Genomic DNA, 144,179 nt, shown 5'->3' on the forward strand with positions numbered 1-144,179 from the left:
ATCCTACCGCAAGGTGCTATAGAGGGTAATGCGGATGGCCCAGTACATCACGGGGTCCAAGCTCCCTGGCATTTAGGACTTTTATACCATGCGGTGTCAGAGGAAGTCCCTAAAAATTGTCAACGACTCCAGCCACCCAAGTCATAGACCGTTCTCTCTGTTACTGTTTGGCAAACTGTACCGAAGTCTGGAATCAAACAGGACCCTGAACATACATAAGACTGCTAAATAGTTAATCAAATAGCTACCCTGACTATCTGCACTGACGCTTTTTGCAATAGCTTTTTTGACTCGTTATATACGCTGCTAGTACTGTTAATTTTCTGTCACTTTATTCCTAGTTATATTTACACTACCGGTCAAAGGTTTTAGAACACCTACTCATTCAAGGGTTTTTCTTTATTTGTACTATTTTCTACATTGGGCTTTTTAACCAAAAAGGAGAGTGATGGAGTGCTGCATCAGATGTCCTGGCCTCCACAATCCCCCAACCTCAACCAAATTGAGATGGTTTGGGATGAGTCGGACCACAGAGTGAAGGAAAAGCAGCCAACAAGTGCTCAGCATATGTGGGAACTCCTTCAAAACTGTTGGAAAAACATTCCAGGGGAAGCTGGTTGAGAGAATGCCAAGAGTGTGCAAAGCTGTCATCAAGGCAATGGGTGGTTATTTGAAGAATCTCAAATATAAAATATATATTTTGATTTGTTTAACACTTCTTTGGTTACTACATGATTCCATACGTGTTATTTCAGTTGTGATGTCTACACTATTATTATACAATGTAGAAAACAGTAAAAATAAAGAAAAACCCTTGAATGAGTAGGTGTGTCCAAACTTTTGACTGGTACTGTAGGTGTCCCTACATCACCCTGGCTAAAGCTGTCAGCTGCTTACAACTCTATACTGACACCTGGTGGCTAATATCTCAGAAGACTGACATGAAATGTTTATACATTTATTTAACCTTTATTTAACCAGGTAGGCCAGTTGAGAAGTTCTCATTTACAACTGCGACTTGGCCAAGATAAAGCAAAACAGTGCAACAAAAACAACACAGAGTTACAAATGGGCGAAACAGACGTACAGTCAGTAACACAATAGAAAAATCTGTATACAGTGTGTGCAAATGAAGGAAGGAGGTAGGTAAGGCAATAAATAGGCCAATTGTGGCAAAGTAATTACAATTTAGCAATTAAACACTGCAGGGATATATTTGCAGATGAGGATGTGCAAGTAGAACTACTGGTGTTGAAAAGAGCAGAAAAACAAAAACAAATATGGGGATGAGGTAGGTTGGTAGTTGGTTGGATGGGCTATTTACAGGTGGGCTGTATACAGTTGCAGCGATCACTAAGCTGCTCTGACAGCTGACGCTTGAAGTTAGTGAGGGAGTTATGTCTCCAACTTCAGTGGTTTTTGCAATTCGTTCTAGTCATTGGCAGCAGAGAATTAGAAGGAAAGGCAGCCAAAGGAGGTGTTGGCTTTAGGGATGACCAGTGAAATATACCTGCTGGAGCGCGTGCTACGGGTGGGTGTTGCTATGGTGACCAATGAGCTGAGATAAGGTGGAGCTTTACCAAGCAAAGACTTATAGATTACCTGGAGCCAGAGGGTTTGGCGATGAATATGTAGAGAGGACCAGCCAACAAGAGCATACAGGTTGTAGTGGTGGGTACTATATGGGGCTTTGGTGACAAAACGGATGGCCCAAGAATTTAACCCTGTGGCACCCACATAAAGACTGCCAGAGGTCCGGACAACAGGCCCTCTGATTTGACACACTGAACTCTATCTAACAAGTAGTTAGTGAACCACGCCACCCAGTCATTAGACAAATCAAGGCTTTTGAGTCTGCTGATAAGAATACAATGATTGACAGAGTCGACAGCCTTGGCCAGGTCGATGAAGACGGCTGCACAGTACTGTCTTTTATCGATGACGATTATGATGTCATAAACATAAACTGACATAAACATGTAGTAGAAATGAGTATAGTAGTAATAGTCAAAGAAATGTCCAGAAGGGTTGGAGCCTTTATTTAGATCCATGTTTGCCTTGAATAATACTAGTTTAACTCACTCAGATTTCACTTGAAAGAAAGTCCAATTTCACTGGACAAGTTAAGGACAATTCAAGGAAAATCATGTTTTAATTGCCTTCGATCAAGGTTCTCACCTCCACAGTGTATGGTTGCCACAGCAATGGATGTAATCCAGGAGGTTCCTGTTGCTGTGGCCTCAAAGTAGCCGTGGATCTCCATGTAGAACACTCCGAAGGCCTTGATCACTCCAAAGGTCAGCCCAAACACCAGGAAGCAGGCCAGCAGGATGAACCATCCGTAGCCTCCATCAGGGGGGCCCACCGTAAGCTGCTGTCGGTACTGCACAGTCCCACTCTTCAATGGGGAGTCCATCTCCAAGCTTAGGCTGACATGCTCTTCTCAAGCATCTATGGTAAGATACAGTAATAGATAAGATAATATCAATTTGTTCTTATATCTGCCAATCCCGTTTAAACAGGTGTTGTGATTTCACCTTTATTTAACCAGGTAAGCCAGTTGAGAACAAGTTCTCATTTACAACTGCAACCTGGCCAAGATAAAGTAAAGAAGTGTGACACAAATAACACAGTTATATTTATATATATTATATTTAAGTCATTTAGCAGACGCTCTTATCCAGAGCGACTTACAAATGGGATAAACAAATGTACAGTCAAAAAACAATAGAAAAGTCTATATACAGTGTGTGCAAATGTAGTAAGATTAGGGAGGTAAGGCAATAAATAGACCATAATATCGAATAAGATATGTCTCCAACTTCAGTGATTTTTGCAATTCGTTCCAGTCATTGGCAACAGAGAACTGGAAGGAAAGGCGGCCAAAGGAGGAGTTGGCTTTGGGGATTACCAATGAAATATACCTGCTGGAGCGAGTGCTACGGGTGGGTGCTGCTATCCTGACCAGGGAGCTGAGATAAGGCGGGGCTTTACCTAGCAAAGATTTATAGATGACCTGGAGCCAGTGGGTTTCGCAATGAATATGATGTGAGGGCCAGCCAACGAGAGCATACAGGTCGCAGTGGTGGGTAGTATATGGGGCTTTGGTAACAAAACGGATGGCATTGCTGAGTAGACTGTTGGAGGCTATTTTGTAAATGACATCGCCGAAGTCAAGGATCGGTAGGATAATCAGTTTTACGAGGGTATGTTTGGCAGCATGAGTGAAGGAGGCTTTGTTGCGAAATAGGATATATTCTAGATTTAATTTTGGATTGGAGATGCTTAACGTGAGTCTGGAAGGAGAGTTTACAGTGTAACCAGACACCTAGGTATTTGTAGTTGTCAACATATTCTAAATCAGAACCTTCCAGAGTAGTGATGCTAGTCGGGCAGGCAGGTGCAGGCATCGATTGGTTAAAGAGCATGCATTTGATTTTACTTGCATTTAAGAGCAGTTGGAGGCCACGGAAGGATTGTTGTATGGCATTGAACCTCGTCTGGAGGTTTGTTAACACAATATCCAAAAAAGGGCCAGATGTATACAGAATGGTGTCATCTGCGTAGAGGTGGATTAGAGAATCACCAGCAGCAAGAGCGACATCATTGATGTATACAGATAAAAGAGTTGGCCCGAGATTTGAACCCTGTGGCACCCCCATAGAGACTGCCAGAGGTCCGGACAACAGGCCCTCCGATTTGACACACTGAACTCTATCTGAGAAGAAGTTTGTGAACCAGGCGAGAATCATTTGAGAAACCAAGGCTGTTGAGTCTGCCGATAAGAATGCGGTGATTGACAGAGTCGAAAGCCTGGCCAGGCTGATGAAGACGGCTGCACAGTATTGTCTAACCTTTCGATGGAGGTTATGATATCATTTAGGACCTTGAGCGTGGCTGAGGTGCACCAATGACCAGCTCGGAAATCAGATTGCATAGCGGAGAAGGTACGGTGGTCTCAGACAATGATCTCAGTGCTATTACACATGTAACTTGACCTTAGTTTCATCACTTATTGCCTCACAATAGCAAGACTTGAATGAATCATTATCACACCTTACAATGTCCATTTTGTGGAATTATCAGTCTTGTTATTAAAGCTCCCTCACAGTCATGCTGATTCCTACGTAAATTAGCCTTTGAGTGACCAAAACATCACCCATAATATTTTTATGTACTTTTTCTCTCTGTCAAACTATCAGGAAGTCTGAAAAGAGTGGGAGGGGAGCAAATAGTCTGAATGGGCGGGGAGCTCAACTTTTACTGACAGTTCTTTGAATTGCCTACGTCAAGCAATGTGTGCTCGATGCTGCAGTAAGATCGCCTCAAGCAAATTTGCTGATACACAAAGAACTCAAACAAATTGAAATTGCAACATCCAGTCCTGTCATACATCACGGTTTCACTGTTCACGACCTTTAAGTAATCTACACCAGAGTACAACAGATGTGTGAAGTGCAGCCTTCAACACAGCATTATTATTGCCATCTGAAATAGTTGCCAGCTTCGCTGAACTCCAGAGATATTGCCAGAACTTTAAATAGCTGAAATATTACATTGCAATTTATTTTAATTGTTGCAACAGGTGTTATGAGATAACATACACCCCCTGAAAAAGTCACTGACCTGCCGTTACCAGAAGTACAGTATGAGAGCTACTGTATGGATGGTTTAGCTGTCATAGTGGTCTGATGAGTGGTTGGCTCAGTCAGTCCCGATCTGTAGGTAGAAAGATCACACTGACACTCACTAGCACAGACACCACATTAATTCTCCGCTAGGATACAAAGGTTAAAGATGGGGGGGGGGTTGCAATATGTCACTCTACAAGGAGCTGGACTAATATAGTTCATGAACATAGTTGAGCATGCAAAGATCATCTGCAGAGGACTTCATATAGAATATTGGCAACTTTGCATTATAGAAGAAATAAGGGGTTTATCAGGCCAGTGTGACCATTACCTTTTAACCAGCCTCTCACTCTGCTGCCTAACACTAGTAAAAATGAGTCCAATGACGGTCGTTATTTACATGTACATGTATATCAGTATGGGCAAATGATATTGCCATCCTCAGGTTCATACAAACTTGGCAGAGAGACATGTTATGATCACAGGTTCATGTTTGCTAGCTAGGCCACGTGTAGACTGCCACAGTACCAAAGTGCAATGCAATATGTCAGTATACTGTCTAAAGGACATTGATTGGTCTCATTTTGCATTCCTGTTCAGTCATTTTGTTGTATTTTTATGGGTACAGTGTTTTCCTGTGTTTTCATAACTTTTGCATACTACTCTGTTATTCAACCCAATGATTCCAAAGGTGTTGTATCACAGGTTGATGATTACAAAACCAGGGCCTCTGTCACAAGCACTGGTCATGTCTCTACGCACGGTAACTGTAACCTCATGTAACTCAGCCAAACAAGAGGACTCTCATAACCAATCCAGACATATTCAACCCATTCCTAGCATATCTTTGTGTAAGGACACCCGCATGCATAAGTCTGTGCCTTCAGATTTTTCTACTCTGTTATCCTGTTTGCGCCAGAGGGAAAGAGGTGCTCTCTCCTCTGATAATATGGTGTTCTGTATGCTAAATGGGCAATAGAGACTGATTTACTGGGTTACTGGTAGCACTGACTGTACAGTTGTGAGACCAGCTATGTTTAATCACAGATTAGACCCTAGCAGTTTACCTGTACCTCAGAGGGGGACTGTGACATGGTGTGCTGGGAAGGAAGGCCAAATTTGTCCCCAAGAAAACATACAGTTTTGAACTGGATGAGAAAGTTAGTATTTTCAGTATTGATTAATGAAGCTTTTGCTGAATACTTTGTTTTTGTCGAACTTTGCTTTGTTCCACTGTCTCACATCTTTTACTTAACCCACTGAGCCAGACTAGTGCTAAAATAGCATAATTTCTCACTCCAAGGGATTCTGGTAACAAATTTTTTTATGTAGTGTCATAATTAGCTATGAGGGATTTCGATAGTCTCCTCTAAATTCTTGTAAAAGTTATTCTGGAATCTCCTGTTTTGGGGTTTAAAGCTTTGAATGGAGAAATAAATACATCTGCTGCTTCCCCAGTTGGATAGTAATTTAGAAAGGAACAGATCTCCCTGCCTGTATTATGGCAACATATCTTTAAATATTACTGAATATTACACACAATTTCTCGTAAGCGAAAGTCTGTGTGGCTCCATGGTAATAGCTTTTGCAGAAAAGCTTGTTTGGTCATGGTGATGGGACAGTAAATAACTGCTGGTCTCAACTGCTGGTCAGTATGCTAAAAGGTTGATAGTGGTGAGACATTATTGAATTATACATATATGGTGGGGATAACATCTGATGAATAATACAGTTGATTGATAGTGGTCATATACAGGACGAACCCTGAATAATGGATCCATGTCGGTGAAACCCATGACCTCCTGGTGAATATGGAGGAGGAGAGGCAATATACTGTACTAAAGGACCTGTGGTGGTGTCCGATTGTCTGTATGTGTGCTACTGGATAGCGCTGTCTTATTCCCCTACATTGTTCATTATTGTGAACTGATGGTTGTTTTCTGTATCCAGATGTTGCTGGTGTCCTGTTCTCATGGGATCAAATGTAATGCATGTTATAGTACTGAGTGGTACATCAAGATCACCCTTGGTCATATGTATTTTTTGTTTAGGATAATATCAGCAGTCTTCAGCAGTGCAAACATGTATGTTATTACATTATTCCTACATATCTGTTTGGGTTTGCTTAGTCAGCTCTAATCACTAAGAGCCCTAATTCAATCATGAATCTACATATTCATTTCTACACTCTTAGAAGAAAAGGGGCTATCTAGTACCTAAAATACTTATTCAGCTGTCCACATAGGAGAACCCTTTAAAGAACCCTTTTTAGTTTTGGTTCCAGGTACAACTCCTTTGTTCCATGTAGAACAGAGGAGGCTGGTGGGCGGAGCTATAGGAGGACAGGCTCATTGTAATAGCTGTCCAACCTTCATCAATGTCCAACCTCCAGCCAATCAACGAGGAAACTTTGAACATGGGCTAATAAAAGGAGGTCACGATAACAGAACAATGAGGTGTTAATGACTCACAGGTTATTCCACAATCCACAATCCTTGATTAGCTCTCAAATTGGATTCAGTCCAGTGTTTACATTGGAAAATCAGGCTAAATGTGTAACTGAAAAATCGCATCTGATAATTACCCTTCATTATTGGAACATACAGATTTGGACAGCAGGGTATTTCTTCCCACCCCATCAGTTACAGTGGGCAGTCAATGTCTTTGTGATGACCATGTTCTTGTGCTTACAGTCTGATCTGCTCATCCATCTGAGCCCCACCTCTTTCACTTCCTCCCCCAGAATGTCTAAGTCAATGCCTTGATCAATCAGGAAGGTCCCACGGCATCCCGATGCCTGTTTAATAATCAGAGCACACAGAGCAGCCTGATACTTCTGCTCTGCTTCGTCTAACCCATAGTGTGTTCATAGATCAGATTTGTTTTTTAGCAGAGTGTGAATTATTCCACCCAGCCAGCGAAGAGAAGACTTGCAGCGCTCGGGGCTGCTGACAGCGCCAGCCACAGCCCTGTCAGAAATACTGCTGACTCAGGCATCTTCAGGGAAGACTTGGATTGAGGCTCTGGAAATGGATTTGACCTTTAACGCGGTTAACCATTAATCCATGGCAAAACTTTGAACGTGCCCTCCGAGGGGAGGGGTGGACAGGGAGAGCAGCCACGTGTCACAACCGTGACCTGTAACTATTGTAAAGTGAAATGGTAAAACTAATGCCTCTGTCTGTCCTGTCATAAACTATTTTATCCGCTCCGGATGAGAATGAGCTGGATATTCTGGGGCATTCTGGGGCATTCTGGGGCATTCTGGGGCATTCTCGTCTGGCAGCCCTTCAACTCCTGTGGCATTATACCAAAAAGCACAGGTTTCTCCCGGTTTATAGAGGTGGTTCTACTTCTGCAGAGAAGTACAGACAAACTTGGATAACCTGTCAGGGTCATGTCATGTTCGTCTGTACCTGATCTAAGAGCTTTCCCTATTATCATGCTGGACCAGACAGATGCTGTTGGACTGGTAATACTCTAACATACAATGTTTTACAATGCAAGATTATAGAAAGACAAATACACAGTGCATTCGGAAAATATTCAGACCTGTTAGATGCATTCAGGACAAAGAGTTCAATCTTAGTTTCATCAGACCAGATAAATTTGTTTCTCATGGTCTGACTCCTTTAGGTGCCTTTTGGTAAACTCCAAGCGGGCTGTCATGTGCCTTTTACTGAGGAGTGGCTTCCGTCTGGACACTGCCATAAAGGCCTGATTGGTGGAGTGCTGCAAAGATGGTTGTCCTTCTGGAAGGTTCTACCGTCTACACAGAGCTCTGTCAGAGTGACCATCGGGTACTTGGTCACCTCCCTGACCAAGGCCCTTCTCCCCTGATTGCACAGTTTGGCTGGGCGGCAGCTCTAGGAAGAGTCTTGGTGGTTCCAAACTTCTTTCATTTAAGAGGCCACTGTGTTCTGGGGACCTTCAATGCTGTGGAAATGTTTTGGTACCCTTCCCCAGATCTGTGCCTCAACACAATCCTGTCTCTGAGCTCTACAGACAATTCCTTCGACCTCAAGGTTTATTTTTGTTCCTACACTGTCAACTGTGGGACCTTATATACAGGTGTGTGCCTTTCCAAATCATGTCCAATCAATTGAATTTACCACAGGCGGACTCCAATGAAGTTGTACAAACATCTCAAGGATGATCAATGGAAACAGGACGCACCTGAGCTCAAATTCGAGTCTCATAACAAAGGGTCTGAAAACTTACAGTTGAAGTCGGAAGTTTTACATACACCTTAGCCAAATACATTTAAACTCAGTTTTAAATCATTCCTGACATTTAATCTGAGTAAAATTCCCTGTTTTAGGTCAGTTAGGATCACCACTTTATTTTAAGAATGTGAAATGTCAGAATAATAGCAGAGAGAATGATTTTATTTCAGCTTTTTTTTTTCAGCTTTCATCATCATTCCCAGTGGGTCAAAAGTTGACATACACTTAATTAGTATTTGGTAGCATTGCCTTTAAATTGTTTAACTCGGGTCAAACCTGTTTCCTCCAGCATCTTCACAAGGTCCTTTGCTGTTGTTCTGGGATTGATTTGCACTTTTCGCACCGAAGTACGTTCGTTTCTAAGAGACAGAATGCATCTCCTTCCTGAGCGGTATGACGGTTGCGTGGTCCCATGGTGTTTATACTTGCGTACTATTTTTACTTGCGTTTGTACAGATGAACGTGGTACTTTCAGGCATTTGGAAATCACTCCCAAGGATGAACCAGACTTGTGGAGGTCTACCATTTTTTTTCTGAGGTCTTGGCTGATTTCTTTTGATTTTGATTCTGCCTCATATTCTGGGTTCATTTTTGGCTCTGTCTTTTTGTCAGGACCCGGTTACGAACCCGGGTCTCCGGAGTGAGAAACAGTCACTTAACCAACTGAGCCACGAATAGTCGGCAGAACCCCGAAGATGAGGCAGACACAGCAGTACTTGAGACGGTGTATTTAATGAAGTAAAAAGTGAAGTTCTTCAGGAAAACATGTAACTCCACAACCTCAAAAGGAATCCTACAAGAACAAAGGTAATCCTCCAAGACAAAAAAGGTAAATCCACAAGGTGGAAGGTAAAGCACAAAAAGCCTCAAAAGATACTAAAAAAACAAACAAACAAGAACAAAAAAACAGAATTCCACAAGAGGGTCCACCGTGATCAACAAGAGTTCACAGAATACTAGGGCTGGGTGCTAACATACAAACACAGAGCAAAGAACAGAGGAAAACAAAGGGTTTAAATACAATCAGGGGAAACGAGGCACAGGTGCAAATAATAATGGGGATCAAGGGAAAACAAAAGGTCAAAAGGCACAATGGGGGCATCTAGTGACCAAAAACCGGAACAACCCTGGCCAAATCCTGACAGTAACGTAACAAACTGTGGAAAAAGGCAAGGGGTCTGAATACTTTCCGAATGCACTGTACATGTATATCAGATCTATTGTCCATGCATTTATACTCTGAAAAACAAGAGGTATCTCAGTGAGTCCTATTCATCTCATGAGAAATATGGAAACATTTAATTTTCAAAGAATTGATAATGTGCTTTTGACACAAAAAGAAAAGGTTATCCAGCTGCTGTTGATGAGGAGTCTAAATGTGGATCTCCCTTCTTTGTTGGTCGAGCACACAGACACTGGAGAATTGTCTTGCTTCCCACCTACTGTGTTTTCATCTGTCCTTACATAACACAAAGCCATGGTGCGTTAACGAAGTCTGAGATTTTAGCCTAAACTATGCATCGCTGTAAGATTCTATGATGATCTTTTCACCCCCATCTAAAGTTAATTAGCACCCTCTCATTGGCTCACAGATACAGTGGGCACACAGGGGATTTTGATGGGTTGTGTGCGTGTGTCTGTGTCTATTGCAGGTGCTCAGCTCTTGGTGACCATGGTGACAGTTGCCATTTCTTGAATCTGTTGCAGGATTTCCATTAAAACACGTCTAAGAGCATCAGGGTAGGTAGTCACAATTCACTTCCATCAGTTGAGATAACATTCATGCACATTCAAATACAAACTATGTCAACTTTGGGGAAAAGGTACATGGTTATTTAGTTATCAATCGAACCAAGAAACAAAGCATTCATTTTGTGCCAGAAAATCTATATTTGAAATCTCATGGTAAGAAATTTGGGACTAGATTAGAGTCAAATTGACACTGTGTAAATGTTTCGGACAATAAGTCTCACCTGTAGATGCTCACCGTTGCCCTCCAGGTGTATCCTCAAGAGTTGTCCTCCCACTAAGTGTCCTGATGGTAGAAGAGTGTTAACAGCAGAGGAGTTGGGAAGGAGGGGTTGGGAAGGAGCCTAATGAGGGTGGCTCAGGTAGGGTAAAGTCCCTGTGGGGATCTCTGCTCTGAGTTCATTATAAGGCTGGGATTCAAACCGATCACGCTTTGTCGACGATGCACATTTTAAAGGCAATGTTTCTGCGATTGCGGAGAGCATATTCACAGTAAACACTGCTGGCTCAATAGAAAAAAATGTTTTTTTCAAGCACACGTTAAATTGGATCTACTGGTGATTGGATTACATTTTGGCCTACACAAAAAGGTTGGTCGGAACCGGTCCAGAACAGTTTAAAGTCCCCTAAATAGGGAACTTGAAGTGTAAACCTAATTTTCCAGCGCTATGAATTTAATCCTGGCACTGTCCATAACCACCAAATTTATCAGGAGTTGTGGTTGTGGCGTCTGGGCCCATAGCAAGGTAGGTACAAAATAGGTTTTCTAAACTAACAACTTCCTTGTGCATAATGATTATAACTCACTGTTGACTGGGCTTTGGATGAGCCATATTACTCCTTCGGGCTTGATTCTATCCGTATTGAGGAAGTCCAGTGCTATAGCATGATTGAAATTTAAAGGCAATGTTGACGTATTCGCACAGACTGCACTCACGGTAAACGCTGAATAGGGTAGTTCGGGTCAACTAGCCCCCCTTAAAAAATAATGTTTAACACTGTTATTGCAGAATGAGTGAGCAACTTATTATGTGACTTGTTAAGCACAATTTTACTCCTGAACCTATATAGGCTTGCCATAACAAAGGGGTTGAATACTTATTGACTCAAGATATTTCAGCTATTTATTTCTTATTAATTTGTATAAAAAAAAAAACATAATTCCACTTTGCCATGATGGGGTATTGTGTAGCCCAGTGACAAAAGATCTACATTTAATCCATTTTCAATTCAGGTTGTAACTCAACAAAATGTGGAAAAAGCGTAACTTTGCTTTTTTTGTGTCAGCGATTGGACATTTTGTTTAATGACTACCTCATCTCTGTAACCAACACATACAATTAAGGTCCCTTAGTCGAGCAGTGCATTTCAAACAATAATTCAACCACAAGGACCAGGGAGGTTTTCCATTGCCTCGCAATGAAGGGCACCTATTGGTAAATAAAAAAATAAAAAACAGACATTGAATATTGTTAATTACACTTTGGATGTCATTACAAAGATACAGGTGTCCTTCCTAACTCAGTGGCCGAAGAGGAAGGAAAACACTCAGGGATTTCACCATGAGGCCAATTAGTGACTTTAACAGTTACAGAGTATAATTGTTGTCATAGGAGAAAACTGAAGAGGATCAACAACATTGTAGTTATTCCACAATACTAACATAATTGACGGAGTGAAAAGAAGGAAGCCTGTACAGAATCAAAATATTCCCTATCCTGTTTGCAACAAGGCACTAAAGTAATACAGAAAGTAATGTGGCAAAGCAATGAACTTTTTGTCCTGAATACAAAGGGTTAGGTTTGGGGCAAATCCAATACAACACATTGCTGAGTACCACATTTCATATTTTCAAGCATAGCGGTGCCTGCATCATGTTATGGGTATGCGTGTAATTGTTAAAGGACTTGTGAGTTTTTCAGGATAAAAAAGAAACAGAATGGAGCTAAGCACAGACTAAATCCTTGAGGAAAACCTGGTTCAGTCTACTTTCCACCAGACTTTGGGAGAGAATAACCAAAAAACACAAGGCCAAATGTACACTGGAGTTGCTTCCCAAGAAGACAGTGCATTTTCCTGAGTGGCCAAGTTCAAGTTTTGACTGATCTACTGAAAATATTTGTCTAGCAATGATCAATAACCAATTTGACAGAGCTTGAAGAATTTTGAAAATAATAATCCAGGTGTGGAAAGCTCTTAGGGACGTACCCAGAAAGACTCACATCTGTAATCCCTAGCAAAAGTGCTTCTACAAAGTATTTACTTATGAGTGTGAATACTTATTTAATTTTTAAATTTAATTTGCAATAAATTTGCAAACAATCCAAATAAAAATGTTTTTACTGTGTCATTGTGGAGTAGTGTGTGTCGATGTGGGAGAAAATAGCTATTTAATCAATTTTGAATTCAGGCTGTAACACAGCAAAATGTGGAATAAGTGAAGGGGTATGAATACTTTCTGAAGGCACTGTAGATCTAACTTCAAGTCAAATCAAAGATTTTTGGTTGCGTACACAATTTAGCAGATGTTATAGTGGGTCTGGCAAAATGCTTGTGTAACTAGTTCCTAACAGTGCAGTAAAATGTCAAACAAGTACGCAAATAAAAAATGATTAAAAACTGGAAACAAGTCATCAAGAATGTAGAACAAATCCAAATAACAGCACAAATAATAATGTATCAGTAATCTAAATGCAATCTATGCATATATACACCATCAAGCATTTGTGGGTTCGATTACAGGCTCAAAATGGCTAGAAACAAAGGCCTTTCTTCTAAAACTCGTCAGCCTATTCTTGTTCTGAGAAATGAAGGCTATTCCATGCGAGAAATTGCCAAGAAACTGAAGATCTTGTACCACTTCCTTTACAGAACAGTGTAAACTGGCTCTAACCAGAATAGAAAGAGGAGTGGGAGGCCCCGGTGCACAACTGAGCAAGAGGACAAGTACATTGTAATGTCTAGTTTGAGAAGCAGACACCTCACAGGTCCTCTGTCTGTGTTCTTTTGCCCATCTTAATCTTTTCTTCTTATTAGCCAGTCTGAGATATGGCTTTTTCTTTGCAACTCTGCCTCGAAGGTCATCATCCCGGAGTCGCCTCTTCAACGTTGATGTTGAGACTGGTGGGTTTTTCTTTATTTTGACTGTTTTCTACATTGTAGAATAATAGTGAAGACATCAAAGCAATGAAATAACACATGGAATCATGTAGTAACATGTAACTCCATTGTGTCCTCCTCCCAGAGCGCTAAGAACCTTGGCGTGATCCTGGACAACACCCTGTCGTTCTCAACTAACATCAAGGCGGTGTCCCGTTCCTGTAGGTTCATGCTCTACAACATCCGCAGAGTACGACCCTGCCTCACACAGGAAGCGGCGCAGGTCCTAATCCAGGCACTTGTCATCTCCCGTCTGGATTACTGCAACTCGCTGTTGGCTGGGCTCCCTGCCTGTGCCATTAAACCCCTACAACTCATCCAGAATGCCGCAGCCCGTCTGGTGTTCAACCTTCCCAAGTTCTCTCACGTCACCCCGCTCCTCCGCTCTCTCCACTGGCTTCCAGTTGAAGCTCGCATCCGCTACAAGACCATGGTGCTTGCCTACGGAGCTGTGAGGGGAACGGCACCTCAGTACCTCCAGGCTCTGATCAGGCCCTACACCCAAACAAGGGCACTGCGTTCATCCACCTCTGGCCTGCTCGCCTCCCTACCACTGAGGAAGTACAGTTCCCGCTCAGCCCAGTCAAAACTGTTCGCTGCTCTGGCTCCCCAATGGTGGAACACACTCCCTCACGACGCCAGGACAGCGGAGTCAATCACCACCTTCCGGAGACACCTGAAACCCCACCTCTTTAAGGAATACCTAGGATAGGATAAAGTAATCCTTCTCACCCCCCTTAAAAGATTTAGATGCACTATTGTAAAGTGGCTGTTCCACTGGATGTCATAAGGTGAATGCACCAATTTGTAAGTCGCTCTGGATAAGAGCGTCTGCTAAATGACTTAAATGTAATGTAAATGTAATGTAGTAATCAAAAAAGTGTTAAACAAAACAAAATATATTTTATATTTGAGATTCTTCAAAGTAGTCACCCTTTGCCTTGATGACAGTTTTGCACACTCTTGGCATTCTCTTAACCAGCTTCAGGAGGTAGTCACCTGGAATGCATGCTGGTGACACTGTTTGTGATTTATTTAGAATTCAAGGCACACTTAACCAGCATGGGTACCACAGCATTCTGCAGCGATACGCTATCCCATTTGATTTGCGCTTAGTGGGACTATCATTTGTATTTCAACAGTCCAATGACCCAATACACCTCTCTAGGCTGTGTAAGGACTATTTGACCTAGAAGGAGAGCGATGGAGTGCTGCATCAGATCACTTGGCCTCCACAATCACCCGACCTCAACCCAATTGAGATGGTTTGAGATGTGTTGGACTGCAGAGTGTAGGAAAAGCAACCAACAAGTGCTCAGAATATGTAAGAACTCCTTTAAGACCGTTGGAATAGCATTCCAGGTGAAGCTTGGGAGAGAATGCCAAGAGTGTGCAAAGCTGTCATCAATGCAAAAGGTGGCTACTTTGAAGAATCTAAAATCAAAAATATATTTTTATTTGTGTAACACTTCTTTGGTTACTACATGATTCCATATGTGTTAGTTCATAGTTTTGATCTCTTCACTATTATTCTACAATGTATAAAATAGTACAAATAAAGAAAAACCCTTGAATGAGTAGGTGTGCACAAACCTTTGACTGGTACTGTATATATACATGTAAGTAACTTTTCTAAATTAGGAAATATCAGTTCAACTTACCTCAGAATCATTTAGTTGGAGTGACGTTTTTTTAATAGATGAGACAGATTACATTTTTAGCTGAGCAAGAGCAGTGGCAGTCAGGGAAAGAATTGAAAAAGAAATTGGTGACATAAAGTGGTTTCTGTGAGAATTTTTAGCCCGGTGGGCTAGTAAGCTCACGTTACCCTATGCCGGCTCAATAGGAAATTACTTTTACATTTAAATTGTGCATATGGCATTTTGAAGACATAACCAGCCATGTAGGAAGGTAGCACACCAACTGAAACATTCGTTTTGATCTAAAATGAGTTTGTCTGACCTTTTCTGACCACCCAAAAGGCATCTTTTCCACTATTTGCTTTTTACTTTAGACAAGCCATCCGAGTGTTATGAGAGCAGCAAATATGAATCATTATGTCCGTTCAAACGGAACCTCAATTCAATTTCATCTTATTGATGGAAACGGGATCTAATGTAAATCTAATTGACAAATGGAGGTAATATTCCAGAGTATCATTTCCACTCAGCCCTGAGGTGGTTCACATTTTAGAGAATGTATTTCATAAAACACTGCCAAATGTTATAATGTTAAATGTTCGTTGTACAGTGCATTCGGAAAGCATTCAGACCCCTTGACTGGTTCCACATTTTTTTACATTACAGCCTTATTCTAAAATGGATTCAATAATCCCCCCCCATCAATCTACACACAATACCCCATAATGACAAAGCAAAACAGGTTTTTAGAAATGCTTGCACATTTATTAAAAATAAAAAAATCAGAAATATCACGTCCCCATAAGTATTCAGACCTTTAGTACGTTGTTGAAGCACCTTTGGCAGCGATTACAGTCTTCTTGAGAATGACACCAAAAGCTTGGCACACCTGTATTTGAGGAGTTTCTCCCATTCTTCTCTGCAGATCCTCTCAAGCTCTGTCAGGCTGGATGCACAGCTATTTTCAGGTCTCTCCAGAGATGTTTGATGGGTTTCAAGTCCGGGCTATGACTGGGCCACTCAAGGACATTCAGAGACTTGTCCTGAAGCCACTCCTGCGCTGTCTTGGCTGTGTGCTTAGGGTCGTTGACCTGTTGGAAGGTGAACCTTTGCCCAGTCTGAGGTCCTGAGTGCTCTGGAGCAGGTTTTCATCAAGGATCTCTCTGTACTTTGCTCCGTTCATCTTCCCCTCAATCCTGACTAGTCTCCCAGTCCCTGCCACTGATAAACATCCCCACAGCATGATGCTGCCACCACCACCATGCTTCACCGTAAGAATGGTGCCGGGTTTCCTCCAGATGTGAGGCTTGGCATTCAGGTCAAATAGTTCAATCTTGGTTTCATCAGACCAGAGAATATTGTTTCTATTGGTCTGAGAGTCCTTTAGGTGGCTTTTGGCAAACTCCAAGCGGACTGTCATGTGCCTTTTATTGAGGAGTGGCTTCCATCTGGCCACTCTATCATAAAGGTCTGATTGGTGGAGTGCTGCAGAGGTTGTTGTCCTTCTGGAAGGTTCTCCCATCTCCACAGAGGAACTCTGGAGCTCTGTCAGTGTGACAATTGGGTTCTAGGTCACCTCCCTGACCAAGGCCCTTCCCCCCCAATAGCTCGGTTTGGGCAGGCGGGTGGCCAGCTCTAGGAAGAGTCTTGTGTGTTACAAACTTCTTCCATTTAAGAATGATGGAGGCCACTGTGTTCATGGGGATCTTCAGCATACATTTTTTGTTACCCTTCCCCAGATATATGCTTCGACCCAATCCTGTCTCGAAGCTCTACGGATAATTCCTTTGACCTCATGGCTTGGTTTTTGCTCTGACATGCTCGGCCACCTGTGAAATCTTATATAGACAGGTGTGTGCCTTTGCAAATCATGTCTTATCAATTGAATTTACCACAGGTGGACTCCAATTAAGTTGTAGAAACATAAATGGAAACAGGATGCACCTGAGCTCAATTTCGAGTTCCATAGCAAAGGGTCTGAATACGTGTGTAAATAAGGTATTTCTGTTTTTTTATGATTAATACTTTAGCAAACATTTCTATAAATCTGTTTTCGCTTTCTCATTATATGGTATTGTGTGTAGATTGATGAGCCAAAACATTTATTCTAATCGATTTTAGAACAAGGCTTTAACGTAACAAAATGTGGAACAAGTCAAGGCGTCTGAATACTTTCCGAATGCATTGTATATTACTGTACTCTCCCTTCTCCTTTACTGGGTGGCGCTGTGTTTTTTCTGTATGTATTATTCATGACAAAGTCAGCCATGGGTTATTCTCATTATTTTCATAACATATCAGAAAAGGGGCAAGCCTCCCTGATGGATTACATTGATTGTCATCCTGTATCCATCCCACTCCTGGACTACACTGTCTGAGTGGGTCTTACTGGACTGCCATAGGCTACTTGCACTCACCCGGAACATCGTTGAAAATTCATAGTGGCTCTTCTCACCCCAACGCTGTGTGTGTGTGTGTGTGTGTGTGTGTGTGTGTGTGTGTGTGTGTGTGTGTGTGTGTGTGTGTGTGTGTGTGTGTGTGTGTGTGTGTGTGTGTGTGTGTGTGTGTGTGTGTGTGTGTGTGTGTGTGTGTGTGTGTGCACTGTGAGAGTCTAATGTAAACTGATAGGGTTTCTCTGCATTTCCATCATGGGAAATTAGAGCCCCATTAGGGGTAAATACTCCGTCTCAAACAATTTGCAGCTGATTAAGATGCAATTGGGCCCAGTTTTTCTCTCTTCTTACTGCACCTCTCTCCCTCGCTCTATTTCTGTATCTCTCCCTTCCTCTCCTTCACCTTTATCTCTGAAGGTAGAGAACATGTTCAATCAACTTGTTGATATTCATCTCTCTACTCCTGTAATTGTGTCGCAGTTCAAACTGTGGTTGTGTAGTTTCATGTACAAATTTATGAATCCCTGTAGTGAGCCACAATCCCAATAGACAGATTCTCCAAGATTCCGTGCCATTTTCATTTGATTCTTTCAACATAGGCAAACAGGCCAGAGTAAACACTGTGAGATAATATCTCTCATAGGACAGAACAGATGATAATGGAAATTAGGAGAGAAAACAGACAGATAGTTGTGTGAAAAAAACCAGGAGAGAAAAAGAGGTGACCTTCAAAAGAGCACAGGTCCAAAGGTTGAGTTCTATAGCTAGCTGGTCTCATGCTGTTTCATTAACAGTTCTAGAGTAAGGGAATTTAATACATGTACATGTGAATGTTTTTGACCATAAACACATTTTCAAAGGTTTAAGGGTTTTTTGAAACCACATTTCAGCAAACCAAAGTCTGGTGGTAAAACACAATGTGGTCCAGTCTTCTGTCATTCACTACAGTTATCCAGCTGCTGTAAGAGATTATGCGGGTGTTGAACAGAGAGGCACATGGAGGGTCAGTCGACGTAATACTGTGTGACTAAGGCATACACACCCAGATAGACGTCCTTTAGGCCTACAAAATCACCTTGGGCAGGTTGACGGAAAAGCTATATCAATAATGGGTGTGATTCCCGGGACCACCTGTACATAAAATGTATGCACGCATGACTGTGAGTCGCTAGGAATAAAAGCATCAGCTAAATGGCATATATATACAGTATATACATATAGTATATTATTAAGAGTTGGTGTCCTTTAGAAATGGTCTGATCATTCCCATCTGCCCAGTGTTGTGTTTACGCTTAGGTGGTTGGGTCTATCAGCATGTTGACCAGGCTGTGCATGTTGAGAAACATGTCAGAGTCAGTCTTCGTGGTGCAGGGACAGAGGGAGGCAAGCCTCTCCAGCCTCAGTCAGACCAACTGGGATGCAAACTCTGACAGAAGGTTTCTTCTCAGTTTCCTGACCTGTGGCTAACGAGATTAGTTCTACTCAACATATCAGCGTCCCCACTTATAGCCGTGGAAACACTTGTATCTTATGCAATTGTATATTGACACTAAAACAATCACCTCTAACCTTACACAGTATAGTATGTTTTTTACTAATACAAAGCTGCTCATTTTTGTCTATTCAAAATGACCCCATTTCAAAGGAAACAAGCACTCATTAAGATCAGGTGTGGCCAATTAGTGGGCTCGGGGCCAACACACCTGAACACACTTAACAAGATAGAGGATAGAGTTTTCTTGTGGTTTTTATGTTAAGTTTTCTTAAAGTTCTCTGATCAATTTGAGACATGACTTGAAATAGAACCATGATGAAACCTGTAGAAAAGGTTATGCTGAAGTACTGCAATTAAAACAGAAGACCATTGTCAGAACTATTTGATAACATTCCCAAGTTCAAACCAGTTGGAGAACATTCCTAGAACATTACCAACATTGAAATTAAATGTAACCATATTTGAACTTATAGGAAAACTTTCTGTTAAAGTAATGAAATACACTGTACCAAGAAAGTACCTTTTTTTTGTGAAGTTCTATAAATGTGCTGAGAATGCTCCAAAGTAAATCAACTATCCTGCACCATTCCAAGAAAGTTTTGGGAAGGTTGTATGCAAAATAACCATAGGACAACCCCGCTCTCACCAAGTTCTAAAACACATTCTGTTCTCAGAACGTTATGTGCAGCTGGGATTGCATTGCAGTGCCTGACTATATATCCTTGTTTGAACTGTCCTATATCCAATCAAAGGAGTTAATGACATAGTATTGATTGATAAGTCTCACCCAGGGGTTCTGAGTTAAAACTAATTACCTGTCTTTTGCAATGACATTGTTCACATAAATCTGTAATCTCTCTTTACAACCTGCTCATGTCTCCAATGTCTCTTCCTGGCTGAGGTTTCACACGTCTGATAATTGCCTGTCAATTCAATTCAATTCAAGGGTCTTTATTGGCATGGGAAACATATGTTAACATTGCCAAAGCAAGTGAAGTAGATAAAATACAAAAGTGAAATAAACTGCAATAAATTGCCTGTCTCTCTGTTTGTCTATTTGCCTCTGTCTTTGGGAAATGTAATCACTCACAGGATCTGGCAAGGATCTTTCCATCACTTGTACAGACCTCTCAGTCTATCATCAGGACACATCATAACAAGCTACTGTCATTATAGTGCACTCAATTACATTTAAATGAGATTTCAATTACAGTTTAGATACAAGTATTGCATTTACTCATTGTTACAGGCTAGGGTTAATGGTTAGGGTTCAGCCGGGGTGTGGGCATGAAGCTAGGGTTAGGTTTAGGATTAGAATTAGAATTAGGGTTGAGACTCGGGTTAGAGTGGAACCAGGATGAGATATGAAGCTAGGGTTATGGTTACGTTTCAATCTCAGCGTAAATGTATAAATAGTCCCACTGAGTAGAGTTATTAAGTTGACCTAACTCAAAGTAATAACTACAGTCTAAATACAGTTTTTGTTTATTGCATGAGCCACTAATATCTCCAATAGCTTTCTACTGGTTGATTTGGGTGCATTTGATTACTTCTGTCAGTAACCACAAGTCCATTGGCAAATTGTCTTCATGATAACACCCCCAGCTGGTCTAAACATGACATGGCATGTGGACCAGTCACTTGGCACTTATACACTGAGTATACAAAACATTAAGAACACCTGCTCTTTACATCACATAGACTGACCAGGTGAATCCAGATGAAAAGTGTGATCCCTTATAGATAGTCACTTGTTAAATCCACTTAAATCTGTGTAGATGAAGGGGAGGAGACAGGTTAAAGAATTTAGACTATTGAGATATGGATTGTGTATGTCTGCCATTCAGAGGGTGAATGGGAAAGACGATTTAAGTGCCTTTGAACGGGGTATGGTAGTAAGTGCCAGGCGCACCGGGGTGTGTCAAGAACTGCAACGCTGCTGTGTATTTCACACTCAACAGTGTCCCGTGTGTATCAAGAATGGTCCACCACCCAAAGGACATCTAGCCAACTTGACACAACTGTGGGAAGCATTGGAGTCAACATGGGCCAGCATCCCTGTGGAACGCTTTTGACACCTTGTAGAGTCCATGCCCCGACAAATTGAGGCAGTTCTGAGGGGCAAAAGGTGCAACTCATTATTAAGAAGGTGTTCTTGTTTTGTACGCTCAGTGTATATCACTCACTCAGTTCATCCTCCTCTACTGTAAGATTAAGTATAAAGTATAAAATATACACATTAAAGTGTCAGCTTCTTGGCTTTCCGATTGTGTCGTCATACATACAAGCTGCTGCTCAGAATTACAATTACATTTGAGGTACAAGTATTGCATTAACAAGTATTGCATTTATTCTACTGTACAGTAGAGATGTTGAAAGAGCTTGGAATTTGGTTGACCTCCTCACACTCTGTAGAATGTTATGCCACTGGGGATTGCAGAAATCAGTTTCTCCTAATTGAATGCAATTTAACTAGGAATATGCCCAAGTTTGATTATTGAATAAATCTGGTGTTATATACAGTACAGTTTGGATCAATGCCAGCCACCTTATGAGACGGCACACCTCAACTTAATGAAGTGTCATTAAAAGAAACAGAACTACATGCATCGATTAATACCGAAGTAGCTTGACTTTTCACTTCACATTTAAAATCCAACTTCATACCTCTGTTAGTGGATTCTCCTCTCCATTCAACCTTCATTTCCTAACTTTCCAATCAATCTTTATATGTTGACTCCAATTAAATAAAATGGTTAAAGGTGATTAATTAAAATGACCTTTTTAAGAGATAGGTATAATGGAGGCAGACACAATCGAATGGTTCCAAGTCTGGAGTAGAGAGGGACAATATGCTAAATGACTGGGGCTTTGGACGTAAATTATTACGTTTGATAGACCAAATAATCTGAAGAAGTGCTCTCTCAATAGCCTTATCGAGCAATACCTCATGAGATATACCACTAAAATAATCTTTAGAGCTAGGTTTTGTGCATGCAGAGAGGCATCCATCTACCAGTGCAGTTAAAAGACATCTAATAAGCCCAAGTGAACCATTATGATTACATTATCACAAATTAGGATAATATGCCAACTATACAAGTTTGTTACATTATAACATGTCTTACATCATTCTAAATGATAGACCCTATACAAGGAATTCTATGATTACAAGAGTCCCGTGTGATTGAAGTGGATTGGATCCTAAAACAATTCAAAACAACAGAGGGTGCATTTCAGTAGTGTACTGTAACTAAGTACCTGTCCTTATGATCTGCCTGTTAATCCCCTGTATCATCTAGATTACAGCCACAGCTGTCTAGGGGGCCCTAGCTGACTCCTGCCCTCTGCTCTCCGCACCCAGGGTTTAAGGAGATTTGGTGGCCCTTTAACCCATGGACTCAGTTCTTGGAGAAGAGGGTCACCTAACCTAGACATACTTTCTGCCACAAAGAGATCAGGTTAAAGAGTGGTAGCGAGGTCAAAACAAAGCTATGGCCATGCTGCTTCATTCATGCTAGATGACCTAGGGCTTGGAGGATGTGATCTTTATTATGTATGTAAAGACAGGTATTAAGAAAAGCCACATAGGATGTCTGCCAACAGAGTAATGCTACATTAATGATTTGTATAGGTAAAGGCCCCGACACACTTTTCGGAAACTACGCAAACACAGTGAAGGAGCATCGTTGTCTACAGTTGAAGTCGAAAGTTTACATACACTTCGGTTGGAGTCATTAAAACTCGTTTTTCAACCACTCCACCAAATTCTTGTTAACAAACTATAGTTTTGGCAAGTCGGTAACATCTACTTTGTGCATGACACAAGTCATTTTTCCAACAATTGTTTACAGACAGATTATTTCACTTATAATTCACTGTATCACAATTACAGTGGGTCAGATGTTGATATACACTAAGTTGACTGTGTCTTTAAACAGCTTGGAAAATTCCAGAAAATTATGTCATGGCTTTATAAGTGTCTGATAGGCTAATTGACATCATTTGAGTCAATTGGAGGTGTACCTGTGGATGTATTTCAAGGCCTACCTTCAAACTCAGTGCCTCTTTGCTTGAAATCATGGGAAAATCAAAAGAAATCAGCCAAGACCTCAGAAAACAATTGTAGACCTCCACAAGTCTGGTTCATCCTTGGGAGCAATTTCCAAACGCATTAAGGTACCACGTTCATATGTACAAACAATAGAACGCAAGTAGAAACACCATGGGACCACGCAGCCATCATACAGCTCAGGAAGGAGACGCGTTCTGTCTCCTAGAGATGAATGTACTTTGGTACAAAAAGTGTAAATCAATCCCAGAACAACAGAAAAGGACCTTGTGAAGATGCTGGAGGAAACAGGTACAAAAGTATCTATATCCACAGTAAAACGAGTCCTTTATCGACATAAACTGAAAGGCTGTTCAGCAAGGAAGAAGCCACTGCTCCAAAACCGCCATAAAAATGCCAGACTATGGTTTGCAACTGCACATGGGAACGAAGATCATACTTTTTGGAGAAACGTCGTCTGGTCTGATGAAACAAAAATTGAACGGTAAGGCCATAATGACCATCGTTATGTTTGGAGGAAAAAAGGGGGAGGTTTGCAAGTCAAAGAACACCATCCCAACCATGAAGCATGGGGGTGGCAGCATCATGTTATGGGGGTGCTTTGCTGCAGGAGGAACTGCTGCACTTCATAAAATAGATGGCATCATGAGGCAGGAAATTTATGTGGATATACTGAAGCAACAACTCAAGACATCAGTCAGGAAGTTAAAGCTTGGTCACAAATGGGCCTTCCAAATGGTCAATGACCACAAGCATACTTCCAAAGTTGTGTCAAAATGGCTTAAGGACAACAAAGTCAAGGGATTGGAGTGGCCATCACAAAACTCTGACCTCAATTCTATAGAAAATTTGTGGGCAGAACTGAAAAAGCGTGTACGAGCAAGGAGGCCTACAAACCTGACTCAGTTACACCAGGTCTGTCAGGATGAAGGGGCCAAAATTTACTCAACTTATTGTGGGAAGCTTGTGGAAGGATACCCAAAACGTTTGACCCAGGATAAACAATTTAACGACAATGCTACCAAATACTAATTGAGTGTATGTAAACTTCTGACCCACTGGGAATGTGATGAAAGAAATAAAAGCTGAAATAAATCCTTCTCTATACTATTATTCTGACATTTCACATTCTTAAAATAAAGTATTATTCCTAACTGACCTAAAACAGGGAATTTTTACTAGGATTATATGTCAGGAATTGTGATAAACTGAGTTTAAATGTGTTTGGCTAAGGTGTATGTAAACTTTCGACTTCAACTGTGTATTAAAGTAGTAAAAAGTTAATTATTTCGGAAGTTTACAGTGAATTATAAGTGAAATAATCTGTCTGTAAACAATTGTTGGAAAAATTACTTGTGTCATGCACAAAGTAGATGTCCTAACCGACTTGCCAAAAATATAGTTTGTTAACAAGAAATTGGTGGAGTGGTTGAAAAATGAGTTTTAATGACTCCAACCTAAACTTCCGACTTCAACTGTATGTACTTTTGTGCGGCAAAGATTTTGGAATGGACAGTATATGACTGGACCATTATATTGACCCCCCCTCCGTTTGTTTTGTACACTGCTGCTACTCACTGTTTATTATCTATGCATAGTCACTTCACCCCTACTTACATGTACAACTTACCTGGACTAACCTGTAGCCCTTCACACTGACTCAGTACCGGTGCCCCCTGTATATAGCCTCGTTATTGTTATGTTATTGTGTTACTTTTTATCATTTTTTAAAACTTTAGTTTATTTGGTAAATATTTTCTTAACTCTTCTCGAACTACACTGTTGGTTAAGGGCTTGTAAGTAAGCATTTCATGGTAAGGTCTAGACTTGTATTCGGCGCATGTGACAAATAAAGTTTGTTTTGATGATGCTCCATCACTCTGTTTACGTCGGCTCTTTATGTAGGGTGTGTAGGGCCCTTAAAGAAAGAAACAACAACTATCTTTTGGTATTTATTTCATTAGTCCATTGTTGATATAGCCCCAAAATGTTTTGCATGTCAGCAATCAAGTTTTCACGATATATAACTTTCAAAACACAGAAATACAGCTGGTATTGATGCATTTTGCATCATATGATGCTGCGTCTTGGCAGCTTTATCTCACTTACACGGACTAATGTTTCACCCCGGCACATACCCTCTCTGATTGATCTTTTCAGGGAATACGATAGGATATATCTTCCCAGAAAGACAAAAAAACTACGACAACTGCGTAGTTGAGATGACTTGTGTTTTTATTTGGAGCCAAACAAAGTTAATTCTATGCCGATGGCTCTCTGTCTCCTGTAGATTATAAAAGGACTATGATCACTGCTCATCCAATATCCTCTTCCTGCCGGTCACGACGGAAGATGTGGTGGAGTGGCAAATAACTCCATGTCCATGACTCCAGACACTCAAGCAGCCAAATCCAGTGTTAGTCTGTGTGTGTCTTTGCATTTGTTGCAAAGGGAGAAAGAGAGAGGGTTTATTCAGCATGGGAGAGTCAGAAGCATCCATCTGAGATTTTTTTTAAAGTACAGCTTTCAAAGCCTCTCAGAAATAAAATCAGCAGAGTTGAGCTCAGTACAGATGGGTCTAGTGTAGACAGATGGCTATGGCTTCCATTGGCCCAGGTCTGCACATTCTGATCTCAGATAGAGATTGAGACTAAAATTAAAACAATTATGTTGTGGGTGAGCTACGCAATATTTTCAGAGATAAAGACAGCCATGGAAAAAAATACTTTGGATTGGATCTTTTACTGCATCTTCTATTAAGTCTGTGATTAGTAAGCCTGCTGAGGCCTCCCTGTTCCTAGTGTGCTGTGAGGTCTGTGGGCCAGGGCAGGTGAGGCCTGTCTGTCTGTCTGTCTAGAAGGCTCCAGCTGGCAGCCTGGGGCTGTGGCTATGCTGGTTATTCCCTGAGACCACACCGCCGTTCTCAAGAAGGGACAGGGACTCCAGAGAGCGAGTGCTCTCCGTGTCTGGGCACATGTGGCGCAGCCCTGGGGGAGGGAAGTCCTCGCTCCCCTCCTGACCTTCCCTGCTGGTCGCCGCCAGGGCCGCTGCAGCCGCACACTCCTCTTTGAACAGGCGGTTGTGCTCCTGCTTGAGCTCCTGGTAGCTCTTAGAGAACATGTGGAAGATGGAGGTGGCTGGGAAGGCCATGATGAGAATGCCACTCAGAATGCTGCTCAGCGCAACCACCTGGCCAGGGATGCTGCGTGGCACCATGTCGCCGTAGCCCACTGTCGTCATGGAGATAATGGCCCACCAATAAGAGGCGGGTATGCTGCTGAAGTCCTGGGCTCCGGTCAGCTCGCTCTCGGCCAGGTGAACCAGCGGGGAGAAGAGGGTGACGGCCACACACAGGAAGAGCAGCAGAAGGCCAAACTCTCTGGTGCTCTTCCTCACTGTCAGGCCCAGGGTCTGCAGGCCCAGAGAGTGACGAGCCAGCCTCATCACATACAGGATCCTCAGGGCCCTCAGGATCCGGAGCACCAGGCCCAGTTTGTCCAGGTAGCTGGTCCCCCCGGCCTTCTCATGGTCCAGGGCCGGATCATCCTCATCCACCACCAGGGACACATAGTAGGGTAGGATGGCCATGGCATCGATGACGTTGAGGGGCCCTCGGATGAACTCCAGCTTGCTGCGAGCCTGAATGAAGCGCAGGATCCACTCCAGGGAGAACCAGGCCACGCACACCGTCTCCACGATGAACATATGGCGACACTTCTGAGAACACTCACCCTGTGGCACAGATAGACAGAGAGAGAGAGATTAAGAGATTGGGGAGAGAGGGGGGAGATTTGGACAAACAGAGAGAGGAGTAGGTAGAGAGTGTTGAAGAGGAAGAGAGAGAGAAAGGCACACACAAGGGGAGGGACAGAAATCAGCAGGTTAGATAATCATCTAGGGAGGAATTACATGTGCCTAAATGGAACTTCATTCCTTTTTCATGCACTTTCCTCTCTTCGAGCATTCTGACCTTGAACTTTAGTATGGGGAAATGCATGTGTCAGTCAGCTATTCATTTGGGGTGGAGATCACAGAAATGGGGGTGTGGCAGAGGTGTGTCTACAGATAAGCATATTCTGATCTTGACTTGATTCCCTAATAATTCCACCACCTTTACGTGCAAGGAAACCCTGAAAAAGGTCGAGCAAACCCTGTCGGTTTCAAGTGGAAAAACATCTGCTTTCTTTTCCAGAGAGAAATAACAGCATTCTCCATTCACTGCAATGTATAAATTGATAAGAGCTATTGATAAGCCCTGGTTAAATGAGTAATCCGCTTGAAGAAAGAGATTGCAAATACAATAGTAGTTGTTTTAGATAATTTTTCCTTATGAACACTGGAGACTATTGTGAAACCAGTAATACAGCAGAAAACTGAAAAGCATATCAACATGACACATATTTCTGCCCCTTTCCCAAGTGAAGTACAAAATGTGGTTTTAATGTGGGCATTGTTGCGCCAAATGTAACCTTTGTGCACTCTTGAATGTTCTAATTATATACCCTGACATTCTGTTTCCTACTATTTGTATCATGCTAAATATTATTAGCCTCTATCAGTAGCAACTGTGAGTAATAAACACACATTTAACTGCCAATTTAGTGTTAGTTCCCATTCAGTTGGTAACCTACATTTAGTATCATTCCATTCAATGTTTCATTTAGCTTAATTTGCTTCCCTGTAAATTCTGTCACAGCCATGTGTTGTTGCTGAGGATCACTAGTAATAGTGGATAATATTTTAATGCAATAAAACCTACGAAGCAGAAACAAGAACTGCACTTCCCTATCTTCAGGCTATGCTCAAACCCTACACCCTAACCCGAGTACTGAGTACACCTCTGGTCTCTTGGCCCTCCCACCCCTATGGGAGGGCAGTTCCTGCTCAGCCCAGTACAAGCTCTTGTCTGTTCTGGCACCCCAACGGTGGAACCAGCTTCCCCCTGAAGCTTGGACTGCAGAGTCCCTGGCCATCTTCCGAAAACATCTGAAACCCTAACTCTTTGAAGAGCTACCCTCCCCCACCTCCAAAAAAAGAAGCCTTTCGTGAACTAACACTCGTACTTCACTTTTTTCCCCTTTACTAGCTCTGACCTTGTTGATTGCTACTTTATTGAGGAAAAATTTACTTACTATGACTGTGATATGTGGTTGTCCCACCTAGCTAGCTTAAGATGAGTGCACTGTAAGTCGCTCTAGATAAGAGCTTTTTCTAAATGGAAAAATTATATTAAATCATTATGGAGCGCAAACCAAACTGTTATTACAGTTTGAACCTGACGCATGGTGCAATACTTGGTGGTTGTCATTACACAGTTCCATGATCAGTGCGGGCAATAGGGTATATGCAGTGCATTCAGAAAGTATTCAGACCCCTTTACCTTTTCCACAGCATTTTCCACGTTACAGCCTTATTCTAAAATTTAAAAGAAAATCCCTCATCAATCTATACACAATGACGAAGCAAAAACAGGTTTTTAGAAAAATTTGAAATATAATTTACATAAGTATTCTGATCCTTTACTCAGTACTTTGTTGAAGCACCTTTGGCAGCAATTACAGCCTCGAGTCTTCTTGGGTATGACGCTACAAGATTGGCACACCTGTATTTGGGGAGGATTTCACATTATTTTCTGCAGATCCTCTCAAGCTCTGTCAGGTTGGATGGGGAGTGTTGCTGTACATCTATTTGAAGGTCTCTACAGAGATGTTTGATCGGGTTCAAGTCCGGGCTCTGGCTGGGCCACTCAAGGACATACAGAGACTTGTCCCGAAGCCACTCCTGCATTTCGTTGGCCCTGTGCTTAGGGTCATGGAAACAGGATGCACTGAGCTCAATTTTGAGTCTCATAGCAAAGGGTCTGAATACTTATGTAAATAAGGTATTTTTTAAAACATATTTGTTTACTGTTTTCGCTTTTATTATGGGGATTTTTGTGTAGATTGATGAGGAAAACTAGTAATTTAATCCATTTTAGGCTGTAACGTAACAAAATGTGGTAAAAGGGAAGGGGTCTGAATACTTTCCAAATGCACTGTATTTATACTATTGTACACTATGCTCCCTATTATAATTCAATGTACAGTCCATCATAACCATGGGTTGAAGAATGATTAAAAAAAAGTCCTAGAAGTCATAACTGGGCCCCTAGTAATGAATAAATCCTCAGCTAACACCTACTCTGCATGCTACTAGCTAAGTGGGACACAATCAATTCATTACGCAGGATCAAAGATTAATTCAACACACTGGGCATGACCCCAAAAAAGCCAGAATCCCCTTTAACCGCCTTAAGAGGGGCAGGTAATTAAACACTCATAGACCAAATGGAAAGAAACTGCCACCAGCTATATCCACTGATCACACACACACACACACACACACACACACACACACACACACACACACACACACACACACACACACACACACACACACACACACACACACACACACACACACACACACACACACACGCCTCATTCCTCACTTTCACCTGTCCCTGCCTCTCCCATCAGCCCTCTCATCCCTCACTCCCTCCCTGGCTGGCTTCTATCCCTCTTCCTCTCTTCCTACCCATCTCTCTCCCACCATCCCTCTCACACACACACATTCTCTGTTTTATCCCTCACACAAACACTTGTTTTCTCACCCTCATTTTTCACCTCCCTCCCCTACTTTCTCTCCTTCTCACACATCCCTCCCCCTAATCTCTTTCCCTCTCTCTCTCGCTCTCTCAGAGCGGGAGTCATTGTTATCTTTCTGTGTGTACTTCGTGCCTTCTTCAGTCAGTACAGTGGTGGTAGAGTTGGCTGTAGGGTTATTAGCCTCAATGTAGAGAGGTTACTCACTGTCCCTCCAGCTCCTACAGGCGATCATGCACTTGGCCACTGGAGGGGAGATTTGTACTTCTCTCAGTAGGACTTTTACCTTTCCTAAGCCAAAGGGATCTGGGAATCTTTCCCAACTAATGGATATTTAATCTCTACTCCTCCTGTCTCTCACTCACATTCAGTCCACCTCTTGGCCATTTCTCAACCCCTGGGACTTCTCAACCTCTACCCTATCTATTCATCCCTCACTCATTCTCCCCCCTCCTCTCTTTCCAGAGGGCTGACCTGGGCTAAGAGGTAAATATATATTCCTTGTGTTCTGGGATTTTGAGCACATTAAGGCAGAGTGATGCTCTCCCACTCATCTGCATGATGCTTGATTTCTCAGAGCTAAGGCATTTCCTCTAATCTTATCTCACTGACTTGTTCTGTAACAAATGTCAATGACGTCTCATTTTAACAGCAGCAGTCAATTCAATGTGGCTACTGCTAACTTGCCTCTGACTGGAAAACAAATCATCAAGATCAGTATTGACAAATTCCAAAGGCAGAATTTAACAAGTAGTGACGGAATTGAATAATTAAAAAGGGCCAATGGGAATAACATAGTGTACAACCAACTGCCTGACATGTATGACAGCTTATTTGGCTACAGTCAGAAAGGGTTAGCAACATTCTCAGAGATGCTTCTAACAGAATAACAGTGTTGTATCACTCAATGGCACCACAATTTCTAGTGTGAAATGTGTCTACTCATTTCCAAGGCTTTGGTTCAAACCTAAAATTAAAAAAAATTAAAGGGATAGTTCACCCAAATTACAAAATGACACATTGGTTTCCTTACCTTGTAGGCAGTCTATGGACAACATATGACAACAATTCATGCTTTGGTTTATTTTCCCTGACATTGTATCCACATGCTAACATTTTAGCATTTGTGCCGCAAATCCCATTCAAATCATGGGACCGATATTAGCATGTTTCGTGCATCATGTCCACATCATCAAAAATGATCTCAAATTGAAATCACTTATAAATTATTTGAACATGATGCGCGAAAGATTCTAATATCAGCCCCATGACTTGAATGGGATTTGTGCCACAAATGCTAAAATGTTTGCATGTGGAAACATTGCCAGGGAAACTAAACCAAAGCATGGATTGCTGTCACGTTGTGTAATTCAAGATGAGCTGCTGTTCAGGAAAACCTGTTTTTTAACATCTGAGGTTAAGAGACAGTGAGACAATTCTGATCATGTTCAATGTATTTATTAAGCCTTTAAGCCTTTAAGCAATGGAGAGATGATGAATTCAATCTTCATCCACATGGCTATAGAATCTATAGTATAACGAGTGAGGAGAATAAATAGGATTAGCTACTGAGATTGGAAGACCTAATTGTACGTCAGTCAGGATAAAGGCTCCATTAGTTAATTATTATTCAATTGTTTTAATAAATAAAAAATGTCTTCTGCTTGGTGAACTCTTCCTTAAAACCTTTGAGGTCAGGGCTTTGTGATGGCCACTCCAATACATTGATTTTGTTGTCATTAAGCCATTTTGCTACAACTTTGGAAGTATGATTGGGGTCATTGTCCATTTGGAAGATACATTTGCAACTGTTAGGGTTCGTTCCTTTAATCATTGTCAATCATCATTGGCTCATTGGTGAAATTAGCATTATGACAATATATTTAACTAAATAATTCAAAAACCTTTATTAATGCAATTGCAGACAGAAGTTGACAATCAGGAACATAGCACACATGTTTCCGAGTAAGTTCTGCATCAAAGGAAAAGTCCACGTTGCTTTTATCATGCTTGTAGTCAACCCCCTGTGATGTCACTGCATACATAATTACCTGCTACTCCTCAGACCAAGCCCATGCATACACAGCTATACTTTCAAGAGATACAATAGTTCCAGGAAGTTTACATACACTTAGGTTGGAGTCATTAAAACTCGTTTTTCAACCACTCCACCAATTTCAGGTTAACAAAGTATAGTTTTGGCAAGTCGGTTAGGACATCTACTTTGTGCATGACACAAGTCATTTTTGCAACAATTGTTTACAGATAGATTATTTCACTTCTAATTCACTGTATCACAATTCCAGTGGGTCAGAAGTTTACATACACTAAGTTGACTGTGCCTTTAAACAGCCTGGAAAAGTCCAGAAAATGATGTCATGGCTTTATAAGTGTCTGATAGGCTAATTGACATAATTTGAGTCAATTGGAGGTGTACCTGTGGATGTATTTCAAGGCATACATTTAAACTCAGTGCCTCTTTGTGTGACATCATGGGAAAATCAAAAGAAATCAGCCAGGGCCTAAAAAAAAATTGTAGACCTCCAACTGTCTGGTTCATCCTTGGGAGCAATTTCCAAACATCTAAAGGTACCACGTTCATCTGTACAAACAATACTACGCAAGTATAAACACCATGGGACCACGCAACCGTCATACCGCTCAGGAAGGAGAAGCATTCTGTCTTTTAGAGATGAACGTACTCCGGTGCGAAAAGTGCAAATCAATCCCAGAGCAACAGCAAAGGACCTTGTGAAGATGCTGGAAGAAACAGGTTTGACCCAGGGTAAACAATTTACAGGCAAATACTAATTGAGTGTATGTAAACTTCTGACCCACTGGAAATGTGATGAAATAAATAAAAGCTGAAATAAAATCATTCTCTCTACTATTATTCTGACATGTCACATTCTTAAAATAAAGTGGTGATCCTAACTGACCTAAAACAGGGAATTTTTACTCAGATTAAATGTCAGGAATTGTGAAAAACAGAGTTTAAATGTATTTGGCTAAGGTGTATGTGAACTTCTGACTTCAACTGTATATAGTCTCTTGTGACAGCCTTAGCTGATTCAGTTCTGGGTGTAAAGATGTGTTTAAATCATTGGGTAAAACTAGCCTAATTCCTCTGTTCACTTCACACAAGCGGCTATTGCAAAACACCTGTAAAAACATTCAAGTCTCATTGTCACAGTCAAGGCTTCCACAAAGTAATTACCCATTGAAATAGAAGCTTGAGTAGTGTAAGAGAAAGAAAATATTCTGAGGTATTGATTTTGTGATTGCTCATGTAGATTTACTGTATGATTCTGTCCATATTTCTCTCTCTCTCTATCATTTGTCTTCACAGGTTCTCTGGCCCTAACAAGGAAATTGTTCCGGATGAACGCCATTACCATAATTTGCAGTGAAATTGTGTTTTGTCTGCTATTATAACTGTCTGTGTCTATGGCTGTGTACATACAGTATGTGAATGTGAATACAGTACTGTATTTGGGCAGATTGTCAAAGAGCTGTGTATGTGCGTGCGTGCGTGCGTGTTTCTGTGCAGAGACACCCTGAGTAACAAGAGCAAGCTCCTCTTATTGAAGTAAGACTGCAGTATAAATAAGTGAAGACAGTAGACAGGGCCGGGAGCACAGTGGATAGATCACAAACCAGGGGCTGCTGCTTTATCTTAGAAGAAGGTCTTGTAAGAATGTCTATACTTTGGCTTCTGCCTCTACTCTTTTTGTCAGCTGGTAACTGTCATGTAATATAACTGCTGTTCTCACGGTAATTGACCGTTAATTAACATAAATACGTTTAGCATCTCCGGGCTAGTGCATAGCCTACAAGTCACTGATACAGACCTGGAATTCCTCCTTATGTTGGGCCCTGTTCTGGCTATGCCATGTGGCAGTGGGCTACATTAGTTAATTTAGCAGACAAGATTTTCTTATAATTCCCATGGAATTATTTTATAGTAACAAGAATACAATTGAACATAGCTGAATAAAAAAGAAAGGACATTTTTCCACAAACGATTTCTGAGGGAGTGCGCATGTAACTATTCTGTGTTGAGCAGTTAACAAAGTGATCATTTGAAACAGGTCCTCTTATATGGTTAATTTAGAAATATTTATGGAACTTAAGTTGTGATACAAACCTTAAACTACCGTAATTTCCGGACTATAAGCTGCTACTTTATTTCCACACTTTGAACTTCGCGGTTTATACAATGACGCGGCTAATTTATGGATTTTTCCCGCTTTCACAAGATTCATGCCGCTAAAAAACTGAGCACCATCATTAAATTTACATTTACATTTAAGTCATTTAGCAGACGCTCTTATCCAGAGCGACTTACAAATTGGTGCATTCACCTTATGACATCCAGTGGAACAGTCACTTTACAATAGTGCATCTAAATCTTAAAAGGGGGGGGGGGGTGAGAAGGATTACTTATCCTATCCTAGGTATTCCTTAAAGAGGTGGGGTTTCAGGTGTCTCCGGAAGGTGGTGATTGACTCCGCTGTCCTGGCGTCGTGAGGGAGTTTATTCCACCATTGGGGGGCCAGAGCAGTGAACAGTTTTGACTGGGCTGAGCGGGAACTGTACTTCCTCAGTGGTAGGGAGGCGAGCAGGCCAGAGGTGGATGAACGCAGTACCCTTGTTTGGGTGTAGGGCCTGATCAGAGCCTGGAGGTACTGAGGTGCCGTTCCCCTCACAGCTCCGTAGGCAAGCACCATGGTCTTGTAGCGGATGCAAGCTTCAACTGGAAGCCAGTGGAGAGAGCGGAGGAGCGGGGTGACGTGAGAGAACTTGGGAAGGTTGAACACCAGACGGGCTGCGGCGTTCTGGATGAGTTGTAGGGGTTTAATGGCACAGGCAGGGAGCCCAGCCAACAGCGAGTTGCAGTAGTCCAGACGGGAGATGACAAGTGCCTGGATTAGGACCTGCGCCGCTTCCTGTGTGAGGCAGGGTCGTAGACAGGGCCGGGAGCACAGTGGATAGATCACAAACCAGGGGCTGCTGCTTTATCTTAGAAGAAGGTCTTGTAAGAATGTCTATACTTTGGCTTCTGCCTCTACTCTTTTTGTCAGCTGGTAACTGTGGTGCTCGCCTACGGAGCTGTGAGGGGAACGGCACCTCAGTACCTCCAGGCTCTGATCAGGCCCTACACCCAAACAAGGGCACTGCGTTCATCCACCTCTGGCCTGCTCGCCTCCCTACCACTGAGGAAGTACAGTTCCCGCTCAGCCCAGTCAAAACTGTTCGCTGCTCTGGCCCCCCAATGGTGGAACAAACTCCCTCACGACGCCAGGACAGCGGAGTCAATCACCACCTTCCGGAGACACCTGAAACCCCACCTCTTCAAGGAATACCTAGGATAGGGTAAGTAAGGGTAAGTAATCCTTCTCACCCCCTTCTCCCCCCAACAAGATTTAGATGCAAGTGGCTGTTCCACTGGTTGTCATAAGGTGTATGCACCAATTTGTAAGTCGCTCTGGATAAGAGCGTCTGCTAAATGACTTAAATGTTAAATGTTAAATGTTAATATAACTGCTGTTCTCACGGTAATTGACCGTTAATTAACATAAATACGTTTAGCATCTCCGGGCTAGTGCATAGCCTACAAGTCACTGATACAGACCTGGAATTCCTCCTTATGTTGGGCCCTGTTCTGGCTATGCCATACGGCAGTGGGCTACATTAGTTAATTTAGCAGACAAGATTTTCTTGTGATGCGCTCAAACTTCCCATCATTCTGATTACGGTAGTAATTTTGTCACCGTCATCATGGCAAAGACACGGAGAAATGCATATGATGCAGCTTTCAAGTTGAAGGCGATCGATCTGGCTGTTGGAAAAGGAAATAGAGCTGCTGCATGGGAGCTTGGCTTATTGAGTCGATTATAAGACTTTGTAAACAGCAGCGTGAGGAACTGACTCAGTGCAAAAAGACAACAAACCTTTCAGAGGGAAGAAAAGCAGATGGCCCAAAGTATTTGCAGCCACTCGACATCAGTGTAAATCGTGCATTTAAGGTGGCGCTCCGTGTTCAGTGGGAGGCTTGGATGACAAGTGGGCAGAAATCCTTCACTAAAACGGGCCGCATGTGAAGAGCAACTTATGGTCCGTGCTTTTACACCTGCATTGTTTGCTGTTTGGGGTTTTAGGCTGGGTTTCTGTACAGCATTTTGAGATATCAGCTGATGTACGAAGGGCTATATAAATAAATTTTATTTGATTTGATGGTCGGGTCTGCCAGTGGGTCCTGACAGCGTGGAGCATTGTCAAAAAATCCACTATCATCAACGGGTTTCGAAAGGCTGGACTGCTGCGTGTTGAAGGGGCAGCATGAGCTCAGCGGGGTATTTGCCTCCGGATGAAAGTGCCGAGAGCGACAATGAAAACGATCCAACATCGGATGAAGCAATTCTGAGGCTATTCAACTCCGACACCGAAGGAGATGACTTCAGTGGTTTCAGTGAACAGGAGGAGGAAGATAGTGACCAATGACTTTACTGGTAGGCTACTGTTTAATTTTTGTTACAAGCCGTGTTTCGTTAAAGCCTATTTATTTTTGTTACAAGCCGTGTTTCGTTTAAAGGCTGTGTAAAGTTAATTTGTTTCAATGTACCGGTAGGCACCTGCGGCTTATAGACATGTGCGGCTTATTTATGTACAAAATACATCGCTACAACTCCCATACGGGCTCAGGAGAGACGAAGGTTGAAAGTCATGCGTCCTCCGATACACAACCCAACCAAGCTGCACTGCTTCTTAACACAGCGCGCATCCAACCCAGAAGCCAGCCGTACCAATGTGTCAGAGGAAACACTGTGCACCTGGCAACCTTGGTTAGCGCGCACTGCGCCCGGCCCACCACAGGAGTCGCTGGTGCGCGATGAGACAAGGCCACCTCTATCGGCCAAGCCCTCCCTAACCCGGACGACGCTAGGCCAATTGTACGTCACCCCACGGACCTCCCGGTCGCGGCCAGTTACAACAGAGCCTGGGCGTGAACCCAGAGTCTCTGATGGCACAGCTGGTGCTGCAGTACAGCGCCCTTAACCACTGCGCAACCTGGGAGGCGAGGTTACATTTTTAATATGCCAGATAGGCTACACAAGTTTTAAAGCAGACTAATGTGCTTACTTTTATGAATTGAGTAATAAATATAGCAGCAGAGAAAGCTAGGATCATAATTTAAATAGTGTCCAGTCAAAATAGGCTCTGTACCGGTTATGGGCTCTCCAACCCTGTTCCAGGGGCCCGAGGCCTATTTGCTTGGAGTTATTTGGCCACTTTTGCTGTGATACTAACCTTATCAAAACATATAGGCCTATGGGCTAGGCTACTTGATGCATGTGACTATGATTTGAAAAAGTGGCAAAAAAATGCATTTGCTGTTTCTTGCCTTAGACTGCATAAGCTGGGCATCATTCACAAGTGATAATAATAATAATAATAATATATGCCATTTAGCAGACGCTTTTATGATATTCTCACCCATCAGACTATTCTCAATTTAATATTGTATTTGCATATAGCCTACTAAATAATATAATGCACCTGTTGGAACAGGGGGGAAAAAGATGTCATCTGTATGCATTTGAATTAGAGGTCGACCGATTAATCGGAATGGCCGAACACGGCTTATTCTGTCGTAAATGTTATATATTAATTACGTTTTAAAATACCTAAAGTTGAATTAGGAAAGTTGTTTGAAATGTTTGGACCAAGATCACAGGTAACTTATTAGATAATGTGTAGTCATGTTGGGCGAGTTGGAACCGGTGTTTTTCTGAATCAAACACGCCAAATAAATGGACATTTTGGGGATATAACGACTAATTAATCGAACAAAGGGACCATTTGTGACATTGGTTGTGGAATTATCAGAATTAGTTGAGTAACATAAGTTGAGTTAGTTGAGTAACATAAGATGTGTTATTTTCATGATATGCTTATGAGTTATTCTGTGTGAGCGGGGTAGGGTTGACTCTGTGTGGGAAAACCTTTCGATGTCCTGTGTGGACGTCTGAAAAGTTCTATGTGAAAATCTGAACAAATCCTGTGTGGATGATCCTGAAGTTTCTGTGTGAGTACCTAAGATTTTTTAAGTTTTATATGGATTCTGTGAATTATTTGAAATTATGATAAATGGTATGTGTGTATAAAGTAATGCGGAGAATGATTAGATACAATTTAAACCACCCATTCGTAGACGTACGTAGGTTTTGCGTTGATATCTTAAATGGATAATTTGATAAAGATGAAGTTTTTAAGCACTATTAAAATAATCTACAAAATCTGGGAAATTGAGCTCTAGAAACTGATTAGAGTGTGTCCACTTTTGGTTATCTTACCCTGTAACTATAGAACGCATATTGGATTATCTCCGTCTGGGTGAAACATGTTTGTGGCGTTTATATTTACTGTATTAGGCTATGAGAATTGGGAGACTGGATGTCTGAATCATAAAACATCGTAAGGATAGATTCTGATGGTTATTGATTCTTGGTTTGATTGTTTAAGTAACACCAGTTAATTTGAGCAGGAAAGTTCATGTAGTCTAACGTTATGGTATCCATTATGTGGAACAATGTCAGGTCATTAAAGGTGGTTGCTGGATTGAATAGTACGCCAACCTGTTGACAGAAGACTGAATGGGTATGAATGTTGAAAAGCAAGCTTGGGCCAAACTAGTAAACTAGTATGTTAAGTGGGGGGAGTATCATAGATTTTAATTATAGTGTTGTTACCGCAATAGTCAAAACAATTTCATATGTTTTGGGAAATTAGCTAGGTTGAATTTTGTATTTGAGTTCCTTTATAATTTGCTTTTTAAAAGAGAGGTTGGAATCAAGTATGATGCCTTGGCACTTAAAATCAGATACCACCAGGAGCATTTTAGTAGTAGTTGTTTTTTGAGGAACATGCAGACTGTGTTTTATTTTATGGAGATGTACACATGAGTCTCTGAGCAATTTTGTCATCTGAATCATTATAGTAGTGAGTTCTTGTGTAGTTTGTTATTTGCATGAATTTATCAATGTAACATCTACATAAATTGGAATTTCAGACCCTGTACAGACTAAAGGAAGATCATTAATGGATGTGCTGAACAGTATTGACCTTTGTGGATATCAGTGGGGGGAATAAGTTTATTTGTATTTTTACGATGATGAGACGGCACCGACTCTTGAAGGATTTTAGATTTCTTTTAAAAAATCAGGATGGGTTTTTACTAAATTTATATCGACAGATTGAAATTATTAGGTTGCTGATTAAGAGTTTTTATTAGGAGTTGATTTAACTTAATTAAACATTGTATCATACATATACATGGATTTGATTAAAACTTATCATTAGGTTTGGTTTATAGTTTCACGTTTGAGTTTTTGAATCGATGTAGTGTAAATGAATAATAAGTGTTTTTGTGTTTTCTCCGGGAAAATGGATATTTCACTGTCTCTCTCTGGAATGTTTCCAGGGAAGATACTCTTGGGGAGAGTGAGTGAAGGGAGGCCATAAACTACCACATTGGAGGGGCCGGGAAGTTTTTTGTTGTAGTGCAAAGGTATTATAGGGGCACTTTTATTTTATTTTCTGACTTCATAACACGCGCAAATTATTTTGATAAAGGAATGTTCTGGGAACATGGAAATATGAAAATGTTTGGAACTAGTTGATTATTGTTTGCAAATTGTTTCATATAGTGCAAAACACTGCTTTGGAGGGTTTTGTATGACCTATGACCTTCTGATGACTTTCCGTTGTGGCTTGATCACCCGCATTGGAAAGCCATTTGGATAATGAAATTATGGTCATTTGCAATACTGCTTTCAAAATAATTTGTGTAATTGGTAAATATGTTTCTTATCCATATGTGTAATTTGGACCAGTGTGAAGAGGGAGTAGGGCATTGCTTTTAACTAAGGGTATGCTGCTTTAAGTCTATTTTCCTATGACCATAGGGTTAAATAATTTTTCTTTGTGGAGTTTTTTTTTCAGTTTAGTGATTTTAATTTGATTAGGTTAGCTGAAATTTTGTTTTACATTACTCATACGGAGAGATGTGTGTAAAACATGGGGGAGGATTCAGTTTTTTGAGGGTTTGAATTAAAGTTATACAATTTAAGTGATATGTGAATGAGTGTATTGTATTGTTGAGTGTAATGTATTGTTTTGTTCTATTCCCGAGAGATATAGGTCTAATTTCTTGATCCTTGGCTCTACGATGGAGTTGACAGTGAGATGGGGAGTATAAACCAATTTGAAAGAATAGTTTCAATAGAATGTTTTGATATTCTCTGTGAAATAAGTTTAGATATGTGTGTTAAGAATAATTGGTAAAAGTAATCATTTATCATGTAGTTAATGAACTGAACTAAACTGTTGTTCTGATCTGTTCTTTCGAGGTTATCATGAAAAGTGACATCAGACGGTATCTTAATGCATGGAAGAGATAATTGGACCGAATGGTGTGTGTACCTCAAAACCCGCTCTACCTGGCTGAAGAAGAGAGACAAAGGCATTGAAGGAGGCTTTCCAAACCACTTCTACCGAGAGAAAAGAACCAAGCCAGAAATTGGTGTACAGTATCAGATCTAAGCTATCAACTGCTTTTCTTTCATGGTTCTGTCATACTGTGATGAGTCCACTTGGAGTGATCATGGAGGAAGATCTGTTCTAACATTTTCTTATGATGCTGGTATATTGGTTGACGAATGGACAAGACATAAGTGGTAAAGATGAGACATTGAAATTGGGACATTATCATGGGCCGTCCACTTTGAACTGTAAAGCTATCTGAAGAAAAACGAAGATGCCAGAAGATGCCGTGCCTGTGTAAGGGGGGTTTAATCAAACTGTGCCATTAAAATTGTTTATACGTTTGTGGTATCAGATTGATTGAAGAGGTCTACACCATGTAAATTGTAGTAATTTATATTAAGAATGCATTGAGATACTGATCTGTATTAAAATCATGATTAAAAAAGTTAGTAGTAGAGTTATGGGATGATTATACTGTATGTGAATCTGCTAATATTGATGTGTGTTAAATTGAGGTTTTTACTTTAAGTGATAATGACCCATTTGAATCACTGAGGAATGTTGGATAAATAGTTGGGTTGTTACTTATGATTTGGAATAGGAATGATTTCACTGCCCTATTCTCTATTCCTGAGTATATTTCTGAGCATGAGGACTTAGAGGGATGTCTGTCCTATATGTTGTGAGGAGGCCTGTGTTTAGACATAGTTTCTCATTTAACTGAAAGAGCATAAATATGTTATGTTTTTCTTTTTCCTTAAATTGATTATTCTGTGTTATTTAAACATGTGCAAGTTTGTCTTGTAGAATAAAGGTTGTAATCTTAGTTTCAGAAGGGAGAAAGCTTACATATAAGATAAGGTATTTGACATTAAGGGGATTTGAATTTTTAAATATTGAGTATGTCCCTTGAGAGGGGAATGTTGTGGAATTATCAGAATTAGTTGAGTAACATAGATATGCTATGAGTTATTTCTCATAAGAATGTATTTTGTTGTACTATAGTGGTGGCCATTGGCAGTTATCTGTTCTATGTCAGGACTAAGTTGCATGGGCCACAGAGAGGGGAGAGGTCAAAGTGTCATCATGTGTAAACATATCTTTTACTCCCTACCTTTCCCATTTTGGGAAAAGGAGGGTTGCAGTGTGTGGAATCATTCTATGCTCCCTCTTTGTTGACCTATAGGGTCACTCTCCTCTCCGTGAGTTTGTCCAGGAGTTGGTATTTAGAGTGGGTTGTATCTAAATGACAACTTGATATATGCCTGTTGATATGGAGGATTTGGTTTATGGTTCTGGGGTTTGGGAAAGGAGACAAAGCTGAACGATGAATTATGTCTATGCTGTCTGACTATGTGTGTCTTTGCTATTAAAGGAACTGAGTTGCATTGTAAGGGGGCTCTCAGTGAATTCACTGAGAGACACTGAATTTATCTGAGAGTCACAGGATTGTGATAAGAGCTCATATAATTAAAGATGGACTTTTATAACTAACTCTGACGTGTGTGTGTGGTTTCCTTCCATGATTTGGTAAATAGAGGAAATTTCCACGACACGTTTATGGGACATATTGGAGTGCCAAAAGAAAAATATCTTCAAAGGTAAGGCAATAATTATATAGTTATTTCTGAGTTTTGTGTCGCTCCTGGCGGGTTGAAATATGACTGTCATGTGTTTGTTTGATGGGGTGCTGTCCTCAGATAATACCATGGTTTGCTTTCGCCGTAAAGCCTTTTTGAAATCGGACATGGTGGCTGGATTAACAAGAAGTTAAGCTGTATTTTGGTGTATTGCAATTTTATTAAAGTTAAATATTTAGAATAATTTATTTAGAATTTCGCGCGCTGCAATTTCACAGGATGTTGTCTAGCGGAACCCCTAGCCGTAAAAGGCTAAACCAAATTGAACAGGTTTCATTATTTATTTGAGGCTAAATTGGTTTTATTGATGTATTATATTAAGTTAAAATAAATGTTAATTCAGTATTGTTGTAATTGTCATTATTACAAATAAATAAATACATTTATTTTTTTAAATATCGGCCGATTAATCGATATCGGCTTTTTTAGCCCTCCAATAATCGGTATCGGCGTTGAAAAATCATAATCGGTCGACCTCTAATAGAGGCCATCAAAAACATTTTTCTCAGGCCGTTGCAGCCGTTGCATAGCCTATAGAAATGTTGCGCAACATGAGCTTATAGGAACGTTTATTTCATTGCATGCATCAACCAGCAATGAGGAGCTAGTTCTCGCTGCGCAACAGGTGATCCTACTCAAATTCTGAATGCCAGAAGCTTAGTTGACCTGATTCATCAGTCACATGGAACTTGACTGTGGTCATGACTCACTGTAACATCCCTACCCATAAGGCAGTGAACTTTATTCATACAAAAATCGACCTCTGAAATGAAAACAGCGACACATTTAATCTGAGCCTGGTATTTTCAAAAGTTATGCCTACCTTTCCACCCTAGACAGAGCAGGCCTACCGACACAGAAAAAGGTCAGCTTTAACTGCTGGCTACTCTTCTTCCGTGGCTTAACCCAACGAGAGAAGGTCACAAGTGTTTCTCTAAAAACTGTCTGGTTTAAACATCATCTACACTGTAAAAAGGTTTTGGGGATTAAGTCAACATAATTTATTTAATCTATTCAAGTCAACTAAATGTGCAAAATGTGTTGATTTGACAAATCACATTAATTTAAATTGACTTCAACTCAATAAAAGCTGTAAACATAAGAAATCAAGTTCAGTTCGCAAAGAACTATTTATTTTTTCAGAGGGGTCAAATACTTATTTCCCTCATTAAAATGCAAATCAATTTATAACATTTTTGACATGCATTTTTCTGGATTTTGTTGTTGTTATTCTGTCTCTCACTGTTCAAATAAACCTACCATTAAAAGTATAGACTGATCATTTCTCTGTCAGTGGGCAAACGTACAAAATCAGCAGGGGATCAAATACTTTTTTCCCCTCACTTTATGCTAACTTTATTCAGTTGACGTAACAAAATTGGAAAAAGATTCAACTTAGAATAGTAAGTTATGGCAAATGGTCAACTCTTATGAATTGAAGTAATTGGCTTTAGTTCAGAACTCAAGCTATAAGGTTGTTTCAACTTGTTATTTCCAGTCATCCAGTTGAGTGGCCTTTTTCAAGCGCAGAGCACCGAACATGTCACGTTATCCTGGCTTAGACCATTTTGTTATGTAAACTTTAAATATAGGTATGATAACTGTGTTACTAGTTACAATAGCTTAATTTAAACTTGAATTAACAAAATGTGAAATTAATTCAACTAAAATGGCCCGTTATACTGTCATGATGTGGAATTAAATTTATTATTTGTCAACATAAATGTTGCTTTAGTTATGATAACTCAACATGTATTGTTCATGTAATACAAGTACCTAATGCAGTCACTGCAGTGCATCTCCTCCTCTTGGACTGCAACAGATTTGCCAGTTCTTGCTGTGAGAAGTTACACTGAAATGAAGCAGTGGACTTAACTGTCTTTTATTTGTCAACAATAACGGAGCTTTAGTTATTAGAACTCCACATTTATTGTTAACATAACAAAGGTTTTACGTTGCTTCAAATAATGTTAAATTAACAAACGTCAAATGAATCATCTCTTGTTTGTCAGAATAAATGTAATAAAGCTAGGATAACGTGAAATGTGAAGTACTCTGAGCTTGAAAAAGGCCACGCAACTAGATCACTGGATATATAATAAGTTGAAACAACACCTTTTTTGTGTATTGTACAGAAAGTACAATTGTGACCGAATGAAATGACTTCCCAAGCAAAATCATGCTCTGAATGTCAAAGAAAGGAAACCATAATATCCCCATATACAGAGTACATTGGAGTCACCAATTTCCCCAATATTTTACTGCTTGTTTCTAGCAAAAAGCACTGCTGACCAAAGTGCTGTTATAGATAACTTTATAAACTCAGCAAAAAAAGAATTGTCCTCTCACCGTCAACTGCGTTCATTTTCAGCAAACTTAACATGTGGAAATATTTGTATGAACATAAGAACAACTGTATGAACATCAACAACTGAGATATAAACTGAACAAGTTCCAGAGAAATTGAATAATGTGTCCCTGAACAAAGGAAGGGGGGTCAAAAAGTAACAGTCAGTATCTGGTGTGGCCACCAGCTGCATTCGGTACTGCAGTACATCTCCTCCTCTTGGACTGCACCAGATTTGCCAGTTCTTGTTGTGAGATGTTACCCCACTCTTCCACCGAGGCACCTGCAAGTTCCCGGACATTTTTGTGGGGTATGGCCCTAGCCCTCACCCTCTGATCCAACAGGTCCCAGACATGCTCAATGCGATTGAGATCCGGGCTCATCGCTGGCCATGGCAGAACAGTGACATTCATGTCTTGCAGGAAATCACGCACAGAACAAGCAGTATGGCTGGTGGCATTGTCATGCTAGAGGGTCATGTCAGGATGAGCCTACAGGAAGGGTACCACATGGAGGAGGATGTCTTCCCTGTAACGCACAGCGTTGATTGCCTGCAATGACAACAAGCTCAGTCCGATGATGCTGTGACACACCACCCCAGACCATGACAGACCCTCCAACTCCAAATCGATCCCGACGATAAACGCGAATCCGACCATCACCCCGGGTGAGATAAAACCGCGACTTGTCAGTGAAGAGCACTTTTTGCCAGTCCTGTCTGGTCCAGCAACAGTGGGTTTGTGCCCATAGGCGACTTTGTTGCCAGTGATGTCTGGTGAGGACCTGCCTTACAACAGGCCTACAATCCCTCAGTCCAGCCTCTCTCAGCCTATTGCGGATAGTCTGAGCACTGATGGAGGGATTGTGCCTTCCTGGTGTAACTCAGGCAGTTGTTGTTGCCATCCTGTACCTGTCCCGCAGGTGTGATGTTCGGATGTACCGATCCTGTGCCGGTGTTGTTACACGTGGTCTGCCACTGCGAGGACGATCAGCTGTCCATCCTGTCTCCCTGTAGCGCTGTCTTAGGCGTCTCACAGTACGGACATGGCAATTTATTGCCCTGGCCACATCTGCAGTCCTCCTGCCTCCTTGCAGCATGCCTAAGGCACGTTGACACAGATGAGCAGGGCCCTGTGCATCTTTCTTTTGGTGTTTTTCAGTCAGTAGAAAGGCCTCTTCAGTCTTTCATGACTGTGACCTTAATTGCCTACCGTCTGTAAGCTGTTAGTGTCTTAATGACCGTTCAATATGCTGAAAGTGGACAACCTTGTTTTACTCCTCTTGACAATTTAATACTTTCTGAGAAGTAGCCATTATTTACTATTTTACACCTAGGGTTACTATACATAACTTTAACCCATTGTATAAGAGATTCTCGAAAATTAAAATAGTCCAGGCATTTATATATAACTTCTATTTGTACTTTATCAAAAGTCTAACAGACCTGGTTTCCTGGATTTTTCATAGTGTTCTATTGTTTCAAGTACTTGTCTTTTTGCCACATTTTGCCTGTTAGCTGACTAGCTTTATATGTCATTTTTGAGTCACTGTATGGTTATAGCAGATGCTAAATGTTTTTTCTGTTTTGTTATTACTAAATATATGTGCCTTTTTATCATAGGTAAATCAACCCCGTTTCCATGATTTCTGGTAGATACCTAGTAGAATAATCCTATCAGATTTTGTAACCAGTCCTATAGGATAGATTTCAAAATCTGATTGGATTTTATAGAGGATTTTTTTACTAGGGAAAATATGGTGGTGGATCTTTGATGTTATGCTTCAACTGGTCCTGGGGTCCTTGTTAAGGTCAACAGCATCATGAACCTTACCTAGTATCAGAACATTTTAGCCAAGAACCTGGTTGCTTCTACCAGGAGGCTGACACTTGGCCGCAAGAGGATCTTCCAGCAAGACAATAACCGTAAGCACTAATCAAAATCCACATTTAAGAAGTGGTTAATTGACCACAAAATCAACATGTTGCAATGGCCATCTCAGTCTCCGGAGTTGAACCCCATTAAAAACCTGTGGTTTGAATTGAAGTCCATAAACGCAGACAAAGAATATCAAGGAGGAATGGTCTAAGATCCCTCTCAATGTATTCTCCAATCTCATAAACCATTTCAGAAAAAACCTTAGTGTTCTTATCCTCGTAAGGGAAGGTGCTAGAGTATTGAAAACGGGTGCCAATAATTAAAATGAATTATTAAACAAAATCTCTTTCTCTGAGCAATTGTATTAGTATAGCATACAATAGCTCCGTTTTTGAATGATTTATTTTACACTGTTTTTGCTCGTTTTTATCATGGGTGTCATCTATAGACTTCACTGTATTGTGCTCTCTTTTCAATCTCCAAAGCACAAAGAGGAGGGGGTTTGAGTGCCCTAATGTCTCATGTCCCCACTCATCTGTTCACTTCCTAGGTTAGCATCACACACAGGAAATACTACAGCCAGATGCCAAACTGGTACATGACCAACTCAACAGACAAATATCATCACACACTGAGAGACTGAGCAAACACATACACATCTTAAAATCTTAAATATTTATAATCCCGCCTTGACGCAGTGTACAGTAGATGAGGCAGACCGACACTAATGCCTCTATACTTTCCTGTCTGTCAGTGTAGTGTAGACTTTATGTTAACCTGGAGCGTAGCGTATAGTAGCCCAGCCTCATAGGCATTCATCTCAATCTCCCTGGTTTGGGAGGCTGGAGAGCATCCTGGCTCCCACAGGAGAGAACAGCATTCCCCTTAACAACAGCCTTTTGTGTCTTAATGGAGAAAAATGGCTCGTTCAGGATGAGAAGTGGGATGAGGGGATGGATAAAGATGAGGTGACATGGAAAGCATGTGGTCCCCTTCACACATAAGTCTCTATTTCTGTTTTGACACTCAGTCACGCAGCAGCAGCGGTGGAAGCAGTAGCAACAGCAGTAGCAGGTGCCTTACCTGAAACTTCTGTTCTCTTTTATGTACAATCTCCTCAAATAGAAGCACACTTCTGGAAGTTATCTTTTTTTTAAAAATCTTACCAAACACTCATCAGGCACGTGGATTTTTTTTCTCAACACAATCACACACATGCGCACACTTACGCAAGTGCACATACGCACACACACACACACACACACACACACACACACACACACACACACACACCCTTGAGCAATCGCACACACACACTACATCACCACAGGGGCATTAGGGCGCCCTGCTGGCAGAATGAGGAGGCGCTTGGTTGCGGTCTAGTTCGGTCTAGCTCCTGGCGGAATGGGATTCTAATGTGCTGCTCTGGTTAGCTGGGGACAGCAGCACTACAGGGGGGCTGCCTGCTGTTGAGTATGGCCCGGGGGAGAGAAGGCGACATGGGGAACAACTCTCTCATTGTCTACCCTATCTGTCTCAGTGAACACAAGTGTAATACACCTGAGTGAACCTGGGCCTCCACGACCAGGGTCACCTTCAAACCACAGTACAGACACTATTACTTCTATAGTGTCTGTCTGTGTATGACTGCTTGTCTGCAGAAATATGTGCAGTGCCTGTACTGTTTGTGAATAGACACATCATGTGCTACTATGCTTTATCTAAACACAACTTGACAACCGTAAAACACATTTACATACTGAATGTATGACCAGATAGGCTGTAATATCCATAATAGTCCTTCCATACAGCTCTGCCTCTCTCTAAGGCACCTCATCCCTCTACTCCTCTGTGGCTCTCCACGGCTCTATAGAGGGTTAAATCCCCTGTTCCAGCTCCATCTCAGCTCTTAAACCCAGACATGCAGACGCCGAGCAGGCCTGAGTGCCTCTGTAGGTGTGCGTGTGTGTATGCATGTGTGACTCATAAGAGAATGACTCATGAACACCTCTGTGGAGGTAGAAGAGGTCAGCCCAGTGTGTGTTTACTCTGTCCTATCTCAGCCGTCCCATCCACCAGTTTAGTCTGCTTGACTCCCACATCTCAGCACGGCACAGAAAGTTAAGAGGGAGACTTGTTTATACCCAATTTCATGTCAAATTTAAACATGCATCTTTAATTAGGTGCTGTTTTTACATGTAAAATGAGACTGTTGATTGATGATAATGTTTGCTTCAGTGAGTATTTCTACATTTGGAGAATGGAAAATGATAGCATGGGAGGTGGACAGGGCCCTAACCAGGGTCTTATTGTTAAGCCCTGTTTATACCTGGTTCTAACATGTCTGTTGTACTGATCTCGTCCACATTCTGATTGTGCCCACATTGGTTGACAGGTGTAGACATTCAAAAGATGCATTGTGATATGATTGTAATGAGATCTTCCAGAGGTAGTCGAAGACACATCTTGCATGTATATCCTTGAAGTGAAAACAAATCTGGACAATGAAAGCATATACAGTTGAAGTCGGAAGTTTACATACACCTTAGCCAAATACTACATTTAAACTGCAATCCCCAGATAGCTGGCCATTAGGGTCAGGGTTGGTCAGGGAGGCCATGGTTCCACTGGACATGGTGACGCAGGGGAATCATAGGGAGCGAATTAGTCTTTTCATTAGCGATTTGCCTGCGTTTCCAGTGGTGCTGGGGATTCCCTGGCTGGCTAGTCACAATCCTAAGATTTCGTGGAGTCTCCAGGGGTGGTCAGAGGAGTGTTCTGGAAGGTGTCTGGGAGTTTCCATCGGTGCCAGAGTCCAGACCAGGGTTCCACGGTGCGCATCCCCTTTCATTGCTTTCAGTAAAAAGTGTGCGATTAAATTACCACCTCATCGACCGGAGGGGGGTTGTGCGACAGATCTCCAGGTACACGCTGCACTTCCCAAGAGTCACGTGTACCCATTGTCCCAGGAGGAGACTTTGGCTATGGAGACATATGTCACGGTATCTGGGACAGGGGTACATTCGGCCCTCCATCTCACCCGTCTCCTCAAATTTCTTTTTTGTGAAGAAAAAGGAGGGAGGTCTGCGTCCGTGCATTGATTATAGAGGTCTAAATGCCATCACAGTGGGGTTTAGTTACCCACTACCTCTCATCACTACGGCGGTGGAATCATTTCATGGAGCACAGTTTTTCACAAAACTGGATCTCAGGACTCTGGTGCGCATTCGGGATTGAGACGAGTGGAAAACCGCGTTTAGTACCACATCGGGCCACTATGAGTACCCCGTGATGCCGTATGGGTTAAAGAATGCTCCAGCCATCTTTCAATCATTTGTAGACGAGATTCTCAGGGACCTGCACGGGCAGGGCGTGGTTTTTTATATCGATGATATTCTGATCTATTCCGCCACCCGCGCCGCGCATGTGTCTCTGGTACACAAGGTGCTTGGTAGACTGCTGGAGCATGACGTATCCATCAAGGCTGAGAAGTGTGTGTTCTCCAAACGAGCCGTCTCCTTACTGGGTTATCGCATTTCCACCTCGGGGGTGGTGATGGAGTGTGACCACATTAAGGCTGTGCGTATTTGGCCGACCACGGTGAAGGAGGTGCAGCGGTTTTTGGGGTTTGCCAATTTCTACCGGAGGTTTATCCGGTGTGTTGGCCAGGTAGCAGGCCCCATTACCTCACTGCTGAAAGGGGGGGCGGTGCGTTTGCGGTGGTCGGCAGAGGTGGACAGAGCCTCCAATAGGTTGACGGCGCTGTTCACGGATGCACCCGTGTTGGCGCACCCGGACACCTCTCTAGCATTCATAGTGGAGGTGGATGCGTCCGAGGCTGGGGTGGTTGCCGTGCTATCACAGCGCTCTGGTACGCCACAAGCGTAACTATGATGTGGGGGACCGGGAGTTGTTAGCGGTGGTCAAGGCCCTGAGGGTGCGGAGACACTGGCTTGAGGGGGCTAAGCACCCCTTTCTCATCTGGACCGACCACCAGAATCTGGAGTATATTCGGGCAGCTAGGAGACTGAATCCACGTCAGGCAAGGTGGGCCATGTACTTCACCCGATTCAGGTTTACTCTGTCGTATAGACCAGGCTCCCTGAACGTAAAGGATGACGCACTGTCCCGTCTTTATGACATGGAGGAGCAGTCCACCGAGCCTACTCCCATCCTTCCATGGCACCAGTGGTATGGGAGGTGGACTCGGACATCGAGCGGGCGTTACGGACGGAGCCTGCGCCTCCTCAGTGTTCGGCTGGGCGTAAGTACGTGTCGCTTGGTGTTCGGGACCAACTGATTCGGTGGGCTCACCCTACCCTCCTCGGGTCATCCTGGGGTGGCGAGGACAGTGCGGGGCCTCCGGGGGAAGTATTGGTGGCCCACTTTGGCTAGGGACGTTAGGGTTTATGTCTCTTCCTGTTCAGTGTGCTCCTAGGCACCTTCCTAGAGGGAAGTTACACCCCCTCCCCGTTCCACAACGACCATGGTCTCACTTATCAGTGGATTTCCTGACCGATCTTACCCCGTCTCAGGGGAACACTACGGTTTTGTTGGTTGTGGATCGGTTTTCTAAGTCCTGCCATCTCCTCCCGTTGCCCGGTCTCCCTACAGACTGCGGAGGCGTTATTCACCCACGTCCTCTGGTGTCCTCCGGGTGCCGGAGGACATCGTCTCTGATCGGGGTGCCCAGTTCACATCCCGGGTATTGAGGGCGTTCATGGAGCGTCTGGGGGTCTCAGTCAGCCTGACCTCCGGTTATCACCCCGAGAGTAATGGGCAGGGGGAGAGAGTGAACCAGGAGGTGGGTAGGTTTCTGCGGTCATATTGCCAGGACCGGCCCAGCGAGTGGTCAAGGTACGTCCCATGGGCGGACTTGGCCCAAAACTCACTCCGTCACTCCTCGACAAACCTATCTCCGTACCAGTGTGTGTTGGGCTACACTGTCAGACCGAGGCTCCTGCGGTGGAGGAGTGGGTGCAGCGCTCCCAGGAGACCTGGAGGGCTGTCCAGGAATCCCTATGACAAGCCAGTGAATGGCAGAAGAGGAGTGCTGACCGCCACTGCAGTGAGCCCCCCCCCCTGAAATAGTCTTTCAGTTGCTATATCAGATATGAAAATAACACATAATGCAATCCTTTTTGATTTTATTCCATTATATTCTGTGAATATTTTAGCATTTGCAGAGCTATCAATAAAGTGCAGAAGACGTCCAAACTGTAAATAAAGGCACATGGCTTTCTGTAAGCATGAGCGAAGCCAATGCCCAATATAATGTAGGCTTCAATACAAAATACTCTTTAGGCTACTTTTACAGGATAGTGACACTTTATTAATTCATAAAACAATTTGCTAAAAAAAATGCATTCTCCTTTGTGCTTTATCGATTGTCGCTTTTATCCATGCATTTTTTTTATTTGACCACGCGTCTTGCTATAGATTGTTATCATATTGCATGCATATTGATGTTCAGTTAGCGAATAATCCCTGTTCAATGAGGAAATTAAACCACAGTCGAGCTCCCAGCATGTTGCTTTTTCCACTTTGGCACTGTTTAGCAGGGGCGCAACTTTCACACATTCTGAAGTTGCAATTTCCCCCCCCCCCCACAGTTTTATCATTGCATTGTGATAAAATTGTAGCAACCTGTCAGAGACGTGTGTATAGGTGGCAGGGAAGTCAGGCGCAGGAGAGTCAAATGGAGTGTAAAATGGAGTCTTTTAATAAATGTCCAATTAACATGCTCCATAACACTTAAGACAAAAATGAATATAAACAAATATGGGTACGAAGACCCGTCGCGCACCTACACAAATAACACTACACTGACAATAAACAATCTCTGACAAAGACATGAGGGGATACAGAGGGTTAAATACACAACAGTTTATGGGTGGGATAGAAAACAAAACCAATGGAAAATAAAAAATGGATCGATGATGGCTAGAAGACCGGTGACGTCGACCGCCAAGCACCGCCCGAACAAGGAGAGGTGCCGAAGTCGTGACAGTATCCCCCCCCGACGCGTGACTCCAGCAGCGGGTCGACACTGGCCTCGGGAACGACCCGGAGGGCGAGGTGCCGGGCGATCCGGATGGAGACGGTGGAATTATTTTAACATGGAAGGATCTAACACGTCCTCCACCGGAAACCACCGGCCGACGTCTCGAATTCAAAATGGATCGAACAGAGTACGCCGGGACCCCCTCAATGTCTAGAGGAGGCGGAGGAACATCACGCACTTCAGCCTCCTGGAGCGGGCCAGCCATCACTGGCCTGAGGAGAGACACATGGAACGAGGGGTTAATACGGGAATTAGTGGGCAGTTGTAACCAATAACATACCTTGTTCACTTTCCTCAGGACTTTAAACGGCCCCACAAACAGCGGACCTAGCTTCCGGCAGAGCAGGCGGAGGGGCAGGTTTCGGGTCGAGAGCCAGACCCTGTCCCCTGGTGCGAACACCGGGGCCTCACTGCGGCGACGGTCTGCGCCAATTTTCTGGCACCTTATGGCGCGCTGAAGGTGGACGTGGGCTGCTTCCCAGGTTTCCTCAGCACGCCGAAACCAATTGTCCACCGCAGGAGCCTCGGTCTGACTCTGATGCCAAGGAGCCAGAACCGGCTGATACCCTAATACACATTGAAAAGGGGTAAGGTTAGTGGAGGAGTGACGTAGCGAGTTCTGGGCCATCTCTGCCCAGGGCGCCAACTTCGCCCACTCCCCCGTCCGGTCCTGGCAATAGGACCGCAGAAACCTACCCACATACTGGTTAACTCTCTCCACCTGCCCATTACTCTCGGGGTGAAAACCTGAGGTAAGACTAACCGAGATCCCCAGATGTTCCATGAACGCCTTCCAGACCCTTGATGTTAACTGGGGACCCCGAGCAGACACTATATCCTCAGGCACCCAATAGAGGCGGAAAATGTGTGTAAACAGGGCCTCTGCAGTTTGTAAGACCGTAGGGAGACCGGGCAAAGAGAGGAGACGACAGGACTTCGAAAACCGATCCACAACGACCAGGATCGTGGTGTAACCCCGTGAAGGTTGAAGATCAGTCCAAAAAATCCACCGACAGGTGCGACCACGGCCGTTGAGGAACGGGTAAAGGTTGTAGCTTACCTCTGGGCAGGTGTCTTGCAGGAGCCTTGCACTGGGCGCACACCGAACAGGAGAAAACATAAACCCTCACGTCCTTAGCTAAAGTGGGCCACCAGCACCTCCCATCAAGACAACCCATCGTCCGACCTATCCCAGGATGACGTGTGAGCCCAATAGATCAATCGGTCTCGGACAGCAGACGGAACGTACAGACGACCAGCTGGACACTCAGGGGGAGAGGGCTCTGCACGTGACGCCCGCTCAATGTCCGTGTCCAGCTCCCACACTACTGGCGCCACCAAACACGAAGCTGGGAGTATGGGAGTGGGATTCATGGACCACTCCTCTGTGTCATACAGCCGAGACAATGCGTCTGCCTTGACGTTCTGGGAGCCTGTCTGTGAGAGAGAGTAAACACAAAACGAGTGAAAAACATGGCACACATTGCCTGGCGAGGATTCAGTATCTTCGCCTGCCGGATGTACTCCAGAGTGCGGTGGTCAGTCCAGATGAGAAAAGGGTGTTTAGCCCCCTCAAACCAATGCCTCCACGCCTTCAAGGATTTTACGACAGCAAACAGCTCCCGGTCCCCCACATCATAGTTTTGCTCCACCGGGCTGAGCTTCTTCGAAAAGAAAGCACAGGGGTGAAACTTCAGTGGCACACCCGAACGCTCAGAGAGCACTACTCCACCTCCACTATGAATGGCAAAGAGGGAGCCGGATGAGCCAACACAGGTACCGAGGTAAACAGAGTCTTCAGGTGTCCAAAAGCCCTGTTCGCCTCAGCCGACCACTGCAAGCGCACCTGGGCCCTCCTTTAGCAGTGGGGTAATGGGAGCAGCAACCTAACCAAAACCCCGGATAAACCTCAGGTAGTAATGGGCAAACCCTAAAAAAAAACGCTGCACCTCCTTTACCGTGGTTGGAGTCGGCCAATTCCGCAAGGCTGTAATGTGGTCGCTCTCCATTTCCACTCCTGAAGTGGAAATCCGATGCCCTAGGAAGGAGATGGATTGTTGGAAGAACAAGCATTTCTCAGCCTTGACATATAGATCATGCTCCAACAGGCGACCAAGCACCCTGCGCACCAGGGACACATGCTCGGCGCGTGTAGCGGAGTATATCAGAATATCATCGATATACACCACTACACCCTGCCCGTGCAGGTCCCTGAAGATCTCATCTACAAATGATTGGAAGACTGATGGAGCATTCATCAACCCATATGGAATGACACGGTACTCATAATGACCTGAAGTGGTGCTAAATGCCGTCTTCCACTCATCACCCTTACGAATACGCACCAGATTGTACACACTCCTGAGATCCAATTTTGTGAAGAAGCGTGCCCCGTGCATTGACTCAATAACCGTATTCAGAGATAGCGGGTAACTATATTTCACCGTGATTTTATTTAGACCTCGATAATCAGCGCACGGGAGTAACCTGCCATCCTTCTTCACAAAAAAAACCCACGAAGAGACGGGTGAAATGGATGGCTGAATGTACCCCTGACGCAGGGATTCAGAAACATATGTATCCATAGCCACCGTCTCCGCTTGCGACAGGGGATAACACGTGACTCCTGGGATATGCAGCATCTACCAGGAGATCTATCGCACAATCCCCCCGTCGATGGGGTGGTAATTGAGTCGCCTTCTTTTTTTACAGAAGGCGAGAGCCAAATCGGCATAGTCGGGGGGAATGCGCACGGTGGAGACATGATCTGAACTCTCCACCATAGTAGCACCAACGGAAACCCCTAAACACCTACATGAGCACACTCGCGACCACCCCGTGAGATCCCTCTGTGGCCAAGAAACAGTGGGGTTATGACAAGTTAACCAGGGTAGGCCTAGCACCACAGAATACGTAGGAGAATCAATAAGGAAAAGACTCATCTTCTCCTTGTGACCCTCCTGTGTTATCATACACAAAGGTGTGGTTACCTCCCTGATAAACCCTGACCCTAATGGTTGACTATCTAAGGCATGAATAGGGAAAGGCATATCCACAGAAACAATAGGGATCCCTAAACTATGAGCAAAATGTTTATTAATGAAATTCCCAGCCGCGCCTGAATCTACTAGCGCCTTATACTGGGAATGCAGGGAATAATCCGGAAGAGTGACAGAGACAAACATTAGTGCAACAGAGGGTTCTGGATGAGAATGGTGCCTACTCACCTGGGGTGATGCCAGAGTGCCCTGCCTGCCTTCTCTATTCCCAGAGGAACCAACCAGGCACCGACCAGCAGTGTGATCTCTGCGTCCATAGATGGTGCTTGAGCGGGAACCCCCTCCGGTCTCCCTGCGCACCATCCCTCCCAATTCCATAGGTTCAGGAGAGAGGGTGCGGGAGGATGGAACAACCCTGATCTAGACGTCCACGAGTAGCCAGCATGTTGTCCAGCCTGATGGACATGTCCACCAGCTGGTCAAAGTTGAGGGTGGTGTTTCTACAGGCCAGCTCCCGACAGACGTCCTCGCTTAGACTACAATGGTAATGGTCGATCAGGGCCCTGTCGCTCCATCCAGCGCCGGCAGCCAAGGTCCTAAACTCCAAAGCAAACTCCTGTGCACTCCTCGTCTCCTGCCTCAGATGATAGAGGCGCTCACCCGCCGCTTTGCCTTTGGGTGGGTGGTCGAATACTATCCGGAAATGGCGGGTGAACTCCTTAAAATGGTCCAACGCCGCATCCTCCTCTCTTCACACAGCGCTGGCCCACTCCCGGGCTTTCCCGGTGAAGCATGAGACGAGGGCGCAACTCTTCTCACGGTCCGATGGTACTGGGGAGACCATGGCCAGATACAAACTCAGTTTAAGGAGAAACCCTGGCAGCCGGCAGTATCTCCGTTGTATCCCATGGGTAGGGGTAAATGGATCTTGTTCGGTTCAGGAGGGGAAAAAGCGTTCAAGGGAGATTCCGGTTGTGGTGGTGGAGGCGCTGGAGAAACTCCCTGTCTCTCCCAGCGGTCCATATTCTGGACAATGCACCTCCATGAGAGTAGTGTCCTCTCCTGCTGACTTCATATATTTTGGTCAGAGATTCTGTCAGAGACGTGTGTATAGGTGGCAGGGAAGTCAGGCGCAGGAGAGTCAAACGGAGTGTAAAATGGAGTCTTTTAATAGACGTCCAAGTAACATGCTCCATAACACTATTAAGAAAAAAATTAATATAAACAAATATGGGTACGAAGACCCCGTCGGGCACCTATACAAATTACACTACACTGACAATAAACAATCTCTGACAAAGACATGAGGGGAAACAGAGGGTTAAATACACAACAGGTAATGGATGGGATTGAAAACAGGTGTGTGGGAAGACAAGACAAAACCAATGGAAAATGGATCGATGATGGCTAGAAGACCAGTGACGTCGACCACCGAGCACCGCCCGAACAAGGAGAGGCAACGACTTCTGGAGAAGTCGTGACACAACCGTGTGCTTTAGGACCATGCGGACACCTCAGAGCGGACAGGTAGGCTGTTTGAAGTGTTCAGTCAGCTGGATTTAGGACCACAGACAACACAGAGCAGGATGACAGGCTGTGTGAAGGCAAAGCTTCTGGAAGGCTGGCTGTTACGCCCTGACCTTAGAGAGACCTTTTATTTCTCTATTTGTTTAGGTCACGGTGTGACTTGGGTGGGCAAATCTATGTTTCTATTTCTTTGTTGGCCTAGTATGGTTCCCAATCAGAGGCAGCTGTTTATCATTGTCTCTGATTGGGGATCATACTTAGGCAGCCCTTTTTCCCACCTTAGATTGTGGGGTCTTGTTTTTGCGTTTCGTTTGTGCTTGTTTGTTTTGTTTGGTGAGTTTCGATTTATTAAAATATGTGGAACTCTACACACGCTGCTTGGTCTGCTCATTTCAACGCATGTGACACTGGCTGGACCAGAATGGGAGAGTTGAGCATAATTCAGTGTGTATGTGTTGCACTCTTTCACCGAGTTATCTAACAGCTGTTGTTTGTATGGAAATGTTTTGTCTTGGCTAGCTTTCGCCAGTTGATGTACCATTAGAGAGAGTTCTGGTCAAAAGTTGGCTAACGTTAGCTATTCTTTTTGCCTCAATCACAATAGACCTGAATCAAATGATGAAACCATCGGCCAAAAAATAGATATTATGATGTTTTTTCAGTGCAATGTGAGTTTATGAGTCAGTATGGCAATGTAACATTGTTGATCTGGCAGTTTCCCAAGCTAATTCCCTACTTTTCACACTGACACCGTAATAAACAGCTCTAACTTTACAGTCTTCACTGTCATGGTGCACAGTAGAGGTCTAAGCTGGACCAATTTCTTCATCCCGCTACACCCCACTTTCCGGCTTTCTGTCCGCCCAAACCAGACCGCAGTCCTGCAATGTTCTTTTTTTAGGTGTATGTGACGAAGCCATGGTCCCAGAAATGTTGCACCCTATAGGCAATATCAAATGCGCAAAAATATCTTAAGAAATAGGTTAAATTACCAGATATTGTCATTAAATGGAAGATTGGTTATCCTCCCACAATGTCAAGTTATGTATGACTAGATTTTATTTATTACAAGATTAAAGGTATACTGGGCAATATTCATAAGGTCTGGATACCTTATATGGAATACAGTACGACTAAAGAAGTCTGTATTGAAAACATGCCCACGTCAGGGGAGATACCTAGCTGCTGGGCTGCTCGGTCCTGGCTCTGGAGTTCTGCCATCCTCTGTGTTGTCACTCTGGCCTTGGCCTAACACACCCGAACCAATAATGAATGTTTCACTAAGATCCTTAAGCTGAGTGGGGTGTGTTGGGTTTGGGCGCTGCAGGGTGGTGGACCCCGAGGGACAGGACAGGGCGACCCATCTAAACTCAGCAAAAAGAGAAAAGTCCCCTTTTCAGGACCCTGTCTTTCAAAGATAACTTCACAGATCTTCATTGTAAAGGGTTTAAACACTGTTTCCCATGCTTGTTCAATGAACCATAAACAATGGATGAACATGCGCCTGTGGAATGGTCGTTAAGACACTAACAGCTTACAGACAGTAGGCAATTAAAGTCGCAGTTATGAAAACTTAGGACACTAAAGAGGCCTTTCTACTGATTCTGAAAAACACCAAAAGAAAGATGCACAGGGTCCCTGCTCATCTGTGTGAATGTGCCTTAGGCACGCTGCAAGGAGGCATGAGGACTGCAGATGTGGCCAGGGCAATAAATTGCAATGTCTGTACTGTGAGATGCTTAAGACAGTGCTACAATGAGACAGGACGGACAGCTGATCGCCCTCGCAGTGGCAGACCACGTGTAACAACACCGGCAAAGGATCTGAACATCCAAACATCACAGGTTGGTACAGGGTGGCAACAACAACTGCCCAAGTTACACCAGGAACGCACAATCCCTCCATCAGTGCTCAGACTGTCCGCAATAGGCTGAGAGAGGCTGGACTGAGGGCTTGTAGGCCTGTTGTAAGGCAGGTCCTCACCAGACATCACCGGCAACAACGTCACCTATGGGCACAAACCCACCGTCACTGGACCAGACAGGACCTGCAAAAAGTGCTCTTCACTGACGAGTCACGGTTTTGTCTCACCAGGGGTGATGGTCGGATTCGCCTTTATTGTCGATGGAATGAGCGTTACACAGAGGCCTGTACTCTGGAGCGGGATCGATTTGAAAGTGGAGTGTCCGCCATGGTCTGGGGCGGTGTCTCACAGCATCATCGGACTGAGCTTGTTGTCATTGCAGGCAATCTCAATACTGTGTTACATTGAAGACATCTTCCTCCCTCATGTGGTAACCTTCCTGCAGGCTCATCCTGACATGACCCTTCAGTATGACAATGCCACCAGCCATACTGCTCGTTCTGTGCATGATTTCCTGCAAGACAGGAATGTCAGTGTTCTGCCATGGCCAGCGAAGAGCCCGGATCTCGAGCCCATTGAGCACGTCTGGGACCTGTTGGTCTCGGAGGGTGATGTCCGGGAACTTACAGGTGCCTTGGTGGAAGAGCTGGTGCCCAGACCAGATACTGACTGTTACTTTTGATTTGGACGCCCCCTTTGTTCAGGGACACATTATTCCATTTCTGTTTGTCACGTGTCTGTGGAACTTGTTCAGTTTATGTCTCAGTTGTTGATCTTTCTATGTTTATACAAATAATTACACATGTTAAGTTTGCTGAAAATAAAGCAGTTGACAGTGAGGATGTTTTTTAAATATTTTTTATATATTTATTTTTTGTGTGCTATGAGATCATATGGAGGGTTTACTGTTTGTGTGTTTTATGTATTTGTTTGTATTTATTTCACTTTTATTTAACCAGGTAGGCTAGTTGAGAACAAGTTCTCATTTACAACTGCGACCTGGCCAAGATAAAGCAAAGCAGTGTGACACAAACAACAACACAGAGTTACACATGGAATAAGCAAGCGTAAACTCAATAACACAGTAGGGGAAAAAAGAAAGATAACATACAGTGTGTGCAAATGGCATGAGGAGGTAAGGCAATAAATTGGTCATAGTAGCGAGGAAATTACAATTTAGCAAATGAACACTGGAGTGATAGATCAGCAGATGGTGATGTGCAAGTAGAAATACTGGTGTGCCAAAGAGCAGAAAAGTAAATAAAAACAATATGGGGATGAGGTAGGTAGATTGGGTGGGCTATTTACAGACTATGTACAGCTGCAGCGATCGGTTACCTGCTCAAATAGCTGATGTTTAAAGTTAGTGAGGGAAATATAATTTTCCAGCTTCAGCGATTTTTGCAATTCGTTCCAGTCAATTGGCAGCAGAGAACTGGGAGGATAGGTGGCCAAAGTAGGTGTTTGCTTTGCGGATGACCAGTGAGATATACCTGCTGGAGTGCAGGCTACGGGTGGGTGTTGTTATCGCAACCAGTGAGCTGAGATAAGGCGGAGCTTTACCTAGCATAGACTTATAGATGACCTGGAGCCAGTGGGTCTGGCGATGAATATGTAGTGTGGGCCAGCCAACTAGAGCATACAGGTCGCAGTGGTGGGTGGTATAAGGGGCTTTGGTGACAAAACGGATGGCACTGTGATAGACTGCATCCAGTTTGCTGAGTAGAGTATTGGAAGCTATTTGTAAATGACATTACCGAAGTCGAGGATCGGTAGGATAGTCAGTTTTACGAGGGTATGTTTGTCGGCGTGAGTGAAGGAGGCTTTGTTTGCGAAATAGGAAGCCGATTCTAGATTAATTAGATTAGATTAATTTTAGATTAATTTTGGATTGTAGATGTTTAATATGAGTCTGGAAGGAGAGTTTACAGTCTAGCCAGACACCTAGGTATTTATAGTTGTCCACTTATTCTAAGTCAGAACCGTCCAGAGTAGTGATGCTAGTCGGGCGGGCTGGTGCAGGCAGCGAACGCTTGAAAAGCATGCATTTGGTTTTACTAGCATTTAAGAGCAGTTGGAGGCCACGGAAGGAGTGTTGTATGGCATTGAAGCTCGTTTGGAGGTTAGTTAACACAGTGTCCAAAGAAGGGCTAGATGTATACAGAATTGAACCCTGTGGTTCCCCCATATAGACTGCCAGAGGTCCGGACAACAGGCCCTCCAATTTGACAGACTGAGCTCTGTCTGAGAAGTAGTTGGTGAACCAGGCGAGGCAGTCATTTGAGAAACCAAGGCAGTTGAGTCTGCCGTGAAGAATACGGTGATTGACAGAGTCGAAAGCCTTGGCCAGGTCAATGAAGAAGTCTGCACAGTATTGTCTTTTATCGATGGCGGTTATGATATTGTTTAGCACCTTGAGCGTGGCTGAGGTGCAACCGTGACCAGCTCGGAAACCAGATTGCACAGTGGAGAAGGTACGATGGAATTTGAAATGGTCAGTGATCTGCTTATTAACTTGGCTTTTGAAGACTAGAAAGGCAGGGAAGGATGGACATAGGTCTATAACAGTTTGGGTCTAGAGTGTCATCCTCTTTGAAGAGGGGGATGACTGCGGCAGCTTTCCAATCTTTAGGGATCTCGGGCGATATGAAAGAGAGGTTGAACAGACTGGTAATAGGGGTTGCAACAATGGCGGCGGATAATTTTAGAAAGAGAGGGTCCAGATTGTCTTGCCCAGCTGATTTGTATGGGTCCAGGTTTTGCAGCTCTTTCAGAACATCTGCTATCTGGATTTGGGGGAAGGAAAAGCTGGGGAGGCTTGGGCGAATAGCTGCGGGGGGTGCGGAGCTGTTGGCCAGGGTTGGGGTAGCCAGGAGGAATGCATGGCCAGCCGTAGAGAAATTCTTATTGAGATTCTCGATTACCTAGCTTCAGAGCAGTGGGCAGCTGGGAGGAGGTGCTCTTACTCTTCATGGGCTTTAGTGTCCAAAAACGTTTTGGAGTTAGAGCTACAGGATGCACATTTCTGTTTGAATAAGCTAGCCTTTGCTTTCCTAACCGACTGTGTGTATTAGTTCCTGACTTCCCTGAGCATGTTAAGGATGCTCTGGATCGACATGTTCCAGTTCCTGACGATATCCATCAACTATGCACAGCAAAGAGGTGTGGGACAACATACCACAGACCACAATCAACAGCCTGATCAACTCTATGGGAAGGAGATGTGTCGCGCTGCATGAGGCAAATGGTGGTCCTAACAGATACTGACTGGCTTTCTGATCCAAGCCCCTACCTTTTTTCCAAGGTATCTGCAACCAAGCGATGCATATCTGTATTCCCAGTCATGCGAAATCCATAGATTAGGGCCTAATTAATTTATTTCAATTGAATGATTTCTTGAAATTAACTGTAACTCAGTAAAATCTTTGAAACGGTTGCGTTTATGTTTTTGTTCAGTGACTGTAAGTGTGCTTCGACGCTTGCTTCTCGCTCAGGTCAGAGTTACTACCATAGAGCTTGTGGTGCACAGGTGATAGAAGGCTATTTCTGATAGAGACAGTCGTTAAAAAAAACAGCTCTGCGGAGATGGAGAGATGCAGGTCTGGTTTACACTTGGCCTCTTCTGATTAATGTCCTGGGATGCTATTAAATGCTATTAAACTTCACATATAATCCCACTCAAATATACTGCAAATAAGAACATAAACCACCATTCAATTACTCCCTCTGTCTGAGTTGCTGAATTAAATACAGGAGCATATTTTAGGAGCTTTTCTGGTGCTACAAGGCCATGCAGTTAGGAGACATGAATCAGAGAGATACTTTAGTGTCCTACACACACTGGGCCGCAAAAGTATAAATAACTTGAGAAAAGGCCAATAGTTGTCTGACATAGGAAATAAAATGTTCACTTGGACATGCTGAGAATAGACCTAGTTCTTTGTCTGTGTGATCAAATTATAATAGTTTTTCAATATAATCCAAAGCATTCCAACATTGTCTGACAAAGTGGGATTCAATCAAGGTTTGTGTTGTTGGGGTCAGAGCGTGGTTAAGCATTCTGGCCCTGTGGGTGTTGTTGGGGTCAGAGCGTGGTTAAGCATTCTGGCCCTGTGGGTGTTGTTGGGGTCAGAGCGTGGTTAAGCATTCTGGCCCTGTGGGTGTTGTTGGGGTCAGAGCGTGGTTAAGCATTCTGGCCCTGTGGGTGTTTTTGGGGTCAGAGCGTGGTTAAGCATTCTGGCCCTGTGGGTGTTGTTGGGGTCAGAGCGTGGTTAAGCATTCTGGCCCTGTGGGTGTTGTTGGGGTCAGAGCGTGGTTAAGCATTCTGGCCCTGTGCATTCTGGCCCTGTTGTTGGGGTCAGAGCGTGGTTAAGCATTCTGGCCCTGTGGGTGTTGTTGGGGTCAGAGCGTGGTTAAGCATTCTGGCCCGTGGTTAAGCATTCTGGCCCTGTGGGTGTTGTTGGGGTCAGAGCGTGGTTAAGCATTCTGGCCCTGTGGGTGTTGTTGGGGTCAGAGCGTGGTTAAGCATTCTGGCCCTGTGGGTGTTGTTGGGGTCAGAGCGTGGTTAAGCATTCTGGCCCTGTGGGTGTTGTTGGGGTCAGAGCGTGGTTAAGCATTCTGGCCCTGTGGGTGTTGTTGGGGTCAGAGCGTGGTTAAGCATTCTGGCCCTGTGGGTGTTGTTGGGATTTTTTATTTAGCTGCTACGGACTCACTGGGGGTTTACACAACCACACTCAATTTACTCTCCCTGAATTTATACGCTATGCATTTGCATTTAATAAATACATCAGGGAATGCCCACCTTTTCCTCAAAGTCTTACTATGTTGAATTTCTGGGCTCCCGAGTGGTGCAGCGGTCTAAGACACTGCATCTCAGTGCAAGACGCGTCACTACAGTCCCCTGCATCTCAGTGCAAGATGCGTCACTACAGTCCCTGGTTCGATTCCATGCTGTATCCCATCTGGCAGTGATTGGGAGTCCCATAGGGCGGTACACAATTGACCCAGTGTTGTCCGGAGTAGGCTGTCATTGTAAATAAGAATTTGTTCTTAACTGACTTGCCTAGTTAAATAAAGGTTCAATTGAGCAATTCTTAAAAATCAGCATCATTCTTTCAAGGGAAATGTAGTATTTTTTTCTAACAAACATATCTGTATATATTTGAGGATGTTATTTTTCCCTGAAATAATCCGAATTCATGTTAACATTAGTTTTGAAAACAGCTTGTCCAGAAAAAGTGTCTCTTGGCACAATTTACACTGGTATGGTATAGGTTGAGCCGCGGGACAAGGTAAGTCAAGCCACCTACACATTTCTGTACTGAATGAAATATTTCTACTACCTTTTTCATGTCTATCTTTATTTCCCAAACACAATTCAACACAATCACAATCACTTTTTTGTCTTTAAATCATTTTGAGCATATTTTAACACTTTGTACCTTTTTTTAACACCTAATATAGGTCAGGCCCTGTTGTTACCTCATATCCCAGAGATAATGCCTTGCATTACGCCTGGGAAGAGAACATTTGCTCAACTTGCCATTGGCTAAACCATTGGCTCAACTTGGCCATTGGCTCAACCAGTGGCGGTCGGCACCTTTTAAGTTGAGGGAGGACGATAATTGTTTTATGAATATGGCTTTATTTCTATTATAGCATACTAGATGACTGTCATTCATATTCCATTCATCCAGTTCAATGTTACATTGAAAGCTTTAGACTGCAACATGATACTCAAATTGTCTCCATCCCATCATGAGGTTGCTACAACCTAGCCTATGAACGTAGGTGCACACAGGTTGAGAGAAAAAGTTGAGGTGAAAGACAGTGACACATGGTCAAACAGTGACACATTCACCTTGCACACTCTTGCCTGAATCTAGCTGATCTAGGGTGTAATCATTAGACCAACAGTTACAAACGACAGTTTCTATTGGCCAAATTCAGCTATGTCTATCCCCGTTTTGTTCCGTTTCCTTCCAATTAAGAAAAGTTTTTCAACAGAATCGGTGGAATGAATACCCCCCCGGATTACACGTAAGCACAGTTCACGTTCATAGCAGCCATGTTGTATTCCTTCTCACATCTACGCGCTCTTCTCCACCTTTTCCCTTCACTTGTGTTTCCCTTCACCCTTCACTTGTGGACTTCAATGCACAACACAAGGCAAAAAACCTTTCCAAGCCAAACCATATCATAACAGCTGAACGCTACACACAGCCTACATTGTTGTCACCATATTAGCTGAAGTAACATTATAGTCAACATAGCAAATCTAACTAATGTGTTAGTAAACCCGCTACAATCAAGTGGTACAGTGTGCAGTTTAGCAGTTACACCGGCGGGCCCGTTTTACAAATAAACCAAAAGCTTACCTGGCCTTGGAAGAGTTCCAGTGTTGCATAGTCATAGCCAGCTAGCTAACATAGCATCCCGCTCTTTGCGCCGGGTGTTTGATTAGGCTAGACTAGCTAGCTGCATTTGCTAGCTACAGTTATAGTCGGGAGTTTACATACACTTAGGTACGTACACACACTACTCAGTTCTAGCTTATGTTTTCAGTACTAGATTAATTCTCTGATCCTTTGATTGGGTGGACCACATGTCAGTTCATGCTGCAAGAGCCCTGATAGGTTGGAGGATGTCCTCTGGAAGTTGTCATCATTATTGTGTAAGTCTATGGAAGGGTGTGAGAACCATGAGCATCCTAGGTTTTGTAATGAAGTCAATGTATCCAGAGGACAGAAGGCTACTGTAGGCTACTGTAGACCTTCATTGCAAAACAGTGTGTTTTAATCAATTATTTGGTGATGTGAATATATTTAGTATAGTTTTATCTAGAAAGGATAACTTTTTTAATGTTTCACTCTTTGTATTTTTATGAAATTTACTGAGGTGGATGGTTCTCCCCTTCTTCCTCCGAGGAGCCTCCAGTGGGCTTAACTTAGCCCAAGGCAAACATTTGGACTATATTAGCCCCAAAGAATACAAGGATGCACTTTCATGCTAGGTTTAGGACCTCATATTTAAGCTTATAGAGACTCCAAATGATGGATATAAAACTTAAAAGTATCTACTTTGGTTTAGATGCAAGCATGATCAAAACTCTTAACACAATACATTCATTAGAAAATATTATTTTTTTCGACATTACTTGCTTACCACATTTTCCATATGGTTTCCTAAATATTTGGTCAAATGATTAATAATTTTGTGTATGATTTCTCCCTCCCTCCCTCTGTCAGGACCCGGTTACGAACCCAGGTCTCTGGAGTGAGAAACAGTCACTTAACCAACTGAGCCACGAATAGTCGGCAGAACCCAGAAGATGAGGCAGACACAGCAGTACTTGAGACGGTGTATTTAATGAAGTAAAAAGTGAAGTCCTTCAGGAAAACATGAAACTCCACAACCTCAAAAGGAATTCCACAAGAACAAAGGTAATCCTCCAAGACAAAAAGGTAAATCCACAAGGTGGTAGGTATAGCATAAAAAGCCTCAAAAGATACTCAAAAATAAATAAACAAACAAAAACAATTCCACAAGAGAGTCCACCGGGATCAACAAGAGTTCACAGAATACTAGGGCTGGGTGCTAACATACAAACACAGAGCAAAGAACTGCGGAAAACTAAGGGTCTAAATACAATCAGGGGAAACGAGGCACAGGTGCAAATAATAATGGGGATCAAGGGAAAACAAAAGGTCAAAAAGCACAATGGGGGCATCTAGTGACCAAAAACCGGAACAACCCTGGCCAAATCCTGACACCCACCCTCTCTCTCTCTCTCTCTCTCTCTCTCTCTCTCTCTCTCTCTCTCATACACACAGAGTGGAGATGCCTGAGTGAATAGGGTAGTTTGGCCCATGCCACCACGCCAGCCAGAGACAGTGACTAACAGCCCTACTGTGTGAATTAAATATTACATGCCGGCAGCTCCTGCAAGACCAGTCTTGCTGGACCTTCTCTAGCTTCCCTCAATTGTACGTCACACCCCGTTGGCACACAAGCATACACACCACACACAAACTTTGAACATTCTCTCTTTCTCTCTCTCTCGCTCTCTGCCCAATACTGGGGATACTGCCAGAGAATACTATGATATGATTGTGAATGTGAATGTGACTTCTGCCGTGATGATGTGATAGTTTTGCCCATAGAGCTCCAGTGTCTGAGGAAACCACAGTGTGTCAGCACCCGCTGTGGTTACAATGCAGCGAGTTCATTATTAGCCGTGTGTGTGTGTTAACTGACATTGGAAGGTCTGGCTGGGCCCAGTTCATTACTTCTCACTGTTGACTGACATTGGGGAGGTCTCGCTGGGCTGACTTTATTATTCCCTGCTGCTATGAGCAGACACAGATGGGAGCACACGCTAAGCTAGGGAACAGACCTCCACAGGCAATCTTTCTGGGGCATTAGAGTGGCGTGTGTGTCAAAATGAAATTCCATTTTATTGGTCGCATACACATATTTAGCAGATGTTATTGCAGGTGTATCGAAATGCTTGTATTCCTAGCTCCAACAGTGCAGTACTATCTAACAATTCACACAAGTCTAAAAGTAAAAGAAAGGTATTAAGAAATATATAAATATTAGCACGAGCAGTGTCAGAGTCCGGAGTATATACAGTGCCTTCGGAAAGTATTCAGACTCCTTGACTTTTTCCACATTTTGTTACGTTACAGCCCGTTTCTAAAAATTAAATTGATCATCCTTGAGATGTTTCCACAACTTGATTGGAGTCCACTTGCGGTAATTTCAATTGATTGAGCATGATCTGGAAACAATTCTGCAGCATTAAACGTCATTAAGAACACAGTGGCCTCCATCATTATTAAATGTAAGAAGATTGGAACCACCAAGACTCTTCCTAGAGCTGGCCGCCCGGCCAAACTGATCAATCTGGGGAAAGGGTCTTGGTCAGGGATGTGACCAAGAACCCGATGGTCACTCTGACAGCACTTCAGAGTTCCTCTGTGTAGATGGGAGAACCTTCCACAAGGACAACCATCTCTGCAGCACTAATCAGGCCTTTATGGTAGAGTGGCCAGATGGAAGCCTCTCCTCAGTAAAAGGCACATGACAGACCGCTTGGAGTTTGCCAAAAGGCACCTAAAGGACTCTCAGACCATGAGAAACAAGATTCTCTGGTCGGCTGAAACCAAGATTGAACTCTTTGGCCTGAATGCCAAGCGCCACGTCTGGAGGAAACCTGGCACCATCCCTACGGCGAAACATGGTGGTGGCAGAATCATGCTGTGGGGATGTTTTTCAGTGGCAGGGACTGGGAGACTAGTCACGATTGAGGGAAAAGTGAACGGAGCAAAGTTCAGAGACATCCTTGATGAAAACCTGCTCCAGAGCACTCAGGACTTCAGACTGGGGCAAAGGTTCACCTTTCAACAGGACAAACACAAAGCCAAGACAAGGCAGGAGTGGCTTTGGGTCAAGCCAGAGCCTGGACTTGAGCCTAATCTAACATCTCTGGAGAGACCTGAAAATAGCTGTACAGCAACGCTCCCCATCCAACCTGACAGAGTTTGAGAGGATCTGCAGAGAAGAATGGGAGAATATCCCCAAACACAGGTGTGCTAAGCTTGTACCTAAGAAGATCACTGCCAAAAGTGCTTCATCAAAGTACTGAGTAAAGTGTCTGAATATTCATGTCAATGTGATATTTCAGTTTTTTTTATTTATACTTTTGCAAAAAAAAAATCTAAAAACCTGTTTTTGCTTTGTCATTATGGGGTATTGTGTGTCTATTTATGATGTTTATTTTTTATTAAATCCATTTTAGGGTAAGGCTGTTACTTATCAAAATGTGGAAAAGGGAAGGGGTCTGAATACTTTCCGAATGCACTCTGTGTATATACAGTTGAAGTCTGAAGTTTACATACACCTTAGCCAAATACATTTAAACTCAGTTTTTCACAATTTCTGACATTTAATCCTAGTAAAAATGCTCTGTCTTAGGTCAGTTAGGATCACCACCTTATTTTAAGAATGTGAAATGTCAGAATAATAGTAGAGAGAATGATTTATTTCAGCTTTTATTTCTTTCATCACATTCCCAGTGGGTCAGAAGTTGACATACACTCAATTAGTATTTGGTAGCATTGCCTTTAAATTGTTTAACATGGGTCAAATGTTTTGGGTAGCCTTCCGCAAGCTTCCCACAATAAGTTGGGTGAATTCTGGTCCATTCCTCCTGACAGCTGGTGTAATTGAGTCAGCTTTTTTAGGCCTCCTTGCTCGCACACGCTTGTTCTGTTCTGCCCACAAATGTTCTATAGGATTGAGGTCAGGGCTTTGTGATGGCCACTCCAATACCTTTACTTTGCCCCACAGCAACTCGCCCAAGCCTTCCCCATTTCTCCTCCCAAATCCGTTCAGCTGATGTTCTGAAAGAGCTGCAAAATCTGGACCCCTACAAATCAGCCTGGCTCGACAATCTGGACCCTTTCTTTCTAAAATTATCTGCCGAAATGGTTGCCACCCCTATTACTACTAACCTCTTCAACCTCTCTTTCGTATCGTCTGAGATTCCCAAAGATTGGAAAGCAGCTGCGGTCATCCCCCTCTTCGAAGGGGGGGACACTCTTGACCCAAGCTGCTACAGACCTATATCTATCCTACCATGCCTTTCTAAGGTCTTCAAAAGCCAAGTCAACAAACAGATTACCGACCATTTCGAATCTCACCATACCTTCTCTGCTATGCAATCTGGTTTCAGAGCTGGTCATGGGTGCACCTACCTGCACCTGCCCGCCTGTCCAACATCACTACTCTGGACGGCTCTGACTTAGAATACGTGGACAACTACAAATACTTAGGTGTCTGGTTCGACTGTAAACTCTCCTTCCAGACCCATATCAAACATCTCCAATCCAAAGTTAAATCTAGAATTGGCTTCCTATTTCCCAACAAAGCATCCTTCACTCATGCTGACAAACATACCCTTGTAAAACTGACCATCCTACCAATCCTCGACTTTGGCGATGTCATTTACAAAATAGCCTCCAATACCCTACTCAACAAATTGGATGCAGTCTATCACAGTGCAATCCATTTTGTCACCAAAGCCCCATATACTACCCACCATTGCGACCTGTACGCTCTCGTTGGCTGGCCCTCGCTTCATACTCGTCGCCAAACCCACTGGCTCCATGTCATCTACAAGACCCTGCTAGATAAAGTCCCCCCTTATCTCAGCTCGCTGGTCACCATAGCATCTCCCACCTGTAGCACACGCTCCAGCAAGTATATCTCTCTAGTCACCCCCAAAACCAATTCTTTCTTTGGCCGCCTCTCCTTCCAGTTCTCTGCTGCCAATGACTGGAACGAACTACAAAAATCTCTGAAACTGGAAACACTAATCTCCCTCACTAGCTTTAAGCACCAACTGTCAGAGCAGCTCACAGATTACTACACCTGTACATAGCCCACCTATAATTTAGCCCAAACAACTACCTCTTTCCCAACTGTATTTAATTAATTCATTTATTTTGCTCCTTTGCACCCCATTATTTTTATTTCTACTTTGCACATTCTTCCATTGCAAAACTACCATTCCAGTGTTTTACTTGCTATATTGTATTTACTTTGCCACCATGGCCTTTTTTGCCTTTACCTCCCTTCTCATCTAATTTGATCACATTGTATATAGACTTGTTTATACTGTATTATTGACTGTATGTTTGTTTTACTCCATGTGTAACTCTGTGTCGTTGTATCTGTCGAACTGCTTTGCTTTATCTTGGCCATGTCGCAATTGTAAATGAGAACTTGTTCTCAACTTGCCTACCTGGTTAAATAAAGGTGAAATAAAAAAAATAAAAAATAAAAAACTGGATACAAGACAGGATATCAGTGTTACATGCATTCATGGGGATACCCGTCTGTACCCCACGGCCTTAGTGAGCATACAAACAGAGGATGGTCTGCTGGACTATGAGGTCGGCGTGGTCCCAAAGATGCCATATGATGTAATATTGGGTAGAGACGTTCCTAACTTTGCGAAGTTAGGCCACAAGAATGGCATATTTGAGAAGCCAACAACCCTGACCAAGCAGGAAGAAGCATGGGGCCTTCAACCAAAGCCAAGAAAAGAGGTCTCCCAGGGGACAACATCACAGGTGCTAGTAGGGGAGGAGGAGGATGAAGTGGCAAACCTCGCTGATAACGAACAGCCCGGTACTAGTGGGGCTGGGGTCGATCTGAATCCAGAGGACGACGATCTAGAACCAGCAGACCTGGCAGAGTCCTTGACTAATTTTGGGACGGCCCAAAACCAGGATCCAACCCTGCAACAAGCCAGAGCAGATGTGCAGGTCGTAGATGGTACTCCCATAAATGGTGGGATGATGCCTAATAGTTTTCCCCACTTCATCATGAAAAAGGGTTTGGTGTACAGAGTCTCGAAAATAGGGGTTGATGTGGTGGAACAGTTGTTGGTTCCCACTCGGTACAAGAGGACAGTACTGGATCTAGCTCATGGGCACATTCTGGGTGGACACCTTGGTATCGATAAAACCCGAGACCGGATTGTAAGGAGGTTTTACTGGCCAGGAATTCAAGCTGAAGTGGCTCGGCATTGTGGAGAGTGCCCGGAGTGCCAGTTAACAGCTCCCCGACCAGCTTTTAGAAGCCGGTTAGTGCCACTCCCCATAATCGAAACGCCATTTTAGAGGATAGCGATGGATTTAGTGGGCCCACTACCCAAATCCGCCAGAGGGCACCAATACATTCTGGTCATTCTAGATTATGCCACTCGCTACCCAGAGGGTTAATCAAACCCCAACATAAGAAGGTGAAGGCAATTAGAGAATGGCCGAAACCAGTAAATAAGAAGCAGGTCCGAGCCTTCCTAGGGCTGACCGGTTACTACCGGATGTTCATCCCAAATTATGCCACAGTGGCCGCCCCACTTACCGACATGACTAAAGCCAGAGGGCCAAACGTGGTCAAAAGGGATGAAAGGGCCACCAAAGCATTTAGGACATTACAGGAGGCTCTCTGCTGTAACCCAGTGCTGGTGGTACCAGATTTTGAGAAAGAGTTTGTGGTTCAGACGGATGCCTCAGAGGTCGGCTTGGGAGCAGTGCTGTCCCAAGAGGTAGAAGGGGTGGAACACCCCATCCTGTTTTTAAGCAGGAAGCTGGAACCACGGGAAACCAACTACTCAGTCGTTGAGAAAGAGGCGCTGGCAGTAAAGTGGGCTCTAGAAAGCCTGAAGTACTACCTGCTGGGGCGCCACTTCACCCTCATCAGTGACCATGCCCCACTCACCTGGATGCATAGGGCTGAAGAGAAGAACGCTCGGGTGATGCAGTGGTTTTTGAGTCTCCAACCATTTAATTTTGACTTGAAACACAGAGCAGGGAAGGAAATGGGAAACGTGGATGGGTTATCCCGCATGCATGCATATTTTGCTGCGGTAGCCCGACCTAGGGGGTCGGATCTAGGGGGAGAGATATGTGGCAAAGAAGGCGGTCGAGTGATAAGTGGCAGATATGTGAGAGCAGAACTAATAAATGGGCTCTGCCCGATCACTAAAATGGCCACCCCTGTCAGAACTACAGATCACAAAATGGTCGACCGCCAAAACTACAAGTCCCAGAAGCAAGGGGAACCCTCAGAAGGTGGAGCCAACTCACAGATAAAGGGTCAAGAAAAACCAGGAAGAGGAAGAGAGAGTGCTGGAAGGAGCTATGAACAATAGAGAAAGAGACTATTGAGATTGGCTGGATTTACCGTGTATGAGCTGGATTGTTTTGGATTTTCCTGTTGGCGTTTGGACCTGGACCTACCGAGAACCCGATTCGTGTACCGAACCCTGCTATCCTTGACGTCGCCTACGGCCTGGGTGGACCAGGACAGAGAAACAAACACACAGGTACTGTCCTGTTCGAAAACACTCTCATTCTTGGGTGATTTGATGACAGTTTACCACTTAGTTTGTGACAAACGCTCCTAACCTTGAAGAGGTTTGCCACAGCAGTTTATTTTTGGATGCAATGTTCAGACATTCACAGAAGTAGCTTCAGCATAACACAATCATCCAAACCAGAAAAATGTAGGCTACATTTGCCCTAGCACTAACTGAGGAAAGATTGACAACACAAGCAGTCATATTTTTAGAACACTCAGGTGACAGAAACTACAATATGCTAATAGCAATTACTATTTATAATTAACTGCTTTGGGGTACCCCCCTTCTTCTCAATTTCTGCCTAAAGACATACCCTAATCTAATCTAACTGCCTGTAGCTCAGGCCCAGAAGCAAAGATATGCATATTCTTCCTATCATTTGAAAGGAAACACTCTGAATTTCGTGGAAATGTGAATTGAATGTAGGAGAATATAACACAATAGATCTGGTAGAAGAAAATACAAAGAAATTAATTTGGCGCCCTCTATTTTCACTGGTAGTTGTCATATCGACCCCAGTATCGGGATTGCAGCCATAACAGGTTTAAGAACAAATCATTTTTACAATGATGGCCTAGGAACAGTGGGTTAAGTCCCTTGTTCAGGGGCAGAATGACAGATTTTTACCTTGTCAGCTCAGGGATTTGATCTAACAACCTTTTGGTTACTGGCCCAACGCTCTAACCATTAGGCTACCTGCATCCCCAATGCTGCCCCAATGTTAATGTTGTGTGTTAATAACGTCTGTCTAAGTAAGTTACTGCCTAGATCCACCAGCCTGGACAACCGGACGACGGGTCCGGAACGACAATCCACAACCTTGACATCCCGTGGCCATTCTTGTGGGGGTCTGCAGCTTGCAGAAATCCTACCAGGGTAAACCAGCAGAGGAGGACTGCTACGATGATCCACAAACCAGGACATCCCGTGATCATTTTTATGGTAAGTTGCAACTTGCAGAATCCTTCCAAGATTGAACCCACCAGAGGAGGACTGTAATGACTGTCCTGTGAGGATCAGGATGGGTCAGATCAGCTTGGCGGTGGATGACAGTAGCCAGGCCCTCTCTTTCCCCTCCAGTGTGATCCAAAGGAATGACTTTGGCTGTTCACGATGAAACTCTAACACGTTCAAAAAGTGAATACTGGAAAAATATTTCTAACATAAGAATGTGGGGAATGTTCAGAGGGGATCTGAAGAAAAATAATGTCCTATTGGTTTTTATTTTGTGATGTCTTTTAAAAGGTTATAAAGGAAATACTGTACATCAAATATGAAAAATGTAGAAAGTATTTTTGTTATGATATGAATGTGATTTTTAGGAGCCATAAGAGAATCTCTTAAAAACTGTGCATAGTAAGTAGCCGCACCCCGAGTGAGGTCAGAGAGCGTGTCAGACTGACGGAGATGTCCCCTTTGGCCAGAGTGCATAAAAGGATTGCCAACAGAGATTAACATTAGAACAGACAATCACTGGTACGGCTGATCAGCTGTTCCTAAGTCAAATATCTAGAAAAGCAAATCTAAGTTGGACCATCCTACTACTCTTCAAATCATCCTACTGTATTACTCTTCTTAAATCACAGTATCTTACTACGCTCATCACCAATGGGAACCGTCGACACGGCTGGCTAGCTATCTTCCAGAGTGAACAACAGTAGAAAAGGGGAGACCCCTTTCGGACATTTGGAGCCATACAAGCTTGCCGCTGAAAGACCAACAACCTTCCTAAGGAGGGCTGGTTCCGACAGAGATAAACGGCGAACGAAGGCATTCACACTTAACGTTAAATACATGAATGATTTCATACTTAAAATGGGCGGCAGTTCGTGTGCAAAGTATATGATTACTGTGGGAATAGTTCTAAAATCTATCAACAATGAGTGTCCTTTTTTCTCTTTCCCCCCTCTTCATTTTCTATGTAACAAGCCACCATATGTTGTCCATCTATTTGGGACCTATTTCTCAAGTATTATGTGTGTATGTTTATTGTGTGTTATTATTTAGTTAGCTAGTAAATAAATAATTAAACCGATTTGTGTAGTACTGAATCATGAGTAAGTCTGGGGATTTTGCAGATCCTAGAAGATTACGACTGTTCAGAATGATATGATATGATAGGTATAGGTAGATGTGATAGGTAAAGACCTTTAGAGTTTAATTTGGGAGATGGGTAACTCTTTAAAGAATCGCTCTTGTAGTGCCCCGAATTCCTAATGAGTTAATTGTTACATGATTAATTTAACTTCTTGACACACCCATCCCGTTAGCGGGATCATTTTCATCAACATCCGCTGAATTGCAGAGCGCCAAATTCAAATTAAATTACAAAAAATATTTACATTTCATGAAATCACAAGTGCAATATAGCAAAACACAGCTTAGCTTGTTGTTAATCCACCTGGCATGTCAGATTTCAAAAATGATTTTCGGCAAAAGCATGCCAAGCGTTTATGTAAGGACATCTCTCTCAGCAGACAAAACATTACAAACAGCTAGCAGCAAAGTAGATTGGTCACGAAATTCAGAAAGGCAATAAAATGAATCGCTTACCTTTGATGATCTTCGGATGTTTGCACTCACGAGACTCCCAGTTACACAAATGTTCCTTTTGTTCAATAAAGATGATTTTTATATCCAAAATACCTCCATTTGGTTGGCGCGTTATGTTCAGAAATCCATAGGCTCGAGCAGTCACGACCGGGCAGACAAACTCCAAATAGTATCCGTAAAGTTCGTAGAAACATGTCAAACGTTTTTTATAATCAATCCTCAGGTTGTTTTTACAATATATAATCGATCATATTTCAACCGGACTGTAGCTTCTTCAACAGGAGAGAGAGAGAAAATGTCTGCTCCACTCTGTTGGCGCATACAAAACGCTGCTGGCACCCAGCCATCCAATGATGCGATGTGATCTTTCTCTCAATTTTTTTTTTTCAGAATAAAAGCCTTAAACTATGCCTGAACAGAGAACTTTCAGGAAAACAGCACTTCCTGGTTGGATTTTCCTCAGGTTTTCGACCGGCAATATCAGTTCTGTTATACTCACAGACAATATTTTGACAGTTTTAGAGTGTTTTCTATCCTAATCTGACAATTATATGCATATTCTAGATTCTGGGCCTGAGAAATAGGCAGTTTCATTTGGGTACGTTTTTCATCCAAACATCAAAATACTGCCCCCCCCTACACTCAACAAGTTAATCAGGTAACAATTAAACATAGTTAGTTGATACGATAAATAACAGTCATCAGATTAATGAAAGTAAAGTCACAACAAAGTGATATGATCTTTAACTAGTCTTTCAGAGCACTTCATGTTGACAGAAGTGAGTGCTACGAGGTGATGGTCATTTAGTTCAGTTACCTTCGCTTTCTTTGTGACAGGAACAATGGTGGACATCTTAAAGCAAGTAGACTGGGATAGGGAGAGATTTATAATCTCCGTAAACACTACAGCCAGATGGTTTGCACATGCTCTGAGGACGCGGCTAGGGATGCTGTCTGGACCAGCAGCCTTGCAAGGGTTAACACGCTTGAACGTCTTACTCAATTCAGCCACAGAGAACAAGAGCCCACAGTCCTCGGGAGCGGCCCGCGTTGTTGGCACTGTGTTATCCTCAATAAAAGGTGTTTAGCCTTTCTGGGTGCAAGACGTCGGTGTCCGCGACGTTGCTGGTTTTCCACTTGTAATCCCTGATTGTCTGGACTCCCTGCCAACATCCCCTATACACTTCCTGATGAACTCAGTCACCGTGTCAGTGTGTACGTCAATGTTATTCTCAGAGGCAACCCGGAACATATCCCAGTCCGTGTGTGTGTGCGAGAGAGCATGTGTCAATGTGTGTGTGAGAGGGAGAGTGTGTGTCTGTGTGTGCGTGAAGGAAAGCGTGTCCTGCATGCAACTTTTGATGGTCAGTGACTGAAAGACCAATTTAGCTGCATTGTACTGTATGCAGCCAACTGAGAAGAATATGAATCAGTTGAAACGCAGACAAACACGACAAAAACTATACACATACTGCACACACACACACGCATGCATGCATACACGCACACACACACACACCTGACATTGGGTGCAGGGTAATAAAGTGAGAAGTAATTTCGGAGCTTGTTCATGCCCTGTTTGTGCTATGGCCAGCATATTGATAATTGTTGTTAATGTACATACTGTCTTTCAGAATAAATCTGATGTGAGGATGAATCACTGTGGCTTTAAGCAATGTCCTTAATCACAAGGAATCACGAGTCCAAGGAAAACTAACCTGTCGAGGAGGCCCCAAACACACACACACACATATACGAGACACACTCCAGTGAGGGTGACAAATGTAAGTTACCTTGGTGGATATTTCTAAAGCTACAGCCTTAACGGCACTATGGAGGTCATTGTTAATGTTTTGGGGGTTGCGGGGGATTGGCCTCACTCACCCTGTCCTCCTCCTCCCTGAGGTCTGGCATGGTGCTGATACACAGGCTGATGACGGTCACTGCTACCATCACCACCGACAGGCAGGCAAAGATCTTTCCTGGCAGGCCAGACTGGGGATTCTCCACCATATCCCTCAGCTGGTTCATGAACTTGCGATAGCGTGTCTCCTCAACTGGGGGGCGCAGCATGGCGTGCCTCTGCCTTTGCTCTTCCTCCTGCCGCTCGTGTTCCTTCATCTCCTCGATGCGCGTGTACATCTTTCTCTTGCAGCAGCGCTCCATGTAGGTCATCTCTACGCCCCAGTAGAGCAGCTCATCATTTAGCGACAGCACACACATCTCCCTCAGCATGCGCAGCTTCCCCGCCGCCAGGAAGTTGAGGATGACGCGGAAGGCCGAGGGGCTGCGGTCAAAGAAGAACTCTCGCCGTGTCTCGTCGTAGTCGTCACACACGCCGGCAATCTCCTCTGGGCTGCTGAGGCCACAGAGCCGTCCCAGCCGGGTCAAGGGAAACTGCTCCAGCGTGCTCCAGGGAAAAGTGTAGCGGTTGCCTCCCACGTTGATGACCGCTAGTAGACCGTGGTCCACCGACAGTAGGTCCTCTGGTCGTCTGATGAACTGGGCCCTCTGGTAGTAGACACCCTTGACCGTCTCTGTCTCAGGGATCTGGGTGAAGATGGCGTCGAGGCTGCTATCATCGCTGGCCGAGAGGTTGCTGAAGTCGTGGTTTGCGTTGCTGATGATAGGCATGGCGGCATCGGGGTGGGTGGCCGGCTGGGCTGGTCACACTTGGGGCTCAGTGGCTGGTCTTGGTGTTGGGCATCCTGGGGCTGGGGATCAGGTGAGTCCCTTCAGGCTCTGCAGAAGGATCAAGTGGGTCCCAGGCTGGTGGCGTCATGCAGACACTGAAAGAGAGAGAGAAGAGAAGAAGGCCATTAAATCTCTGCAGTGGTGTAGAGGCTCCTCCTCATCTACAGTACATCCCTAGTCCAGAGACTGACATCAGTGACTCCGTAATGGATCAGAGCTCAGTACTGCACTGTCAAATAAAATACAATTGTACTTGTCACATGCTTCGTAAACAATAGGTGTAGACTAACAGTGAAATGCTTATTTACTTTCCAAAGTTCAGAAGAAAAAAATATATTAATAACACAAGGAATAAATACACAATGAGTAATTATAACTTGGCTGTATACACGGGGTACCAGTACCAAGTTGAGGTGCAGGGGTACAAGGTAATTGAGGTAGATATGTACATATAGGTAAGGGTAAAGTGACTATGCTAGATAATGATAGATAATAAACAGTTGCAGCAGCGTATGTGATGAGTCAAACGAGTGCAAAGAGGGTCAATGCAGGGGGTCCGGGTAGCTATTTGGTTAGCTATTTAGTAGTCTTGGGGGTAGAAGCTCAGGATCCTGTTGGTTCTAGACTTGGTGCATCAGTATCACTTGCCATGCGGGAGCAGAAAGAACAGTCTGTGACTTGGGTGACAATTTTTAGGGCCTTCCCCTGACACCGCCTGGTATAGAAGTCCTCGATGGCAGGGAGCTCAGCCCCTGTGATTTATTGGGCCATCCCCACTACCCTCTGTAGCGCCTTGCGGTAGGATGCCAAGCAGTTGCATACCAAGCGATGATGCAGCCAGTCAAGATGCTCTCAATGGTGCAGCTGTAGAACTGTTTGAGGATCTGAGGGCCCATGCCAAATATTTTCAGCCTCCTGAGGGGGAAGAGGTGTTGTCGTGCCTTCTTCACTACTGGGTTGGTGTGTGTGGACCATTCCTTAGTGATATGGACATCGAGGAACTTGAAACTCTTGACGCGCTCCACTATAGCACTGACGATGTGGATGGCGGTGTGCTCTGTAGTACAGTACAGTACAGCAGTATGGTGCGGGGCGGCAGTGTAGCCTAGTGGTTAGAGTGTTGGACTAGTAATTGAAAGGTTGCAAGTTCAAATCCCTGAGCTGACAATGTACAAATCTCTCGTTCTGCACCTGAACAGGCAGTTAACCCACTGTTCCTAGGGCATCATTGAAAATAAGAATTTGTTCTTAACTGACTTGCCTAGTTAAATAAATAAAAAATGTAAGAAAATGGTCAGTAGAGTCACTGACTATCCTCATCAGACATCACCCTTCAGAGTACTTACTCTTCCTGTCAAACTAGCCCAGACACATCACCCGTCATAATGAATGGGTGTGAATCTCTACCTGTGAGGATGAGTAAAGCTGAGGATTAAGCTTGAAATGTGTGGTCATGTTTATGCCATATGGTATAGTGACAGATATCTAACAGGGCTACTCTTTTTCTCAAGATGTTTATGAATCCCACTGATCTGACTACTACTTAGATTTGTTTCACAGTGTAGTGCTTTTCACACCTCTACTACTGCACATTTTAATTGTGATATAAAATGCCACCGTCAATTTAGCATGTGGGGCTATTAGCATATACCTTCGAGAACATTAGGGAGGTGGATAATAGTTGGTGGATAATTACAGTTTAAATCAGCGGTGGGCTACATAATGTAACTCCTCTAGTTCTGCATAGGGGATTCAATAAATCACTCCTGTCAAGGTGTTTCATTTCCATCGTGGTGGGAGAGAATTATACACTGTTTATTAATAGAATAACTGGCAATACAGTATTCCCGTCTGATGGTTGGTTGCTTTGCCGAGTGGAAAGTTAATTGAAATAAGTGTTTTAGCGGCGCAGTGGCATTATCAGGAACATTCCCTCCACTGCGCTCACTAGTGACAGACACAGGAGACACAAGTTCCCATCTGCTATAGGTCCATTACAAATCCATTGCGTGCCATTTCATGAAATAGCCTAAGAACCATGTAGCCTGAGAGACATACACACACACACACACACACACACACACACACCACCGGCATAACGCAGTTTCTCTGGAATCCTGTCAGGTCGAAGTTAGGCCCGTATAGACCACCAATCGCTGTTCATGGTTCTGAAATGTAATGGATTGTAGGCTTTCTGTGTTGCCACTGCAGGTATATACTTGCTTTACTTAATGGATACATGTTTATTGGCAGGCCTATTTGGTCAACATTTTCTAATGTTAAGCCTAACATTTCACGAAACTGTCTCGCAATGCTGCAAATTTTAGACTGTGGGCAGGTGGCAATAATGTAGACCCAGACAGTCTTTCCTAAGACATTGTGCATTATATGTCCATTGTGCTGCGCAAAATGTAAAGGTAGTATTGCATGATGCATGCTAAGATGTAGCATAGAATGTTGATACTACAACCACACAACTCAAACTCCGATTCACCAGTAGCCTATGCACGAAAGCACAAACCGCTTTTTTTGTTCAAGCCCTCAAGAACTGTTGTCCGCTAAATATAATCTGTTTGCATCTGCCAATTTAATGGCTGTCCAGAATCCAGACGACCTGTCCCCAGAGCTTCCTATACATGTAATCTCTTTCTGTAACGTGTTGAGGCCGGCAATTAAGGAGAATGAGATGCTGTATTTGAAGCACAACCCAGTTTACCTGATGTTGCTATGGCAATCAAGCTGTTCTTACATCACCGTAACTGTCGCTTCTGCGAACTGATCGTTTTATAAACTAAAACTCATAAAGAACTAGGCCTACCTAAAAAGGATGAGTCTATCAGTCTGATATGTACTTTGACCACGTGAGTAAGCTCCGCTCATTGCACTGGCGCCGTCATAACCTTGACCACGGCATTTCTTCACCGATATCCCCCTATTCTTTCAAACTGTTGAATTGTTTCTTTTGAAAGGCCCGAGTCACTTTCAGTCACATTCCTGAAGCCCAAGAAACAAACACTTATTTTCCTAGTAGCCTACATATGGAAAATAAAAAGGTTTATGAATTCGTTTTTGGAGGGTTACTATCAAAATTATTTATATATAGCCTATGTAAAATAAATGTACAACGATGACAGGCGTATGGGCTCCCAGAACTCGTGGGCCCACCCGCCTAGCGGGGGCTGCGGAGGTGTCACACACACACACACACACACACACACACACACGGGTGATTCTGCATAGAAGTAATCTTTAAAAAGTCAAGGAATTTCTACGTAAAGTTACAAAGCTACATGGCGACAATAATAGGCTATTACAGACTATTATAACAAGTAGCCTATTTTATGGAACCCATAGCCTAATCGTCTTTTAATGTTTTATTATAAAGCTTATCCGTATGTGTTGAATGCCTTGTCTTATTGTCTTGAACGTCCCACTAAATCATTGGCTGTCACTGTGCAATACTGTAGGCTACACCATGTTAAACAGCGGAGGCTGCTCTCACTATATATCATATAGACTATTGGTTATTTATTTTTAAACAGATCAAACAGCTGTTTTGGTTATTACAATTTATCAAACGAGGAGTGTAAAGGTGATTGTACTTTATATAACATCTAAGCTATTTACTATTCTATCATAATCATGTTATTACTTCCAAGATATGATCAGATTTGTAGTTGACATTAAACTCCAATAAGCACAATGACCATGACAAATAGGCCTACATTATTTGACCGTGAACGTTGAATAATAAGAATGAAGACTGAATAAACTTGTCACGTACCATATTAGTGAAGAGAAGAGCTCTCTAGTTCTCAGTCCGTTTGATCATTCAACATCAGTCACTCTCACCGAAAAATACCAGATGCTACATGGTGTATCCACGGGATCCACAGTGTCCCAACCTGTAAACGCGATTAAAAAGTCTTCAAAATACGAAGAGAGAAAATGAGACAAGCGGAGTGTCCCGTTACAAGATCCGTACTGCAGAGGCGTTGCGATGCGCGCGCTCCACAGATGAGCACGGGTAGGGTATAGATTACCCCAAGTTTGCGAAGAGTAGGTGAGTGTCGTGAGTAGCTTAAGTGCCTTTCCCTTACCAGTTAAGTCACCTCACAAAGCCTAACTTTGAGTACCACATTTTGCCTTTCCCTTTACTGCTAATTGCTACGACAATACAATGCGATAGATTCGATGGACCCCCTCGTACCATACAGCCCCAGCAACAAAAAAACAAACAAATGTAGGCTATCCTGATGTAGTGTTTCAGTGCAGCACTGCCTATTCTTGTCTTGTTCTGCGGGCAATAGGGTAATTCCATCGACTGACAAACTCCGGCGCCAAGCTAACATTTCCCATCCCGTAGCCAGCAAGCGGTTCTGCTGCTTTGTTACTCTTCATACCTCCCACTGGGGAGCGCGGATCATTTCTATCCCAATACTGTTTTTATGCAGCGGTGGATCATAGTCGCAGTGGGAAATAAGGTCCTTAGTCTGATAATACTAGGCATTAATCTGATATAGACCTATAGGTACAGATAAGCTCATATCAAATGTAACATATTTAGCAAGAGTATGAGGTAGCCTATGATCATCAAATCATTCTAAAGGAATGGTCAATGTGGTGAGTTCTGGTAAAGGGTTTCATCATGTCTTACCACCTATGTTTTAGGATGTGTCTTTATTACAGTCAACATGGGTTATACAGTTAGTTTAGTCACTTGTCAGTGTATCAACATCAGCACTGCTCCCCAACAGAACAGAAAGAACACGAAAACCATCACCTACTGTACCTGGCAGGCAGATCCAGGAAACATTGCATGATCATCACCAACAGCAAGAAGTCAATAGTCTAACAATTATTTATTCACAGAAACCTATATTATGGATAGCTAAGCCTACGTGCATGTGCTACAGTCATCTAGCCAACCACACACACACCTCATCATGTTGCTATCATACACCTAAAAGTACAAAATACAATCCAGACACTCATTGTGATGTACAGTACACCTTTTTTTTTATCTTACCTTTATCAGCATTATGCAAATGTCACATCCTCACTCACCAAGGACAAAAATATAAATGCAACATGCAACAATTTCAAAGATTTTACTGAGTTACAGTTCAGATAAGTAAATCAGTCAATTGAAATACATTCATTAGACCCTAATCTATGGATTTCACATAACTGGGAATACAGATATGCATCTGTTGGTCACAGATACCTTAAGAAAAGGTAGGGATGTAGATCAGAAAACCAGTCAGTATCTGGTGTGACCACCATTTGCCCCATTCAGCGCGACACATCTCCTTCGCATAGAGTTGATTGTGGCCTGTGGAATGTTATCTCATTCCCCTTCATTGGCTGTGCAAAGTTATTGGATATCGGCAGGAACTGGAACACATGTCGATCCAGAGCATCCCTAACATGCTCAATGGGTGGTGACATGTCCGGTGAGTATGCAGGCCATGGAAGAACTGGGACATTTTCAGCTTCCAGAAATTGTGTACAGATCCTTGCGACATGGGGCAGTGCATTATCATTCTGAAACATGAGGTGATGGTGGCGGATGAATGGCAGGACAATGGGCCTCAGGATCTCGTCACGGTATCTCTGTGCATTCAAATTGCCATTTATAAAATGCAATTGTGTTCACTGCCCGTAACTTATGCCTGCCTGCCCATACCATAAACCACACAATGGGGCACTCTGTTCACAACATTGACATCAGCAAACCGCTCGCCAAACACTGCGCCATGCACGCTGTCTGCCATCTGCTCGGTACAGTTGAAACTGGGATTTATCGATGAAGAGCACACTTCTCCAGCGTGAGCATTTGCCCACTGAAGTTGGTTACGACATCGAATTGCACTGCACGCAGATGAGCTTCCTGAGACAGTTTGTGCAGAAATTCTTTGGTTGTGAAAACCCACAGTTTCATCAGCTGTCCGGGGGGCTGGTCTCTGGACGATCCCGCAGGTGAAGAAGACTGATATGGAGGTCCTGGGCTGGCGGGGTTACACGTGATCTGCGGTTGTCAGACCGGTTGGACGTACTGACAAATTCTCTAAGATGGCGTTGGAGGCGGTTTATGGTAGAGAAATTAACATTAAATTATCTGGCAACAGATCTGGTGGACATTCCTGCAGTCAGCATGCCAATTGCACACTCCCTCAAAACTTGAGAGATCTGTGGTATTGTGTTGTTGACAAAACTGCACATCTTAGAGTGGCCTTTTATTTTCCCCAGCAGAAGGTGCACCTGTGTAATGATCATGCTCTTTAATCAGCTTCTTGATATGCCACACCTGTCAAGTGGATGAATTATCTTGGCAAAGGAGAATTGCTAACTAACAGGGATGTAAACACATTTCTGCACAACATTTTAGAGAAATATGTTTTTTTGTGCATATGGAACATTTCTGGGATCTTTTATTTCAGGTCATGAAACATTGGACCAACACTTTACATGTTATGTTTATAATTTTGTTTAGTATAGTAGTCTGTGCATGCACAAGGTGCAGTTGTACAAACAAAGTGTTGCAGGGGAAATTGTGCCCACACCCACTTTGTCTTTGAGAAGGCTCATTAGGTTGTGAATGCCTGAGGAAATGCTAAAACAAGCAAACAATTTTTATAAATTCTCATGGCTGACAGGCTGAGCTGGGGAGTGGAGACATTAGTGGGAGAGATGAGAAGTGAGAGTGGGGAAGACAGACAGTGACCCAGGCACAGCTTATTGTCCCCTCCATGTGTCCGGGGGGTTAGTATAGGAAACACAAGACTAATCACACATATACTGTAAGTTTCATGTCAGTATTTTGTGACAAAGGAAAAGAGCTATGCAAATAACACACAGTTAAATAGATTATATGCCTCACAATACCTCTCCTTTTCATTCTGTCTGACCATTATCAATCAATCAATCAATCAATCAATCAATCAATCAATCAATCAAATGTATTTATAATGCCCTTTTTACATCAACAGATGTCACAAAGTGCTTATGCAGAAACACAGCCTAAAACCCTGAAGAGAAAGCAATGCAGACGTAGAAGCATGGCTGCTAGGAAAAACTCCCTAGAAAAGCAGGAATCTAAGAAGAAACCTAGAGGGGAACCAGGCTCTAAGGGGTGGCCAGTCCTCATCTGGCTGTGCCCGGTGGAGATTATAAGAGTACATGACCATTAAGGCCAGATCGTTCTTCAAGATGTTCAAACATTCAGAGATGACCAGAAGGGTCAAATAATAATCACAGTGGTTATAGAGGGTGCAACAGGTCAGCACCTCAGGAGTAAATGTCATTTGACTTTTCATAGCCAAGCATTCAGAGATCGAGACAACAGGTGCGGTAGAGAGAGAGAGAGAGAGAGAGGGAAACAGATTATGCAATCTCCACCGTTCTGCCCATCCACCAAACACAAACAAACAGACTCATACACACTCAGACATCCACTCGGTATGGCTCATAGAACTGGATGGCAGCTCCATATACCTACAGAGAGATATATAGGCAGACATACACACACATACACACACATATACACACACATGCCTAAATGGTGATGTTCCAGGGGTCCACTCTGGCCCCCTGCTCTCTCAGCCGTGCACTGTGGGTGTCCTCATTAGAGGGACGGTAGCCAGTGACGCCGGCAAAACAGAGATCCTCGGTTTGATAGATAAAATCATCCTAGGGATTAGGCCCTAATCCCCAGCAGCGGGGAGATGAGATCGCAACAGCAAGCATGCTGGAACAGTAGGGGTCTGATGAGCCATGAGGCACTGTGTATGAGTGCAGTAATCTCTGAAAAGCCTTTGGCAGCCCAAAGACCCACACTCTGACTGGCATACATTTGATCCCTCTGCATGTTCTGATCAGGCTAATTGCCCTCAAAGCAGATGTGTCATTACTCAGATTAAGAGGATGGAGGCTGGTGGGCAGGTGACCGGTGAGGAAACAGGCTACTGCAGGAGCCCTGCTAGCCAGAGGCCATGTATCTTTATTAATTCAGAGAACAGATGATTCAGTTCAAAGGTAATAAATACAACATTGCGTGACAAATGGGACATAATGAACTTTAACTAACTAATGCTCTAGCTATAGCTAAAGCTTTTACACAATGATACTTCATCTAATGAGGTCTATATAAAGAATGGGTAATTATGAGGTAACTATTATGTAATTACTATCTGAACATGCAATTATCTGGCAGGTACTGGGGAAGGCAGGTGTGTGTAATGATGGTGGCAGGAGTGTGTAATGCTGGGGAGCCTGGTGCCCTCAAGCGCCAGGGGGGAAGAGCGGGAGCATGATGGGCTGGCCGAGGCACAGGCGCTGGACAAGCCGGCTGGGCGTGAAATCCCGATGAACCGGCAGAGGAGTGAGAGGATGGCGAGCCGGCTGAGGCATAGGAGCCTGACGATCCGGCAGAGGCATGAAGGCCTGTCGATCCCGCTGAGGTGTGGGAGCCCAATGGTCAGGCGGAGGCGTGGTAGCCTGACGAGCCAGCTGTGCGTAAAAACCTGAAAATTAGGCTGAGGCTTGATGTGGGATGGGCACCTTCCGAGCCAACCGGGGCAGGAAACCTCTCGAGCCAGTAGGGAGTGACAGCCCGACGAGCTGGCTTAGGCACCCCCGGTTCCATCAGTGGCGGCCCCCGAACCAGACGTCACCACCAAACATTTAATCAGGAACAGACATGAAACAAGACAGGGGAACAGTGCCAACACACGGGTATACAAGGACATATGACAATCAATGCTGAAGCGGGGAACAGAGTGGGGGAACATACAGATATAAGGGAGGTAATGACAGAGGTGATTGAGTTCAGGTCAGTCCAATAATCGCTGATGCGCATGCCGGGGAAGGCAGGTGTGTGTAATGATGGTGGCAGGAGTGAGTAATGCTGGGGAGCCTGGCGCCCTCGAGCTCCGGGGGAGCACAGGAGCAGGTATGACAGTAGAAGCAGATTACAGATGTGAGTCTTTTTGGGCAAGTCTCTATGAACTTTGCACACCTGGATTGTACAGTATTTGCCCATTATTCTTTCAAACAATCTTCAAGCTCTATCAAGTTGATTGCTGATCTTTTTCATGTCTTGCTATAGATTTTCAAGTCGATTTAAGTCAAAACTGTAACTAGGCCACTTAGGAACATTCAATGTCGTCTTGATTAGCGACTCCGGCATAGATTTGACCTTGTGTTTTAGGTTGTTTTCCTTCTGAAAGGGGAATTCATCTCCTAGTGTTTGTTGGAAAGCAGACTGAACCAGGTTTTCCTTTAGGATGTCATGCTGGTATAAAGGATTTTGGAGACAGGCGCAGGAATACACAATAGGTGTTTTTAATACACCCAAAACAGACACGTATACAAAAACACGTATCCAAACAAAAGAGCGAGGGTAAACCTCGTTGACTGACATGGGATGATATCCGTAATACACAATAAATAAAGTACGTAGGATAACAGCTACACCAACGCATAGGTATTCACACCACCAACGGACATGGGAACAATAACCGATAAAGACAGAGGGAACAGAGGGCACATATATAACATACTAATCAGGGGAAATGGGAACAATAACCGACAAAGACAGAGGGAACAGAGGGCACATATATAACATACTAATCAGGGGAAATGGGAACCAGGTGTGTGTGATCAGACAAGACAGTCCGGGGTTGATGATAATGAATCCCATTCAGTGAAGCCTAGAAAGTGACGTAGACCTCTGGAACTGGTGAACAGAATGAGCATCAGTACCAGGGGGATCCGTGACATAGGATTTTGTCCATAGTGAAATCCCTGAGCAGATTCCTTCCTCTCCTGCAAATGAGTTAGGAAGGATGCCTTTATCTTTGTAGTGACTTGGTGTATTGATACACCACCAAAAGTATAATTAATGCTAATATATATATATATGTATATAGTTGAAGTTACATACACCTTAGCCAAATACATTTAAAATCAGTTTTTGACAATTCCTGACATTTAATCCAAGTAAAAGTCCCTGTTTTAGGTCACTTTATTTTAAGAATGTGAAATGTCAGAATAATAGTAGAGAGAATTATTTATTTCAGCTTTTATTTCTTTAATCACATTCCCAGTGGGTCAGAAGTTTACATACAGTCAATTAGTATTTGGTAGCATTGCTTTCAAATTGTTTAACTTGGGTCAAACCTTTTGGGAAGCCTTCCACAAGCTTCCCACAATAAGTTGGGTGAAATTTGGCCCATTCCTCCTGACAGAACTGGTGTAACTGAGTCAGGTTTGTAGGCCTCCTTGCTCACACATGCTTTTTCAGTTCTGCCCACAAATTTTCTATAGGATTGAGGTCAAGGCTTTGTGAAGGCCACTCCAATACTTTCACTTTGTTGTCCTTAAGCCATTTTGCCATAACTTTGGAAGTATGCTTGGGGTCATTGACCATTTGGAAAACCCATTTGCGACCAAGCTTTTAACTTTCTGACTGATGTCTTGAGATTTTGCTTCAATATATCCACATAATTTTCCTCTCTCATGTTACCATTTATTTTGTGAAGTGCACCAGTCCCTTCTGCAGCAAAGCACCCCCACAACATGATGCTGCCACCCCCGTGCGTCAAGGTTGGGATGGTGTTCTTCGGCTTGCAAGTCTCCCCCTTTTTCCTCCAAACATGGTCATTATGACTAAACAGTTCTATTTTTTTTCATCAGACTAGAGGACATTTCTCCAAAAAGTATGATCTTTGTCCCCATGTGCAATTGCAAACTGTAGTCTGGCTTTTTTATGGCAATTTTGTTGGCAGTGGCTTCTTCCTTGCTGAGCAGCTGAAATGGACTCTAAATAAGACTTGTTTTACTGTGGAAATAGATACTTTTGTACCTGTTTCCTCCAGCATCTTCACAAGGTCCTTTGCTGTTGTTCTGGGATTGATTTGCACTTTTTTGTATGTTCATCTCTAGGAGACCGAATGCGTCTCCTTCCTGAGCGGTATGACGGCTGCGTGGTCCCATGGTTTTTATACTTGCGTACTATTGTTTGTACAGATGAATGTGGTACCTTCGGCCGTTTGGAAATTACTCCCAAGGATGAACCAGACTTGTGTCTTGGCTGATTTCTTTTGATTTTCCCATGATGACAAGTAAAGAGGCACTGAGTTTGAAGGTAGGCCTTGAAATACATCCACAGGTACACCTCCAATTGACACAAATTATGTCAATTTGTGTATCAGAAGCTTCTAAAGCCATGACATAATTTTCTGGAATTTTCCAAGCTGTTTAAAGGCACAGTCAACTTAGTGTATGTAAACTTCTGACCCACTGGAATTGTGATACAGTGCATTATAAGTGAAATAATTTGTTTGTTAACAATTGTCGGAAAAATTACTTGTGTCATGCACAAAGTAGAAGTCCTAACCGACTTGCCAAAACTATAGTTTGTTGACAAGAAATTTGTGGATACCAATTGGTGCCCTTCTTTGCAAGGCATTGGAAAACCTCTCTTGTCTGTGTGGTTGAATCTGTGTTTGAAATTCATTGCTTGACTGTGGGACCTCACAGATAATTGTATATGTGGGATATAGAGATGAGGTAGTCATTCAAAAATCATGTTAAACACTGTTATTGCAGTTATCCATGCAACTTATTATGTGACCTGTTAAGCAAATGTTTACTCCTGAACTTATTTAGCCTTATCATAACAAAGGGGTTGAACACTTATTGACTCAAGACATTTCAGCTATTTATTTCTTATTTATTAATTTATTTTCTACGAACAAAATGTAACTTTGACATTATGGGGTATTGTGTGTAGAACAGTGAAACAACATCCACATTTATTCAATTTTAAGTCAAGGCTGTAACACAACAAAATGTAGAAAAGGTAAAGGGGTGTGAATACTTTCTGAAGGCACTGTATGAAATGGATTGTTGTAAAAAAGAATTCCGCAAAAGTGGTTCAATTGATAGATATTGTGAAGGCTCAAATAGTGCAGAGTAATGTGTGGTTGGAGGGGCAGTGGTCCACATAAACTCATCTAAACCAATATTGCAAGCTCTGATATTGCAAAATATGTGGAATACAAGTAGTAAATGATCTACCCTACACACACAAATGAACAACATTAGAATATCTTAAAGCATTTTGGAAATATAGACCTGTAAACACAGTTACAATAGGCGGAAATATCAACTATGAATATTTATGATGTATATAACTCACCTTTTTTGTAGCTGTTCAATAGACGACTTTTCAAGTCAAATGTGCTCTCATTCAGTGCTGTATTGTCCTGCCTGACAAAAACGCATACAGTTACACGTTTGTTTTAATGTTGTCGCTATGGTAATCGGCTCAGACACATTGAAAAACTAGTTGGCGTCGGCTATTCAAACACAGCAGAGGCATGGCAGTGCCACTTATAGGCCTAGATATATCAAGACCCCCAGCCTTATGAAACCATTTTAAAGTCAGAATAACACAATACAAAATTAACAAGGGGTACATGCATGCAGGCGACGGTGTTTGAGTGTATTCATGTTGGCCATATTGGATTCAGAATAAAATGTATATATCTAGGCCTATGAGTGGCACTGCCATGCCTCTGTTTTGTTTTGAATAGCTGAAGTCAACTAGCTTTTCAATGTTTTAATCTCATTCACACACTTACAGTATATCAAGAATGGGCAATTCCACAAAATATATAAACAACCCTTGCACGACACAAGCACACAGTAGTGTAACCAAGTTACAGGAATACAACGGTCATCTACTCTAGTAGTCTATACTGTATGCACATCCCTCTTTTCTTCACAAAAACTATGTGCGCAAGGTTCATTCAAAGTCTGAGGTGACCAGGACACAAATGTGTCCTTAAAGGGTGAGGAGACACACTAGCCAGAGGTGATTGTGGTTCTGCAGCGACAAGGGTAGTATCCTTCCTGAATGACTGGCAGGGTATTGGTGCTGTGGGGTGATCAGTTTCCATTTCAACGGTTCACTGCAGATGCAGCTTGCATACCAAATAGACCCATTGACTAACTTGAATGTTATCCCAACCTGAATGATGTTGGGGATACTCTAGTAGTGCAATGGTTAGTTGTCTGGAAGGAAATGATGTGAAAGGGCTGTCACAAACAAACTTGCCTTTAGATCTGTTGATGGAGTAGTTTTTTATGTTGAATGTGGCAAAAAATCATGCAGGTCACGTCCTACATATTTCTTTATATTGCTTTGGAAGAATGATAATTTGTCCAATATTAATTGTGGGTGATTGGCATTGATTATGGACTGGGGCACACCCAGCAGGAGATGTTGAGAGTGACAGAATCTGTGATGGTAACCTCAGGTTACTTAGAGGTAGGTTAGAGTTTAGCCAGTGGCAATTTTAGCATGTAATTCTTGGTGGGGCAAAATATATATATATTTTACGCATGCCAGCAAAGCAACTACACAACACTAAACAATACATGAATTGCACTATAACGGTGATAAACGGCGCCCACAACTGTTAGGACCTACATAAAGCTGCTCCAACAGCAGAGCTTTATTTTCAGCACCATGGAGTGAATCCTTACCACCGCTACACCTGGCTTTCAGCAGAGCCTTATCTGGCAGCGAAACAGTTCATTCTGACTCATTTACTGTGTTTTAAAATAACATAGCTAACATGGCTGACTTGCTTAAACAAATGTGGTTCAAATGTATAACCTATGGCATAAGGGAATGACAAGTGGATAAGAGGCAATCTGTGATTTCGATTAAGACATTAATGAGCGGGCTAGGATGAACGTTGTCAATATAACTATTTGTTCAGCACTTTAAAATGTACAGTGACAGAATTCAGAACATTGGCTGGATAAATAAAGGGGGCAGATAAGCAGACAACGAAAGCTCTTACAATATACGATGATTACATTTCTCTCAAACAGGTTATAGGCTACATGTGCACCATGAGGGAGGAAATGGACCAAATTATTAGGGTAAGGCACATGGGCTACTAACAGCTCACTACACAACATACACTTAATATTACTTTCTTGGCTACAGTATACATATCTCCCTGGCATTTTACATAATTTATGCAACAGCATACAAGACATTTTTAGACTCAACTTTTTGTGGTGTGCTCACTTGAACAGGAAGGTGGCGTGGAGGTCCTTCTTGTGGGCTCCAGAAAGAGGTGCGAAATCCCGACTTGGAATTCCAAGTTGGATGACCATTCAAAATTATTTTCCATATGTTCGCAGTCGGAGCTAGTTTTATCAGAGTTCTCAGTTGTATTGAACTCCCTGAAGTCTTAGATTTCCCAGTTCCTGGTTTCCAGTTGTTTTGAACGTGGCAGAGTCATGCTGGATTGACAGCATGGCCAATGTATTCAAACTTTTCTGGCCCATGGCGCTGCCCCCTTTTCTGTGATATCTTATTTGTAGTTACGATCCTGTCTCATTGCTGCAACTCTACTACGGACTCGGAGCAAAGCAGCACTGATTCGTGACACACTGCTCGCTTAACCCGAACTGATGTCCGAGGTCAGCTGGCAGGCGCCTGGCCCGCCACAAGGAGTCGCTAGAGCACGATGAGACAAGGACATCCTGGCTGGCCAAACCCTCCCCTAACCCGGATGACACTGGGACAATTGTGCACCGCCTCATGGCTGTCCCGGTCACAGCCAGCTGTGACACAGCCTGGGATTGAACCTGGGGCTACAGTGGCGCCTTAACACTCATTGTTGAATTTGCGATTTGCATCTTGTTGCGTAATGTTTATGTCCAATGGCCAATAAGCACTGATACGTTTTATCTACAATTTCTCTTCATATGCTAAAGATTGAAAAGGATTTGCAAGTAGATTGCCGACTTGATGCGTGACGATGACCCCTTTGTCTAGCTTGCTAGCTACGATTTTGAAAGTATGATGTTAACATGATCAGTCCAATCAAAGCTACGTGATTTGACATCATTTTATCTGTGGTGTCATGACGTTGGCCTGGGGGGTAGGTTTATGACAGTCATAAATACCTCTTCCCCCCTTATTCCTCTCTCTACCCTACTGAGGTTACATTTGCAAAAGCCTTGGTTAACATAGAGATTCTGGGAACATCAGAAGGTGCGGGGAAATGAACTATATTCTGGTAATCAGAACAATTGAACATATGCGGTGGTACTTAATGAATATGATGTCAGTTTTGTTGTCATCTCAGACATTCTCATCAATGATAAGATGACATAAACTCTACAGTGGAAAGTCTACACATCAGAGTTATCAGATTCACATGCAATTGTTGTTCAATTTAAATGTCTGAATATGAAATTATTTGTCATTGGATGAAATGTGATTTTTTTAGCTTCTAAAATGTGAGATTTGGGTTTTCATAAGATAGGGCTGCTCAATCAGTGGCCCGCCCCTGTGAAGGGACATGGGCTATAAAACTTTTCAAACACGCCCTCCTCTCCCTTCCTATATAAGCCCTTGACGACAATATAACCTCCTGTTCCCGAAGATGTGAGGACGACGGTCCTATGTCAGAATGGTTCAGATAATAACTACAGAACGAAGCCAACATCAGCGTGAGCTTTGGTTGCGAATGGTGTGAACTTTGAACTCTTATTCATTACAGAAGTGATACCTCCTAGCCGTTGAGTTAGCAACAGCAGATGCAAATGAGGGTTAGGAAGGAACAGACAGAGTATCCTGTCTATCACCCAACGACGTTACTACAACCTATCCAATTGACAACCAGAGACATTATTCAAAGGACTTGGTTGGGCAACACGGCCTTCCATCTACCACCAACCTATCGAAGCGCAGCTCAGAGTAAATATTTATTGCATTTTCCTTTTCCAAATGGGCGGTAATTTAGAATGCATAAGATACTGTATTTACGATAGCACAGCTTCGCCTTTGTTCCTCAGTTTTCCCACTCCTTCACTCAAACCCAGCCCTTTTCTTTTATGTAACAAGCTGTCATCATTATGGATCAAGTCGACAATCTACTGTCAAATCATTTTCAATCCTTGTCATATGAAGAGAAATTATGCAGAGTAATTTTTAATAAAACATTATCGGTGTTCATCGGCCATTGGACATAGACATTACACAACAAGTTGGAAATCGCAAATTCAACAATGAGTGGTTTGGAAGGAATCAGTGGCTAACTGCAAGCATTGCAAAGCAATCACTAGCCTGCTATTCAGTGGAGTGGATGTGTGGTCGAAGTCTGCGTTTAAGGGTCTTTTTTCCAAGTTTAAAAGGATGAACATTCAACATTGGCCCTGCTGTCAATCCAGCATGATGCTTTTAAAACAACTGGAGACTCGGAACTGGGAAGTATCAGGCTTCAGTGAGTTCAAGACAACTGGGAACTCTGAAAAATACGTTTTGAACGGTCAACCAACTCGTAATCCAAGTCGGGAACCCTTTCTAGAGTTCCTACCTGAATATCACCAATGTCATGATTCAACCTAGTTTTTTCAGAGTTCCCAGTTGTCTTGAAAGCATCATAAATCCAGAGAATGCCAGAGTTTGATGACAAAATAAGCCCAAGAAAATCCACCGTGCCACCTTCCTGTTCAAGTCCAAACATTTATTGTATGCTGCTGCATAAATTATGTAGTATGCCAGGGAGATATCTATACTGTAACCAAGAAAGTTATACTAAGTGTATCTTGTGTGGTAAGCTGTTAGTAGCCCATATGCCTCACCCTAATAATATGGTCCCTTTTCCTCTCATAACAGCCTACTGTTCCGACTTGGTGTTGCCCATGTAGCCTATAGCCTGTTTTAGAGAAATAGAATCATAGAATATTATAAGAGCTTTCTTTGTTTGCTTATATGATCCCTTTATTTATCATACGGTTCTGACTTGGTGTACTGTAAGAACTACCCATGTTCTGAATTCTGTTGCTCTACATTTCAAAAGTGCTGAATAAATGGTTATATTGACTACATCCATCCTAGCTTGCTCATTAATGTCTTAATCTGAATTACGGATTGCCTCTTATCCGCTCGTCATCCCCTTATGCCATAGTTTGTACATCTCAATGGGCCAATTTTGTGCCTCCCTAAAAGTCACTAGATTCCAAAGATACTTGAAAGTTACCAAAATTCTGGTAGTTTACTGGTAGACTTCGAAAGTTTCTAGTAATATACCCTCCCTTTGCGACTCTAGTTATAACACAGGCAGAGTGATCCTTTTTCACCCCCACTAGCATGAGGAGAGGGACTGGAGCTGAGCAGGCAATCAGCCCCTCAGCAGCATACCACAGCCTCAGCTATACTCTGCGATAGAGATAGAGAGATACCCCAAATAGTGCTGGCACCATGCCATGGCCATGGCCGTGAGAGGGTCAGAGAGCATGTCTGCTAGAGGTGACCGTGATGTGTGGACAGATAAGACAATGGGGTCACATTCCAGTATGGCTGCATGGTATATAGTTCATGATCCCTTACTCATACTGTAACTGTAACACTGTAGTACTCCCTGTTGGTTTATCATTACCATAACTACCAGCACTCATCAAAATGACATGACAACATTCCCGTCACTCCTCAGAGTAATCTACTGTATAACAGACTTTATGGTACATGTAATGATCCCTACCTTTCCTTCGCCAGAGGCATAATAAATTCGGACACCACACACTGATTAAAGACATGCTCTGGAACTTTGGTGACTACTGAGTATTTTTTTACCTTCCGTTTTGGGCTGGATGTGTCAATGTGTACTTAATACAAGCATAATCTATGAGCAGAATTACTGTTACCTCAATCATCCACGAAATCCCTAGTTTAAAAGTTACTGTTTAAAAAAAAATGTTTAAGGGGTGGATAAGCTTTAATATTGTGGCTAGATACATACATACATACATACATACATACATACATACATACATACATACATGCATACATGCATACATACATACATGCATGCATGCATGCATGCATGCATACATACATACATACATACATACATACATACATACATACATACATACATACATACATACATACATACATACAGTACATTTTACAAACCCTGTATATTTTACGTTGGTTATCTTGTTGTTATTAGTCCAACCCTTCAGCTCCATTCATCCACTCCCATCTATCTCTTAACACCATCCATTTTGGATTTCTATTTGCCATATATTTTTCAACTGTGCTGTGATGCTTCACAAAAGTATTGGACCTTTCTGTTCTCATAGCTTCTACAGATTGTAAATTAAAGATAAACATTTTTGTTAAAATAATTATTATATTATTCATTGATTGACTATGACTTTTCAAATCACTCAGTATTGCTATCTGCCAGGTTAGTTCTAGGTAAACGTTGCAATTCTTCAGCCATTCTTGAACCTGTGACCAAAAATGAACTACATATGGACAGTACCAGAATAAATTATTTTATGACTCTGCCTCCTTGCAGTAAAATCTGCAGAGCTCGGAAAATTATATCCCCCATATATATAACATTGTATTGGTTACATAAATGTTGTATAATCATTTTAATTTGACATTTTGAATCCGGTGTTGTTTTGCGTGTCAATTCATAAACCATGTGCCATGGAATCGGTACATCGAAAATCTATTCCCAACTATTTTGCAATTTATATGGCACAGCTGTCAATTTTTTGGTCCTTAAAACCTCTTAAGACTCTAGGGGCAGTATTGCATTTTTGGATAAAAAGACGTGCCCGTTTTAAGCGCGATATTTTGTCACGAAAAGATGCTCGACTATGCATGGAATTGATAGCTTTGGAAAGAAGACACTCTGACGTTTCCAGAACTGCAAAGATTTTCACTGTGAGTGCCCTAGACCACAAGCTTTAGGCAAAACCAAGATGTTACTGCAACCAGGAAATGAACAGGATTTCTGAAGCTACGTTTTGCATTGTCTCCTTATATGGCTGTGAATGCCCCAGGAATGAGCCTACCCTTTCTATCGTTTCCCCAAGGGGTCTGCAGCATTGTGACGTATTTGCAGGCATATCATTGGAAGATTGAACATAAGAGACTACATTTGCCAAGTGTCCGCACGGTGTCCTGCTTGGAAATTGGTGCGCAAAACTGGGATTCAGAGAAAAACCATGCTTCCACGAACGGCATATCAATGAAGAGATATTCGACAAAACACCTTGAGGATTGATTCAAACAAAGTTTGCCATTGTTTTGGTCGATATTATGGAGTTAATTCGGAAAAAAAGTTTGACGTGTAGGTGACTGAATTTTCGGTTCGTTTCGGTAGCCAAATGTGATGTACAAAACGGAGCGATTTGTCCTACACAAAGAATCTTTCAGGACAAACTGGACATCTGCTATGTAACTGAGAGTCTCCTCATTGAAACATCTGAAGTTCTTCAAAGGTAAATTATTTTATTTGATTGCTTTGCTGGTTTTTGTGAATATGTTGCGTGCTAAATGCTACGCTAAATGCTAAGCTAGCTATCAACACTCACACAAATTATTGATTTTCTATGGTTCAAAAGCATATTTTGAAAATCTGAGATGACAGTGTTGTTAAGAAAAGGCTAAGCTTGAGAACAGGCATATTTATTTAATTTCATTTGCGATTTTCAGAAATCGTTAACGTTGCGTTATGGTAATGAGCTTGAGCAGTAGTCACGATCCCGGATCCGGGATGAGGGGTTCTAAGGGTATATATTTTTATTTATCACCATTTTCTTTAACCATTTATGGTTTTTAATGCAGGTCCGACAGACAAGTTCCTTACTTTGTCCCCCTTCTACTTGCCTCTTCCATTTTTGTGGTAATGCTGCAATTAGTTGGTTGTAATTTTGGGGAGAGCAGACATTTCCATGTCTGTTTTAGCTGCATGTGTAACATAACTCCACCAGTCCTATTTATGATATCATTTACAAAAATTATACCTTTTTGAACAATTTTATCGAAAAATATGTTTTTTTAATCAATTAGTATATTTGAGTTTAAACACTGACTGTTTTTGTGGAAGCTGTGCTGTGCCATTTACCCTACATTTTCCCCCATGTGGGCTAGCCCCCTAGCAATTTGAGTTCTAGTCAATGAGTTCAGCATCTCATGATTTAAGTGACGGCTAGCAAGATACACACAGAGCAGAGAGAGAGAGAGCAATGACGTGGTGCAGATATCTGCAAATACAGTATGTGACATAGTACGACATTTTCGGGGGCCACTTTTGGCTCATGAGCTCTACTTTCAGAACTACTGGCTAAAAAGTATCAGAAAGTACCAGAGAATCTCTTTCAATTCCTACCACCATTATTGATTTTAATTTGGGGTGCAACAAATTCTTCTCCACAGGTGAACATGCTCAGGGTATTAGATTAGCTTGTTAAATGAATTATTCAGTTGGAATCTAATCCAATATTCTATTCAGGGATTATTTTCTCTCAGATGAACTCAGAAACCAGATTAATTTCACTGCCATCATACTACTGTTCACAGTGAAGGAGCTGAGAGAGGGAACCAATAGGCATCTCTAAACCATCACACAATAGAAGACCCCACAAACACACATGCATCTGGAGGACCTTTCCCTTTCAGTCCCATATTAAGCCCTAACAGCATTACTCTGCACAGTCTAAATCTGGGCTACTGGGTTACTCTGGCAGCATTCACACAGGCAGGTCAATTATTTTTACCACTAATTGATCGTTTGACCTATCACATCAGAATTTTTCACATCAGATCTTTTTCAGAGCTTATCTGATTCGTCTAAAGACATTCAAAAACATTTTTGAATTTAGCTGCCTGTGGAAATGCTGCCTCTGCTGTTCATTGGCTGTATCCCATATGTGAATGTGGAGGTAAAGCCACCTGAGGAGCCTGCCTGGAGTTGCCTGGGTCAGGAGTCAGCCAATGGGCGTGTCTACACATTACATTTAAATTCTGACTTCTGCTATCAGGATACGAACCTCGCAATGAAAGTAGCTTCATGGTCTGATTGTGTTCAGATCTGGCTGACCACTTCAGGAGGTGGCCAGGGATGCACTGTGTGCAGATTTCTCCTCAGTCTGGACGCAATCAGACTACCTAAAGTGCAAACAGTGATCGACCGTCATCAGCACTCCTTCCACAAGTCTCCTGAAAATGTGTTTTTTCCCCCTCACTGTATACAGCACATACAGTAATGTGAGATATGTAAACATTCTTGAAGTGGCATTATTAAAGTGACTAGTGTTCCATTTATTTATTTCACCATTATTTAACCAGGTAGGCTAGTTGAGAACAAGTTCTCATTTACAACTGCGACCGGGTCAAGATAAAGCAAAGCAGTGCGACACAAACAACAACATGGAGTTACACATGGAATAAACAAACATACAGTCAATAATACAATAGAGAAAGTCTATATACAGTGTGTGCAAATGAGATAGGATAAGGGGGGTGAAGCTATAAATCGGCCATAGTGGTAAAATTATTACAGAAGATGAGTGTGCAAGTAGCTGTACTGGGGTACAAAGGAGAAAAATAAATAAAATAAATAACAATATGGTGATGATGTAGTTAGATGGGCTATTTACAGATTGGCTATGTACAGGTGCAGTGACCTGTGAACTTCTCTGACAGTTGGTGCTAAAGATAGTGAGGGAGATATTAGTCTCCAGCTTCAGTGATTTTTGCAGTTCGTTCCAGTCATTGGCAGCAGAGAACTGGAAGGAAAGGTGGCTGAATGAGGAATTGGCTTTGGGGGTGACCAGTGAAATATACCTGCTGGAGCGTGTGCTGCGGGTGGGTGCTGCTATGGTGACCAGTGAGCTGAGATAAGGCAGGGCTTTACCTAGCAACGACTTATAGATGACCTGGAGCCAGTGGGTTTGGCGACGGATATGAAACGAGGTCCAGCCCATGAGAGCATACAGGTCGTAGTGGTGGGTAGTATATGGGGCTTTGGTGACAAAACGGATGGTACTGTGATAGACTGCATACAATTTGCTGAGTAGAGTGTTGGAGGCTATTTTGTAAATTACATTGCTGAAGTCAAGAATTGGTAGGATAGTCACTTTTACTAGGGTATGTTTGGCAGCATGAGTGAAGGATGCTTTGTTGCGAAATAGGAAGCCTATGATTCTAGATTTAATTTTGGATTGGAGATGCGTAATGTGAGTCTGGAAGGAGAGTTTACAGTCTAACCAGACACCTAGGTATTTGTAGTTGTCCACATATTCTAAGTCAGAACCGTCGAGAGTAGTGATGCTGGACGGGTGGGTAGGTGTGGGAAGGGATCGGTTGAAGAGCATGCATTTAGTTTTGCTTGCATTTAAGAGCAGTTGGGGGCCACGGAAGGAGTGTTGTATGGCATTGAAGCTCGTCTGGAGGTTAGTTAACACAGTGTCCAAAGAAGGGCCAGAAGTATACAGAATGGTGTCGTCTGCATAGAGGTGGATCAGAGAATCACCAGCAGAAAGAGCGACATCATTGATGTATACAGAGAAAAGAGTCGGCCCGTGGATTGAACCCTGTGGCACCCCATAGAGACTGCCAGAGGTCCAGACAACAGGCCCTCTAATTTGACCCACTGAACTCTGTCAGAGAAGTAGTTGGTGAGCCACGCTAGGCAGTCATTTGAGAAACCAAGGCTATTGAGTCTGCCGATAAGAATGTGGTGATTGACAGAGTCGAAAGCCTTGGCCAGGTCGATGAATACAGCTGCACAGTATTGTCTCTTATCGATGGCGGTTATGATATCGTTTAGGACCTTGAGCGTGGCTGAGGTGCACCCGTGACTAGCTCGGAAACCAGATTGCATAGCTGAGAAGGTACGGTGGGATTCGAAATGGTCGGTGATCTATTTGTTATCTTGGCTTTCGAAGACCTTAGAAAGGCAGGGTAGGATAGATATAGGTATATAGCAGTTTGGGTCTAGTGTCTCCCCCTTTGAAGAGGGGGATGATCACGGCAGCTTTCCAAACTTTGGGGATCTCAGACGATACGAAATAGAGGTTGAACAAGCTAGTAATAGGGGTTGCAACAATTTCGGCTGATCATTTTAGGAATAGAGGGTCCAGATTGATTGTCTAGCCCAGCTGATTTGTTGGGGTCCAGATTTTTCAGCTCTTTCAGAACATCAGCTATCTGGATTTGGGTGAAGGAAAAATGGGGGAGGCTTGGGCAAGTTTCTGTGAGGGGTGCAGGGCTGTTGACCGGGTCGGGGTAGCCAGGTGTAAAGCATAGCGCTTTCTTCACCACACTGTCTATGTGCGTGGACCATTTCAGTCTGTCGGAGATATGTACACAGAGGAACTTAAAAGTTTTCACCTTCTCCACTGCTTTCCAGTCAATGTGGATAGGGGGTGCTCCCTTTGCTGTCCACAATCATCTCTTTTGTTTTGCTGACATTGAGTGAGAGGTTATTTTCCTGACACTGCACTCTGAGGGCCCTCACCTCCTCCCTGTAGGCTTTCTTGTTGTTGTTGGTAATCAAGCCTAGGAAGTCCAGGACCCAGTTGCACAGGGCGGGGTCAAGACCCAGGTATTCAAGCTTAATGATGAGTTTGGAGGGTAATATGGTGTTGAATGTTGAGCTGTAGTCAATGAACAGCATTCTTACACGGGAATTCCTCTTGTCCAGATGGGATAGGGCAGTGTGCAGTGAGATGGTGATTGCATCGTCTGTGGACCTATTGGGGCAGTGAGCAAATTGAACTGGATCTAGGGTGACAGGAAGGGTGAAGGTGATATGATCCCTGACTACTCTCTCAAAGCACTTCATGATGACAGAAGTGCAAAGGGGCGATAGTCATTTAGCACATGTACTTTGGCTTTCTTGGGAACAGGAACAATGGTGGCCATCGCGAAACATGTGGGGACAGCCTCCAGTATTTATGCTGCAGTAGTTTATGTGTCGGGGGGCTAGGGTCAGTTTGTTATATCTGGAGTACTTCTCCTGTCCTATCCGGTGTCCTGTGTGAATTTAAGTATGCTCTCTCTAATTCTCTCCTGAGCCCTAGGACCTGAGCCCTAGGACCATGCCTCAGGACTACCTGACATGATGACTGCTTGCTGTCCCCAGTCCACCTGGCCGTGCTGCTGCTCAAGTTTCAACTGTTCTGCTTGTGATTATTATTATTTGACCATGCTGGTCATTTATGAACATTTGAACATCTTGGCCATGTTCTGTTACAATCTCCACCCGGCACAGCCAGAAGAGGAATGGCCACCCCACATAGCCTGGTTCCTCTCTAGGTTTCTTCCTAGGTTTTGGCCTTTCTAGGGAGTTTTTCCTAGCCACCGTGCTTCTACACCTGCATTGCTTGCTGTTTGGGGTTTTAGGCTGGGTTTCTGTACAGCACTTTGAGATATCAGCTGATGTACGAAGGGCTATATAAATACATTTGATTTGATTTGATTTGACAGCAGACTGGGATAGGGATTGATTGAATATCTCCGAAAACACAGCAGCCAGCTGGTCTGCACATGCTCTGAGGATGCGGCTGGGGATGCCGTCTGGGCCAGCAGCCTTGTAAGGGTTAACACGTTTAAATGTTTTATTCACGTCAGCCACAGAGAAGCAAGGCGTCGGAAGCAAGACGTCGATGTCCGTGACGGGGCTGGTTTTCTTTTTGTAATCCGAGATTGTCTGTAGACCCTGACACATCCGTCTTGTGTTTTAGCCGTTGAATTGCAGCTCCACTTTTTCTCTATACTGACAATTTGCTTGTTTGATTGCCTTATGGAGGGCACTGTTTTTATTCTGCAATATTCCCAGTTGCCTTGCCATGATTAAATGCGGTGGTACGTGGTTTCAGTTTTGCGTGAATGCTGCCATCAATCCATGGTTTCTGGTTAGGGAAGGTTTTAATAATCACAGTGGGTACAATATCTCCTATACACTTCCTTATAAACTCGCTCACCGAGTCAACGTATACCGTCAATGTTGTTCTCTGAGGCTACCCTGAACATATACCAGTCCACGTGCTCGAAGCAATCTTGAAGCGTGGAATCCGATTGGTCAGACCAGCGTTGGATAGGCCGAAGCACTTCCTGTTTTAGTTTCGGCCTGTAGGAGGGGAGCAACAAGATAGAGTCATGGTCAGATTTGCCAAAAGGAGGGCGGGGGAGGGCCTTGTATGCTTTGCGGAAGTTAGAGTACCAATGGTTGAGCGTGTTACTCGCTCATGTACTGCAATCGATATGCTAATAGATTTTAGGTAGCCTTGTTCTCAAATTAGCTTTGTTAAAATCCCCAGCTACAATAAATACAGCCTCAGGATGTATGGTTTTGGTATCTGCTTATGGAAGGGATATACACGGCTGTGACAATAACCGAGGAGAGTTCTCTTTGGAGATAATACGGTCGGCATTTGATTGTGAGGAATTCTAAATCAGGTGAACAAAAGGACTTGAGTTCCATTATGTTGTTACAATTACACCATGAGTCGTTAATCATGAAACATACACCCCCACCCTTCTTCTTACCGGAGATATGTTTATTCCTGTCGGCATGATGCACTGAAAATCACGTTGGCTGTATTGACTCCGACAGCATGTCCAAAGCTAACCATGTTTCCGTGAAACAGAGTATGTCACAATCCCAGGTATCTCTTTGGAAAGCAACTCTTGCCCTGATTTTGTCGACTTTGTTAACTAGTGACTGGGCATTAGTGAGTAATATACTCGGAAGCGGTGGGTGGTGTACAAGCATCTAAAGCCTCACCAGAAGCCCGCTCCAGCACCCTCTCTTCCGGCGGCATTGTTTTGGGTCGGCCTCTGGAATTAGTTCAAATGCCCTGGGAGGTGCAGACAAAGGATCCGCTTTGGGAAAGTTGTATTCCTGATCGTAATGCTGGTAGTGCTGGCAAGTTGACGTCACTCTGATATCCAATAGCTCTTCCCGGCTGTATGTATTAACAGTTAAGGTTTTCTGGGCTAACAATGTAAGAAAAAATATATAAAAACAGTTTCCAGTTTCCTAAGGACTAGAAGCGAAGCTGCCATCTCTATTGGCACCATCTTTCTAATGTCTACACTTGTAAAATATCCAGACGCAATGTGTGCCTGACTACCTCCGGAGGTGGTCAGGAATATCTGATCACAATCAGATCACAATACGTCTTTTAATAATCTACACCTTTCAATTTTTTTAGGACAATCAGAATGTAGACAAGATCAGGACAAAGGATGCATGTTAGCACCAGGTATAAATGGGGCTAGAGTGACAGAACTAAGCATAGACTCTTACTGCCGAAGGTAAACTGCCTTAAAAACGGTTGACAATTGCTTTCGAATTACTGGAAATTGCTTGTTGCTGTTTGTACTGAACCTGGTTTTGTTACCTGAAATTTTCCAAGTTCAACAATTCCTTGGCCTTTAGTTTTGTGATAGAATAATTGTGGGTAGAAGGAGGGTAGGTGAGGTTTTACAGAGAGAGGATGATTGAGCATGAGCACACTCATTTTGCCTGATCCTTTGCCCAGGACTTTAGCTGATCCCAGAGGATCAGATCAGCTATCCATCTCCACCCTGCTCCGAAAGACCAGCAGAATATAAAATGCTTCTGTTCATAGAAACCCACTGCAGCCCATTGATGCTGTAGAGTTTTAGCCTACTTTTTTAGGACTACATCAAAGTTTTAGGACCACCTTAGAATCTCAACCAGCTCCCTGTATTTGACCGTTTTAGTATTTACTCAGTACCAATGTGATGTTACTATAAACAAAAATGTGCATAATGAATCAGAACACATCTCCAATGGGGAGCATAATGACCGCTAATTTATCCTTTGGTACATATCTAACCCCCTCTTGGTTCCTAATTGGCGGCCGTAGATACTGCCCATATCTTGCTTGGCTCCTCTATGTGGATGTGATTAGTTGTACCTCCCAGTGATGGAGAGACTACCTGGGAAATGGCAGGGAGGTTAGCAGTCAGATTCGAATGATGGTGGTGGGTAATGGTTATATGGATGGTGAGGTGCAGCGGTGCACCCCTCCAGGGCTCTGTGCTAAGTCTCCTCTGTATTGGGCTTAATCAGGAGCAGGTCAGCCTCAGCCTGCCTCTGTATTCTCCTTTACTCAGGGGGCCAAGTGGGGCTCCCTCTCTCCTCTCCTCCCTTTTATCACACACTCCTCTCCTCTGCCTGCTCTGATTCCCTCCCCAGCTCCAGCCACGATGCTAATTAATTCCTATCCCAGAACACGGAGCAGGGAACTGGAGGAGTGGGGAGCTGCACACAGAATAATAAGGGATCTGAGTCAAGGGGAGAAGAAAGGAGAAGGAAAGAGGAGAAAACACATGAAACACAGCAGACTCTCCCCCTACAGTGTTTCCATGTTTCCCTGGCCCCTACGGAGGGTCTGGTACGCTATGCTAACTAGTGAGTCACCATGCAGAGCTCCTATCATACCCACAGCAACGCAGCAACACACATCACAATTAGACCCAAAGCATATTTTTCATCACGAATGGGTCAAATTAACACTTATTCCTATATAATCAAAAATGTATAAAGCAGACACCAAACCAAATAAAGGCAGGAAACACTTGATTGTGTACTGTATATAGGTTACTGAATCTTCCGCAAGAGTATGCAGGCATCTCCGAGCCGGGACTTCTTCTACAGCGTAAGAAGTCTCAACCCGCTCTCAGCAGCGATACCAACCCTAATTATACCATTAGCGAAAAAAACAGCCGAAATTGCGAACTCTCTCCAAAATCAACCATCAAACACAGGCTTTGTGACGGTTCTCCCCACTTTTGCACTGATGTATCGCCATAAAAATGTGGCATCGGTCCAATACCACAGTGCACATCTGAAGCACGTGCCAGACATGGCTAACATGAGGGGACAGGTGGAGAGAACTGAGCAACTATTGACAAAAGCAGGAAATTAAAACATTCTGCTAGTCGAGAAACTGCGTTTGAAATCTGAACAATTAAAAGTAATTGAAAATACTTATGACGATGAACGAGCACAAACTCTTCAACAAAATCGTCTCCAGGAACAATTAGCCAAAACTAAATAATATATTGTCCACTCCAAACTAGATACATCTGTTGAGTTATCTACAAACAGGAGTGCGCAATTTGATAACATGCAGGCAGTTTTGTTGAACGTTACTCAGAGTAACACGGTTCTACTCAAAATTCTGCAAACCAAAGACAATCACTTAGTGAACACAGCCTCCCGGGTGGCGCAGTGGTTACTTTTCTTTCTTTTCTTTTTTAACATTTTACCCCATTTTCGTCCCAATTTCGTGGTTAGTAGTTACTATCTTGTCTCATCGCTACAACTCCCATACGGGCTTGGGAGAGACAAAGGTCGAAAGCCATGCGTCCTCCGAAACACAACCCAACCAAACCTTAACACAGTGCGCATCCAACCCGGAAGCCAGCCGCACCGGAGGAAACACCGTGTACCTTGGTTAACGCGCACTGCGCCCGTCCCGCCACAGGAGTCGCTGATGTGCGATGAGACAAGGACATCCCTACCGACCAAGACCTCCCTAACCCTGACGACGCTAGGCCAATTGTACGTCGCCCCACGGACCTCCCGAGTCATCACCCGAGTTCTCTCATCATTCATTTGGTCAGCGACTTCAATGAGTTCTGTTGATTTGTCATCCAACTTAGTCATTGTGTTCACAAATTTATTTGTAATTTTTTTACCCCTTTTTCTCCCCAATTTCGTGGTATCCAATTGTTGTAGTAGCTACTATCTTGTCTCATCGCTACAACTCCCGTACGGGCTCGGGAGAGACGAAGGTTGAAAGTCATGCGTCCTCCGATACACAACCCAACCAGCCGCACTGCTTCTTAACACGGCGCACATCCAACTCGGAAGCCAGCCACACCAATGTGCCGGAGGAAACACTGTGTACCTGGCAACCTTGGTTAGCGCGCACTGCGCCCGTCCCGCCACAGGAGTCGCTGATGTGCGATGAGACAAGGACATCCCTACCGACCAAGCCCTCCCTAACCCTGACGACGCTAGGCCAATTGTGCGTCGCCCCACGGACCTCCCGGTCGCGGCTGGTTACAACAGAGCCTGGGCATGAAACCAGAGTCTCTGATGGCACAGCTGGCGCTGCAGTACAGCGCCCTTAACCACTGCGCCACCCGGGAGGCTGTGTTCACTAAGTGATTGTCTTTGGTTTGCAGAATTTTGAGTAGAACCGTGTTACTCTGAGTAACGTTCAACAAAACTGCCTGCATGTTATCAAATTGCGCACTCCTGTTTGTAGATAACTCAACAGATGTATCTAGTTTGGAGTGGACAATATCTTATTTAGTTTTGGCTAATTGTTCCTGGAGACGATTTTGTTGAAGAGTTTGTGCTCGTTCATCGTCATAAGTATTTTCAATTACTTTTAATTGTTCAGATTTCAAACGCAGTTTCTCGACTAGCAGAATGTTTTAATTTCCTGCTTTTGTCAATAGTTGCTCAGTTCTCTCCACCTGTCCCCTCATGTTAGCCATGTCTGGCACGTGCTTCAGATGTGCACTGTGGTATTGGACCGATGCCACATTTTTATGGCGATACATCAGTGCAAAAGTGGGGAGAACCGTCACAAAGCCTGTGTTTGATGGTTGATTTTGGAGAGAGTTCGCAATTTCGGCAGTTTTTTTCGCTAATGGTATAATTAGGGTTGGTATCGCTGCTGAGATCAGAGATCAATCCTTTTATGGGTGGAGGTTCACTAATTAGCGGAGGAGTGGTGACCACCTCCTTCGATAGCTTGCACATTATTAGAAAAATTTAGAGGAAAAATGTTCCTTCTTTTTTTTAAAGTTTGGGTTTGGAATTCATTGGAAGCTGCAAAGACAAGTTTAATCTATTTATAGATGTTGACGAACTATCAGTACTGTACCAGTAATGTGGAAGTTGGACGTGAATGAATTTGCAAAAGCAAATTGAATGAATTAATCAATGCCAATGATTAATCCTACCTGGGTAGGCTATCTGGGTATTAAACTTTAATTAACCTGAGAAGTATCTTCATCTAGGTTAACATGAGAAGTTTAAAAGTGTCTCATTTGATTGGAAGAACATTAAGTTATGTTCAACAATTTAACTTATTCAATTGAATGAGACGATAATCCATACAATCTCCATTAATTGGATATCATAACTGTAAACAGTAGATCAAATGTTGGGAACATTCAACACTGGTGCACTTCTCCCTAAGGCTGAAACCACATGGGATTCCCGCTGGGGCGGGGCTTCTGTCAGTACTGGATTACTGAATGGTTTTGCAAAAAACAAATTTTACTGATTGATCAATTTAATGATAAATCAGACCTGTATAGGCTATTTGGGAATTAAACTTTAATTAACCTGAAGTTTACAATGTCTTATTTAGAAAACTCAACAATTTGGATATAATTTAAAATATCTATTTCAGAATGTAAATTGCCAGATTTACACTTATTAGTTCAATTGGATAAGACATCTGTCTGGATATCACAAGTAATGACTTGAGTGTGACCTGAGTAATTCTTCATGAACAAATATAGTAGGCACACGTCAGAGGTCAATGATTTCCCAACTACCCGGGGCTGAACTCCCATTCCACAAGGTGGAGCAATTTCAATGTGGCACAAGGAACGAAAAATGGCTATTTTCCCTTGTTAGCTTTAGCATGAAAGCTAAACCCTCCTTTGTGCCTGAAAATGCAGCACATAGGATTCCCTTGGCAAGGGAAAGGTTTTACTTATAACGTATTATGTTCAAACCCTTTTCTGTGTTTTTTTTACGAGGTTTTAACCAGAACACGCAGCAACAATGAAATGCACCGTGGTCTACTCACGAGAGAGACAGAGATATATATCGCTGGTCAAGCTTTTCTCTCCTGAATTTCAATTGGCTGGCTCTTTGTCCTGGCTCAAAAAAATTAATAATAACCGAGCCTACCCACTTCTGAAACGCTCCAGGCAGAAATAGCCCTGCATTTGGCCAAACGCTCTATTTCTCAGATTTCTATCATTTGCTTTCTCGGCCCTCATACAGAAATGTATTCGCTTACATTACCCACTGACTACGTCAGCGAACAACACAGAGGTGGGGGAAACTTCAACACACACACACCCAATAATGCTTGTCTTTAACACTCCAAAAATGTGTACAATAACTTGGTATATTATGTAATCTGTTTTTCAATTTTATACAAGCTGAATCAAAATGAAAGCGTCATTCTATTTTAGATTCCTATCAGAGGGCTCCAATAATGTTGTGTCTTTGGCTATGCCGGATTAAGTGATATGACATGCTATTCTATAAAATAATTAATATTACCTGATTGAGCTAATCATGTAAATGTAATTAACTAGAGTCGTTATCTTCCGAATAAACTCTTAAAGACCTAGTAATATTTTACATCAATAGCAGTCAATATTAATCGTCATCTTAATTCAGTCTCATCTGAAAGTTGTAAATTCTTGGTTATCTGCACGAACCCTGGCTATCAATTTGAATCAGCAATACAAAATTGGGTTTAATTATTTATTTACTACCTAACTAATCACACAGAATTACACATACACATAATTAAATCATAACTTGATTACAAATTACGTCATAAAGGAAAACGTCCCTTGCGGGCGGAAAAGAAATGTCAGCTTGTTACTCACATGAAAAGGGCTGGGTTTGAGTGAAAGAGCGGGAAGACTGAGGGACACAGGGAGAAGCTGTGCTATCGGAAATACATTCTTATGCATTCTTATTCTTATTCTTCTGCATTCTAAATTACCGCCCATTTTGAAAAGGAAAATGCAATAAATATTTACTCTGAGCTGCGCTTCAGTAGGTTGGTGGTAGATGGAAGGCCGTGTTGCCCAACTGAGTCCTTTGAAGAATGCCTCTGGTTGTCAATTGGATACATTGTAGTTATGTCGTTGTGTGGTAGACAGGATACTCTGTCTGTTCCTTCCTAACCCTCATTTACAGCGGCTGCTGCTAACTCAACGGCTAGGAGGTATCACTTCTGTAGTGAAGAAGAGTTCAAAGTTCACACCATTCGCCACCAAAGCTCACGCTGATGTTGGCTTCGTTCTGTATTTATTATCTGAACCATTCTGACATCGGACCATTGTCCTACATCCTCGGAACAGGAGGTTATATTGTCGTCAAGGGCTTATATAGGAAGGGAGAGATGAGAGTGCTACGGGGAAATAGTAATTTAGACAGGTTACCTTGGCTTTCTTGGGCACAGGGACTATGGTGAAGTTGAAAATGTCAGTGAAGACACTTGTTGGTCAGCACATGCTCTGAGTACGCTTCCTGGTAATCCGTCTGGCCCTGCAGCCTTGTGAATGTTAACCTGTCTAAATGTCTTACTTACATCGGCTACGGAGAGTGTGATGACACAGTCATCTGGAAAAGCTGGTGCATGGCTCATTGTTGCTTGCCTCAAAGCGAGCATAACATTTGTTTAGCTCATCCGGTAGGCTTGCGTCTCACAGCAGCTCGCAGCTGGGTTTCCCTTTGTAATCTGTGATAGTTTGATGTGGTAAACTCTTCAATGCCATCTGATGAGTCCCGGAACATTTTACAGTCTATGCTAGCGAAACAGTCCTGTAGTTTAGCATCCACTTCATCGGACCACTTCCGTATTGAGCGTGTTACTGGTACTTCCTGTTTGTGTTTTTGCTTGTAAGCAGGAATCAGGAAGATAGAGTTATGGTCTGATTTTCCAAACAGAGGGCGAGGGCGAGGGAGAGACTTGTATGTGTTTCTGTGTGTGGAATAAAGGTGATCTGAGTTTTGTTACCTAGTTGCACTGGTGACATGTTGGTAGAAATGGGGTATAACAGATTTCGGTTTCCCTGCATTAAAATCACTGGCCGCTAAGAGCGCCGCCTCTGGATGAGCATTTTCTTGTTTGCTTATGGCCTTACACAGCTCGTAGAGTGCTGTTTGGTGGTAGATAGACATCTATGATAAATAGATGAAAACTCTCTTGGTAGATATACTCAGCAAAAAAATATGTCCCCTTTTCAGGAACCTGTCTTTCAAAGATAATTAGTAAAAATCCAAATAACTTCACAGATCTTCATTGTAAAGGGTTTAAACACTGCTTCCCATGCTTGTTCAATGAACCATAAACAATTAATGAACATGCACCTGTGGAACAGTCATTAAGACACTAACAGCTTACAGACGGTAGGCAATTACGGTCACAGTTATGAAAATACAGGTACAGGATGGCAACAACAACTGCCCGAGTTACACCAGGAATGCACAATCCCTCCATCAGTGCTCAGACTGTCCGCAATAGGTTGATAGAAGCTGGACTGAGGGCTTGTAGGCCTGTTGTAAGGCAGGTCCTCACCAGACATCACCGGAAACAACGTTGTTCAAAAACTACAAACCTCAGATTTCCCACTTCCTGTTTGGATTTCTTCTCAGGTTTTTGCCTGCCATATGAGTTCAGTTATACTCACAGACATCATTCAAACATTTTTAGAAACTTCAGAGTGTTTCCTATCCAATACTAATAATAATATGCATATATTAGCATCTGGGACTGAGTAGGAGGCAGTTTACTCTGGGCACGCTTTTCATCCGAAAGTGAAAATGCTGCCCCCTAGCCCAAACAGGTTAAGAAAGAGACACACGCTTCCACCCTTGAACTTACCCAACGCTACTGTTCTGTCCTGCTGATGCATAGAAAAACCAGCTAGATGTATATTGTCCATATCCTTGTTTAGCCATGACTCAGAGAAACATAACATTTTGCAGTTCTTCTGAAGATTGGAGACAGTGCACATGAATAGATCTCAGTTAATGGGAAGCAACTAATTTAGCGGACAATCCACCATCTACGAATTGACAATTTAATACAATTGCATATCCCTCTTGACTTCCCCTTTAAAAGTATTCTTAGCTATTCTATCTCCTTAAGAAATTAAATTCTCTATCATGGTACTTAACAAGCAACTACAAATAATAGTGGAGAGTGGAGTAAGTTGAGCCATTTTCTACATTCAACCTCACTCAGTCAAGGTAAATATAGCATTCTTTCTAAAAAAAATACATATATTTCAGGATGTTGTGTATCCCTGGAAATAATCAGAAATCATGTCAACGTTACAGTTTCGAAAACATAGCTTGTCCCAAAAAAGTGGTCGTAAATTGAGTTGCGAGACCGGGTAAATTAAGCCGCCTATACATTTCGGTACTAAATTAAATATTACCACTACCTTTTTAAAACCATGTCTATCTTTATTTCCCAAACACAATTCAACACAATCACAATAGCTTTTTGGTCTTTCAATCATTTTAAGCAACTTTTAAGACAGGCTTAGCACCAAACAAACACTTTGTACTTTTCCCCCCTTCACTTTTAACATAGGCCAGGCTCTGTTGTTACTTCATATCCCAGCGATAATTCCTTGCATTACGCCTGAGGAGAAAACACTTCAATTTGCTCAACTTGCCATTGACACAACATTTCAACAATTTTAGCCCACACAGCTTCAATGAGGCATTTTCATGCAACATTAAGGACCTCATATTGAAGCTCATAGAGACCCCAACTGATGTGTAGGACAATCTTAAAATGATCTACTTTGGTTTAGATACAAGCATCATGACACCTCTAACACAAAATCAGTTTTTGGGACCTAACTTTTCCATGTGGTTTCTTCCATTCACAGACTTCATGAAATGATGACCTCTTCCTTAAATATTGTGTCAAAATATACACTTTGGTATGGTTTCCTAGAAACAAAGGTGGCTCAACTTACCCCATTGGCTCAACTTACCCCACTCCCCCCTACATGCATAAGAAAATGGGGATACATAATAATCGTATGATCAAAGGATTTCCACACACTGAATCAGAGGCGCGCTTACAGTGTAAATGCGGTGCTTGCACTTTGTAACCTCAGCACAGGCATGGAGACTGTGTGAAGCCATTACAAGGTCAATACCAGTCCTTTCTCTGGTTCCCTGAACACTTCTTAAAGCAGCCTGCTGCTGTAACCCCATTGCCCAACACACCCCATGGATCACTTTCATTGATCTCACTCTTTCCTGGCATCTGGTTCCCTCCAATAGGACATTAATTATTCAGGAAAAAAAAGAGCAATGAGGTCTGTGTTTGGGGAGGACAGGGGAGGGTCGCCAGCAATCCCTTCCCCAGTAAAGGCCAGTGATGCAGAGAATATAATACCTGCACTGTCTCCTTTTTTCAAAACTCTACACACATTTCCCAAAACTGCACACACAAAATGCAAAATGCCTCACATCTCCTTCAAAATGTAACACTGCATTCAAAATGCCATAAACACATGTCAGAATGAAGCATTTGCATCAAATGGCAAACACTGCTTTCATAATAGTACATTTTTGGATATACCATGTAAAAACTGTTATTCTAAATCTAAAGCTCTTTGGTCTTTCATAGGCTTATATCTACATGTCAATACAATGTTCTACAGTGAAAGTAATCTGCTGAGAGGGGTAATAAGTACACTGTAAACACCAATGCAATGTTGGGGGGGGGGGGTCACCAGTGCTCAGCTACGCTTCATCTCTTCTCCGGCCTGGGTCTGGCCACAATACCACAATACTTCGTCCACATCACAAGATACTTCCCTCAATGTTTGGCAAGAGAAAACGTATCTCCTAGCATGGCGTATCCAACCTTGGACAGAGGCAACCTCTATGTCCCCACATGCGTCCTACATTGCCTGGAGAAGTGGCGTGCGGGCATAGGGTTGGCGATCACACACTTTCCAGCACCAGGCTGAGAAGAATTCCTCTATGGGATTTAGAAAAGTTGAATATGGGGGTAGGTTCAAAACTACAAATTGTGGATGGGTGGCAAACCAGTTTTGGACCAGAACAGCCCGGTGAAAACTAACATTGTCCCATAAAACCACAAATCTTGCAGGCTCCTGATCTGGATCAGGGACAAGGATTGTGTAAATTGAGCATATGGCCGGTGTTGTACGGACCCAGTGTGGCATTGTGATGGAGGACCCCGTTTTGAGTGATGGCAGCACACATAGTTATATTATCCCCGCGCTGTCCAGGGACATTGGTAATTGCCCTCTGTCCTATTACATTTCTTCCTCAGCTCCTGGTTTTGGTGAGGTTGAAGCCAACCTCATCCACATAAATAAATTCATGGTGAATTACATGGGCATCCAGCTTCAATAGTCTCTGTAACAGACAAAATTATATACAGATGAGTAAATTTGGTATGTCTGAAGTACAGGAAGTAGTGTTGCATACATACCTCTACAAAGTCATGTCGCATATTCTTGACTCTGTCAGAGTTTTTCTCAAATGGCACCTTGTAAAGTTGTTTCATCGTCACTCGGTGCCGAGTGATCTCTGTCCATTGTTCAAAACAGGTAATCTGACCTTTGACCTATTTATAGGCCTATACTAAAGTAAAGCAGTGATTGGTCAGTGATAAGCTAGTGATTGGTGGTAAGCTATTAGTGTTTGCACATGTGAGGAGTGTGTGTGTGTTACCTGGTGAATAAGTGTAGCATTTTGATTGGTTGTGTTTGGAAAAGGAAAGCAAGTCACTTCCTGTTAGATTTTTGTGTTTTAGGTAGGGAATTGTGCGTAATGTTTTGAAAAAAGTGTTTTATGCAATTGACAACTGAGTCAAAGGCTGAGAAATAGCTTATGGTTTTGGATATTTGGTGTGTAGTTTTGCACTTTGAGTGAGAGGTTTCAAAAATCAAATAAAATAAAATCACATTTTATTTGTCACATACACATGGTTAGCAGATGTTAATGCGAGTGTAGCGAAATGCTTGTGACATCGTGTGACATGAAAATATTTTGTGTGTAAGTAGTTGGAAAAAACTGTAATAAACACTATGCATGAACCACAGTACCGTCATAGTACCTTCATAGTCCTGCTGTACACCAACAGGCCTGTGAATTTTTTATGACCTCTCCTGATTGGAAGGTGAAGACCAGGCCTAAAAGCCTTATAGAGGTTGACTTCTCTGACGTTAAAAAAACGAAACATACATTTCTCAAAGTGAAGAGAGTTGAACCATCAGAACAATAATGACTGCCTCTTCTGTAGCTGTAAAGCCCCTGTCTGTCCATCTGTGATCCCCAGGCATTAGGGAGCAGTTATCCAGCCAGATGACAGGCAGCCTACTCCCTTAAGCAGGACAGGGCCCCTCTACACCCAACATCATTGGCATCCTGCAAGCAGAGATGAATACATGAAACATACTGTATAGTTTGGGTTAAGGGTAAGGTGAGGTGTTATGTGATTTGTGAGGTGCTTTGTGTCTGAAGTCACCCCAAACGTGATTAGTAAAATAATGTCATCCTCGCTGATTGGCAGTTACTGTGATCTTGAGCTGCAGTGCAAGGACACTGGATAGTCTCTGGATGGAGAGAGTGTTCAGATGACAAAAGAGTGTCAGTTAAGATTGCTGAGCCATTATCTTTTCTTAAAGAGTCGTATGAGACGTGAATGAATGAGAACATAATATGAGTGTGTTTTTATTTGTGACTGCAAGATAAGAGCAAAGAGGAGAGAAGCAAAGAGAGAATAAAGGATTATAGTCATGATAACCCAAGACCAATTCAATAAAAAAGTAATGTACAGGACTAAACAGTCATTTTCTGGTTGATCCAGCTGTGGTGTAGCTTAACTTTTAACTTCACCTTCAAGCGTCCCTCAGTGGGAGTGCAGTGTATGCAGACTGTACTGTGTGTGTGTGTGTGTGTGTGTGTAGGAGTGCGCACATTTATGTGTGTGTGTGCAATTTATAATGCCCAGGGTAATTAGTCATTGTGGGATTAGTGTCTGGTAGAGGGCGTGTAATCGCTCCTGGATGAGGACTATGGCTGCCCTCCACACACCTCAAGCACTCAGCAAAGAGAGGTTTGTGTTGCCTGTCCCGTGGGACAGCCTGGCATGGCATCCTGTAAAGACAGGGGAACAATGGAAAGGACAGGACACAACAGGGGGGAAAGCATGGTGAGGGAGAAACTGAGGGCAGTGGACATGGAGAAAGGCATATAGCTAAAAGATACTGTACACATAGTCCAATACTGAACCACTGTGACAGAGGACGCATGCAATTCGATTGGAAGCCTGTCAGTAGTATTCCATTTCTATTCTATTTCCATTGAATATACCATTATCTTGATGTAAGTTAAGAGCACAGAAATGCAATTTACTATCCACCGTCACTAACAAGCATGCTTTCATTGCATGAAATACAAAGGATCTGCTCTGAAGAACCAAATAACATCTTAGAATTTATCCTCTGGGGACCAAAATCATCAGTGAAGAATGAAGGGGGGACAGCCTTAATCATGGATACATCATTGTTACAGAGGTTAAAGCAAGACAGTGTGTGTGTGTGTGTGTGTGTGTGTGTGTGTGTGTGTGTGTGTGTGTGTGTGTGTGTGTGTGTGTGTGTGTGTGTGTGTGTGTGTATATAAGGTATATGTGGGTGTAAAAGTAGCACATGGACATTGGGCACTTGGAAAGTGCATGAATTTACCCAGCACGCCCTCCAACATCCCCTTCCCTCCCATTCATCATCTCCTCCTCCACTCACAAACAGCTCAGTCCCTCACGGCAGGGAAAGAGAGGACACCTCCAGTCTGAGCTCAAGAGCATCACCAACATATGTGCATCTCATCCTAGCACTGGCTGTAACCTGCTTAGCAAACCCAAAATGCACTGCGGTGAATTATCAGCCATAAATACATAAACAACCCTTCTGTTCCTTTTCTTCCCTGGTCTCACCGATCCACAGTAATGGTAGTTGGACCCTATCGACTGTGACATCCATGACTCTCAGGAATTTCCCTGCTTCCCGTTTGAGTGAAATACTAATCACGGATTGCAGCCTGGTGATGGTTATGACCCATATCAGTCACGTTGATGTATGCATCATCACCACGCTCGAATTCCCAAACTGCTCTTTTTTCATTACAGGGGGAGAATGGTGCTGCAGATGGAGGCCTGCACTACGTCATAAACTTATACAATGCATAAAAGGAAGTTCTAATTACCTGAGAGTAAAATAGCTCCTGTGCCAGATTAATAGTCAGCACATCACGCTGGTATGTTCAACGTGCTGATTAGAGGTTATTTAATTTGAATCTGAATTGATGAAAAATAATTGGAATCAAGGGAGAGAAATTGGAATTGATTAAATTGTTCCAGAAAAATGGAAACACAATGGGATGGAGTCGACTGAGAATCACTGAAATTGACCTCAAACAAATTCAGCGCTAATTGCTTAGGGATACAGTTATGAGGTGGTGGCATGGCGTGTTAAGGAGAAAAGCCTTGGTGGTCTCTCCTCTTCAGGGAAAAGCCTTGGTGGTCTCTCCTCTTCAGGGAAAAGCTCTGGTGAGCAGCTGGAGGAGTGGAGCGCAGTGTGGTTTCAGCAAGAGCAACTTCCTTGTCTGCTGAGAATGCCACTGTACTTTGTCTTTGCAGAGAGAACAGCTGGTGTGCGTGGCTTGACGCATGACCTTACATGCCATACAAGGAGAAAGGAGCAGTGAAAGGTAAAGTAATGAAGAGGAAAAGGCATGGCCTCCATCTTCCATGGCAACAACCCCAATGCTTCGCCCTCAATGGCTCAATGTTCCAATCAGGCGGGCAGCTGCAGTCCAGTGACATGGTGGATATTTCACCCTCTCTCTCCCCGCCTCGCTCATGACCCTTCTCATTACACTACCATATTGAGTCATTTAGCCCAAGTCCAGGGAGGGGCACTTATGAGCGTTTATACAACGGCTGGGTCTAATCCTGAATGCTTATTGGTTAAAAGCGCATTCCAGACGGTGTGTATTTCACAAGTTACCACCAGCTAAATATATGATGTTAAAATGCCTATTTACTCTATTCCATCTGACTGCGCTATCCACTGTCTCATCAGCCCAACCAGGCACTTTATAAACTTGATCTCCACTATAAAAAGCATCTAGACATTATCTCACATTTCTTTTAGACTAACATTTAGTTTTCAACAGCGGAGATTTGGATAAACCTTACTGTCTGTCTCTTGACATTTTCAACATTGTTTCAATATTCAAATTCGATCTCCAGCTGTCCTATAGTAATGAACGTGTCGGGACGAGACAGACAGGCAGGCAGCGTTTCTCAGGCAGTTGAAATCATGAATCAGCAGGCATCATTTTTATGGATATATACAAAGAAAGGTCAAATGAAAAAAGGTCAAACAAAACTAAGTGCAGCTAGTTTGCAGTCTTTACAGCGTCAGTGTTTGAAGTGATTGTGTTGGCTGTGTTGTTGGTTAGCTCCTCTGACCAACAGTGTCCTGACGAGAGAGAACGTTTTCTATGCCAGGCGAAATCGCGCCTCATTAGCTCATTGTTATGGATGTATCCAAATAAATGTCATTAGAAAACAGATTAAACAAATGCAAATGCAGCTACTGTTGTTATTCTTTTTGACATTTGACGTGAATGTAAGTTAGCCGTAGTTGGCGAGCTAGCGAGCAAGGGCAGTATGTCAATGGAACATTTAGAACGAACCACTGTTCTGTATCCATAGATACAGAATAAAAAGACTGAACGACTGGGTCGAGTCTCTGGCAACCGAACCAATAGAACGAACAACCAGCCAGCTTGAGTAGCACAGGGGCCTACAGTAACAACAACCGTGCCAAAGATCCTCCAAACACCGGCCTCTTGGGCATTATCACTTAATTAAATATAGGACCCCAGTGCCTCTCTCTCTCCCTCATCCACTGTGTCTGCTCATGTCATTCATTACCCAGTGCCAAGGGGTTAAGGGTTAGTTAGGCTGGTAAATAAATGTTACATGGTGGAATCTTCAGGGTATTACAGAGCCCTTAGCATGCCTGGAATGAGTGAACTTGAACTGGGGAACGGCGATGGAGAGGCCAGCCTTGCTCGTCACACGGCTTTACAGACAATTTGATTTTAATGTGATGACTCGGGAGAGAGTCGCATGCAGAAAGAGCTGCATGATGAGCACAACGACATACTACATGTCACTTCCCATCTAGAGTTCAGGTCATCCTCTAAGTCCTTGAGTTCCTTTTAGAGTATGAGAAAGCAGCATCTTAGCCCCAACCCCCATCTCTTCCATCAAGAAACCACATCCAGCCTTTACTGACTCTTCTTCCTATCGATGCTTATCTGTTATCTTCCATCTTGCTTGCCAACTCTGACACAACAGTATTGTCCTCTTGCTATATGACACTTCTAGCATTTTCCTGTGATAAATACACTGTATTCTGGGAGCCTGCATTTCATGTGGGACACCACCTACTACAGCCGGTTAATAGAAATATAAATCTCTACACGGAAGATGGATGTACGGAACATATTTCCCCACTCCAAACTTAATCTTGGAGGGAAAATGGTAGTGAAAGCTAAGGACAACAGTTCCATATATCTTGATACAGGAGGGTTGCTCAGTTAGACTGACTCCCAAAATACTGTAGACTCAGACTCAGACTACTAATTTATCCATTTCAAAATCTCATTTCATTATGTAATAAAAAATAAAATATGGCTTAACATTACTGTGAATTTACACAACAAAAGACAATATAGGTTAAATGACCAGAAATAATGCCTTTATATTTCCTACTATGCCATTTTATTTTTTAGGTGTGCTCAACTGTTTGCTTGGCCTAGGCTATATGTTAGGTCAGAGATACAGTATGTGCTTTAAACTGCCAAGCTATCACTGGGCTGTCTGTTGAGGCCAAAGTCAGAGGGTCAGATGAGGCCATCCATCACAGAGCAGGGCTTCCTGGCCTGGTCCTGGCCTATTCCCAGCAGTGGCAACACCACTTCCCCACTGTCTGCAGCCCCACCCCGGACCACGCACCCCTCAACCCGGAGTCAACGATGATTACCCAGCAATCCCAGCATTGATCATTTGACACACCATCATTAATGGATGGGCCTGTCTATAAGTGGGGAAGAGGGTGGAGAATTAGAGAGGAGACATCTCATCTATAATCTAGAGACCCTCCCTCCCTCCGGTTTGAATATTTAATTTATATTCTCCTGGAGATACTGTCCACCTGGACCTCATCTACATAGACTTATAGCTAGCTATGGTACTACATTATCCAGTTCATCTGAACCATGACAAGGAGAAGAGGCTTTGAATATACACTCCCCCACCTATTTATTTGGACAGTGAAGCTAAAACTTTTAATGTGTCTCTGTACTCCAGCATTTGGGATTTGAGATCAAATGTTTCATATGATTTAGGATTTTATTAGGATGCTGGGGTCCACACAGAACATAAAACATTACATAATACAGAACATTAATAAACAAGAACAGCTCAAGGACATAGGAACATACATTTAAATACAAACATTCAAAAGGTTTACAATTTACTCCAAAATGATATAATACATTATTTTTCATAAATTTCTTGCACAACATAATCTGAAACACAACCAAAACAAACTGCAAATGCATCCAACAAGTTTATAGAGCCACAAGCAAGTCATTGCATTCTAGGAATATGGGACCAAATACTAAACTTTTGACTACTTATAATTGAATTTGTCTAAATACTTATTTTAAAAAATGTGTTCAAATGGGGGGACTACATTTACATTTTACATTTAAGTCATTTAGCAGACGCTCTTATCCAGAGCGACTTACAAATTGGACACATAAAGTGATTTCATATCTAAATGGAAAAACAGATATGAATGAAAATATCCTCAAATAAAAGGTGCCATGCTATACTGTCATCTCATATAAAACATTTAATCTCAAATCCAAAATCCTCAAGTATAGAGACAAATGTATCAATTTTAGCTTCATTGATTTGAACAGTGTTTCACAGGCAGGTTCCTACTCTCATCAAACCCACGCATATAAATACTTGCCTGTCGCCTCACTCTGAATGCACATCACCTTACATAAACCTGACAAATGACCAGGTGCTGCTATGAATGGTTTATAAAACAGTTGTTTGGGCTAATACAAATGTTTCCTAGATTCACACTTTTGATTCTATTACCTACAACAGACAGTAATTGATCATATGACACACATTATTATACATTATTTCCTATGAAGTAAAAAAAATATTGGGCCATCCACCATCCTCTTTGTTTTTACAGCTTTTTCTTTTTTGTTACGTGTACATTCTACACACATTTGACATACATTGCACTTTTTGTTTTACAATGTAGTTACATAGCAGGAATATAGTAATTTGACATACATAACATCTGGATAGATAGTACTTTAACACATACGGTATACACAAAGTGTTTCCATGTGTATCAAGAATGGTCCACCACCCGAAGGACATCCAGACAACTTGACACAACTGTGGGAAGCATTGGAATCAACATGAGCCAGCATCCCTGTGAAATGCTTTAGACAAATTGTAGCATCAATTCCCTGACAAATTGAGGCTGTTCTCAGGGCAAAAAAATAAATATTAGTAATGTGTTCTTAATGTTCTTTTTACACTCATTATACATTACAGTTGAAGTCGAATTTCTTGTTAACAAACTATAGTTTTGGTAAGTCGGTTAGGACATCTAATTTTTCCAACAATTGTTTACATACAGATTATTTCACTGTGTTACAATTCCAGTGGGTCAGAAGTTTACATACACTAAGTTGAGTGTGCCTTTAAACAGCTTGGAAAATTCCAGAAAATTATGTCATGGCTTTAGAAGCTTCGGATAGGCTAATTGACATCATTTGAGTCAATTGGAGGTGTATCTGTGGATATATTTCAAGGCCTACCTTCAAATTCAGTGCCTCTGCTTGACATCATGGGAAAATCAAAAGAAATCAGCCAAGACCTCAGAAAAAAGAATTGTAGACCTCCACAAGTCTGGTTCATCCTTGGGAGCAATTTCCAAATGACTGAAGGTACCATGTTCATCTGTACAAACAATAGTACGCAAATATAAACACCATGGGACCACGCAGCCATCATACCGCTCAGGAAGGAGACGCTTTCTGTCACCTAGAGATGGATGTAACTTGGTGCGAAAAGTGTAAATCAATCCCAGAACAACAGCAATGGACCTTGTGAAGATGCTGGAGAAACATGTACAAAAGTATCTATATCTACAGTAAAACGAGTCCTATATCGACATAACATGAAAGGCCGCTCAGCAAGGAAGAAACCACTGCTCCAAAACCGCCATAAAAAAGCCAGACTACAGTTTGCAACTGCACATGGGGACAAAGATCGTACTTTTTGGAGAAATGTCCTCTGGTCTGATGAAACAAAAATACAATTGTTTGGCCATAACAACCATCGTTATGTTTGGAGGAGAAAGGGGAGGGTTGCAAACCGAAGAACACCATCCTAAACTTGATGCACGGGGGTGGCAGCATCATTTTGTTAGGGTGCTTTGCTGCAGGAGGGACTGGTGCACTTCACAAAATAGATGGCATCATAAGAGATTAAAATTATGTGGATATAAAGAAGCAGCATCTCAAGACATCAGTCAGGAAGTTAAAGCTTGGTCGCTAATGGGTCTTCCAAATGGACAATGACCCCAAGCGTACTTCCAAAGTTGTGGCAAAATGGCTTAAGGACAACAAAGTCAAGGTATTGGAGTGGCCATCACAAAGCCCTGACCTCAATCCCATTAAAAATGTGTGGGCAGAACTGAAAAAGCGTGTTCGAGGAAGGAGGCCTACAAACCTGACTCAGTTGCACCAGCTCTGTCAGGAGGAATGGGCCAGAATTCACCCAACTTATTGTGGGAAGCTTGTGGAAGGCTACCTGAAAAGTTTGACCCAAGTTAAACAATTTAAAGGCAATGCTACCAAATTCGAATTGAGTGTATAAAACTTTTGACCCACTGGGAATGTGATTAAAGAAATAAAAGCTGAAATAAATAATTCTCTCTACTATTATTCTGACATTTCACATTCTTAAAATAAAGTGGTGATCCTAACTGACCTAAGACAGGGAATTTTTACTTGGATTAAATGTCAGGAATTGTGAAAAACTGAGTTTAAATGTAGTTGGCTAAGGTGTATGTAAACGTCCGACTTCAACTGTAATTTGCCATTGGACGGGTGTGTGCATAGATGGCCATTATTTCCCGGTGTATACAAGGTTGCCAACAGACCCCGTATTTAAACATAGGGAGGAACACAGGTATACAAACATGCTGAGCTCAGAAGAAAAACAATCATCCTGATAAACATCAAGATAACAGCCTATAGGATATAAAAACAATAAGAAAACAACGCAAGAAGCCTTCTTGCATCAACAGCCTATATTATATGGCAGAATAAAAAGGATGATAAATAATGTCATTGTTTTTTCTATACTTACATAAAATCATAACACAAGAGCAAAGAGGTTTTGGGGATTGGGGTGACCTACACTGTATACCTACACTGTATACCTACACTGTATTTTAACATCTCTTGAAATAGCACCAATAGAAGTTGTGCCAATTATTTTCTTTATTTGGAGGATGGCATCACACACACTTTACAGGCAATCTGTCCCTGGTTTTCAGCTTCACATTGCCAGGCAGAGGCAGGCAGGGCCGTCAGCTACAGATGGGAAACCTAACGAGACAGGGCCACTTTCTGCACGCTGTGCAAACATTAGCCACGTAAATGATTATCACTGTCCCAGCACTGGGAGGCCACAGGCACATATAGCGTGGCCATTCATGGAGGATAGTTGAGGAAGACAGGTAGGCAGGCACAGACATTCAGCATCTATCTCTTGATCTCTCTTCATTTCAGCAGTGTCTAGTGTTAAACTACTAAGGAAACAATGTAAGGAGAAAACAAAATGTCCCTCTGATGACCATAAAGCTGTTTCCTAACAAATCATAGGTGGCTCTGGTCTTCTCGGATGGCTCTTAATAAAACTTAACTGCATGGAACTGATGACGACGCCAGACTAACTGAGCTGGAAAGCCTCCTTTCTAGTCTATCTAAATGACCAGACTCAGAACACCATCACTATTTACTCCACAACATTCCCTCCACGGACCATTGGAAGTTCTTAAAATGTGGCTACAGTACTCGTTAGCAAAGCTTAAAGGAACAATCCAAGACTAACAGTATGTTTTAATGGATCAATTGTTATCATTGTACTGTCATTTAGGTAGCTGTGATCCCAAGTATAAAATGTTCAATATAGTTCCTTTCCCTCAGTCACAGGCCAGCAGTTCTGCTTGGTGAGGAGAAAGCTGCTCTCCAGAAATAGCTGTTTGACAGTGATGAATGTGGGCCATGCTTCCTGTAGATGTACTGTACTGTATACATTCTGAGCACTGTATTTGTACCTCGGCTGAATCTGGTAATGAATGGTGTGGCTGTTGAACAAGTTGAGGAGACTTAAACCGTCATGGTCAAAACATATAGATTCAATGGTTGTAAAGATGGGGAGAGGTCTGTCCGTAATAAAGAGATGCTCCGCTTTTATGACACCGCACTCCATAAAGCAAGTCAAGCAGGCTCTTGATTATTGTCCAGTTATGTGGTCGAGTGCTGCATGAAAATACATAGTTAAGCTGCAGCTGGCCCAGAACAGAGCGGCACGACATCTTGCTCTTCATTGTAATCAGAGGCCTAATATAAATACGATGCATGCCAGTCTCTCTTGGCTAAGAGTTGTGGAGAGACTGACTGCATCACTTATTTTTATAAGAAACAATGTGTTGAAAATTCAAAAATGTTTGCATAGTCAACTTACACACATCTCTGACACACACACTTACCCCACCAGATATGCCACCAAGGGTATTTTCACAGTCCCCAAACATAGAAAGCGTACAGTATTATATAGAGCCATTATCTCAAATAGAACTCCCATCTCAAATTGCTGAAATGGACAGCAAACCTGGTTTCAAAAAACAGATAAAGCAACACCTTACGGCACAACGCCTCTCCCCTATTTGACCTAGATAGTTTGTGTGTATGCATTGATATGTAGCCTACGTGAGTCATTTTTAAATGCATGTAGTTCTGTCCTTGAGTTGTTGTCTTGTGAAGGTAGGGAACAACATCTCCACTACGCTGATCCTCAACACAGGCGCCCCACAAGGGTGGGTGCTCAGCCCCCTCCTGTACTCCCTGTTCACCCATGACTGCATGGCCACACATGCCTCCAACTCAATCATCAAGTTTGCATACGACACAACAGTAGTAGGCTTGATTACCTACAATGACGAGACAGTCTACAGGGAGGTGAGGGCCCTGGCGGAGTGGTGCCAGGTAAATAACCTCTCCCTCAATGTCAACAAAACAAAGGAGCTGGTCGAGGACTTCAGGAGACAGCAGAGGGAGTACGCCCCCATCCACATTGACGGGACCACAGTGGAGAAGGTGAAAAGTTCCTTGGCATATACATCACTGGCAATCTGATGGTCCACCCACAGAGAGTGTGATGAAGACAGCACAACAGCGCCTCTTCAACCTTAACAGAGCCTCTTTGGCCCCTAAGACCCTCACAAACTTTTACAGATGCACCATTGAGAGCATCTTGTCGGGCTGTATCACCACCTGGAATGGCAACTGCACCGCCCACAACCACAGGGCTCTCTAGAGGGTGGTACCGTCTGCACAACACATCACCGGGGGCACACTGTCTGCCCTCCAGGACACATACAGCCCCCGATGTCACAGGAAGGCTAAAAAGGACATCAACCACCCGAGCCACGGCCTGTTCACCTGCTATCATCCAGAAGGCTAGGTCAGCACAGGTGCATCAAAGCTGGGACCGAGAGACTGGAAAACAGCTTCTATCTCAAGGCCATCGGACTGTTAAATAGCCATCACTAGCTGGCCTCCACCTAGTACCCTGCCCTGAACTTAGTCATTGTCACTAGCCGGCTACAACCCGGTTACTCAACCCTGCAGCTTAGAGGCTGCTGCCCTATGTAAATAGATATGGAATCACTGGTCACTTTAATGTTTGCATACTGTATTTTAGTCAAAGCCACTTCGACATTGCTCATCATAATATCTATATATTTCTTAATTCCATTATTTTACCTTTAGATGTGTGTATTGTTGTGAATTGTTAGATATTACTGCACTGTTGGAACACAAGCATTTCACTACACCCGCAATCAAATCTGCTAAATATGTGTATGTGACCAATAAAATTTGATTTGATGTTCTGTATTATGTCATGTTTCATGTTCTGTGTGAACCACAGGAAGAGTAGCTGCTGCTTTAGTAACAGCTAATGGGGATTCTAATAAAATACCAAATACCAAAACCTTGCCATTTTGATTTATTTAACCTTTATTTAACTAAGCAAGTCAGTGAAGAACATTCTTAATTACAATGACAGCCTGCTTGTAAAGCCCCACCAGCCAAACCCTCCCCTAACGATGCTCTGCCAATTGTGCTCCGCCCTATGGGACTCTCGATCACGGCCGGTTACAGCCTGGGATTGAACCCGGATCTGTAGTGACGCCTCTAACATTGCGATGCAGTGCCCTTGCGCCCCTGTGGCACTGGAGAATGCCGATGGCTACAATCAATTCATGCTGAAACCCACACACACTGACACACATATGCATATGTCTATATTTAATCTTAAAAACACACTGAGGTACACAGTGAAGGAGGCATCAGTCAGAGTAGCCTGTCGTGTCGTTCAAGCTGCATGTGGAACTGGTAGAGATTGACTGATGGACACACACTGCCCTTCAGTAACTAGCAAAGCAAATGACCTATGAAGACACAAATGACAGGTATCAAATAGTAAAACATACACAATACCTCTCTGGCATTCTCCATCTAATATCTTTAAAAAAAATACATGTTAAGGCACACAAGTTTAGGTATAAGTCTTTGATTAAGAGCATTGATGTATTGTAGGATGATAAGGTCATAGGGTTCATCCCAGTTTGACCCTGATGTCCTGGCCGTAAAAGAGCACCTGCAGCAGGATGGCAATGTCTATGAGGATCTGGACTGCCCCACACACCCAGAACTGGGACGGGCTGTGGTTCATCACAAAGTACGTCGTCTTGAAAATGTCTCCAGCAGTCCACAGCAGCACCATCTTCACACTGATACAAGAGAGACAATGAGAAAGAGTAAATATGTAGCAAGCTATGACAAAGAACAATGATTATCCACCATTTTATAAATGTTTAAGGTAATTTTCCCTGTAAATAGCCATGTTATTTTCTACTTGTTATTCACTGTGTATTTCTTTCTTGCATCACTATTTATATTGGTATCTTATCATTAACTCTGCATTGTTGGAAATGGACCCATAAGTAAGCATTTCACTGTTAGTCTACACCTGTTGTCTACAAAGCATGTGACAAATCAAACGTAATTTAGATTTAGATTTGATCCCCATTTGGGAAAACAACATCTGTTGTCCACACGTAAAGATAGGCACATCAATAAGCTGATGCCAGGACTCAACAGTATCATTGTTTCATAAATGCAATCTGAAATCAGTACACAACAGAACGTCTGAGGAGCAAAAGAGAACAGCAGATAAACAATCAAGGAACAGAGTAAAGTGGCCAGCAAAACAATGATTGATCAGGCAGAGCGCTGCCTGGACATCAGCAGTGCAGGCTAATACCCTCAAGAGGAGCACAGCAGCTATCTCCACAGCAAAACTTATTCAAAGAACATTTTGAGTGAGAATGATTACCATTGAACTGAAGACAGACTGCTGAAAAGCAATTGAAGGCTTTATTGTAGATTGATTCTATAGATTTGTTTACTGTGAGTTTCGCCTGAGTCCATGTTGTCATGCAGATGAGATATTTGCTAAATTATCATGGTGTGTAAAAAAATACAAGTGCAGTATCAAAGGCTAAACCGTTTCTTATTAACTTAAAACAGCTGAGACTTGCTTTCACTGTTCTGCTGATTTGTATTGCATGTTTATCAAACTTAAGTTGAGAGTTGATTCAAAGATACTGTATTTAACATCAGAAACCTGCTTGATTCACTCTCCTTTGATCAAAATGCTGAGTGATGCTTCCATTGTCTGTTGTCTGGAGGAAAAACAAGTGACTGAGGTTTTATTTATATTCAATGTCAAGCATGTGTTATCAACTATTCTACAATTGAGTACATGTGTAATTGCTTAGAGGTTTGTATGGGTTGAACTAAAGGTGAGTGCATGTGTAATTGCTTAGAGGTTTGTATGGGTTGAACTAAAGGTGAGTGCATGTGTAATTGCTTAGAGGTTTGTATGGGTTGAACTAAAGGTGAGTGCATGTGTAAATGCTTAGAGGTTTGTATGGGTTGAACTAAAGGTGAGTGCATGTGTAAATGCTTAGAGGTTTGTATGGGTTGAACTAAAGGTGAGGGCATGTGTATATGCTGAGAGGTTTGTATGGGTTGAACTAAAGGTGAGGGCATGTATATATGCTGAGAGGTTTGTATGGGTTGAAATAAAGGTGAGGGCATGTGTATATGCTGAGAGGTTTGTATGGGTTGAACTAAAGGTGAGGGCATGTGTATATGCTGAGAGGTTTGTATGGGTTGAAATAAAGGGGAGGGCATGTGTATTTGGACACATCTATAGCATATGATGTGTTTGTATACAGACCAGGAAGAATACCTTCACTGTACACGAATGTGTAGGTCAGCAAAGGTCAGTCTGCACTGTAGAGGCTGTAAGGGTGTGAGGAAAAACTCATATGTTGATGCATTAATGGACAAAGGATGACTATACATAAACAATTCAAGTCACATACAGACAAATCTGTGAATAGGCTACAGTACAAAACAGTTATGCTGGCTATGCTCACAGATGGGGACTCTCCGAATTGCCATTCCACAGGGAAATCCAGTCTTTCTGATGGGCTAAAAGTTTTCAGAATATGTCCTCTACCGCACAAGATGAGCTCTCCTTTCCAGCAGAAACCCTCCCACTAATCCCCCCCACTTACATGTTAGATTTTTTACATTCCCCCTCTCTTTTCTCTCCCGCCGTCATATTTGCTAATTTCTTTGCTCTAGAGACGGCAAACATCATTAACAAGGATAAATCATTAACGAGGTAATTAACAGGGGCGGGTCATCTGTACAAGAGCAGCACATCACAATGGAGACATTTATGTGTCACTTGTTAAGTCCTATTCAATCAGTGTAGCTGAAGGGGAGGAGACAGGTTAAAGAACGATTTTTGACAATTGAGACATGGATTGTGTGTGTGTGCCATTCAGAGGATGAATGGGCAAGACATAAGATGTAATGCCTTTGAAAGAGATATGGTAGCAGGTGCCAGGCGCACCGCACACACCGTGTGTGTGTCAGGAACTGCAACAGTCAATCAATCAATCAAATTTTATTTATATAGCCCTTCGTACATCAGCTGATATCTCAAAGTGCTGTACAGAAACCCAGCCTAAAAACCCAAACAGCAAGCAATGCAGGTGTAGAAGCACGGTGGCTAGGAAAAACTCCCTAGAAAGGCCAAAACCTAGGAAGAAACCTAGAGAGGAACCAGGCTATGTGGGGTGGCCAGTCCTCTTCTGGCTGTGCCGGATGGAGATTATAACAGAACATGGCCAAGATGTTCAAATGTTCATAAATGACCAGCATGGTCGAATAATAACAAGGCAGAACAGTTGAAACTGGAGCAGCAGCACAGTCAGGTGGACTGGGGACAGCAAGGAGTCATCATGTCAGGTCGTCCTGGGGCACGGTCCTTGGGCTCAGGTCCTCAGAGAGAGAGAGAGAGAGAAAGAAAGAAAGAGAGAATTAGAGAGAGCATATGTGGGGTGGCCAGTCCTCTTCTGGCTGTGCCGGGTGGAGATTATAACAGAACATGGCCAAGATGTTCAAATGTTCATAAATGACCAGCATGGTCAAATAATAGTAAGGCAGAACAGTTGAAACTGGAGCAGCAGCATGGCCAGGTGGACTGGGGACAGCAAGGAGTCATCATGTCAGGTAGTCCTGGGGCATGGTCCTAGGGCTCAGGTCCTCCGAGAGAGAGAAAGAAAGAAGGAGAGAATTAGAGAACGCACACTTAGATTCACACAGGACACCGAATAGGACAGGAGAAGTACTCCAGATATAACAAACTGACCCTAGCCCCCCGACACAAACTACTGCAGCATAAATACTGGAGACAGTCTCTTGTGTGTATCAATAATGATCGACCACCCAAAGGACATCCAGCCAACTTGACAACTGTGGGAAGCATTGTAGTCAACATGGGCCAGCATCCCTGTGGAACACTCAAGACACTTTGTAGAGTCCTCTGTAAAAAGATCCTGGACTTCCTGACAGGCCAGCCCCAGGTGGTGAGGATAGATAATAATATAATAATATATGCCATTTAGCAGATAACAACACCTCCGCCACGCTGACCCTCAACACAGGGGCCCATCAAGGGTGTGAGCTTAGTCACCTCCTGTACTCACTGTTCACCCACGCATGACTCCAACATCAAGTTTGCTGGCGACACAACTGTGGTAGGCCTGATCACTGATGGCGATGAGACAGCCTACAGGGAGGTCAGAGACTTAGTGTTAGTGTGGTGCCATGACAACCTCTCCCTCAATGTCAGTAAGACCAACGAGCAGAACGTGACTACAGGAGAAAGAGGGGAGAGCACCCCCCAATCCATAGGTCGCCTGGAGGTTAGAGCGATGGACCAGTAACCGAAAGGTTGCTAGTTCAAATACCAGATCAGACAAGGTGAGAAAAAATGATCTGTTGCTGTGCACTTAACTCTAATTGCTCCAGGGGCGCTGTACAATGGCGACCCTGGCCGTGACCCCACTCCCTAAAATATAATTTTCCATCTCAAAAAACATCACTCTCCCAGCCAAATGCAGAGAAACTCATCCACACCTTCGATTACTCTTTGATCAACTACAGCAATGCACTGTTTGGGGGCCTCCCAGCCAAATCACTACCGAAGCTCTCAATATTCGGAAAGTGTTCCTAATGTTTGGTATACTCGGTGTACAGGATCGATTTCAAAATTCTCATGCATTTAAAGCCTTGAATGGATTGAGCCCCACCTACGTCTGCAACCTCATCTCAATAGCGAGCCACCTGACACTCTCCTCTACAGCCACTGCCTCAAGTCCCCAAAACACATCTCCAAACTATGGGGGACCGAGCCTTCTGCTCCCTTGCCCCTCACCTATGCAATGCTTTCCCTAATAATCTGAGAGCCGCTCCATCAATCAAATTTCAATCAATCAATCAAATGTATTTATAAAGCCCTTTTTACATCAGCCAATGTTACAGGGTGCTATACAGAAACCCAGCCTAAATCCCCAAACAGCAAGCAATGCAGATGTAGAAGCACGGTGGCTTGAAACAATTATCTATAAAAGGCAGGGACCTAGGAAGAAACCTAGAGAGGAACCAGGCTCTGAGGGGTGGCCTGTCCTCTTTTGGCTGTGACGGTGTGGAGATTATAACAGTACATGGCCAAGATGTTCAAACATCCATAGATGACCAGCAGGGTCATATAATAATAATAATCACAGTGGATGTAGAGGGTGCAAAAGGTCAGCACCCCAGGTGTAAATGTCAGTTGACTTCTCATAGCTGATCATTCAGAGTTAGAGACTGCAGGTGTGGTAGAGAGACAGAGAGCTTCGAAAACAGTAGGTCTGGGACAGGTAGCACATACAGTGAACAGGTCAGGGTCCCATAGCCGCAGGCAGAAGAGTTGAAACTGGAGCAGCAGCACGACCAGGTGGACTGGGGATCACTCAGAACTTTTAAAACGGGCCTGTCACGTAATAGTTGGCTCGGTGCGAAATATATTTTAGATTGGGACTAGGACTATGACAAGTGTGTATTAGTGGCACTTAGCCCTCGTAAGCTTCGCGGTTGTTTATTTTGTTTCTTGTTTTGTTGGCGACAGTCCAGAATAAAAGGAAAATGTACGCCCACCACGCTGCACTTTGGTCCACTTCTTTCGACGGACGTGACAGGGCCTTAAATCCCACTTCTACACAATTTTTGTCATAGTCCTAGTCCCAATCTAAAATATATTTTGCACCTAGCCAACTATTACCATTTTACCTGCCTTGATTGTAAATGTATTTAGTTATTGTATATATGTTTTTTTTTTTAACGTTTTGCTCAGTAGAAGGGTTTGGCGGTATCCAGATTCTCAAACCTTCATACCGTTTATGTACCATACCAGGGTATATATACCAGGGTATATTACTGAATGTGCACACAAGGGGCGCTATTTTTGACACAGAAAACAATTAAGGCAACAGGGATCTTGATCCAGGAGGGGTTGAATGTCTCTGCTGTAACCAAGAAGCTTGATCTTAACATCTAGCCACTTAGCTAGCAAGTTAGCAAACCAAAAGCATAGCTGGGGCCTGAACTGGACATAATTTATCTGACACATCTTAGATTACTTATAGTTAGAAGCAATGGCGTAGCACACACCCCCACAGCACCCGCAAGGTGGGGGTACCCCTGAAACCCCCTCAAATTTCGAGAGAATCTTGACTGACTGCATCACTGCTTGGTATGGCAAATGCAGCACACTCAACCGCAAAGCGCTACAGAGGGTGGTGTGGACAGCCCAGTACTTCACTGGGTCCAAGCTCCCTGCCATCCAGGACCTCTACATCAGGCGGTGTCAGAAGAAGGCCCAAAAATTGACAGACTCCAGCCACCCAAGCCAAAGACTGTTCACTCCGCTACCATCCGGCAAATGGTAACGGAGCATCAGCTCTCGGACTACACAGGCTCAGAAACAGCTTCTACCCCCAAGCCATAAGACTGCTAAATAGTTAATTAATGGTTACCTGGACTATCTGCCCTGGCTCCATCTTTCACCAACTCTATGCACACTCAGAAGATACACACATATACACACACACACACATATATATATATATATACATACACACACAGTACCGTTCAAAAGTGTGGGGTCACATAGAAATGTCCTAGTTTTTGAAAGAAAAACACATTTTTTGTCCATTAAAATAACATCAAAATTGATCAGAAATACAGTATAGACATTGTTCATGCTGGAAATGGCAGATTTTTTATGGAATATCTACATAGGCGTACAGAGGCCCATTATCATCAACCGTCACTCCTGTGTTCCAATGGCACTTTATGTTAGCTAATAGTTGAGTATCTGGAGCATTTCTGGGCTCAATTAAAAGCTCAAAATGGCCAGAAACAAAGACTTTCTTCTGAAACTCGTCAGTCTATTCTTGTTCTGAGAAATGAAGGCTATTCCATGCGAGAAATTGCCAAGAAACTGAAGATCTGGTACAACGCTGTGCACTACTCCCTTCACAGAACAGCGCAAACTGGCCTAACCAGAACAGAAAGAGGAGTGGGAGACCCCGGTGCACAACTGAGCAAGAGTACAAGTACATTAGAGTGTCTAGTTTGAGAAACAGACGCCTCACAAGTCCTCAACTGACAGCTTCATTAAATAGTACCCACAAAACACCATTCTCAACGTCAACAGTGAAATTGTGACTCCGGGATGCTGGCCTTCTAGGCAGAGTTCCTCTGTCCAGTGTCTGTGTTCTTTTGCCCATCTTAATCTTTTCTTTTTATTGGCCAGTCTGAGATATGGCTTTTTCTTTGCAACTCTGTCTAGAAGGCCAGCATCCCGGAGTCACTTCTTCACTGTTGACGTTGAGAATGGGGTTTTGTGGGTTCTATTTAATGAAGCTGCCAGTTGAGTACGCCAGTTGAAGTGTCTATACACTACATACGCACACATAAATACACACGCATCTTATGCTGCTGCTCCTCCGTTCTAAATTTTTCTTGTATTATTATCAATCTTGATGCCTTGTCCATTTACCCTGCCATGTACATACAGGGCCTTCAGAAAGTATTCAGACCTTTTAGGCTTTTTCCACATTTTTTTGTGTTACAGCCTGAATTTAAAATAGATTACATTTAGATTTTGTGTCACTGATCTACACACAACAGCCCATAATGCCAAAGTGGAATTAAGTTGTTATAAATGTTTACAGATTAACTCAATGAAAAGCTGAAATGTATTGTGTCAATAAGTGTTCAATCCTTTTGTTATGGCATAAATAAGTTCAGGAATAAAAATGTGCTTAAGAAGTCACATAAGTTGCATGGACTACCTGTATGCAATAAGTGTTTAAAATTATTTTTAAATGACTACCCCGTCTCTGTACTCCACACATACAAACAGTTCCCAAAGTCGAGCAACGAATTGTAAGCACAGGTTCAACCACAAAGACAATGGAGGTTTTCCTGTGGTTCGCAAATTACACCTATTGGTATTTTTTTGTTACATTAAATATCCCATTGAGCATGGTGCAGTTACTAATTTGACACTTTGGATGGTGTATTAATACACCCAGTGTTATGGGTATGTCATGCCCTGATCTGTTTCACCTGTCTTTGTGCTTGTCTCCACCCCCCTCCAGGTGTCGCCCATCTTCCCCATTATCCCGTGTATTTATACCTGTGTTTTCTGTTTGTTGACAGTTTGTTTTGTTCGTAGAACCTACCAGTGTTTTGTTTACCTGCTCCTGCCTGTTCCCTTGCTCCTGTTTTCTAGTTTCCCGGGTTCTGACCGTTCTGCCTGCCCTGACCCTGCCTGTTGTCCTGTACCTTTGCCCCACTACTCTGGATCACCGACCTCTGCCTGACCTGACCTGTCATTTGCCTGCCCCTGTTACATAATAAACTTTTGTTTCTTCAACACTGTCTGCACCTGGGCCATACCTTAAAACATGATAGGGTAGGCTTGCATGTTATGGGTATGCTTGTCATTGGCAAGGACTAGGGCGTTGTTTTAGGGGATACAACTAAACGGAATAGAGCTAAGCACAGGCAAAATTCTAGCGGAAAACCTTGTTGTCTGCTTTCCAGCAGACACTGGGAGTTGCTTACCAAGATTACAACAAATGTTCCTGAGTGGTCTAGTTAGTTTTTATTTAAATCATCTTGAAAATCCATGGTAAGATTTGAAAATGGATGTCCAGCAATTAACAACAACCAACTAGATTGAGCTCAATACATTTTCTTTTTAAGGATAATGTGCAATTATTGTACAATCCAGGTGTGCAAAGCTCTTAGAGACTTACCCAGAAAGACTCAGAGCTGTAATCACTGCCAAAGGTGATTCTAACGTGTATCTACTCAGGGGATTGAATACTGTTCTAAATCAAGTTACACCGAGTATATAAAACATTAACAACACCTTCCTAATATTGAGCTCCCCCTCTTTTGCATTCAGAACAGCATCAATTCTTCGGGGCGTTGACTCAACAAGGTGTCGAAAGCGTTCCACAGGGATGCTGGCCCATGTTTACCGCAATGCTTCCCACAGTTGAATCAAGTTGGCTGGATGTCCCTTGAGTGGTGGACCTTTCTTGATACACATTTTATTTATTTATTTTTTATTTTTTTTATTTCACCTTTATTTAACCAGGTAGGCTAGTTGAGAACAAGTTCTCATTTGCAACTGCGACCTGGCCAAGATAAAGCATAGCGGTGTGAACAGACAACACAGAGTTACACATGGAGTAAACAATTAGCAAGTCAATAACACAGTAGAAAAAAATGGGCAGTCTATATACAATGTGTGCAAAAGGCATGAGGAGGTAGGCGAATATTACACTTTTGCAGATTAACACTGGAGTGATAAATGATCAGATGGGCATGTACAGGTAGAGATATTGGTGTGCAAAAGAGCAGAAAAGTAAATAAATAAAAACAGTATAAAAACAGTATGGGAATGAGGTAGGTGAAAAAGGGTGAGCTATTTACCTATAGACTATGTACAGCTGCAGCGATCGGTTAGCTGCTCGGATAGCTGATGTTTGAAGTTGGTGAGGGAGATAAAAGTCTCCAACTTCAGCGATTTTTGCAATTCGTTCCAGTCACAGGCAGCAGAGTACTGGAACGAAAGGCGGCCAAATGAGGTGTTGGCTTTAGGGATGATCAGTGAGATACACCTGCTGGAGCGCGTGCTACGGATGGGTGTTGCCATCGTGACCAGTGAACTGAGATAAGGCGGAGCTTTACCTAGCATGGACTTGTAGATGATCTGGAGCCAGTGGGTCTGGCGACGAATATGTAGTGAGGGCCAGCCGACTAGAGCATACAAGTCGCAGTGGTGGGTGGTATAAGGTGCTTTAGTGACAAAACGGATGGCACTGTGATAGACTGCATCCAGTTTGCTGAGTAGAGTGTTGGAAGCCATTTTGTAGATGACATCGCCGAAGTCGAGGATCGGTAGGATAGTCAGTTTTACTAGGGTAAGCTTGGCAGCGTGAGTGAAGGAGGCTTTGTTGCGGAATAGAAAGCCGACTCTGGATTTGATTTTTGATTGGAGATGTTTGATGTGAGTCTGGAAGGAGAGTTTGCAGTCTAGCCAGACACCTAGGTACTTATAGATGTCCACATATTCAAGGTTGGAACCATCCAGGGTGGTGATGCTAGTCGGGCATGCGGGTGCAGGCAGCGATCGGTTGAAAAGCATGCATTTGGTTTTACTCGCGTTTAAGAGCAGTTGGAGGCCACGGAAGGAGTGCTGTATGGCATTGAAGCTCGTTTGGAGGTTTGATAGCACAGTGTCCAATGACGGGCCGAAAGTATATAGAATGGTGTCGTCTGCGTAGAGGTGGATCAGGGAATCGCCCGCAGCAAGAGCAACATCATTGATATATACAGAGAAAAGAGTCGGCCCGAGAATTGAACCCTGTGGCACCCCCATAGAGACTGCCAGAGGACCGGACAGCATGCCCTCTGATTTGACACACTGAACTCTGTCTGCAAAGTAATTGGTGAACCAGGCAAGGCAGTCATCCGAAAAACCGAGGCTGTTGAGTCTGCCGATAAGAATTTGGTGATTGACAGAGTCGAAAGCCTTGGCAAGGTCGATGAAGACGGCTGCACAGTACATGGGAAACTGTTGAGCGTGAAAAACCTAGTCGCGTTACAGTTCTTGACAAAACCAGTGCGTCTGACACCTACTACCTACCATACCTTGTTCAAAGGCACTTAAATATGTTGTCTTGACTATTCACACTCTGAATGGCACACATACACAATCCATATCTCCACGTCTCAATTGTCTCAAGGCTTAATAATCCTTCTGTGACCTGATTCCTCCCATTCATCTACACTGATTGAAGTGGATTTGACAGCAATAAGGGATCATTGCTTTCACCTGGATTCACCTGGCTAGTCTATGTCATGGAAAGAGCAGGTGTCCTTAATGTTTTGTACACTCAGTTTTATTTTCCATTAATCATTTTAATCCCAATTTGTAATACAACAAAATGTGGGCAAAGTCAAGGGGTGTGAATATTTTCTGAAGGCTCTGTATCTACCTCAAATACCTGCACATTGATCTGGTACTGGTACTCCCTGTATATAGCTACGTTTTTGTGTATTTTAATCCTTAAGATAATGTTATAATTTTTTTTTTTTAAACTCTGCATCGTTAGGCAGGGCGAGTAAGTGAGCATTTCATGGTTAAGTCTACAACCATTGTATTCGGTGCACGTGACAAATAAAATTGACACACAAATGTCACATACAGTACATACATACATATGCACATACAGTTGAAGTCGAAAGTATACATACACTTAGGTTGGAGTCATTAAAACTTGTTTTCAACCACTCTACAAATTTCTTGTTAACAAACTATAGTTTTGGCAAGTTGTTTAGGACATCTACTTTGTGCATGACACAATAAATGTTTCCAACAATTGTTTACAGACAGATTATTTAACTTATAATTAACTATATCAGAATTCTAGTGGGTCAGAAGTTTATGTACACTAAGTTGCCTGTGCCAATAAACAGCTTGGAAAATTCCAGAAAATGATGTCATGGCTTTAGAAGCTTCTGATAGGCTAATTGAATTCATTTGTGTCAATTGGAGGTGTACCTGTGGATGTATTTCAAGGCCAACCTTCAAAATCAGTGCCTCTTTGCTTGACATCATGGGAAAATCAAAAGAAATCAGCCAAGACCTCAGAAAAAAAATTGTGGACCTCCACAAGTCTGGTTCATCCTTGGGAGCAATTTCCAAATGCATGAAGGTACCATGTTCATCTGTACAAACAATAGTAAGCAAGTATAAACACCATGGGACCACGCAGCCGTCATACCGCTCAGGACTGAGACGCATTCGGTCTCCTAGAGATGAACGTACTTTGGTGTGAAAAGTGCAAATCAATCTCAGAACAACAGCAAAGGACATTGTGAAGATGCTGGAGGAAACATGTACAAAAGTATCTATATCCACAGTAAAACAAGTCCTATATCGACATAACCTGAAAGGCCGCTCAGCAAGGAAGAAGCCACTGCCCCAAAACCGCCATAAAAAAAGACTACGGTTTGCAACTGCACATGGGGACAAAGATCGTACTTTTTGGAGAAATGTCCTCTGGTCTGATAAAACAAAAATATAAATGTTTGGCCATACTCACCATCGTTATGTTTGCAGGATAAAGGGGGAGGCTTGCAAGCCGAAGTACACAATCACAACTGTGAAGCACGGGGGTGGCAGCATCATGTTGTGGGGGTGCTTTGCTGCAGGAGGGACTGGTGCACTTCACAAAATAGATGGCATCATGAGGGATGAAAATTATGTGGATATATTGAAGCAACATCTCAAGACATGAGTCAGGAAGTTAGTCGCAAATGGGTCTTCCAAATGGACAATGAACCCAAGCATACTTCCAAAGTTGTGGCAAGATGGCTTAAAGATGGCTTACAGACAACAAAGTCAAGGTATTGGAGTGGCCATAACAAAGCCCTGACCTCAATCCTATAGAACATTTGTGGGCAGAACTGAAAAAGCGTGTTCGAGCAAGGAGGCCTACAAACCTGACTCAGTTACACCAGCTCTGTCAGGAGGAATGAGCCAAAAATCAACTTATTGTGGGAAGCTTGTGGAAGGCTACCCAAGTTAAGCAATTTGAAGGCAACGATACCAAATATTAATTCGGTGTATGTAAACATCTGACCCACTAGGAATGTGATGAAAGAAATAAAAGCTGAAACAAATAATTCTCTATACTATTATTCTGACATTTCACATTCTTAAAATAAAGTGGTGATCCTAACTGACCTAAGACAGAGAATTTTTACTAGGATTAAATGTCAGGAATTGTGAAAAACTGAGTTTAAATGTATTTGGCTAAGGTGTATGTAAACTCTACGACTTCAACTGTACACACTTAAACAGTCATGTCACTTGTCCTGTGGATCAACAGGAGATGAAAGTAATACTGAGTAAACAATTGATCGGTGCCTTGGGGGCCTTTGTAGGTAGGAGAAGTGATTATGGTATTGATTAGAAATACTGAAAGCGCTTTCTCTACCCACTCACTAGTCCTGACAAGTCCCCTATTGATCCCATCTAACCTGACACCTTCATCTGACCTACGTAGCAGAGCATGGGAGAGAGAACAGAGAGAGAGAGGGAGAGAGAGTGAAGGAAATAACAGAAAAGATGTGTAAGAGCGAGAACGTGTGTGTGTGCGAGACGGAGAAAGAGATTAGACACCTAATCTTCATCTCCAAAATATATATTCATCTCACGCAAACACACACTTCACAAACACAGTGTCAGCAAATCTCTCTATACACCACTCCACTAGATGCAGAGAGAGCAGGGGGATATAGTGGTGCAGATGCCAAGGATAGATGACCGAGAGACAAATGGAGGGAGGGTGTGAGTGAGGTGATAGAGGGTGGCCTGATTGGTACCTGGCTCTGGCTGTAATTGTACTCTGTGTTGAGCCAGAGCTGTCAGCCCTCCTATTAGCTTCTCTTTTGGATGCCTGGGATAGACGGAGCATCTGAAAGGTTGCAGAGGCGCTAAGAGTGCAGATAGCGACATTTACAGTAAACTCCTCCTGAACTTCCTCAGAGCCATCAGAGGAGTTAGACCACCTGACCAGCTATCCCCTCGGCTCCCTGCATCAGGGCTCATCTGTTCCGTCCTTCTTTCTGAGCCTCTGAGCTAATTACTGTACTGACGCGGGAGGAGTGGGGGAAAAGAGAGGAGCGCCGGAGCTGAGGAAATAAGTGAGGGGGAGAGGTGGAGGAGAGGAGAGTGGAAGAAAGGGAAGGAAGGAAAGGAGAGAAGAGAAAAGAGGGAGGATATCAAATCAAATCAAATCAAATTTATTTATATAGCCCTTCGTACATCAGCTGATATCTCAAAGTGCTGTACAGAAACCCAGCCTAAAACCCCAAACAGCAAGCAATGCAGGTGTAGAAGCACGGTGGCTAGGAAAAACTCCCTAGAAAGGCCAAAACCTAGGAAGAAACCTAGAGAGGAACCAGGCTATGTGGGGTGGCCAGTCCTCTTCTGGCTGTGCCGGGTGGAGATTATAACAGAACATGGCCAAGATGTTCAAATGTTCATAAATGACCAGCATGGTCGAATAATAACAAGGCAGAACAGTTGAAACTGGAACAGCAGCATGGCCAGGTGGACTGGGGACAGCAAGGAGTCATCATGTCAGGTAGTCCTGGGGCACGGTCCTAGGGCTCAGGTCCTCCGAGAGAGAGAAAGAAAGAAAGAGAGAATTAGAGAGAGCATATGTGGGGTGGCCCGTCCTCTTCTGGCTGTGCCGGGTGGAGATAACAGAACATGGCCAAGATGTTCAAATGTTCATAAATGACCAGCATGGTCGAATAATAGTAAGGCAGAACAGTTGAAACTGGAGCAGCAGCATGGCCAGGTGGACTGGGGACAGCAAGGTGTCATCATGTCAGGTAGTCCTGGGGCATGGTCCTAGGGCTCAGGTCAGTTGAAACTGGAGCAGCAGCATGGCCAGGTGGACTGGGGACAGCAAGGAGTCATCATGTCAGGTAGTCCTGGGGCATGGTCCTAGGGCTCAGGTCCTCCGAGAGAGAAAGAAAGAAGGAGAGAATTAGAGAACGCACACTTAGATTCACACAGGACACCGAATTAGGACAGGAGGGGTACTCCAGATATAACAAACTGACCCCAGCCCCCCGACACAAACTACTGCAGCATAAATACTGGAGGCTGAGACAGGAGGGGTCAGGAGACACTGTGGCCCCATCCGAGGATACCCCCGGACAGGTCCAAACAGGAAGGATATAACCCCACCCACTTTGCCAAAGCACAGCCCCCACACCACTAGAGGGATATCTTCAACCACCAACTTACCATCCTGAGACAAGGCTGAGTATAGCCCACAAAGATCTCCGCCACGGGGAAAGAAAGGGAGGGGAAAGAAAGGAGGAGTCTGGGTGGGACTTTATTAAAGCAGCTCTGTTCAAACCACTGCGGTCACATTGAGACACGTCCCTCAATCCTCTGCTCTCCCTCGCTCTTCCCTTCACTGAGGAGGCGACTGACACACAGCAGTCTAATGTGGGCAGAGATGTACAGAGCTGCTCCAGGGAAGTCAACCCAGTGAGAGGACTCAGTCTAGGACACTCTTAACATTCTCACTGGCCTCTCATAGGGCAGAGGTCATTGGCATAGTAGACAGTGGTTCACAATATCATGTGTCCAGCCCTATTGTAATCTGTTTTGAAGTAGACAGCAAAAAGTAGGCTGCTGCTTTAATGCCCTGTCTGTAGTGTTACCATTGAGAATTCAGACACGTTTACCAAATGAAATTCAATTACGAACAAAACCGCTGTTCCTGTGGACACAAAGACTGCCCTGAGAAAGACTAGAATGTAACTGTTAATGGGGTCATATTAATGCTAGCCAGCTAACGTACTACAGTACTGTTTCTCAGAGTCAGAAATGGCTCAGCACCAGAGTCTGGTGTGATTACCCAGAGAAGGGCCTTCAGTTGAAACAGTATTACATCGCTACTTGGTGGAGTGATTAACCGTGGGACTGCAGACATCCACATCATTTTCCCAGTGGGGTGAAAGTGGGGTGAAAGCAGAAATCAAAAGGCACAGCAGGGGGAAAAGATTCTGCTCTTAACCCAAAGGATGAAATATGCGTATCGATTGTCAGGAAGCAAACACTGGAAGGTCCGCAAACTGCCAGAGAAAGATGGATCTGCTTTCCCAAACGAAGGAGGGGGGAGAGTTTGCCCTCAGATATTTCACATTCTTTACAAGAAAGTAAATAAATCCACATTCAGGTGAGACAGACAAAAAGGGGCCCTTGACTGTGCAAATTTCCATCCATAAAAATAGTGTACAAATATTGTTGCCAGATCCTCAAAGCCCAGATTTACATAAACCTGCAGTCATTGTTCTGCCCAGAACTAGGAGAAACACTTGCATATGCATGCAGAGTGACACTTTCTAATTCCCAGCTTTAATGTATTAGTCAAACTTCTGTTATCAACGGCCCCCGTGAGAAGCATGGTCAAGATGAAGGGAAGAGGAGTACGAGGAGGAATACTGATACAGGAGAGGTACAGATTACAGGTAAAACGAGCAGAATAAAAAGTGTTGTTTCACATTAAACATAAAACCATGAAAATATTTAAGTCAATAATTCAATTCCCAGTGCAAAAAGCTAACAGCAGGGTATTAAAAAAAAAAATCTAGATATATATATTATTTTATACAAGCAAAGACAAACTACTACAAAACTGAAATCCAGGACCTAAAGAAGAAAACTCTGACTAAAACTACACATATCATCAGATTATAATTTTATGATTCTAATCAATTTCATACAGTTGTAAGGTTTCAGAGTGGAATTATTTTATCATTATCTTTCACATATACATGATTTTATCATCATCTCCCGCGCCCAGCTGATATCGCTGGTCCAAATGTCAGAATTGAAGCTAATAGCAGTGATGCTATTACTGTGTAACTCCTGTAGGGTAACATCTGAAAAATAGCGCACTTGGTAGTGTGTACCGGTGCTCGACCAGTCGGCGAAAGCCAACATCATCCACGACAGAACGGTTGATTGTCAAGGGCAATGAATTCCATTATCTTGCCGTTAATGGATTACGCCTTTGAGTTGTTTCGCTGAACTTTTATTACACTTTCAAATGACTGCTCGACATTTTCAACATTTTCTAAAAAGCTGTTTTTTTGTCATTATGGGTTATTGTGTGTAGATTGATGAGGGAAAATAAAAATGCAATCCATTTTAGAATAAGGCTGTAACGTAAGAAAATATGGAAAAAGTCAAGGGGTCTGAATACTTTCCGAAGGCAATTTTGCATAATAAGGCAGATTATGGAGAACTGCGTCTGAGAAAACTGACTAAGTAAGTATAATGCATGTATTGAATGGAATAAAAGATTGATGTTATGGTAAAAGTAGTCATTTTTTGTTTGTTGCATCCTCTTGTATCCAAACAGTAATGAACAGGTTCTTTGAATAATGAGTTTATCATGTTTATAGAAATACAGAACAAAAGGTACAATGAGTATATTTTTCACAAGTTAGCAGGTGGTACACTATGGACAGATGTTGGAGGATCAGGCTGTCCAAGTTGACCATGGAATCTGCTGCGGGGTACAGGATGTCCTTTGGTGTCTCACCAGTCTAGGTGCTGGGAAAGAGACAGGCACTCAATCATGTAGAGATAAAGACAAATTCAAATTGACACTCCATGATGATGAAGAGTAGTGTTGAGAGGGATCACACCCGAGGTCAAAAAGGGAGATGGGACAAGGTAGTCTAGGAAGTAGCAGAGTAAGACACGTTCATCATAGATTGAGGGTGATGCAGAAGAGCTCAACTCCTCCACTGAGGGCAGGACAGGATTTGACTGGACACAAACTATTACACAACAGTTAAATAAAAAATAGCTATTTTGTCTGACTTAGTCAAAGCAGGTTGTGAAATAGATTAATATTAATATGATATATTAGTTACGTTTCTGGTTAAACATGGTATTTATCCAAACATGAGAGGGTTACTCACACACAGTGTTGGAAAAGGATCAGAGCAGTGATTGAATAAGGGTATGACTTCAGGACATGATAGGACAGAGGATGATGCCTTTAGGGGCTTGACTTCAGGACATGACAGGACAGAGGATGATGACTTTAGGGGCTTGACTTCAGGACATGACAGGACAGAGGATGATGACTTTAGGGGCTTGACTTCAGGACATGACAGGACAGGGGATGATGTCTTTAGGGGCTTGACTTCAGGACACGACAGGACAGGGGTTGATGACTTCAGGGGCTTGACTTCAGGACACGACATTACTGTTCATTACTGTTCAGTAATGAAATCAAATTCACAGAGCTACAAACAATGCTTGGAGAGGAAAGATTCAAAGCTGCAGCGGATGATGGCAGATG

At 43.0% G+C, this 144,179-nt stretch overlaps 3 protein-coding genes and 1 long non-coding RNA gene across 10 annotated transcripts in view; 1 reads left to right on the forward strand and 3 right to left on the reverse strand.

Annotated features, from left to right (window-relative positions):
• si:dkey-246g23.4 (uncharacterized protein LOC559426 homolog) overlaps positions 1 to 4,741 on the reverse strand; it is a 21,695-nt gene extending 16,954 nt beyond the window's left edge. Inside the window, exons 1-2 of the mRNA XM_052465693.1 lie at positions 4,627 to 4,741; positions 2,179 to 2,451 (exon numbers count right to left, since the gene is read on the reverse strand). Of these exons, the coding sequence (XP_052321653.1) occupies positions 2,179 to 2,416 (238 nt within the window). The 5' untranslated portion in view covers positions 2,417 to 2,451; positions 4,627 to 4,741. The remainder of the gene's footprint in view (positions 1 to 2,178; positions 2,452 to 4,626) is intronic.
• Positions 4,742 to 24,645: 19,904 nt separating this feature from the next.
• On the reverse strand, positions 24,646 to 82,505 carry kcng4a (potassium voltage-gated channel, subfamily G, member 4a). The gene is made up of 3 exons (XM_035790932.2): positions 81,843 to 82,505; positions 77,249 to 78,153; positions 24,646 to 27,097 (listed from the first exon to the last, which is right to left on the reverse strand). The coding sequence occupies exons 2-3, from the start codon at positions 77,996 to 77,998 to the stop codon at positions 26,219 to 26,221; spliced, it is 1,629 nt and encodes a 542-aa protein (XP_035646825.1). The 5' UTR covers positions 77,999 to 78,153; positions 81,843 to 82,505; the 3' UTR covers positions 24,646 to 26,218.
• LOC118396630 (uncharacterized) lies at positions 66,157 to 74,846 on the forward strand. Of its 2 annotated transcripts, XR_004828228.2 has the most exons (3): positions 66,157 to 72,775; positions 73,580 to 73,753; positions 74,398 to 74,846. It is a non-coding gene; the product is annotated as an uncharacterized LOC118396630 (long non-coding RNA). The 2 variants fall into 2 exon arrangements; XR_004828227.2 differs by lacking the exon at positions 66,157 to 72,775 and having other exon boundaries at positions 73,104 to 73,753.
• Positions 82,506 to 126,207: 43,702 nt separating the features above from the next.
• si:dkey-246g23.2 (solute carrier family 66 member 2) overlaps positions 126,208 to 144,179 on the reverse strand; it is a 70,164-nt gene continuing 52,192 nt past the window's right edge. For 2 of the 6 annotated variants that reach the window (XM_035790933.2, XM_035790934.2), the window contains exon 5: positions 126,208 to 127,001. In XM_035790933.2, coding sequence (XP_035646826.1) covers positions 126,827 to 127,001 — 175 coding nt within the window. In that variant the 3' untranslated portion in view covers positions 126,208 to 126,826. Of the gene's footprint in view, positions 127,002 to 128,867; positions 130,424 to 140,652; positions 140,803 to 144,179 lie in introns of those variants that run through there. The other 4 variants (XM_035790935.2, XM_052465695.1, XM_052465696.1 and 1 more) reach the window with 4 other exon arrangements.

The sequence above is a fragment of the Oncorhynchus keta genome, chromosome 17 (assembly GCF_023373465.1).
Source record: "Oncorhynchus keta strain PuntledgeMale-10-30-2019 chromosome 17, Oket_V2, whole genome shotgun sequence".
NCBI classification, from domain to species: domain Eukaryota; kingdom Metazoa; phylum Chordata; class Actinopteri; order Salmoniformes; family Salmonidae; genus Oncorhynchus; species Oncorhynchus keta.

Excerpts from the sequence above, each read along its gene's own strand:
- kcng4a (XM_035790932.2), bottom strand. The coding sequence starts at position 77,998 with ATGCCTATCATCAGCAACGCAAACCACGACTTCAGCAACCTCTCGGCC. Across the intron at positions 27,098-77,248 it reads TCAGGGAGGAGGAGGACAGG|GGTGAGTGTTCTCAGAAGTG; the intron begins GTGAGTGAGGCC and ends TCTGTGCCACAG.